At 44.3% G+C, this 121,896-nt stretch overlaps 1 protein-coding gene across 2 annotated transcripts; it reads left to right on the plus strand.

Moving 5' to 3' along the window:
- Nucleotides 1-38,467: 38,467 nt before the first annotated feature.
- On the plus strand, nucleotides 38,468-121,408 carry tat (tyrosine aminotransferase). Of its 2 annotated transcripts, none has more exons than XM_087995639.1 (12): nucleotides 38,468-38,608; nucleotides 39,055-39,263; nucleotides 40,722-40,826; nucleotides 45,598-45,665; nucleotides 46,409-46,567; nucleotides 63,530-63,668; nucleotides 70,293-70,345; nucleotides 74,866-75,018; nucleotides 95,640-95,768; nucleotides 99,407-99,490; nucleotides 99,568-99,666; nucleotides 100,465-101,324. In XM_087995639.1, the coding sequence occupies exons 2-12, from the start codon at nucleotides 39,059-39,061 to the stop codon at nucleotides 100,513-100,515; spliced, it is 1,245 nt and encodes a 414-aa protein (XP_087851765.1). In that variant the 5' UTR covers nucleotides 38,468-38,608; nucleotides 39,055-39,058; the 3' UTR covers nucleotides 100,516-101,324. The 2 variants fall into 2 exon arrangements, with proteins under 2 accessions (XP_087851765.1, XP_043562391.1); XM_043706456.2 differs by lacking the exon at nucleotides 100,465-101,324 and adding an exon at nucleotides 121,048-121,408 and having other exon boundaries at nucleotides 38,469-38,608.
- Nucleotides 121,409-121,896: the final 488 nt, after the last annotated feature.

Raw genomic sequence — 121,896 nt, forward strand, 5'->3', positions numbered from 1 at the left:
CACTCCCCACCTCTTCCTCCGCTACATTGATGACTGCATTGGCACCACCTCGTGCTCCCGCAAGAAGGTTGAGCAGTTCATCAACTTCACCAACACATTCCACCCCGACTTTAAATTCACCTGGACCATCTCTGACACCTCCCTCCCCTTCCTGGACCTCTCCATCTCCATTAATGACAACTGACTTGTTACTGACATTTTTTACAAACCCACCGACTCCCACAGCTACCTGGATTACACCTCTTCCCACCCTACCTCCTGCAAAAATGCTATCCCGTATTCCCAATTCCTCCATCTCTGCCATATCTGCTCCCAGGAGGACCAGTTCCACCACAGAACACACCAGATGGCCTCCTTCTTCAGAGACCACAATTTCTCTTCCCATGTGGTTAAAGTTGCCCTTCAACGCATCTCGTCCACATCCTGCACCTCCCCCCTCAAACCCCACCATTCCGACAGTAACAAGGAAAGGATCCCCCCAGTCCTCACCTTCCACCCTACCAACCTTCGCATAAACCACATCATTTAGATTAGATTAGATTACATTACAGTGTGGAAACAGGCCCTTCGGCCCAACAAGTCCACACCGACCCGCCGAAGCGTAACCCACCCATACCCCTACATTTACCCCTTACCTAACACTACGGGCAATTTAGCATGGCCAATTCACCTAACCTGTACATCTTTGGACTGTGGGAGGAAACCGGAGCACCCGGAGGAAACCCACGCAGACACGGGAGAATGTGCAAACTCCACACAGTCAGTCGCCTGAGGCGGGAATTGAACCCGGGTCTCTGGCGCTGTGAGGCAGCAGTGCTAACCACTGTGCCACCGTGCCGCCCATCATCCGACGACATTTCCGCCAACTCTAAACGGATCCCACCACCAGGGATATATTTCCCTCCCCACCCCTTTCTGCTTTCTGCAAAGACCATTCCTTCCATGACTACCTGGTCAGGTCCATGCCCCCCAACAACCCACCCTCCCTTCCTGGCACGCTCCCCTGCCACCGCAGGAATTGCAAAACCTGCGCCCACGTCTCCTCCCTCACCTCCACCCAAGGCCCCAAAGGAGCCTTCCACATCCATCAAAGTGTTACCTGCACATCCACCAATATCATTTATTGTATCCGTTGCTCCCGATGCAGTCTCCTCTACACTGGGGAGACTGGACGCCTCCAAGCAGAGCACTTTAGGGAACATCTCCGGGACACCTGCACCAATAAACCCCACTGCCCTGTGGCCCAACATTTCAACTCCCCCTCCCACTCTGCTGAGGACATGCAGGTCCTGGGCCTCCTCACCGCCGCTCCCTCACCACCTGACGCCTGGAGGAAGAACACCTCATCTTCCCCCTCGGAACACTTCAACCCCAGGGCATCAATGTGGACTTCAACAGTTTCCTCATTTCCCCTTCCCCCACCTCACCCCAGCTCCAACCTTCCAGCTCAGCACCGCCCTCATGATCTGTCCTACCTGCCTATCTTCCTTCCCACCTATCCATTCCACCTTCCTCTCTGACCTATCACCTCCTTCCCTACCCCCATTCACCTATTGTACTCTATGCTACTTTCTCCCCACCCCACCCCCCTCTCATTTATCTCTCCACTCTGCAGGCACCCTGCCTCTATCCCTGATGAAGGGTTTTTGTCCAAAATGTCAATTTTCCTGCTCCTTGGATGCTGCCTGAACTGCTGTGCTTTTCCAGCACCACTCCGATCTAGACTCTGGTTTCCAGCATCTGCAGTCCTTGTTTTTGCCTCGGAAATATGAATTGCCCAGGAGGGATCTCTTTCATTTCTTTCAAATTAGAAACTTCAAAAGGGACCGCAGTTCTAACTGATCCTTATAGGTGTGACATGGAGAAGAGGGTGTTAAGTGTTGAGGATACATTATCTGTAAGCAATGCTTATCATCTATTGGGAGAGGATCTCTCAGACGAGACTGAACATCTCTATAAGGTATGGGAGTGGGAGTTGGACATTGAGATCTCATCTGAAATATGGGAGGATACCTGGGAAAATGCAAGAAGGATTTCGATTTGCAACAGGACTCATACCTTGCAACTGTAGATTCTCCACAGGGTCCATCTGGCCCCAGACCGCCTCACTAAATTTAAAGTGGGAGCATCTCCAAAGTGCCTAAATGTAAAGTGAGTATGAGCACATTTAATCATTGCCTTTGATCCTGCCACAGACTGCGGGCACACTGGAGCGCTATGGTAGACGAAATAGAGAAGGCCTTGGGGATGGAGGTGGAGATGGACTTGAAGTCTCTTATTCTTGGCTTTGTTACTTCACTTTCATTAGATGCACACAAAAAAAGGCTTTTCAGTATCCTCACTTTTTGTACCAGAAAGTTTTCGGAAAATCCCCTGGAACTGGCAGGTTGGTGTAAGCTAGTCATGTAGGACATCCCCTTGGACTTTCTTATGAGTATGGTGCACCATAAAAAGCTGAGAATTTCTATAAAACAAGGCAGCCCTTTTTGGACTACCTGGGTACAGATTTGTCTGCCATACTAATAAAAGCCTTTATATAGCCATGGCAATTCTATGTAATGAATCTGGTATTCAGAGGGGAGGAACAACAAACATACAAATATGTATCAACTTATGCGCTCAATGATTTGTTCGTGTGGTTCGGGAAGGTTTAAACTAGTTTGACTAGGGGGTGGGAACCAGAGCTACATATCTGAGAGGGGGTAGTTGTAGATGGGGCAGTGACAGGATGTACTGAATCTATCGAGAAGGTTTTTCACGTGATGAAACAAAGGGATCGGTTAAAGTGTGTCTGCTTTAACGCAAAGTGTGTCAGAAATAAGAGTGATGAACTTAGAGTCTGGGTCAGTACTTGGGACTATGATGTTGGTGGCCATAACGGAGATGTGGCTTTATAGGGGCAGGAATGGTTGCTAGATGTTCCAGGGTTTAGAAAGTTTAAAAAAAGCAGGGAGGGTGGAAAAAGAGGAGGGGGATTAGCATTGCTAATCAGACATTGCATCACAGCTACAGAAACGAAGGTTGTTGAGGCTGGTTTGTCTACTGAGTCAGTCAGTCAGGTGGAAGTTAGGAACAGCAAGGGAGCAATCACCTCATTGGGGGTTTTCTACAGACCCCCTAATAACAGTAGGGAGATTGAAGAGTGAGCAGATTTTGGAAAAATACAGATGTAGCAAGGTTGTTGTTATGGGTGACTTCAACTTTCCCAATATTGACTGGAACCTCCTTAGTGCAGATGGTTTGGATAAGCCGTTTTTGTCAGGATAGTTTCCTTACTCCGTATGTAGACAGGCCAATGAGGGGAGAAGCCATTTTGGATTTTGTGCTCGGCAATGATCCAGGACAGGTGTCAGATCTCGTGGTGGGAAAACACTTTGGTGACAGTGATCACAACTGCCTCACATTTAGCATAGCCTTGGAGAGGGAAAGGAACAGTTACCAAGGGAAGATATTTAATTGGGGAAAAGGAAATTATGACGCTATCAGACAGGAGTTGGGAAGTACAGACTGGGAGCAATTGTTCCACAGAAAGGGCACAGCAGACATGTGGAGACTGTTTAAGGAATAGTTGTTGCGAGTGATGCACAAATTTGTTCCTCTGAGACAGGTAAGAAGGGGTAAGATTAAGGAGCCTTGGATGATGAGAGCAGAGGAGCTTCTCGTCAAAAGGAAGAAGGCAGCTTACGTAAGATGGAGGAAGCAAGGATCTAGCACAGCTTTAGAGGATTAAAGGCTTAATAGAAATGAGCTCAGAAATAGACTGAGGAGAGCCAGGAGGGGGCATGAAAAAGCCTTAGCAGGACGGATTAGGGAGAACCCAAAGGCATTTTACTCATTCGTGAAGAATAAGAGAATGATCAGGGAAAAGGTAGGGCCGGACAGGGATAGCTTAGGGAACTTGTGCATGGAGTCTGAGCAGATAGGGAAAGCCCTAAATGTGTTTTTTGCTTCGGTTTTCACTAAAAAAGGGATCTTGTTGTGAATGAGAACTTTGAGGAGCTGGGAAACAGGCTTGAACAGTTCAAGATTGATGAAGTTGATGTGCTGGAAATATTTGCAATCATCAAGATTGATAAGTCCCCAGGGCTAGACCAGGTTTATCCTAGGTTGCCCTGGAAAGTGAGAAAGGAGGTTGCTAAGCTGCTGGTGAAGATCTTTAGTTCCTTACTGTGAGGGGCAGGTCATGCCTCACAAACCTTATTGAGTTCTTTGAGGAGGTGACGCGACAGGTCGATGAAGGACGAGTGGTGGATGTGGTGTATATGAACATCAGCAAGGCATTGAATAAGGTTCCCCATGGTATACTCATTCATCAAGTCAGATACAGGGAGATTTGGCAGTCTGGATTCCGAATTGGTTGGCTGACAAAAGGCAAAGAGTGGTTGTAGATGGAAAGTATTCTGCCTGGAGGTCAGTGGTGAGTGGTGTCCTGCAGGGCTCTGTTCTTGGGCCTCTGCTCTTTGTAGTTTTTATAAATGACTTGGATGAGGAGGTTGAGGGGTGGGTTAGTAAATGTGCAGATGAGACAAAGATTGGAGGTGCCGTTGATTGTATCGAGGGCTATTGCAGGCTGCAGCGTGACATAGACAGAATGCAGAGCTGGGCTGAGAAATGGCAGATGGAGTTCAACCTGGATAAATGCGAAGTGATGCAGTTTGGAAGGTCGAACTTGAATGCTGAATATAGGATTAAAGACAGGATTCATGGCAGTGTGGAGGAACAGCAGGATCTTGGTGTTCAAGTGCATAGATCCCTCAAAATTGCCACCCAAGTGGATAGGGTTGTTAAGAAAGTATTTGGTGTTTTGGCTTTCATTAATGAGGGGGATCAAGTTTAAGAGCTGTGGGGTTTTGCTGCAGCTCTAGAAGACCCCGGTGAGACCACACTTGGAGCATTGTGTCCAGTTCTGGTTGCCTTATTATAGGAGAGATAAGGAGGCTTTGGGATGGTGCAAAGAAGGTTTACCAGGATGCTGCCTGGACTGGAGGGCTTGTCTTACAAAGAGAGATTGACTAAGCTCAGACTTTTCTCTCTGGAGAGAAGGAGGAAGAGAGGTGACCTGACCGAGGTGTACAAAATAATGAGAGGAATAGACAGAGTCAATAGCCAGAGACTTTTCCCCAGGGCAGGATTGACTGGTACGAGGGGTCATAGTTTTAAGATATTAGGAGAAAGGTATAGAGGGGACGTCAGAGGAAGGTTCTTTACGCAGAGAGTTGTGAATGCGTAGAATGCATTGCCAGCTGTGGTGGTGGAAGCAGAGTCATTAGGGACATTTAAGCGACTGCTGAACATGCACATGGACAGCAGTGAGTTGAGGGGCACGTAGGTTAGGTTATTTTATTTTAGATTAGAAATAATACTCGCCACAACATCATGGGCCAAAGGGCCTATTCTGTGCTGTGCTTTTCTATGTTTTATGTTCTATGATCGAGGGCTATTGCTTTGTTTTGCTGAGCTGTGAGGAGAAAGTGAGGTCTCCTGGCCCCACTGGCCCCACCCCCCACCTTTTCCTCCGCTACATCGATGACTGTATCGGCGCCGCCTCGTGCTCCCACAAGGAGGTTGAACAGTTCATCCACTTCACCAACACCTTCCACCCCGACCTCAAATTCACCTGGACAGTCTCAGATTCCTCCCTCCCCTTCCTCGACCTTTCTATTTCTATCTCAGGCGACCGAATCAACACGGACATCTACTACAAACCGACCGACTCCCACAGCTACCTGGACTACACCTCCTCCCATCCTGCCCCCTGTAAAAACGCCATCCCATTCTCCCAATTCCTTCGACTCCGCCGCATCTGCTCCCAGGAGGACCAGTTCCAAAAACGCACATCCCAGATGGCCTCCTTCTTCAAGGACCGCAATTTCCCCCCCACGTGGTCGACGATGCCCTCCACCGCATCTCTTCCACTTCCCGATCCTCCGCCCTTGAACCCCGCCCCTCCAACCGCCACCAGGACAGAACCCCACTGGTCCTCACCTACCAACCCACTAACCTCCATGTACAGCGCATCATCCGCCGTCATTTCCGCTACCTCCAAACGGACCCCACCACCAAGGATATATTTCCCTCCCCTCCCCTATCAGCATTCCGTAAAGACCACTCCCTCCGTGACTCCCTCTTCAGATCCACACCCCCCACCAACCCAACCTCCACTCCCGGCACCTTCCCCTGCAACCGCAGGAGGTGCAAGACTTGCGCCCACACCTCCCCCCTCACCTCCCTCCAAGGCCCCAAAGGAAACTTCCATATCCGCCACAGATTCACCTGTACCTCCACACATATCATCTATTGCATCCTTTGCACCCGATGTGGCCTCTTCTATATTGGGGAGACAGGCCGCCTACTTGCGGAGCGTTTCAGAGAACACCTCTGGGACACCCGGACCAACCAACCCAACCACCCTGTAGCTCAACATTTCAATTCCCCCTCCCACTCCACCAAGGATATGCAGGTCTTTGGACTCCTCCATCGTCAGACCACAGCGAAACGACGGTTGGAGGAAGAACGCCTCATCTTCCGGCTAGGAACCCTCCAACCACAAGGGATGAACTCGGATTTCACCAGTTTCCTCATTTCCCCTCCCCCCAGCCTGTCTCAGTCAAATCCATCAAATTCAGCACCGCCTTCCTAACCTGCAATCTTCTTCCCGACCTCTCCGCCCCCACCCCAGTCTGACCTATCACCCTCACCTTGACCTCTTTCCACCTATCACATTTCCGACGCCCCTCCCCCAAGTCCCTCCTCCCTATCTTTTATCTTAGCCTGCTGGACCAACTTTCCTCATTCCTGAAGAAGGGCTAATGCCCGAAACGTCGATTCCCCTGTTCCCTAGATGCTGCCTGACCTGCTGCGCTTTTCCAGCAACACATTTCCATCCCATTTGCTGAGCTGTGTTATGGTTATTATCATTATAATTATTAAGACTTTTCTTTTTTGACTTAGTTCTTAGTTGATATTTATTTAAGTAATTAGGAAGTTTGACGTTTAATATTAGTTTGAATTGTTTGGTTTTGTATTTGTTGTAATATTCAAAAGAAAAAATGTTCCTTTTTTTCAAAATAAAAACATATTTTAAAAAAAGACAAAACCTCCTTAACAACTTCCTTTTCTGCATCTGTGATGCACTCTCTAATTAATAATGCTACTCTCCCTCTTGTTTTACCCACCTCCCTGTTCTTTATAAAAGATCTAAACCCTGGAACATTCAACAACCATTCCTGCCCATGTGAAATCCATTTCTCTGTAATGGCCACAACATCGTAGTTCCAAGTGCTAATCCATGCTCTACGTTCAGTACTCTTATTCCTGACACTCCCTGCATTGAAGACATACCTTAATCCATCCCATTCTCTTATTAACTGTGTATCCTTCCTGACAGACTCTCTGCCGTCTATTTCTACCCATTCAACAACTACCCTCTCCTCTGATCTGTAGCTCTAGTTCCCATTCCCTTTCCAAACTAGTTTAAACCCTCCCGAAGTGCTCTGGCAAGTCTCCTGCCTAGGACATTGGTACCTCTCCAGTTTGAGTGCAACTTGTCTTTCATGTACAGGTCCCACCTTCCCCAATGATCCATGTATCTGAGTCCCTCCCTCCTACACCAGCACTGTAGCCACCTATTTAGCTGCACTTGCTCCCTGTTCCTCACCTCACTAGCACATAGCACTGGCATAATCTTGAGATTACTATGCTGCATGTCTTGCTTGTTAGCTTCCAATCTAACTCCCTGAGATTACCTTTTAGATCTTCATCCCTTTTCCTAGCTTTGTCATCAGTGCCAATGTGCACTACGACTTCTGGCTGCTTAGCCTTCCCCTTTAGAATCCTGTAGACTCGATCAGAGACATTCCAGAACCTGGCACCTGGGAGGCAACATACCTTCCTGGAGTGCCATTCGCCACCACAGAATCTCCTGTCCATTTCTCTATCTACTGAATTTCCTACCACTAGTGCTTTTCTATTCTCCCCCCTTACTTTCTGAGCCACAGAACCAGACTTAGTGCCGGAGACCTGGCCACTCTGGCTTTCCCCTGGTAGATTGGTCCCCCCCCACAACAGCATCCTTTTACTTGGCGTTGCCTGATAATGCATTTTAATATTCATTGTACATGTATTTCAGTTTTTCCACAGGGATGGAGTGATTTGCTTTCCAAAATCTCAAATCTCAAATCTTTTCTCTATTCTGTTGAGATCAATTTTTCCACCTCCCAGACACCTGTATTCCATCTCCAGCCTTTCCATTTCTGGGACCATTTTTCAAAATTATTATTGTGAAATAATATTTGTTGGTGTGGACTCAATAGACTGAATGGCTTGCCTCTACACTACTAATTCTGAGCTATAGTGTCATAGAGACCTACAGCAAGGAGACAGGCCCTTTGGTCCAAACTGGTCCGTGCTGACCAAAATGCCCATCCACACTAACCCCATTTCCCTGTACTTGGCCCATATCCTTCTAAACAATTCCTATCCTTGTGTTTGTCCAAATGCCTTTTAAATGTTGTTAATGTCCCCTCTGCAACCAATTCCGCCGGCAGCTCATTCCATATGCATACCATCCTCAGTGCAAAAACGTTGCCCCTCAGGTTCCATTTTATTCCTTCTCCTCTCACCTGAAACTGATGCCCTCTTGTCCTCAATTCCCTAACCCTGGTAAAAAGAGTGAGTGTATTCACCCTATCCATGCCTCTCGTGATCTTAAACACTTCTAAAAGATCCCCTCAGGTCTCCTATGTTCGAAAGAAAAATGTCCTATCTTGTCCAACCTCTCTCTATGGTTCAGACCATTGAGTCCTGGCAACATCCTTGTAAATTTCTTCGACACTCTTTACAGTTTAATAACATCCTTCCTATAGTAATGTGACCAAAACTGAACATAATACTCCAAATGCGGCTTCACCAACATCCTGTACAACTGCAACTTAACTTCCCAACTTCTACACTCATTGCCCTGACTAATGAAGGCCAGTGTGCCGAAAGCCTTCTTCACTGCCCTGTCTACCCATGACTCCTCTTTCAGAGAACCGTGCACCTGAACTCCAAGGTTCCTCTGTTCCACAACACTCCTTAAGGCCCTACCATTCACCATGAAACTCCGACCTCAATTTGACTTTCCAAATACAAGACCTCATGCTTATGTATATAGAACATAGAACAATACAGCGCAGAACAGGCCCTTCGGCCTTTGATGTTGCGCTGACCTGCGAACCATTCTCAGCTCGTCCCCCTACACTATCCCATCATCATCCATGTGCTTATCCAAGGATTGTTTAAATCTCCCTAATGTGGCTGAGTTAACTACATTGGCAGGTAGGGAATTCCATGCCCTTACCACTTTTTGAGTAAAGAACCTGCCTCTGACATCTGTCTTAAATCTATCATCCCTCAATTTGTAGATATGCTGCCTCATACAAGCTGACGTCATCATCCTAGGAAAAAGACTTTCACTGTCTACCTTATCTAATCCTCTGATCATCTTGTACGTCTCTATCAAATCCCCTCTTAGCCTTCTTCTTTCCAATGAGAACACATCTAAGTCTCTCAGCCTTTCCTCATAAGACCTTCGCAACATCCTGGTAAATCTCCTCTGCACTTTTTCCAATCCTTCCACATCCTTCCTGAAATATGGTGACCAGAACTGTACACAATATTCCAAGTGTGGCCGCACTAGCATTTTGTATATTTGCAGCATGGTATTGCAGCTCTGGAATTCAATCCCTCTACGAATAAAATCTGCCCTTGGCAAAACCATGTTGACTATCTGAAATCAAATTGTTGCTTGCTAGATGATTATAAATCTTATCTTTTATAATCCTTTCCAAAACCTTTCCTACAACAGAAGTAAGGCACACTGGTCTATAATTACCTGGGTCGTCTCTGCTGCCCTTCTTGAACAAGGGCACAACATTTGCAATCCTCCAGTCCTCTGGTACTAAACCTGTAGACAATGAGGACTCAAATATCAAAGCCAAAGACTTTGCTATCTCCTCCCTAGCTTCCCAGAGAATCCTCGGATAAATCCCATCCAGCCTGGGGACTTGTCTACTTTCACTCCTTCTAGAATTGATAACACCTGTTCGTAACTAACCTTGATCATTTCTAGTCTAATATCTCATACCTCATTGTTCTCGTCTTCAATATTCTCCTTTTCCTGAGTGGAAACTGATGAGAAATGTTCATTTCCATGCTAACCATGCCTTGTACATTCTCATCCAAATCATTGATATAGATAACAAACAGTAATGGGCTTAGCACTAACCCCTGAGGCAGCCCACTAGTCATAGGGCTCCAGTCCAACAAGAATCCTTCCACTATTACCCTTTCCTTCCTTCCGTCAACCCAATTGTGTATCCAATTTGCCAGCTCCTCCTGGATTCCATGCAATCTAACCTTCCTGAACAGCCTGCCATGTGGAACCTTATCAAAGGTCTTACTGAAATCCATATAACTATATCTACCACTCTGCTCTTGTCAAACTTCCTGGTCACTTCATCAAAGAACTCTATCAAATTTGTGAAGCATGATCTCCTACTCACTAATCCTAACCAAGCCCTGTCTTTCCAACTGTATGTATATCTTATCTCTCAGAATCTTCTTAATTTACTTACCTACCATGGATGTTAGGCTGTCTGAGAAATGCCCATCTATACATACCTTCCTTTTCCTGTCTTTTAACTAACTTATAATCTATACTGTCAAGGACCAAACAATTTAAATATAAGAGGTAAAAACAATGACTGCAGATGCTGGAAACCAGATTCTGGATTAGCGATGCTGGAAGAGCACAGCAGTTCAGGCAGCATCCAAGGAGCTTCGGGCAAATCGACGTTTCGGGCAAAAGCCCTTCATCAGGAATAAAGGCAGAGAGCCTGAAGCGTGGGGAGATAAGCTAGAGGAGGGTGAGGTTGGAGAGAAAGTAGCATAGAGTAGAATGGGTGAGTGGGGGAGGGGATGAAGGTGATAGGTCAGGGAGGAGAGGGTGGAGTGGATAGGTGGAAAAGGAGATAGGCAGGTAGGACAAGTCATGGGGACAGTGCTGAGCTGGAAGTTTAGAACTAGGGTGAGGTGGGGGAAGGGGAAATGAGGAAACTGTTGAAGTCCACATTGATGCCCTGGGGTTGAAGTGTTCCGAGGCGGAAGATGAGGCGTTCTTCCTCCAAGCATCTGGTGGTGAGGGAGCGGCTGTGAAGGAGGCCCAGGACCTCCATGTCCTCGGCAGAGTGGGAGGGGGAGTTGAAATGTTGGGCCAGGGGGCAGTGTGGTTGATTGGTGCGGGTGTCCCGGAGATGTTCCCTAAAGCGCTCTGCTCGGAGGCGCCCAGTCTCCCCAACGTAGAGGAGACCGCATCGGGAGCAACAATAAATGATATTAGTGGATGTGCAAGTAAAACTTTGATGGAGATGGAAGACTCCTTTAGGGCCTTGGATACAGGTGAGGGAGGAGGTGTGGGCGCAGGCTTTACAGTTCCTGCGGTGGCAGGGGAAAGTGCCAGGATGGGAGGGTGGGTTGTAGGGGGGCGTGGACCTGACCAGGTAGTCACGGACGGAACGGTCTTTGCGGAAGGCGGAAAGGGGTGGGGAGGGAAATATATCCCTGGTGGTGGGGTCTGTTTGGAGGTGGCGGAAATGTCGGCGGATGATTTGGTTTATGTGAAGGTTGGTAGGGTGGAAGGTGAGCACCAGGGACGTTCTGTCCTTGTTAAGGTTGGAGGGGTGGGGTCTGAGGGCGGATGTGCGGGATGTAGACGAGATGCGTTGGAGGGCATCTTTAACCACGTGGGAAGGGAAATTGTGGTCTCTAAAGAGGGAGACCATCTGGTGTGTTCTGTGGTGGAACTGGTCCTCCTGGGAGCAGATCCGGTGGAGGCGGAGCAATTGTGAATACGGGATGGCATTTTTGCAAGAGGTAGGGTGGGAAGAGGTGTAATCCAGGTCACTGTGGGAGTCGGTGGGTTTGTAAAAAATGTCAGTGTCAAGTCGGTTATCATTAATGGAGATGGAGAGGTCCAGGAAGGGGAGGGAAGTGTCAGAGATGGTCCAGGTAAATTTAAGGTCAGGGTGGAATGTGTTGGTGAAGTTGATGAATTGCTCAACCTCCTCGCGGGAGCACGAGGTGGCACCAATGCAGTCATCAATGTAACGGAGGAAGAGGTGGGGAGTGATGCCAGTGCAATTACGGAAGATCAACTGCTCTACGTAGCCAACAAAGAGACAGGCATAGCTGGGGCCCATACGAGTGCCCATCCCCCCAGACCTCCCCCTCACTGAGGACGAACGATCAGTCCTCAGCAAAGGACTCACCTTCATCCCCCTCCATCCACGCATCAATGAATTTAATACTCCGCCTCCGAGGTTACGTTCACAATCAGGATTCCCGCCCACCTTCCGAGGATCCCTTTGCCCACCTCCAACACACTGCATCCACCTGGACACCCCGCGCTGGCCTATAACTTGCCCTCGACCTCTTCATTTCCAATGCCGCCGGAACATTAACCGCCTCAACATGTCTACCTCCCTCCCCCACTCCAACCTCTCACCCTCACAACGCGCAGCCCTCCAATCCCTCTGCTCCAATCCCAACCTCACCATCAAGCCAGCGGATAAAGGGGGCGCAGCGGTAGTCTGGCGCACTGACCTCTACACCGCTGAAGCCAAATGCCAACCCGAGGATACCTCTTCCTACTGACCCCTCGACCATGACCCCACCCCTATCACCAAACCATCATCTCCCAGACCATACAGAACCTCATCACCTCAGGAGATCTCCCACTCACAGCTTCCAACCTCATAGTCCGGGAACCCCGCACTGCCCGGTTTTACCTCCTTCCCAAGATCCACAAGCCTGACCACGCTGGCCGACCCATTGTCTCAGCATGCTCCTGCCCCACTGAACTCATCTCTACCTACCTCGACACTGTCCTATCCCCCCTAGTCCAGGAACTCCCCACATATGTTCGAGACACCACCCACGCCCTCCACCTCCTCCAAGACTTCCGTTTCCCCGGCCCCCAACGCCTCGTCTTCACCATGGATATCCAATCCCTCTACACCTCCATCTGCCATGACCAGGGCCTCCAAGCCCTCCGTTTTTTCCTCTCCAGACGTCCCCAACAGTACCCTTCCACCGACACTCTCATTCGTTTGGCCGAACTGGTCCTCACCCTTAACAATTTCTCCTTTGAATCCTCCCACTTCCTCCAGACCAAAGGGGTAGCCATGGGCACACATGTGGGCCCCAGCTATGCCTGTCTCTTTGTTGGCTACGTAGAGCAGTTGATCTTCCGTAATTACACTGGCACCACTCCCCACCTCTTCCTCCGCTACATTGATGACTGCATTGGTGCCACCTCGTGCTCCCACGAGGAGGTTGAGCAATTCATCAACTTCACCAACACATTCCACCCTGACGTTAAATTTACCTGGACCATCTCTGACACCTCCCTCCCCTTCCTGGACCTCTCCATCTCCATTAATGATGACCGACTTGACACTGACATATTTTACAAACCCACCGACTCCCACAGCTACCTGGATTACACCTCTTCTCACCCTACCTCTTGCAAAAATGCCATCCCGTATTCCCAATTCCTCCGCCTCCACCGTATCTGCTCCCAGGAAGACCAGTTCCGCCACAGAACACACCAGATGGCCTCCTTCTTTAGAGACCGCAATTTCCCTTCCCACGTGGTTAAAGATGCCCTCCAACGCATCTCGTCCACATCCCGCACCTCCGCCCTCGAACCCCACCCCTCCAACCGTAACAAGAACAGAACGCCCCTGGTGCTCACCTTCCACCTTACCAACCTTCACATAAACCAAATCATCCGCCGACATTTCCACTACCTCCAAACAGACCCCACCACCAGGGATATATTTCCCTCCCCACCCCTTTCCGTCTTCCGCAAAGACCGTTCCCTCCGTGACTACCTGGTCAGGCCCACGCCCCCCTACAACCCACCCTCCCATCCTGGCACTTTCCCCTGCCACCGCAGGAACTGTAAATCCTCTGCCCACACCTCCTCCCTCACCTCTATCCAAGGCCCTAAAGGAGCCTTCCACATCCATCAAAGTTTTACTTGCACATCCACCAATATCATTTATTGTATCCGTTGCTCCCGATGTGGTCTCCTCTACACTGGGGAGACTGGGCGCCTTCTAGCAGAGCCCTTTAGGGAACATCTCCGGGACACCAGCACCAATCAATCACACCGCCCCGTGGCCCAACATTTCAACTCCCCCTCCCACTCTGCCGAGGACATGGAGGTCCTGGGCCTCCTTCACAGCCGCTCCCTCACCACCAGACGCTTGGAGGAAGAACGCCTCATCTTCCGCCTCGGAACACTTCAACCCCAGGGCATCAATGTGGACTTCAACAGTTTCCTCATTTCCCCTCCCCCCACCTCACCCTAGTTCTAAACCTCCAGCTCAGCACTTGTCCCCATGACTTGTCTGGACTTGTCTTACCTGCCTATCTCCTTTTCCACCTATCCACTCCACCCTCTCCTCCCTGACCTATCATCTTCATCCCCTCCCCCACTCACCCATTGTACGCTATGCTACTTTCTCCCCACCCCCACCCTCCTCTAGCTTATCTCTCCACGCTTCAGGCTCACTGCCTTTATTCCTGATGAAGGGCTTTTGCCCGAAACGTCGATTTCTAAGCTCCTTGGATGCTGCCTGAACTGCTGTGCTCTTCCAGCACCACTAATCCAGAATCTAAATATAAAAGTCCAAATCTACAACATCTACAGAACTACCCTCATCTACTGCCTGTATCATTTCATCAAAGAACTTAATTAAATTTGTCAGACATGATTTGCCCTTGACAAAGCTGTGTTGATTGCCTAGTATTAGCTTGTGTTTCTCTAAGTCTGGGGAAGCTGGGACCTCTACATGAAGGACGTGTTGCACCTGAACTAGAGGGGCACAAATGTCCTGGGTGGGAGATTTGCTCATGTGATTCAGGAGGGTTTAAACTAGTTTGGTGGGAGGGTGGGGTGGTGGTGTGGTGGCATTGCAGATGGGGCAGTCACAGGATGTTGTGAATGTATCAGGACGATTTCTCACACGATTTCTCACACGATGTGGGCGGCACGGTGGCCCAGTGGTTAGCACTGCTGCCTCACAGCGCCTGTAGACCCGGGTTCAATTCCCGACTCAGGCGACTGACTGTGTGGAGTTTGCACATTCTCCCCGTGTCTGCGTGGGTTTCCTCCGGGTGCTCCGGTTTCCTCCCACAGTCCAAAGATGTGCGGGTCAGGTGAATTGGCCATGCTAAATTGCCCGTAGTGTTAGGTTAAAGGGGTGGATGTAGGGGTATGGGTGGGTTGCGCTTCGGCGGGTCGGTGTGGACTTGTTGGGCCGAAGGGCCTGTTTCCACACTGTAAGTAATCTAAGTAAGTAATCTAAGTAATCTAAATCTAAGAAACAAAGGGATCAGTTAAAGTGTGTCTGTTTTAATGCAAGGTGTGTCAGAAATAAGAGTGACGAACTTAGAGCATGGATCAGTACTTGGGGCTTCGATGTTGTGGCCATAATGGAGACATGGGTTTCACAGGGACAGGAATGGTTGCTTGATGTTCCAGGGTTTAGAACATTTAAAAAGAACATGGAGGGTGGAAAAAGAGGAGGGGGTGTAACTTTGCTAATCAGAGAGTGCATCACAGCTACAGAAACGAAGGTTGTGGAGGAAGGTTTGTCTACTGAGTCAGTATGGGTGGAAGTTAGGAACAGCAAGAAACAGTCACCTCATTGGGGGTTTTCTACAGACTTCCTAATAGCAGTAGAGAGATTGAAGAACTCATAGATGGGCAGATTCTGGAAAAATGTTGATATTGCAGGGTTGTTGTTATGGGTGATTTCAACTTTCCCAATATTGACTGGAACCTCCAAAGTGCAGATGGTTTGGATGGAGCCGTTTTTGTCAGGTGTATTCAGGAGGGTTTCCGAGGTAGAAAGACCGACGAGGGCATAGGACATTTTGGATTTGGTGCTTGGCAATGAGCCATGACAGGTGTCAGATCTCACGGTGTGAGAACACTTTGGTGACAGTGACCACAACTGCCTCACATTTACCATAGCCTTGGAGAGGGAAAGGAACAGTTACCGAGTGAAGATATTTAATTGAGGAAAAGGAAATTATGACGCTATCAGACAGGAGTTGGGAAGTACGACTGGGAGCAATTGTTCCACAGAAAGGGCACAGCAGACATGTGGAGACTATTTAAGGAGCAGTTGTTGCGAGTGATGCGCAAATTTGTTCCTCTGAGACAGGTAAGAAGGGGTAAGATTAAGGAATCTTGGATGATGAGAACAGAGGAGCTTCTCATCAAAAGGAAGAAGGCAGCTTAGCTAAGGTGGAGGAAGCAAGGATCTAGCATAGCTTTAGAGGATTACAGGCTTGCTAGAAAGGAGCTCAGAAATGGACTGAGGAGAGCCAAGAGGGGGCATGAAAAAGGCTTAGCAAGACGGATTAGGGAGAACCCAAAGGCATTTTACTCATACGTGAGGAATAAGAGAATGATCAGGGAAAAGGTAGGGCTGATCAGAGATAGCAGAGGGAGCTTGTGCGTGGAGTCTGAGCAGATAGGGGAAGCACTAAATGAGTTTTTTGCTTCGGTTTTCACCAAGCAAAAGGGACCATGTTGTGAATGAGAACTTTGCGGAACTGGGATACAGACTTGACCATATCAAGATTGATGAATGAAGAACAAAGAACAAAGAACAAAGAAAATTTACAGCTCAGATACAGGCCCTTCAGCCCTCCAAGCGTGAGCTGATCCAAATCCACTGTCTAAACCTGTCGTCCAATTCTTAAGCATCTGTATCCCTCTGCTCCCCACCTACACATGCATCTGTCCAGACACATCTTAAATGAATCTACCGTGCCTGCCTCTACCACCTCTGCTGGCAACACGTTCCAAATACCCACCACCCTCTGTGTGAAGTACTTGCTGCGTGTATCCTCTTTAAACCTTTCACCTCTCACCTTGAAAGCGTGACCTCTTGTTATTGGATCCTTCAACCTGGGAAAAAGCTTGTCTCTATCCACCCTGTCTATAGCCTTCATGATTTTGTAAACCTCAAACAGGTCCCTCCTCAATCTCCTTTTTCCTAATGAAAATAAACCTAACCTACTCAATCTCTTTTCATAGCTAGCACCTTCCATACCAGGCAACATCCTCGTAAACCTTCTCTGCACCCTTTCCAAAGCGTCCGCATCCTTTTGGTAATGTGGCGACCAGAACTGTACACAGTATTCTAAATGCGGCCGAACCAATGTCTTGTACAATTTTAACATGACTTGCCAGCTCTTATACTCAATACCCCATCCAATGAAAGCAAGCATACTATATGCCTTCTTGACCACTCTATACACCTGTCCAGCAACCTTCAGGGTACAATGGACCTGCACTCCCAGATCTCTCTGCCCATCAACTTTTCCCAAGGTTCTTCTGTTTACTGTATAATTTGCTCTAGAATTAGACTTGCTCAAATGCATCACCTCATATTTATCTGGATTAAACTCCATCTGCCACTTCTCCGCCCAACCCTCCAGTCTATCTATATCCTCCTGTATTCTCTGACAGTCCCTTATGCTTTCTGCTACTCCATCAATCTTCGTGTCATCTACAAACTTGCTGATCAGACCAACAGTGCCCTCTTCCAGATCATTTATGTATATCACAAACAACAGTGACCTCAGTACTGATCCCTGTGGAACACCACTGGTCACCTTTCTCCATTTCGAGACACTCCCTTCAACTACTACTCTCTGTCTCCTGTTTCTCAACCAGTTCTTTATCCACCGAGCTAGAACACCCTGCACACTATGTGACTTCACTTTCTCCCCATTAGTTTACCATGGGGAACCTTATCAAACGCCTTACGAAAGTCTATGTATATGACATCAACAGCTCTTCCTTCATCTATCAACTTGGTCACTTCCTCGAAGAATTCTATTAAGTTGGTAAGGTACGATCTCCCCCACACAAAACCATGTTACCTATCACTAATAAGCCCATTCTTTTCTAAATATAAATAGACCCTATCCCTCAATACTTTCTCCAGCAACTTTCCCACCACCAACGTAACGGCTCACTGGTCTATAGTTACCTGGAATTTCCCTACTGCCCTTTTTGTTCAGGGGGACCTTCCAGTCCTCTGGCACCTCACCTGTATTTAAGGATGCCACAAAGATATCTGTCAGGGCCCCAGCTATTTCCTCTCTTGCCTCTCTCAGCAACCTGGGATAGATCCCATCCGGTCCTGGGGATTTGTCCACCTTAATAACCTCTAGCCTACCCAACACATCTTCCCTACTTATGTCAATGTAATCCAGATTAATCAAACTTCTATCTCTAATCTCAAGATTCATCATGTTCCTCTCCTCAGTGAACACTGAGGCAAAGTAATCATTCAGAATCTCACCCATTCTCTCAGGTTCGACACACAGCCTTCCTTCATTATCCTTTAGTGAACCAATCCTTTCTCTAGTTACCCGCTTGCTTCTTATATAAGAATAAAATGCTTTGTGATTCTCCTTAATTCTACTCGCCAAAGCTATTTCATGACCCCTTTTAGCCCGCTTGATTCCTCATTTAAGATTGGTCCTACTCTTCCGATAGCTTAAAATTGAGGGGTTATAGATACAGGTCAGGTGTCAGAGGAGTTTCTTTGGAGAGTAGAAGGGGCGTGGAACGCACTGCCTTCAACAGTAGTAGACTCACCAACTTTAAGGGCATTTAAATGGTCATTGGATAGGCAAATGGATGAGAATGGAATAGTGTGGGTTAGATGGGCTTCAGATTGGTTTCACAGGTTGTGCAACATTGAGCGCCAAAAGGCCTGTACTGTGTTGTAATGTTCTATGTTGTATGAGGGCATAGAAGGATGGGTTAGTAATTTTGCGCATAACACTAAGGTCGGTGGAGGTGTGGATAGTGCAGAAGGATATTGCAGGTTACAGAGGGACATAGATAAGCTGCAGAGCTGGGCTGAGAGGTGGCAAATGGAGTTTAATGTGGAAAAGTGTGAGGTAATTCACTTTGGAAGGAGCAACAGGAATGCAGAGTACTGGGCTAATGGTAAGATTCTTGGTAGTGTAGATGAGCAGAGAGGTCTCAGTGTCCAGGTACATAGATCCCTCAAAGTTGCCACCCAGATTGATCAGGTTGTTAAAAAGGCATATGGTGTGTTTGCTTTTTTTGAGAGAGGGATTTAGTTTTGGAGTCACGAGGTCATGCTGCGGCTGTACAGAACTCTGGTGCAGCCACACTTGGAGTACTGCGTACAGTTCTGGTCGCCGTATTATAGGAAGGATGCGAAAGTTTTGGAAAGGGTTCAGACGAGATTTACGAGAATGTTGCCTGGTATGGTCTTATGAGGAAAGGCTGAGGGACTTGAGGCTGTTTTTGTTAGAGAGGAGAAGGTTGAGAGATGACTTATTTGAAACATATAAGATAATCAGAGGGTTAGATAGGGTGGACAGTGAGAGCCTTTTTCCTTGGATGGTGATGGCTAGCACGAGGAGACATAGCTTTAAATTGAGGAGTGATAGATATAGGAGATATATCAGAGGTAGTTTCTTTATTCAAAGAGTAGTAGGGGTGTGAAATGAACTGCAACAGTAGTAGACTCGCCAGTTTTAAGGAGAAAGTGAGGACTGCAGATGCTGGAGATCAGAGCTGAAAATGTGTTGCTGGAAAGGTGCAGCAGGTCAGGTAGCATCCAAGGAATTGGAGAATCGACGTTTCGGGCATGAGCCCTTCTTCAGGAATGAGGAAAGTGTGCCAAGTGGGCTAAGATAAAAGGTAGGGAGGAGGGACTTGGGGGAGGGGCGTTGGGAATGCGATAGGTGGAAGGAGGTTAATGTGAGGGTGATAGGCCGGAGTGGGGGTGGGGGCGGAGAGGTCAGGAAGAAGATTGCAGGTTAGGAAGGTGGTGCTTAGTTTGAGGGTTGGAATTGAGACAAGGTGGGGGAGGGGAAATGAGGAAACTGGAGAAATCTGAGTTCATCCCTTGTGGTTGGATGGTTCCTAGGCGGAAGATGAGGCGCTCTTCCTCCAGCCGTCCTGTTGCTATGGTCTGGCGATGGAGGAGTCCAAGGACCTGCATGTCCTTGGTGGAGTGGGAGGGGGAGTTGAAGTGTTGAGCCACGGGGTGGTTGGGTTGGTTGGTCCGGGTGTCCCAGAGGTGTTCTCTGAAACATTCCGCAAGTAGGTGGCCTGTCTCCCCAATATAGAGGAGGCCACATCGGGTGCAGCGGATGCAGTAAATGATGTGTGTGGAGGTGCAGGTGCCGGGAGTGGAGGTTGGAATGGTGGGGAGTGTGGACCTGACAAGGGAGTCAAGGAGGGAGTGGTCTTTTCGGAACGCTGATAGAGAAGGGGAGGGAAATATATCCCTGGTGGTGGGGTCTGTTTGGAGGTGGCGGAAATGACGACGGATGATACGATGTACATGGAGGTTGGTGGGGTGGTAGGTGAGGACCAGTGGGGTTCTGTCCTGGTGGCGATTGGAGGGGCGGGGCTCAAGGGCGGAGGAGCGGGAAGTGGAGGAGATGCAGTGGAGAGCATCGTCGATCACGTCTGGGAGGAAATTGCGGTCCTTGAAGAAGGGTTAGGGTTTCCCCCTAGACGTGCTCCTTCTTCAAAGACCGCAATTTCCCCCCAGATGTGATCGACGATGCTCTCCACCGCATCTCCTCCACTTCCCGCTCCTCCACCCTTGAGCCCCGCCCCCCCAATCGACACCAGGACAGAACCCCACTGGTCCTCACCTACCACCCCACCAACCTCCATATACATCGTATCATCCATTGTCATTTCCGCCACCTCCAAACGGACCCCACCACCAGGGATATATTTCCCTCCCCTCCCCTATCAGCGTTCCGAAAAGACCACTCCCTCCGTGACTCCCTCGTCAGGTCCACACCCTCCACCAACCCAACCTCCACTCCCGGCACCTTCCCCTGCAACCACAAGAAATGCAAAACTTGCGCCCACACCTCCCCCCTTACTTCCCTGCAAGGCCCCAAGGGATCCTTCCATATCCGCCATAAATTCACATGCACCTCCACACACATCATTTACTGCATCCGCTGCACCCGATGTGGCCTCCTCTATATTGGGGAGACAGGCCGCCTACTTGTGGAACGTTTCAGAGAACATCTCTGGAACACCTGGACCAATCAACCCAACCACCCCGTGGCTCAACACTTCAACTCCCCCTCCCACTCCACCAAGGATATGCAGGTCCTTGGACTCCTCCATCGCCAGACCATGGCAACATGACGGCTGGAGGAAGAGCACCTCACCTTCCGCCTAGGAACCCTCTAACCACATGGGATGAACTCAGATTTCTCCAGTTTCCTCATTTCCCCTCCCCCCACCTTGTCTCAGTTCCAACCCTCGAACTCAGCACCACCTTCCTAACCTGCAATCTTCTTCCTGACCTCTCCGCTCTACGCCCACTCCGGCCTATCACCCTCACATTAACCTCCTTCCACCTATCGCATTTCCAACACCCCTCCGCCAAGCCCCTCCTCCCTACCTTTTATCTTAGCCTGCTTGGCACACTTTCCTCATTCCTGAAGAAGGGCTCATGCCCGAAACGTCGATTCTCCTGCTCCTTGGATGCTGCCTTGCCAATTATAAGGACAGTTAAATGGTCATTGGATAAAACACGTGGAAGAAAATGGAATAGTGTAGGTTAGGTGGGCTTCAGATTGGTTCCACAGGTCGGCGCAACATCAAGAGCTGAAGGGCTGTGCTGTAATGTTCTATGTTCAGCATGCAAGTAATCCTGTTTGGTAACTTCACCAGGTTGACACATCATTTTAGTATGCCTGATACTGCTCCTGGCATGCCCCTCTGCACTGTCCATTGAACCAGATTTGATCCCCTTAATAGCAATGGTAGGGTGGGGGATATTCTGAGCCACGAGATTGTAGATTATGCTGGCGTATAATTCTGATGCTGTTGATGGCCGTCAGCACCTCATGGGTGCCCTATCATATTCTGGTAGATTTTTCTAAAGTCTGTCCCATTTAGCACAGTATTAGTGTCACGCAACAGTGCATTTATTTATATTCAAAGATGCTTAGCTGTTTTCTGTTACTTTTGACATGATGTTTAGCCGATTCAAAATTTGTTTAGGATGTGAAATGCTTGCTCTTACGTAGCATCGTTATATTGGCCTCACATAATCCAGCAGTTTTTGATACCCATCATCCCACTAATCTCATGGACCGGACTGGGGCTTGGAGTGGAAGGAGAAGGGCTGTTGGACTGGGGTCTGGCGGGGACAGTCAGATACATGCAGAGCTGCTACAATGTAATTTCTATTTGAAATTTCCTACCTTACTTTAATGTTAAATTATGTCCAATTTTAACTTGTTTCTCAACTGTAAAATATTGGAATTATTTTTATTCCACTGCTGTATCCAAGAATTGTACCTAGATACTTGTACCTAAGATATTGCTATAAGAAGTCAGACATTTAAATTAGATTCCCTACAGTGTGGAAATAGGCCCTTTGGCCCAACAAGTCCACACCGTCCCTCCGAAGAGCAACCCACCCAGACCCATTCCCCTACATTTATCCCTTCACCTAACACTACGGGCAATTTAACATGGCCAATTCACCTAAGCTACACATCTTTGGACTGTGGGAGGAAACCAGAGCACCCGGAGGAAACCCATGCAGACACGGGGAGGATGTAAAAGCTTGTCACTGTACTCCTACAATGGAATACGTGTGACAATAAAACGATATTCAATTCTATACTCTTCTATGTTCTATCTCATCAAATTTATCAGAGCTCAGTGAAAATCACTGCCAAGGAATCAGAATATACAATGAGGACATTAAAGGAGCTAATAAGAATCTTGTCCAATCACTAGAAATAGAGAAAAGTATTCCACCATTGTATTTTTTGTTGCCTTATGGGGGCTATGTAAAATTATCACAAAACCTGAATTGTCAGTGATAATGAATACCTTATTCCTGCTGATATTCAGACCTTTACTTATTTCTCTAACGAGCTGTGCTAATCTTTCTCTGCCCAATTATTTTATACTGAAGTGCAGCTGAGAGAATTTAAAGCTGAGTTTCAAACACATAGGTTCATTTAATATGTGTCTGGACAGATGTATGAGTAGGTGGGGAGCAGAGGGATACAGATGCTTAGGAATTGGGTGACAGGTTTAGACAGTACATTTGGATCAGCTCAGGCTTAGAGGGCTGAAGTTCCTGTTCCTGGGTTGTAAATTTTCTTTGTTCTTTGTACATGCAAGTGGATCTGTGTTAAGACACTAAGAATCATATATTTGCAGAGGACACAGAAATCAGGAGAATCGAACCCATGCTTCATACCAACCTGGAACTGATCAGCACTTCTGTCAAAACCTCATTTGAGAGGGGCTGGATTTTGCCCGACTAGATTAGATTACTTACAGTGCGGAAACAGGCCCTTCGGCCCAACAAGTCCACACCGACACACAACCCACCGATTCCCCTACATTTACCCCTTTACCTAACACTACGGGCAATTTAGCATGGCTAATTCACCTGACCTGCACATCTTTGGACTGTGGGAGGAAAACGGAGCACCCGGAGGAAACCCACACAGACATGGGGCGAATGTGCAAACTCCACACAGTCAGTCGCCTGAGTCGGGAATTGAACCCAGGTCTCTGGCGCTGTGAGGCAGCAGTGCTAACCACTGTGCCACCATGTGGCTGAGGCAGTGGGAAGACAACTAGGTCACTTCCAGAGTGAGTCCCATGTAAATGACTATCGACTGATGAGGTAGCACCATTTGCAGGGGCTATAAAAATAAGAGAAACATAATATACACTACCTCTTGCTCTGCAATTGACTTCCAAAACTTTTGGAGAATTTCATTTATTCATGGAAAATGATTGTTATGAAAATAACTTTTAAATTTTCTTGTGGTGAGCTGTTGTAATTGCTTGTCACACTAATTGACTTGTTTGCTGTTCTCAATCTTGGATTTATGGACAAAATGTAATTGGCAAACATCACCCTTGAAAGTAATTCTAAAGTACAGCAAGCTCAAATGAAGATTTCATAACTGAATATCTTCTCAATTTTATCGAACAAAAGGCTCAGTTTAGACATCAATTTACTAACATGCCAACCTGGACACCTCGGTCGAAGCCATGGGAGAGAGAAAGAGAGAGAGAGAGTGCAATCCCGTCTTCCCAGAGAGCGGAGGTACACCACTTGTCCAGAGCAAGAGGGCATGGCTTGAACTCATCAATAAGGTTAACACCAAAGGAGGGATCTGACAAACATCAACCAGTGCAAGAAACAGTTCAATGACCTATTACAATCTGGCAGGGTTAGTATAACTTTTCACTTTTAGGACTGGCCTTTGGAATGGTCCCCACGACACTCAGCTACATAGGACTCATGCTGCTCTTCAACTTTGGAGGAATGTGTGCTCAATCTGTGCCTCATTCACTCCATGGAGAAGCTCTGAGCTGTCATGCTTCTAAGATATGGAATGAACTGCCTGAGGAATTGATGAATGCAGATACAGTTACTACATTACAAAGATACTTGGATAGATATATGGATAGGAAAGGTTTGGAGGGAGATGGACCAATTGCAGGCAGGGAGAACTAGTTTAGTTTGGGAACATTGTTGGCGTAGACTAGGGTCTGTTTCCATACTATGACAGATATTTTCAATGTGAAGTTGGGACTTTGTCTCCACAAGGACTGTGTGATGGCCAGTCTTACCAATACTGCAGCTGGCAGATTGGTAAGGATGAGTTTAAGTATGTTTTTCCCTGTTGCTGCTTCACTTGCCACCTGCGACTGACCCAGTCCAGCAGCTATGTCCTTGAAGACCCAAACAACTTGATCAGTAGTACTACTGAAGCCACTCTTGATGGTGGACAGTGAAATCCACCATCCAGAGTACATTTTGCACCCTTTCCTTGTTTTTTTTTCCAGATTTAGTCTACAGTCCAAATAAAAAGTGGTCTTTACACTCTTGAACCATGAATGCAATGATAGATCTTCTGCCCTTGATGTGGCCTCAATAGTCTTCTTACTGTCTTCTTCTGTTAGACTCTGTTTGTTTAGGATTTTAAATTACCCCTTTGTCACCTTAATTCTTGCTTTATGGTGATGCTGATGCTATAACTTTGTTTAAATTAGGTTGGATGCCCTTTATTTCCCTTCTGTAGCTGTGCCTCATGTTACTGTGACAACACTCATTGTAAGCTGTTAGTTCTCATATTTAACTTGTGGGTTTTTTAGCCAGTTCTGTGCCATTAAAGTTTTTCCCTTGCTCAATAGGGATTGATCCCTTTACTCATGGAACTCTGATTCCTGTTTGCTTTCCAATTTAATCTCCACTCAGCAATGCTCCTACAGATCCTGATTTCCTGTTGGAAATTGTAATTGACAATTACAGCTCACAGTTGCTTTTGCACTTTTCTTATCAGGTCCGAAGTCAAAAGAAAGTCCATGCCTAAAATAATCCCAAATTAAACTAGTCCCATCTGCCTGCTCCTGGCCCTTATACCATCAAACCTTTCCCATTTGTGCAGTTATCCAAAAATCTTTTAAACCTCGTAATTGTACCTACGTCCACCACTTCCTCAGGAAGTTAGTTCCACAAGCGAACCACCCTCGGAATAAAAAAAAATTGTCCCTCGTGTCTTTTTTAAAATCTTTCTCCTCTCACCTTAAAAATGTGCCCCCTAGGCTCGAAACCCCCCATTTGAGGGAAAAGACACCTGTCATTAACCCTATCTACTGTATATCCCTCCTGATTTTGTAAACTTCCATAAGGTTACCTCTCAACCTCCTACACTCCAGCGAAAAAAGTCCCAGCCTATTCAGCCTTTTCTTATACCTCAAACCTTTTACATCCAGCAACATCCTGGTAAATCTCATCTGAACCCTCTCCACATTAATAATATCTATAGTAGTGTGGTAGAGTCTGGTTCATTTGAGGCTTTCAAAGGGAGTTAGACCTATCTGAAAGGGAATTATGTCAAGGTTATGACAGAAAAAGTCATAGAATGGGAATTGTTCATTCCGAGAACCAATGCAGACTGCTGGGTCAAATCGCCTCCTATTGCTCTGTAATAATTTTGTGAAATGAATTTTTAAAACTATGGTAGAAAGGGGCCTGTGTGTGTCTAAGTCCAAGAGTCAATACACAGGCACAGCATGTCATTTGGTAGGCAAATGGGCTGTTACTGTATATTAGGTAAAAACAATGAATGCAGATGCTGGAAACCAGATTCTGGATTAGCGATGCTGGAAAAGCACAGCAGTTCAGGCAGCATCTGAGGAGCAGTAAAATCGACGTTTCGGGCAAAAGCCCTTCATTCCTGATGAAGGGCTTTTGCCCGAAACTTCGATTTTACTGCTCCTCGGATGCTGCCTGAACTGCTGTGCTTTTCTAGCACCACTAATCCAGAATTTGTTACTGTACATTGCAAGGAGAATAGAATATAGAAATAAAGATGTCTTCCTGCAGCTGTACAGTGTTGGTGAGAATACATCTGGAACACTGTGTACAGATTCATGATGTGGAGGAGCCGGTGTTAGACTGGGGTGAACAAAGTTAAAAATCACACAACATCAGGTTATAATCCAACAGGTTTATTTGGAAGCGCAAAGTTAAAAATCACAACACTGGGCTATAGTCCAACAGGGTAAAAACGAGGACTGCAGATGCTGGAAACCCAAGTCTGGATTAGAGTGGTGCTGGAAAAGCACAGCACGTCAGGCAGCATCCAAGGAGCAGGAAATTCAACGTTTCGGGCAAAAGCCCTTCATCAGACATGGAGCTTACAGGGTGGAGAGATAAATGAGAGGGGGGTGGGGGGTGGGGAGAAAGTAGCATAAAGTACAATAGGTGAATGGGGGTGGGGATGGAGGTGATAGGTCAGAGAGGAAGGTGGAGTGGATAGGTGGAGAGGAAGATAGGCAGGTAGGACTAGTTATCGGAAGCTAGTGCTTTCAAATAAACCAGTTGGACTATAGCCTAATGTTGTGATTTTTAACTTTGTTTATAGTATTCATGTCCTCATTTAACAAGATATGATATGTGGATCATTGGGACACCTTCTGGGGAAGATTGGGACCTGTACAAGGACAGATTGCACCTGAACTGGAGGAAAACCAATATCCTGCGCGGGAGATTTGCTAATGCTCTTTGGGAGGGGTTAAGCTAGATTTGCATGGGGTGGCGGCAGGGAAGGAGGTGGGAACCTGAGCTACAGAGCAGATGATGGAGTAGAACATAGAACATTACAGCACAGTACAGGCCCTTCAGTCCTCGATCTTGCACCGACCTGTGGAACCAAACTGAAGCCCATCTAACCTACACTATTCCATTCTCATCCATATGCCTATCCAATGACCATTTAAATGCCCTTAAAGTTGGTGAGTCTACAACTGTTGCAGGTAGTGCATTCCACGTCCCTACTACTCTCTGAGTAAAGAAACTACCTCTGACATCTGTCCTATATCTACCACCCCTCAATTTAAAGCTTTGTCCTCTCGTGCTAGCCATTGCCATCTGAGGAAAAAGGCTCTCACTTCCAACCTATCTAACCATCTGACAATCTTACGTGTCTCAATTAAGTTGCCTCTCAATCTTCACTCTAACGAAGACAGCCTCAAGTCCCTCAGCCTTTCCTCATAAGACCTTCCCTCCACACCAGACGACATCCTCGTAAATCTCCTCTGAACCCTTTCTAAAGCTTCCACATCCTTCCTATAATGTGGTGACCAGAATTGTATGCTGTACTCCAAATGTGGTCGCACCACGTTTTGTACAGCTGCAGCATAACCTCATGGTTCCGAAACTCAATCCCTCTACCAATAAAAGCAAACACACCATATGCCTCCTTAACAACCCTATCAACCTGGGTGGCAACATTCAAGGATCTTCAAAGTTTGTGAGAAGATTTGTAGCTCAGGTGATCGTTGCAGTGGTTCTGTTCGCCGAGCTGGAAGTTTTTGTTGCAAACTTTTCGTCCCCTGTCGAGGTGACATCCTCAGTGCTTGGTGCCTCCTGTGAAGCGCTTCTGTGGTGTTTCCTCCGGCATTTATAGTGGCCTGTCCCTGCCGCTTCCGGTTGTCAGTTTCAGCTGTCCGCTGTAGTGGCCGGTATATTGGGTCCAGGTCGATGTGTTTTGTTGATGGAGTTTGTGGATGAGTAACATGCTTCTAGGAATTCCCTGGCTGTTCTTTGTTTGGCTTGCCCTATAATGGTAGTGTTGTCCCAGTCGAATTCATGTTGCTTGTCGTCTGCGTGTGTGGCTACTAGGGATAGCTGGTCGTGTCGTTTCGTGGCTAGTTGATGTTCGTGGATGCGGATCGTTAGCTGTCTTCTTGTTTGTCCTATATAGTGTTTTGTGCAGTCCTTGCATGGGATTTTGTACACTACATTAGTTTTGCTCATGCTGGGTATCGGGTCCTTCGTTCTGGTGAGTTGTTGTCTGAGCGTGGCTGTTGGTTTGTGTGCTGTTATAAGTCCTCGTGGTCGCAGTAGTCTGGCTGTCAGTTCAGAGATGTTTTGATGTATGGTAGTGTGGCTAGTCCTTTGGGTTGCGGCATGTCCTCATTCCGTTGTCTTTCCCTTAGGCATCTGTTGATGAAATTGCGAGGATATCCGTTTTTGGCGAATACCTTGTATAGGTGTTCCTCTTCCTCTTTTTGCAGTTCTGGTGTGCTGCAGTGTGTTGTGGCCCTTTTGAATAGTGTCTTGATGCAACTTCGGTTGTGTGTATTGGGGTGGTTGCTTTTATAGATCATGACTTGGTCTGTGTGTGTGGCTTTCCTGTGTACCTTTGTGGCGAATTCTCCGTTTGGTGTTCTCTGTACCATCACGTCTAGGAATGGGAGTTGGTTGTCCTTTTCTTCCTCTCTCGTGAATCGGATTCCTGTGAGTGTGGAGTTGATGAGTTCAGCAGGTTGGCTATTGTTTCTCTGGCTAGGGCTTTGTCAATAGAGGTGAACAGTGCCGTTACGTCGAATGAGACCATGGTTTCTTCCTTGTCTATGTGTATATTTCTGATGATGTCCAAGAATTCCTGTGTTGATTGTATAGAGTGTCTGGATCCGCTGATCAGGTGTTTCAGTTTCTGCTGTAGCTCTTTAGCCAGTTTGTGTGATGGTGTCCCTGGTAGTGATACTATGGGTCTGAGTGGGATGTCTGGTTTGTGCATTTTAGGTAGTCCATAGAATCTGGGGGTGTTGTTGCTTTCAGGTTTCATTCTTTGTAGGTCAGACCTGGTTATCTGTCTGTTTTTTTGTAGGTTCCTCAGTATGTTGTTTATCCTGTTGGTGAGCTGTGGGGTGGGGTCAAACTCCCTCTTTTGGTAGGTGTTGGTATCTGCAAGCAGTTGTTGTGCTTTTTGGATGTACTCTGCTTTGTCCAGGATGACCGTCATTCTGCCTTTGTCTGCTGGTAGTATGATTATGTTCTTATCGTTTCTTAGTGAACAGACATATGTCTGCTGAACAGACATAACAGACAACAGGATGTTGAACCCATCAACAAAGACGGCATACTTAAACTACTGGACTTGTACCTCACAACACACTTCACATTCAACAACCAGATATACGAACAAATCAACGGAATACCCATGGGCTCACCGATCTCGGGACTCATAGCAGAAGCAGTTATGCAAAGGTTAGAACAAACAGTCTTACCACAAATTCAACCAAAACTCTGGGGTCAGATACGTTGATGACACCTTTGTAATCATTAAAAACACGGAAATAGAGAAAACACACCGGATCATCAACTCCACACTCACAGGAATCCGATTCACGAGAGAGGAAGAAAAGGACAACCAACTCCCATTCCTAGACGTGATGGTACAGAGAACACCAAAGATAGAATTCACCACAAAGGTACACAGGAAAGCCACACACACAGACCAAGTCATGAACTATGAAAGCAACCACCCCAATACACACAAACGAAGTTGCATCAAGACACTATTCAAAAGGGCCACAACACACTGCAGCACACCAGAACTGCAAAAAGAGGAAGAGGAACACCTATACAAGGTATTCGCCAAAAACGGATATCCTCGCAATTTCATCAACAGATGCCTAAGGGAAAGACAACGGAACGAGGACATGCCGCAACCCAAAGGAATAGCCACACTACCATACATCAAGAACATCTCTGAACTGACAGCCAGACTACTGCGACCACTAGGACTTATAATAGCACACAAACCAACAGCCACTCTCAGACAACAACTCACCAGAACGAAGGACCCGATACCCATCATGAGCAAACTAATGTAGTGTACAAAATCCCATGCAAGGACTGCACAAAACACTATATAGGACAAACAGGAAGACAGCTAACGATCCGCATCCACGAACATCAACTAGCCACGAAACGACACGACTAGCTATCCCTAGTAGCCACACACGCAGACGACAAGCAACATGAATTCGACTGGGACAACACTACCATTACATGGCAAGCCAAACAAAGAACAGCCAGGGAATTCCTAGAAGCATGGTACTCATCCACAAACTCCATCAACAAACACATCGACCTGGACCCAATATACCAACCACTACAGCGGACAGCTGAAACTGACAACCGGAAGCGGCAGGGACAGGCCACTATAAATGCCGGAGGAAACACCACAGAAGCACTTCACAGGAGTCTCCCAAGCACTGAGGATGTCACCTAGACAGGGGATGAAATGTTTGCAACAAAAACTTCCAGCTCGGCGAACAGAACCACAGCATTCAAGGATCTATGTACCTGGACACCAAGATCTCTCTGCTCATCTATACTACCAAGAATCTTACCATTAGCCCAGTATTCTGCATTCCTGTTGCTCCTTCCAAAGTGAATCACCTCACACTTTTCTGCATTAAACTCCATTTGCCACCTGTCAGTCCAGTTCTGCAGCTTATCTATGTCCCTCTGTAACCTGCAACATTCTTCATCACTATCCGCAACTCTAACAACCTTAGTGTCACCTGCTAATTTACTAACCCATCCTTCTATGCCCTCATCCAGGTCATTTATATAAATGACAAACAACAGTGGACCCAAAACAGATAATTGCGGCACCCCACTAGTAACTGAACTCGAGGATGAATATTTACCATTAACCACCACCCTCTGTCTCCTTTCAGCTAGCCAATTTCTGATCCAAACCGCTAAATCACCCTCAATTTCATGCCTTCTGCAATAGCCTACTGTGGGGAACCTTATCAAATGCCTTACTGAAATCCATATACACCACATCAATCACCTTATCCTCATCCACCTGTTGGTCACCTTCTCAAGAACTCAGTAAGGTTTGTGAGGCATGACCTACCCTTTACAAAACAGTATTCACTATCCCTAATCAACTTATTCCTCTCTAGATGATTATAAATCCTATCTCTTATAACCCTTTCCAACACTTTGCCCACAACCAAAGTAAGGCTCACAGGTCTATAATTTCCAGGGTTGTCTCTACTCCCCTTCTTGAACAAGAGAACAACATTTGCTATCCTCCAGTTTTCTGGTACTATTCCTGTAGACAATGACGACATAAAGATCAAAGCCAAAGACTCAGCAACCTCCTCCCTGGCTTCCCAGAGAGTCCAAGGATAAATCCCATCTGTCCAAGGGCACTTACCTATTTTCACACTTTCTAGAATTGCTAACATATCCTCATTGTGAACTTCAATCCCATCTAGTCTAGTAGCCTGTATCTTAGTATTCTCCTCCACAACATTGTCTTTTTCTAGTGTGAGTACTGACAAAAATTGTTCATTTAGCGCTTTCCCTATCTCCTCCGACTCCATGCAACTTCACACTACTAACCTTGATTGGCCCGAATCTTACTCTATGATTCTTTTATACCTATGATATATCTATAGAAATCCTTAGTGTTTTCCTTGATCCTAGTCACCAGTAACTTATCATGTCCCCTCCTGGCTCTTCTGAGCTCTCTCTTTAGGTCTTTCCTGGCTAACTTGTAACTCTCAAGTGCCCTGTAGCAAGTTGTTTGATAAGCTTCCCCATGGTAGGCTCATTCAGAAAGTAAAGAGGCATGGGATACATGGAAACCTGTCTATCTGGATACAGAATTGGCTGGCCCATAGAAGACAGAGGATGGTGATAGCCTGGAGCTTGGTGACCAGTGGTGTTCCGCAGGTGTTCTGCTCTTTGTGATTTTTATAAATGACTTGGATGAGGAACTGGCAGGGTGAGTTAGTAAATCTGCCAATGACAAGAAGTTTGGTGGAGTTGTAGATAGTGTGAAGGGCTGTTGTAGGTTGCAACGAGACATTGGCAGGATGCAGAGTTGGGCTGATAAGTGGCGGATGGAGTTCAACCTGGAAAAGTGCGAAGTCATTCACTTTCGAAGGTTGAATTTGAATGCAGATTACAGGGTTAAAGGCTGGATTCATGGCAGTGTGGAGGAACAGAAGGATATTGGGGTTCACATCCATAGATCCCTCAATGTTGCAACGCAATTGATAGGATTGTTAAGAAGGCTTATGGTGTGTTGGCTTTCATGAGCGAGAGGATTGAGTTTAAGAGCCACAAGGTTATGCTGCAGCTCTATAGATCCCTGGTTAGACCACACTTGGAATATTGTGTTCAGTTCTAGTTGCCTCATTATAGGAAAGATGTGAAAGCTTTAGACAGGGTGCAGAGGAGATTTACCAGGATGCTGCCTGGACTGGAGGGCATGTTTATGAAGAAAGGTTGAGGGAGCTAGGGCTTTTCTTATTGGAGCTAAGAAGGATGAGATGACTTGACAGAGGTGTACAACATGTTGAGAGGCATAGATAGAGTGGATAGCCAGAGACTTTTTCCCATGATGGAAATGTGTATCACGGCGGGGGGCATAATTTTAAGGTAATTGGAGGAAGATATTGGGGGGATGTCAGAGGTAAGTTCTTTACTCAGAATGTAATGGGTGCATGGAATACACTGCCAGTAATGGTAGTTGAGTCAGAAACATTAAGAGACATTTGAGTGACTCTTGGATCAGCACATGGAAGTCAGTACAATGATAGATATGTCGGTAAAGATTAGAATATTGCTGGAAAAGCACAGCAGGTCAGGCAGCATCCGAGGAGTAGGAAAATTGAAGTTTCGGGCAAAAGCCCTTCATCAGGAATGAGCCTATATGAAGGTACAGGTATGTAGGTGAGTCTGATCTTAGAGTAGGATAAAAGGCTAGCAAAATATCGACAGCCAAAGGGCCTGTATTGTACTGTGCTGTTCTGTGTCCTATGTCCTAAAAGCTAGAATTGCTTTAGGCTTATGAAGACAATTTGGAAGAATGAAAGGTGATCTTACTTAAACATATAAGATCCTGAGGAGACTTTAGAGGCTGAATGCTTTTATTCTTTCAAGTGATGTACAGACTGATCTTGGAGTTCAAGTCTATAGCTCCCTGAAAGTGGCCACCCAAGAATATAGTGTGGTAAAGACGGCATATGGCATGCTTCCATTTAATGGTCGGGGAATTGAGTACAAGAGTCAGGATGTCATGTTGCAGCTTTCTTAGATTTTGGTTAGGCTACACTTAGAGTATTGCATTCAATTCTGGTCGCCACATTACAAAAAGGATCTGGAGGCTTTGCAGATGCTGGAGAAGAGGTTTACCAAGATGTTGGAACAAATTACTGCAGATGCTGGAAGCTGTACTGAAAACAACAAATGCTGGAGATCACATGAGTCAGACAGCATCCATGAAAAGTGAGAATAAGCTAATGTTTTGAGTCTAAATGACACTTCATCAGGGTAAAGTGTAGAGGGGATAGCATTTATACTATAGTTTGGTGGGGGATGCTGGTCAAGAAAAGATGTTGATAGTTCAGATTAAGTGATCAGAATGTGAGAATGGCAGAACAATGGTGTGTCTCCTCTCAGACTTCTAAGGATAATAAATGGGATGGAGGGAGAGAAGGATATGATATCAAGCTAAAAGAAAGGGAAGAAATGTTCATAACTTAAATGTGTTGAACTTAATTTGAAGTCCAGAAGACTGTAAAGTGCTTAGTCTGAAAATGAAATGTTTCTCCTTCAGTTTGTGCTGTGATTTGCTGGAACACTGCAACATGCTGAGGACAGATATGTGGGGATGTGAGCAGGATGCTGTGTTAAAATGACTGGCAATGGGAAGGTTGAGGTCCTGCTTGTGCACAGACTTGAGGTGTTCCACAAAGCAATCACCCAGTCTCCAATGTAGAGTAGAAAGTGAGGTCTGCAGATGCTGGAGATCAGAGCTGCAAATGTGTTGCTGGAAAAGCGCAGCAGGTCAGGCAGCATCCAGGGAACAGGAGAATCGACGTTTCGGGCAAGGGCTTATGCCCGAATTGTCGATTCTCCTGTTCCCTGGATGCTGCCTGACCTGCTGCGCTTTTCCAGCAACACATTTTCAGCTCCAATGTAGAGTAGGCCACATTGAGTGCAGCGAATACAATATACAAGATCGGAGGAGGTACGGGTGAAATGCTGCTTCATCTTGAAAGACTGTCTGGGACCTTGGGATTGTGAGCAGGGAGGAAGTGAAGGGGCAGGTGTTGCACCTTCTACAGTTACATGGGAAGGTGTGTGGAGAGAAGGGTAGTGTTAGTGGTTGTGGAATGGGCTGGGGTATCCTGGAGGGAATGATCCCTGCGACATGAAAATAGGGGAAGATGTGTTAGGTGGTAACGTTTTGCTTGAGTTGTCTAAAATGGTGGAGAATGATCCTTTGAATATAGAGGTTGGTGGGAGGGATAGTGAGGACAAGGGGAATCTGATTACGTGTTATGAGTGATGGGAAGGGTCAAGGGCAGTAGTACGGATGATAGGTCGGATACATTTATGAGCCCTGTCAATCACAGTGGGTGGGAAACCACAATCATGGAAGAAGCAAGTCATGTCAGCAGCATTGTTTTGGAAGGCAGCATCATCTGAACAGATAAGTCATAGGCGAAGGAACTGAGATATGGAGTAGAAGCCCATTATGACACAGGGCAAACCTCTCCCCACTAATTTAAACTAGCAACACAGAAAAGATTTACCTCATGAGGTAATCTGTTAAAATCCAAGAGGCAAAGAACAATCCCAAAAGTCCCTATTTAAAGTAAAAATTAACAACTTTTTTTAAAGTCTAACACAGAATAATTAACTAACAACTATTTACAACTCATTTCTAGAATCTATCTTTTACTTTCCCATCTACAATTCTGGTCCGATAAATATCGCAATTAAGATTTACCGAAAAATTCAAATTTCAAAATCAGCCCGCTGTTGAATTCTCTCTTTGTATCTTCCTCTGTAGATTTGCTCTCCAGGTCGATATTAATGTTTTTTTTCCTGCAAACTCCTTCTCCAGACAGGTACCTCTCAGAGAGTTCTTACTAGCAGCCTACATCTGTTGGTCTTTTGGCAGTTCTCCGCCAACTGTTCAATTTTTCCGATTTTATTCCCCAAACCATCAGATGATTTCATTGGTTTTAATATTGTCAAGATACTAAATTCAAACTTGATTGCAGTTTGGTATCTTGTGGTATAATTTAAATTGATTGGCCAAATTTGAATTTTATTTTTGTATCCAGCAACCCAGCTAATCTACTTGTTCGACCAAATGTTGCATTTTAAATTTTCCAGTACTCTGTGTGCTTGCTGAGTCTTTCAACTCTCTTAAAGATTCAGTACACCTCTACACCTTCATAACACCGTGGGCGGCACGGTGGCATAGTGGGCGGCACGGTGGCACAGTGTTTAGCACTGCTGTCTCACAGCGCCGGAGACCCGGGTTCAATTCCCGCCTCAGGCGACTGACTGTGTGGAGTTTGCACGTTCTCCCCGTGTCTGCGTGGGTTTCCTCCGGGTGCTCCGGTTTCCTCCCACAGTCCAAAGATGTGCAGGTCAGGTGAATTGGCCATGCTAAATTGCCCATAGTGTTAGGTAAGGGGTAAATGTAGGGGAATCGGTGGGTTGCGCTTCAGCGGGTCAGTGTGGACTTGTTGGGCCGAAGGGCCTGTTTCCACACTGTAATATAATCTAATCTAATCTAAAAAACAATCCTTACAGGATGTGGAGTGTAATGAACTGTAGTGAAGGTAGCTATGGGAGTCAGTGGCTTTGTTGTGATGGCAGTGACAGTTTATTCCCCGAAATGAAGGCAGAGAGGTTAAGGAAAGAAAGGGAAGAGTTGGAAATGGGCAATGTGAAAGTTATAGAGGGATCGAATTTAGAAGCGAAATGAATTAAACTTTTGAGGTCCTGATGGGAGCATGAAGCAGCACCAAAGCAGTTGTTGATGTACTGAAAAAAGAATTGTGGGAGGGGGTCAGTGTAAAACTGGAACAAGATTGTTCCACATACCCCATAAAGAGGCTGGCATAATTGGGACCTATGCAGGTGCCCATAGCCATTTCTTTGACTTGGCAGAAGTGAAATGAATTTAAGGAGAAATTGTTCAGTGAGAGAACAAGTTCAGCCAGGTCCTCAACCCCATCCAATTTATCAGCATGCTTCCTCCCTTGCCCCTTCCCATCACTCACAATAGGATGATTGAGTTCCCCTTGTCCTCACTTTTCATCCCACCACCCTCCACATTCAAGAGATTATTCTCTGCTATTTCAGACAACTCCAGCAGAATGCCACCATCAAACACATTTTCCCCTCACTCCCCCTCTGCATTTCGCAGGGATCATTTCCTCGGAACACCCTGATCCATTCCACAACACCAGCACCACAGCCCTCTCCACGGCACCTTCCCATGTAACTGTAGAAGGTGCAAGAGCTGTCTCTTCACTTCCTCCCTGCTCACCATCCAAGGTCCCAGACAGTATTTCCAGATGAAGTAGCATTTCACCCGTACTTCCTCCGATCTTGTGTATTGTATTCACTGCACTCAATGTGTCCTACTCTACATTAGAGAAACCAAACGCAGACTGGGTGACTGATTTATGAACACCTATGGTTCTGTGTGCAAATGGGTCCTTGACCTTTCCATTGCCAGTCATTTCCACATGTCTGTCCTCAACATGTTGCAATGTTCTAGTGAATCACCGAGCAAACTGGAGGAACAACATCTCAACTTTAGACAAGGCAATTTACAGCTTTCTGGATTTAATATTGAGTTCAACTATTTTAAATTGTGAACATTTTTCTCTTTCTTTTAGTTTATTATCATGTCCTACCTTCCTCCCATTCCAGTTGCTGTCCTTTCAAGTCTGGCAGGAGGCACATCATTGTTCTGCCATTCTCACATTCAAATCAGTTAATTTGAACAATCAACATCTTTTCTTCACCCGCACCTACACCCACTATCTCCAGTCCCCACGCACTCCCCCACCCCCCAAACTATAGCATAAGTGCTATCCCATCCATACTTCACTTCAGCTCTGAAGTGACATCTAGACTCAAAACATTAGCTTGCTCTCTCTCCATGGATGCTGTCTGACCTGCTGTGATCGCCAGCATTTGTTTTTGAATCCAGGATGTTGCCTGAATTAGAGGGTATGAACTATAATGAGAAGCTAGAAAAACTCAGTTGTTTTCTCTGGAGGGGTGAAGGCTGAGGGGAGACTTGATAGAAATTTCTAAAATTATGAGATGTATAGATAGGATTGACAGTCAGAATCTTTTTCCCAGAGTTGAAGTGTCTAATACTAAGGGACATGCATTTAAGGTGAGATGGGGAAAGTTTGAAGGAGATATTAGGGGCAAGGTTTTTTACACAGAGAGTGATAGGAATTTGGAATGCGCTGCCAATTTTGGTGGTGAAGGCAGATCAGATAGGGGTGTTTAAGAGACTTTTAGATGCAAGTAATATATTAATATGCAAGAAATGGAGGAGTATGGACCAAGGGCAGGCAGAAGTGATTAATTTATTTTGGCATCATGTTCAGCACAACATCATGGGCCAAAGGGCCTGTTCCTGTGCTGTACAGTTCTATGTTCTACAATGTGGTCATCACTGGCCAGACCAGTATTTGTCACCCAACTCCAGTTGTACTTATAGTGAGTGGCTTGTTAGGGCATTGTAGAAGGCAGTCAAGAGTGAATCACATCACTGTGTTTATTTATAAACTCCAGCGTGCCTTACGGTTACCTCTCTGCTGTAACAATCTGTCCTGCCCCAGTCAATGATTTACAAACGGATTCCAGCTCCTGTACCCTTTAGGTTACAAACATTGAAGTGCTTGGATCTTTTGCATCCAGTCAACCTGATAATGAGTTAAAAAAAACAATTGACATCAATCTTCTAAAACAAACAACATTACAGTTCTGGCGTCACTTTCCTGTATCTGAGGCATTTAGCACAAGGACTTGGGAGTTTCTGGCCATCACTTGGCCAATGTTTACATGGATTGAGTAACTCAGGTTCGTTTTCTGTCCTTGTTGTATAGTTTGTCGCACGTCAGTAGAGTTGGATGAGGGGTCGGTGGCCGGACACAGCCCATCGCAGGATCCAATGGGCTCTCAGGGAGGAGCTCGCCACCCCCCCCGAGCTCAGCTTTTAGAGGCACAGCGACCTTTCCCTTTCAAATCCCTTTGAGAACAACTCCCAGGACCATCTCATTGTTTCCCAGCTGCAGGTACTGTGTCCTTTTGTGTGTTTGGAACAGAAGCTTCATCGCAGCTCATTCCTAACATTTGCTTTCATTATTACAAGGGTTTTTATATCTGGAATGCTCTGTGCCATTCCAGTTTGGCAAGTATAGACTTTAGAAATGGCTTTAGTGACCTTAATTTGGGAATGTCAAAGATTACACAACACCAGGTTATAGTCCAACAGGTTTATTTGAAAGTACAAGTTTTCAGAATGCTGTTCCTTCATTAGCTACCTGATCATCTTGTGTCATGTGATTTTTAACTTTGTCCACCTCATTCCAACACCAGAACTTCACATCTGGAGATATCACCAGACCAGATCTATCTTCATCTCCAGATCCATCCTTTTATTCTTTATTTCACTCCTTCTTTCTCTTTCAGTTCTTCAGTCAGGTTCTGCTCTTTGATGCACCTCTTTGTTATTTTCCAGCAAAATGGCCAGCGAAAACTTTTTGATCCTTGACTCTGTCTTCAAAGGCAGCGGCTTCACTTATTCGGGAAGATTAAAATCCAGGCGGACTAAGTGGAATGTCCGTGCCTCCGAAATGTCCAAGCGAACCTTCAATCCAATCCGGGCAATTGTGGACAATATGAGGATTGAGCCAAACCCCAACAAAGCCATGATCTCCTTGTCTATCGGTAAGATCTGCTCGTTTCCCATTAAATAATTTACAGGACAGACTTCGAGTTAGCATTTCCTGCTGTCTGTTAGTGTTTTTGTTTGTTGATTATTTTGTCAAATTAAATGGGCAAGATTTGAGGTAAATTAGGAATAAAGTCGATTCCACCTCCCTTTACGCAGAGAGTGGTGCGTGGAATGCACTGCCGCTGGTGATAAAGAGTCAGAGACATTAGGGACATTTAAGCGACTGCTAGACAAGCACATGGGCAGCAATAAATTGAGGGGTGTGGAGGTTAGGTTGATCTTAGATTAAGATAAATGTTCAGCACAACATCGTGGGCTGAAGGGCCTGTACTGTGCTGTGCTGTTCTGTGTTTTATGTTCTAATATAAAGTGACGTTGAAGGCATTGTGGAATTATAGATATTTCTAATCACAAAAATGTTCCAGCAATTTCTGTTTTTTATCAGATTTTTAAATATTCCAACAAGTTGATCAAGCCTCTGCTTAAATGGGTCCACTTCCAACTAAGCACCCCCTCAGCCAGGTAGGTCTTCAACTCAGAACTCTTGGCTAAGATAGGGACATGAGCTGAAAATGTGTTGCTGGAAAAGCGCAGCAGGTCAGGCAGCATCCAGGGAACAGGAGAATCGACGTTCTGAAGAAGGGCTTAGGCCCGAAACGTCGATTCTCCTGTTCCCTGGATGCTGCCTGACCTGCTGCGCTTTTCCAGCAACACATTTTCAGCTCTGATCTCCAGCATCTGCAGACCTCACTTTCTACTCTAAGATAGGGACATGTTGACTATTCTGCAAAAGACCTTCAGACAGGGGTAGATTCAGGTTCCAAATACTCATTTACCAGTTCTGAGGAAGGGACATTCGATCCGAAACATTAACTCCGATTCTCTCCACGGATGCTGCCAGCCATGCGGAGCTTTTCCAGCAATTTCTGTTTTCGATACTCGTTCACCAGGTCAGCTTCAAATCATAGAGTTATATAGCAACTAGTCCAACTCATCTATGCTAACCAGATATCCTAAACTGACCTCGTCCTATTTGTCTGCATTTAGCCCATATCCGTCTAAACCCTTTCTATTCATGTACCCATCCAATTCTTTTGAAGCTGGTTATAGTTGGGGAGGCCAGAGGCAGTTTAATCTCTCAAACCTGTTGTCAGTGGCTACACAGAGTGTTTTCCCAGATTTCACAGTGAGTTCTTCTGAGAAAGGGAATCAATTGGCTGAGGGGGTGCTTAGTTGGAAGTGGACCCATTTAAGCAGAGGCTTGATCAACTTGTTGGAATATTTAAAAATCTGATAAAAAACAGAAATTGCTGGAAAAAGCCAGCAGCTCTGCCCTTGTCTGTAGAGAGAAGGCAGGGTTAACTATTCAGGTCCAGTGACTCTTCTTTTGAATCAGTTTTGGCTTTTTCATCTTTGGTTGTTTTTTAAATCTGTCTGTCATTTTGCTAAAGGTGATCCCTCCGTTTTTGGAAACCTTCCAACTGATGAAAAGGTTTTACAAGCCATGAAAGATGCAGTGGATTCGGGCAGATTCAATGGCTATGCATTGTCTATAGGTACTGATGTATTATCTTTACATAATGCTGGGATTAGTGTGGAAACTAAATTCGAAAATGTTAATCTAGAATATTTTTAAAGTGTATGGGAACCAACTTAAATGATTTATTCGACCTCAAACACATCTCTGAAGTCATTGCTCTGTGTCACCCTGACCTATCTCCCTGCTATGACACTCATCTTTACTCTCAAAAATACGAGATGCGGATTTGAATGGATGTAGCAGATAGCTGGTTTTGCCTTCTGTCACCACATATGGCTTGACTAAGCAAAATATCATCAGGTGATATTCTTGTCTGTTAAAACTGTTCACTGTTCTAGGGTCATCTTGGAATGCACAGATAACTTTCAGCTTATTTTCTCTAATTTATCTCTTAAACTCTACTTCCTTATACTCTCTATCCTCATCTTCAACAATAATTTCAAGGAGCTAATAAATTTTCAGCGTCATTGAGGTTGTAACAGTTGGATCAGCTGATTCTATCACATTCATCCTCAGTTCTGAGGAAGAGGCACCGGACCCAAAACATTAACTTTGTGTTGGGGAAAAGTTAACATTACTTGCCTGGAAGCCATTTTCCTGATTCGGCTGAAAGTTCCATTTTGTGTCCCTAGCCAGAACTTGCTAGCTATGCATTCCTTATTATGAGGTAATGTGAAAGGTTGTCCTTATCTTCCTTCTCAAGATAGTGTCTCCTCCCTTTGCTGAATGATCAGCGCAGGCTGTAGAACCAGTCAAGCTGACATAGACTTTCCAATTAGTCCTCCTTCCTTCTCTAGTTATTGCCTCTTCATGGTCATTCAGCCAATTAGGGATATCTCTGCTTAGTATTAGCAATCTGTGAAACTAGAGCAGGTGTTGATACCACTTGATCTGTCCACTTGTGGAATGCATAATAGTGCTTTAGTTTTGAACTTAATGACTAACCTCTAATTTAGTACCAACTTGTAAGCATGCCAAACTGTGTAATTAATGGTCAGCTCTTAGCTGTTTTCTCTTTATAATCCTGTAGTATCCTGATGTACTTTGAAATAACACTGAGCCACAGTAAGGATGGTGAATTCCCCATGATATATCGTGTAATAAACTAATCAGTTTGCAAGGTCCGAGTCTGAGAGTTTTCTTCAAAACTTTGATTTTTCTTCACAGATGTTGCCAGACTGGACTCTGATAGTGTTAAGTTTTACTAAACATCCTTCTTTGTTTCCTTAGTAATGGGCTCGAGCATTTTTAGAATATTAGAAATTATGTTAATTAGCCTATATTTCCTACTTTTCATCTCCCTCCATTCTTGAACAGGGATTGTTCATTATCAGTTTTCCAATCAGCTGGAACCCTCCTGGAATCCAATCAGTCCGGAATATTTTGACCAATGCCTCCATTGTTTCTGCACCCCTTCCTTTAAAACATTTGGCTCAATAGGTTCTGGTGACTTGTCTGCCTTCAGCCCCATTAGTTTGTCAAACATTTTGTCTCATGATAGTGACTGTTCCAAGAACTTACCTCCCTTAGTACCTTATTTATTTGTTATCGTTGGGATATTTACAGTGTCTTCCACTGTAAACACAATGCAAAATAGTGTTTGAGGTCATCTGCCATTTCCTATTCCCTATTATCAATTCTTATGTTGCATCCTACAGGGGTTCCACGCTCACTTTAGCTGCTCTTTTTCTTTTAAGATACTCTTACTATTTTTTTTTATTTCTTGCCGATTTACTTTCATTATCAATTTTCACTCTCCTTTTAGGTATTTAGACACCTACTGATGCTTCTTAATCCTGTGGTCTGCTATGAGTTTTCTCCATTTTGTATGCCCTTGTTTTTGATTGAATTTTTAATTTATTCACTCATGGGATATGGGCATCAATGGTTGGGCCAGGCTTTGTTGCCCATGAGAAAGTGACAGTGAGCTATCTTCTTGAATTACTGTAATCCGTGTGATGTAGGTAGATGTTGTTAGGGAGGGAATACTTCCCTTGACTACTTATGTTAATCACAAGTAGCTCATCCTTCTCATCAAGTCCTTCTTTTTGACTGGAATAAATTTTTGCTGAGCATTATGAAATAGTTGATTAAATGTCTGCTATTGCTCATCTACTCATCTTCCCCTTTGTCTATTTTCTCAGCACATTTTTAACAACTCTTTCTTCATACCTCTGTAATTGTCCTTATTAAAATTGAGGTTGCTAGTTTAAGAGCTGTATTGCACTCCCGCAGTCTTCTGAGTATATTTTCTATCCCTTTTTGCCACACTTTGTTGTTTTCCTCTTTACTCCCCTATCCTTCTGCTTTATTATTAATGTTTAATTTTCTAAAGTCCCCTTCAATTGAATCTAGCCCCTTCCCAATTAATTAATTTAAAGCACCCCGTCTACCAGCTGCCACATACTACACCTATGATACATCATCTTCCTAAACATTGCTCCTCAGCATGGACTCAAGTTTCATGGCATCAGGTCAAACATGAGCAAGGAAACCTCCTGGTGGCTACCACCCTCCCCAAACTCCTCAGCTGGTGAATCAGTGCGCCTTCATGTTGAGCAGCACTTAGAGGAAGCATTTGAGGTATTTTTGCATTGAATTTGAAAATGCATGATCCGATTTGCTTTCATTTCCTTTTCTCCACTTTACTATTTTTAGCAATTAAAATCAATAAAACATCTTAGTTACTGAATAAAAATATATTTTTCACTCAAAATATCAGAATATGAAATACTTAATGAATTTTACTGATAGTGCACTGAAAACTTCAAATTCAAGATTTTGATTGTATCCCTGATATTTTCAGTCAATTTACTTTAAGCTTGTTTTAGGAAAAAACACTTACCTTGTTTGTTAAATTTATCATTGAGTAAGTGGTTCAGAAATTGATAGTCTTAATTGTATTTTCCAGCCTAGTTTGTTGTGGGGGAAATAAAATTCTGCCCACCATGTCTAATGTCCTCCAAATGCTCACATCAGTGATTGGTACTGAATGGATAATATGTTCTGATTTTTGATCCATTTCTGTTTACTTTAGCCCAGGTTGGTATCTGCATTACAATATGTTCATCTATATTGAAATCATTTTTCAGACTAATTGCATAATTCATTCAGATCTCTTTAAAAGCAGTTTAATTAATTAAATTTGTCATTGGATTTTATGGCTCAATGTGTCCAGTGAATATTATACAAACATCATAAAACATAGAACGTTACAGTTCCCTAACACGGTCTTGGAGGAGCAAGAGTTGGGGGCACTTTCTGCAGATGTACTTGGATGGGACACTAATGGTATCCCTCACCTCAAACATCATGCAGGAGGAACATTCCTCTCCCTGCACTGCCATCCATGCTAGTCCCTTTATCACAAAGTAAGAAAGAAGAGACGCTTACCTGATGTGTCCCTGGTCTTTAAGATTAGAGGAGGTGTAATTGAGTACAGGAGTTGGGAGGTCAAGTTGAGGCTGTATAGGACATTGGTTAGGCCACCGTTGGAATATTGCATGCAATTCTGATCTCCTTCCTATCGGAAAGATGTTGTGAAACTTGAAAATGTTCAGAAAAGATTTACAAGGATGTTGCCATGGTTGGAGGATTTGAGCTATAGGGAGAGGCTGAGTAGGGTGGGTCTGTTTACCCTGGAGCGTCGGAGGCTGAGGGGTGACCTTATGGAAATTTATAAAATCATGAGGAGCATGCTTAGGATAAATAGACAAAGTCTTTTCCCTGGGGTAGGGGAGTCCAGAACTAAAGGGCATTGGTTTATGGTGAGAGGGGAAAGATATAAAAGAGACCTAAGGGGCAACCTTTTCACGCAGAGGGTGGTACGTGTATGGAATGAGCTGCCAGAGGAAGTGGTGGAGGCTAGTACAATTACAACATTTAAAAGTCATTTGGATGGGTATATGAATAGTAAGGGTTTGGAGGGATATGGGCCGGGTGCTGGCAGGTGGGACTAGATTGGGTTGGGATATCTGGTCGGCATGGACGGGTTGGACCAAAGGGTCTGGTTCCATGCTGTACATCTCTATGACTGTATGACTGTAAATCCCATCCAGCCCAGGGGACTTAGCAATTTTCACACTTTCCAGAATTGCCAACACTTCCTCCTTATGAACCTCAATCCCATCTAGTCAAATAGCCTGTACCTCAGTATTCTCCTTGATAACATTGTCTTTTTCCTGTGTGAATACTGATGAAAAATATTATGTATGAAATAGTTTGTGCAGGAAAATCTACAAGTTGTTCTGTTGTAGCACGCATTTTGTCAGTATGAGTTCCCTCTAACGCAATTGACAAACCTTCACAAACCTTGCAATTGATGAATTGGGGTCACTGTTTCTAAAGTGTGAACTTCTAAAATGTGTGTTGGCTGTATTGCGAATACATCGCCAGCACTTTAAGTGTTATTTCTAAAGTGGGAGTTTTCTCTAATATGGGGTTGCACAAGAACACAACCATCGTGTTCTAGAAGAATGACCTGTATTGTTAAACTGCTGCTCCATCTTAGTTTATCTGTGGTATTAAAATTAAATACAGCACTTGATTCATCAGTAACAATCCTTCACTTTGTTTTGTTAGGTGCTTCCTAATCTCTTATAAATGTTCTAGTGCATATCAACTGGGTTTCTGAATGTTTGCCTTCTCTAGGTTAAGATCACAGGATTTCCCAAAATATTTCTTAGAAGCCTTCAATTGTTTGTAAAGTAGAGGAAAGAAGTACTGCACTTTTTTAAAATGAAGAGTTCATGTTGTATCTTTGTTCATTTCTGCTCCTTTCTCACCAGGCTATCAGAGCAGCAGGGATGCAGTGGCTAATTTTTACAGCTGTCCTGAATCACCTCTTGAGGCAAAGGTAAGGATACAGCAATAATAGGTTCTTTGGTGAAAGGGTTTAGGGATGTGTTAGAAGTTAGAGAAGCAAGAAGAGAGGGCAAGGAGTGAAAGAAAGAAGGAGCTATGGATGAAGTTGGAGGGATGTGGATGTCTGGTGCTAAAGAGATTTCAAAGAACTGAGGAAGGGGACAAAAGGGGACACAGTCCTGCAGGCAAATAACATAATCCTGCCTATTACCTTCCATCCATCCTCATTTGACTTGACTACCTCCAACACCTGAATACCCCCTACCACCTGATTACCCACCTGAATTACGCTACCCAGCTTACTGAACTATCACCCTACATCCTCACCCATCATCAAGCCACCCTACTGCTACACTGCTATCATATTCACTTACCACCTTACCCTTTTATTCATTTACCTTACACATTTAACTTCTCTCCATGCCTTTGCAAAGTGGTTTGGACATTTAAGATGTTTACTTACCAGAAGATGGCAGTTACTGCCATTAAAAGGGGGTGTGTCTTCTACAAATGAATTGCTCCCTCTAAAGATTCCTGAATTTGGTGAGGTCTACAGGATTCTCCGCGAGCAAAAATGTCTGAGAAATCAATGGTAAGTAATTGTGTAACATTTTATCTGATTAGGATCAGAAATAGGAATTCTGACCCATGTCATATATCTTTGATTCGCTAGTTATAAGTCGATATGATACATTTAATCAGTTTGATTTGCATCAACTGCCTTTTCCTTCTTAGGATGTGATTTTGACAAGTGGCTGCAGTCAAGCTATTGAATTGGCCATCTCTGTACTGGCAAATCCCGGCCAAAATATCCTGATTCCCAGGCCTGGCTTCTCTCTCTATAAAACACTGGCAGTGTCCCTGGGCATTGAAATCAAACACTACAACTTACTGGTATGTAACAATAATGTGAGCAAGTTATGAGTTGTTGGATGGATAGTTCTGGATGTAACAGCACAAGCTGAACTCAGACCAAATAAATCACCAAAGATGTGGTTAGTCTGTCTCAGCCTCAGACAGTTATAGGAAGGCAGAAAGATACACACAAGGGCAAAAGTAAAAACATGAAAATGCTGATAATCCGAGAAACAAAAATTACTGAGAATTGGCTAACAGCCAGAAAACACAGGGAGAATGTGAGGACTACTGATGCTGGAGATCAGAGTGGAGAGTGTGGTGCTGGAAAAGCACAGCCAGTCAGGCAGTATCTGAGGAGCAGGAGAGTCGATGTTTCAAACAGAAGATCTTCATCATTCCTGAAGAAGAGCTTCTGCTCGAAACGTCGACTCTCCTGCTCCTCGGATGCTGCCCGACCAGCTGTGCTTTTCCAGCACCACTTTTATTTAGCCAGAAAACACAGTTGTAATAAATGCATCATTCTCAGATTGCCAGACTATGACAGGTAGGGATCCACAAGGACTTGGGGCCCCAGCTGTTCATTAGATTTATTGATAATTTAGAAGTGAAGGCCAAATATGGATGATGGTGGATTAGTGTAGGGGGATGGGCTTAGATTAGTTCACATGTCGGTGCAACATTGAGGACTGAAGGGCCTGTTCTGCACTGTATTGTTCTATGTTCTATAAACTGTTTTCAAACTTGAGGATGATACAAAGCTAAGGAGAATGTATGCTGTGAGGAAGGTGTAAAGCAACTTCAACAGGATGTGAACAGAGTTAGTGAATGGCAGATGGAAGATAATATGGAAAAATTTGAGTGTATCCATTTTGGTAGGAGAAATAGATGTGAAGAGTTGGAGAGTGTAAATATAAAAAGGAATCTAGGTGTCTTTGTCAATAAGTCAATGAAGGCTAACATACAGGCACAGCAATTTATCAGGAAAGGTAATAGAATATTAGCCCTTATTGCATGAGGATTTGAGTACAGGAGTGGTGATGACTTGCTTCAATTTTATAGAAACATAGAAACATGGCTGATCATGCAATCTCAGTATCCCATTCCCACTTTCTTTCCATACCCCTTGATCCCTTTATCCGCAAGAGCCACATCCAGCTCCTTCTTGAATATATCAAATGGACTGGGCCCAACAGCTTCCTGTGGGAGAGAATTCCACAGGTTCATAACTCTAAGATTGGTGGAGTAGCAGATGGTGAAGGGGACTGTCAGAGAATACAGCAGAATATAGATAGATTGGAGAGTCGGGCGGGGAAATGGCAGATGGAGTTCAATCCGGGCAAATGCAAGGTAATGCATTTTGGAAGATCCAATTCAAGAGTGAACTAGACGGTTAATGGAAAAGTCCTGAAGAAAATTGATTTACTGAGAGATCTGAGTGTTCAGGTTTATTGTACCCTGAAGTTGGCAATGCAGGTCGATAGAGTGGTCAAGAAGGCATACGGCATGTTTTCCCTCATTAGATAGGGTATTGAGTACAGGAGTAGGCAGGTCATGTTACAGCTGTATTAGACTTTGGAATACTGCGTACAGTTCTGGTCGCCAAATTGCCAAAAGGTGTGGATGCTTTGGAGAAGATGCAGAGAAGGTTCACCACGATGTTGCCTGGTATGGAGGGCACTAGCTATGAAGAGAGGTTGAGTAGATTAGGATTATTTTCATTAGAAAGACGGAGGTTGAGGGGGGACCGGATTGAGGTCTACAAAATCATGATAACAAGAAGCTTTTTCTCAGAGTAGGGGACTAATTTATTAGGGGTCACAAGTTGACGGTAAGAGAGGAAAGTTTAGGGGAGATATACATGGAGAGTTCTTTACGAAGAGGATGATGGGTGCCTGGAACTTGTTGCCAGCGGAGGTGGTAAAGGCAGGCACAATAGCGCCATTTAAGATGTATCTAGACAGATAGAAGAATGGGCTGGGAGCAGAGGGATACAGATCCTTGGAAAATAGGTAACAGGTTTAGGTAGAGGATCTGGATTGGTGCAGGCTTGGAGGGCTGAATGTGGTGTGATTTTCTTTGTTCTTTGTTCTCTGAGTGAAGAAATTCTTCCTCATCTCAGTCCTAAATGGCTTACTGCTTATTCTTAGACTGTGACCCCTGATTCCGGACTTCCCCAATATCGGGAACAATCTGACCATATCTAGCCTGTCCAGTCCCATCAGAATTTTATATATTTCTATGACATCTCACCTCATTCTTCTAAATTCCGACAAGTACAAGCCCAGTGAATCCAGTCTTTCCTCATATGTCATTCCTGCCATCCCAGGAATGAGTCTGTTGAACCTTCATTGGATTCCCTCAATAGCAAGAATGGATTAGGATTAGGAGACCAAAACTGCATACAATACTCAAGGTGTGACCTTATCAAGGCCCTGTATAAGTGCAGCAAGACACCTGTACCCCAATACTCAAATCCTCTCGCTATGAAAGCCAGCATGCCATTAGCTTTCCTCACTGCCTGCTGCACCTGCATACCAACCTTCAGTGACTGTTCCACATAACGTCCACGTCTCGTTGCACCTCACCTTTTTTTAAACTGCCCCCATTCAGATATGATACAGAGGTGCCAGTGATGGACTGCAGTGGCCAAAGTTAAAAATCATATTGCCTGGAAGTGTGGTAGAGACAGGTTCAATTGAAGCGTTCAAGAGGACTTTGGTTGATTATGTCGATAGAAATTGGATGCAAGGGTATGGGAAAAGGCAAGACCCTGACTCTAAGTAATGATGCTCTTTTGAAGAATTGGTGCAGGCACAATGAGTCAAATGGCCTCCTCCGCAACAATAACAACTCTGTGATATAAATGCACATTTTTCCTGTTATTAAATTTCAACTCTGATATATCTGCTCATTTAAATAGCTTCTATTTGTTGTCTTGAAGACTTATGGTTTTTGTTATTTATTGAATTTCCAAGTTTCATACCTTGTGAAAACTTTTAAATTATGCTCCGTATTCTCAGGTTCAAGTCCTTTTTGTTTAAAGCAAAATGAGTAATGACCCTAATATTGACTCCAGAGTAAAGACTAAATATTTCTCATCAATTTCAAAAGCAACTAACCGCTCTCCGTTTTTTATGTCCTGTTGCTAATTTCATGTCCACATTACCATTTCCCTTCTAATTCCATGGTTTTCAAGTTTGCAATCTCTATCAAACCCTTTTTCAAAATTCTTACATATAATCAGTATCAATGTTAACTTTATCTGATACATCATAAAATAACTTAATCAAGTTAGTCACACTCAATCTGCCTTTATCACAAAGCTGTTTTGCTTTCATTTGTTGAACTTTTTCAAAGTGACAATTATTGTTTCTAAAGCTCTGCCCAAAACTGCCATTAGATTGATTGATGTGTAATTGCTGAGGCTATCATAGAGTAATAGAAACTAACAGCACCAATGGAGGCCATTTGTCCCATCATGCCTGGGCTGACCCTCAGAAAAAAAACAGTCATACCTAGTTCCACATCCTTACTTTTTAGTACACTGTAAGTTCCTCATCACTATCACCAACACAGTAGTGTAGTGGTATTTCACTGGACTAGTATACCAGAACTCCAGGCTAATCCTCCAGGAACATGGGTTTGAATCCCAATCTCTGTAAGAGCCATAGAAGTTAAATAGACTGTAATGCAGGGAATTTTGTGTTCATAGTAAAACAAGGGAGCAAAATTCTCCACATGAATATTATACACTATAAAGGCAGAGATCATCAGAATCCTCCAGAAATGTCTTCAGAGGTATAATAGATTAACAAGTTAGGAGACAAGAGAGGAAATAATGATAAATAGAGATTAAGCAAATTAGGAGTAAAGTAATCACCAGCATCAGAGCCAGATTAGGGCAAGATTAAGTGGCCCCAGCTTGGGTGAATGAAGATATGTACCTAGAACTTTGGACATCTGTTTCTTGTATGATCGTGTACTGATAGGGTTGGATTTCTATTAGTGGAATATATTTACATATATTCAGTAGGGTTCTATTCTAGCTAGTCTAGGATAGACTCTCGTTGCATACATTTGAATAAATGATGATAAACCTGTACTCTCGACTCCTGTGGTCAATCATTAGAAATAACCACAACACAATTGTGCCAGATTTTAGTTTGGGAAACCTTCTGTGAATTGCTTCCAATGCATTTACATTCCTCCTTAAATAAAGTGACTATTACTGTACATGGTACTCCAGATGTGGTCTCGCCAGTACCCTATACAACTGAAGAATAACCTCCCTATGTCCCAACAATAAATGACAATGTTCTATTGGCTTTCTTAATTACTTACTGTACCTGCATTTCACCCTTATGTGATTCTGGATCAGAGTTATGCAACCTCTCATCATTTAGATAATATGCCAATTTGGACAATTTGGCATTTCCCTGGGTTAAACTCCATTTATTAGATCTGTGCCTGCTCACAAGTTAGCGGTATCACTCTTTAGCCTCCTTATGTATTCTTCAACTTATTTACCTAAATATCTTTGTATCAGCAGCAAATTTAGTAACCGTATCTTCAGTCCCTTCATCATCATTTATATCAAAGAATCACATTATTATTAAGGTGCAGAAGGAGGCTTTTTGATCCATCGTGCCTGTACTGGCTCTATTATCTAGACTGGCTTTATTATCTGATGCCTATCTCCTGCCATTTCCCCAAATGTCTACACACCATTACTTTAAAAGCAAAAAGTATCCAATACCTCCTTGAAAGCTTCAATTGAACCTGCCTTCATCATATTTACAAGCAGTACATTCCATACCCTAACAACTCGTTGAGTGAGAGTTTTTTTTTCATATTACCCTTGTTTCATTGCTCTTCACTTTAAATCTATTCTTTCTCATTCTTGTTTCTTTAACAAGTTGGAACAGCTTCTCCCTATCTACTCTCTCCAGCCTGCTCATGATTTTGTAATCCTCTATCAGATCACCTTTTAACCCTCTTCTGTCCAGGGGGAACAGTCCCACTTTTACAATCTAATCTCATAACTCAAGTTTCTCATTCCTGGAATCATTCCAGTAACTTCTGCATTCTCTGCAATGCATTCACATCTTTCCACCTGCAACCTGCATCTGTACACAATACGCCAGCTGGGATTGAACAAATGCCTTGTACAAGTTTAACATCACTTCCTTGGCCTTGTATTCAATTCCCCTATTAGTGAAGCAGAGGACACTATTTATTAACTGATTTATTAACTGCTCTCTCCAACTGGCCTGCCAACTTCAATAATCTGTGTACGTATATACCCAGATCCTACTCCTGCTCCCTGTTTAGAATTGCAGCCCCTATTTTATACTATCTTTCAATGTTTTCCTAACAAAGCATATCACCTCCCACTTGAACCTCATCTGCTGCCTATCCATCCGCTCCATCAATTTGTGAATGTCTTTTTGGAGTTCCACACAGCCTTCACAGTTTATAATTCTTTCAATGTTAGTATCGCATGCAAACTTGGAAATTGTCCCTTGCACACCAACCCTTTGACCAATAATATATATATGCTTTAACATATAAAATTTGTCAATGTGCTGAGCAGAGGTATTATCAAATGGGATATGGCACTAAGCTGCAAGTGTACAATTTTCTCTCTTTATTAATCTTTTAGTCAATCTCTGCTGTTTTTATATTTTGTCCAATCTTCTGACCTGCCACCTCTCTTAGTTTAACATTGGGGTGGCATGGTGGCTCAGTGGTTAGCACTGCTACCTCACAGCGTCAGGGACCTGGGTTCAATTCCAGCCTTGGGCACCTGTCTGGAGTTTGCAGGTTCCCCCCATGTCTGTGTGAGTTTCCTCTGGGTGCTCCAGTTTCCTCCCACAATCCAAAGATGTGCAGTTCAGGTGAATTGGCCATGCTAAATTGCCCATAGTGATAGGTGCATTAGTCAGGGGTAAATATAGGCATGGGGAATGGGTCTGGGTGGGTACTCTTCAGAGGATTGGTATGGACTGTTGGGCTTAAGGGCCTGTTTCCAAACTGTAGGTAATTAAATCTAATCTAAATTGCCTATAGCGTTCAGGGACGTGTAGGTGAGGTACACCAGTCAGGGAAAATGTAGGATAACAGGGGAATGGGTCTGGGTGTGTTACTCTTTGGAGGGTCAGTGTAGGCTTGTTGTGATGAAGGGCCTGTTTCCACACTGTAGGAAGCCAATGATTCTCTAATTCGTTGTTGCCTTACAGTGCCAGGGACCCAGACGACTGTCTGTGTGGAGTTTGCACATTCTCCCAGTGTCTGCATGGGTTTCCTCCCACAATTCAAAGATGTGCAGATTGGGTGAATTAGCCATGATAAACTGCCCGTAGTGTTCAGGGATGTGTAGGTTAGGTGCATTAGTCTGGGGTAAACGTAGAGTAGTGGGGGAATGAGTCTGGGTGAGTTATTCTTTGGAACGTCGGTTGGACTTGTTGGGCCAAAGGGATTCCATGATAACATTATGCTCTTTCTTTAAATTTGAACCCAATTTTAACTTTCATTAGCCACATCTTCTACTTACTTGTTGGAATTTATCTACTCTGTGTATTCTGAAATAGCCACATAAATATCTCCACTGCTTCTCCATGGACCTATTCTTTAAACTAATTTCCCAGTTCACTTTAGCCAGCCCAGCTTCCACTGTCTCATCATTGCCCTTACTTAACTTTAAAATGTTAGTCTTGACATACTGCTCTATTCCTCAAACTGAATGTAAAATCAATCATATTATGATCTCTGCCACCTTCGGGCACCTTCACTATGAGATTATTACTACCTCATTGCACAAAATGACACTAGTATAGTCTGCTATCTGACCAGCTCCAGAACATGCTGTGCCAAGAACCTGCCCCAAGAACATTTTATGAACTACTCAGCTTGGCTCCCTTTCCTCATTTACTTTCTTCCAGTTGATTTGATTTATTATTGTCACATGTACCTAAGTACAGTGAAAAGTTTTGTATTGCATGCAGTGCAAGCAGATCATAACATACGAGGACATACATATCATGGGTGATTGAACAGAGCAAGGCATACAAAGTTACGGTTGCACGGGAGATGTACAAAAAGCAAGATCCACATTTGATTTGAAATTTGAGAGGTCCATTCATAAACTTAATAACAGCAGGGAAGAAGCTGTGCTTGAACCTGTTGGTATGTGTTTATGCGTTTATATCTTCTGCCTGTTGGAAGAGGTTGGAAGAGATTATACCTAGGGTGATGATGTTGGCCGTCTTTTCACTGCAATGAGAAGTGTAGATAGAGTAGATGGATGGAAGATTTGTTTGCATGATGGTCTGGGCTGAGTTTACAACTTTCTGTAGTATCTTACAGTCCTGGGCAACGTAGTTGCCCTACCAAAACATGATGTATCCAGATAGAATGCTTACTATGGTGCATCTATAAAAGCTGGTGAGGGTCCTTGTGGACATCTAGAGTGTGGTGCTGGAAATGCACAGCATGTCAGGCAGCATCCGAGGAGCACACTCAACTCTGATCTCCAGCATCTGCAGTCCTCACTTTCCCCACTTTCTGACTTTCTCCTAGTCATTGTGGACATACCAAATTTCCTTAGCCTCCTGAGGAAGAAGAGGTGTTGTTATACCTTTCTGACCAGTTTATGTGTAGATTAAAATTGTCTACAAATATCGCCTTGTCTTTCCGTCAAGATCCCACTATCTCTTCATTTGCATCCTCATTTTCTGCCTGTTAATGGGGCTGTATACTACTTTCACTGGAGGTGTGAAATAGGAAGAGATCAGTGAGCTTGTTGGCTATTTATTATTGACCTCCAGTTAGTGGGGAGGAAGTAGAAGGGAACATTTGTACCCAGATTGTGGAAATAGTTGGTGATTTCAATTACCCTTAGGTAAAGTGGAAAAAAGGTAGAGTGGGAAGCATAGAAGGGGAGAAATTCTCGTAATGTGTGCAAGAGAACTTTCTGGAACAGGAAATTTCCAGATCTACCAGGGAAGGGGCTGTGCTGAATTTGGTCTTAGGAAATGAGGAAGACTAAGTCCAAGGACTCCTCCATCGCCAGACCATGGCAACACGACGGTTGGAGGAAGAGCGCCTCATCTTCTGCCTGGGAACCCTCCAACCACAAGGGATGAACTCAGATTTCTCCAGTTTCCTCATTTCCCCTCCCCCCACCTTGTCTCAGTCAAATCCCTCGAACTCAGCACCACCTTCCTAACCTGCAATCATCTTCCTGAACTCTCCGCCCCTACCCCACTCCGGCCTATCACCCTCACCTTGACCTCCCTCCACCTATCGCATTTCCAAAGCCCCTCCCCCAAGTCCCTCCTCCCTACCTTTTATCTTAGCCTGCTGGACACACTTTCCTCATTCCTGAAGAAGGGCTTATGCCCGAAATGTCGATTCTCCTGTTCCTTGGATGCTGCCTGACCTGCTGCGCTTTTCCAGCAACACATTTTCAGCTCTGATCTCCAGCATCTGCAGCCCTCACTTTCTCCCATAGTTTAAGAAGGACAGCAGGAATAATCCCGAACATTATTGTGAGTCTCACCTCAGTGGTAGGGAAATTATTGGAAAAGATACTCAGGGACAAGATCTATGTGCATTTAGAAGCAAATGGATTGATTAGCGATAAACAGCATGGTTTTGTGCAGGCGACATTGTGCTTCACTAACTTGATCGGGTTTATTGAGGAGGTGACGAAGATGATTGATGAGGGAAAAGTGGTTGATGTTGTCTACCTCGACTTCAGTAAAGCCTTTGACAAGATCCCTCATGGCAGACTGGCACAAAAGGTGAAGTCCTATAGTATCAGGGGTGAGCTGGCAAGATGGAGACAGAACTGGCTCAGTCATAGGAGATAGAGGGTGGTGCTGGAATGATGCTTTTTGGAATTGACTAGGGTTGTGACGAGTGGTGTTCCATGGATCAGTGCTGGGGCCTCTGTTGTTCGTGATCTGCATAAATGCTTTAGAGGAAAACATAGTTGGTCTAATTAGTACGTTTGTGGACGATACAAAAATGGTGGAGTTGCAGATAGTAAGGAGGATTGTCAGAGGATACTGCAGGATATAGAACAATTGAAGTCATGGGCAGAAAAGTGGCTTAATGGAGCTTGAGGTTATGCATTTTGGAAGGTCAAGTACAGGTGGAAACTATACAGTGAATGGCAGAACCCTTTGGAGTATTGATATGCTGAGGGATCTGGGTGTGCAGGTCCACGGATCACTGAAGGTGGCAGTGCAAATAAGGTAGTAAAAAATGCATATGGCATCCTTGCCTTCATTGGAAGGGGAATTGGAGTATAAGGATAGATATGTTATGCTGCAGCTTTATATAATTTTAGTTAGGCCACACTTGGGATATTACATAAGGTTCTGGTCACCACACTACCAGAAGGATGTGGATGCTTTGGAGAAGCTACAGAAAAGGTTTACCAGGATGTTGCCTGTTTATTTTCACTGGAATGGAATATGTTGAGGTCTATATTAGGTTGAGAAGTTTATAAGATTGTGATTGACATGGATAGAGTTGAAAGTGTGAGGCTTTTTTCCCAGGGCAGAAGGGTCAATTACTAGGTAACACAGGTTCAAGGTGCAAGGGGGGGATGTTTAAAAGATGTGAGATACAAGTTTTTCACACAAAGAGTGGTGAGTGCCTGGAATGTTTTGCCAGAGATGGTGATGAAAACACACACAATAGCAGCATTCAAGAAGCACCTAGACGAATATATGGATAGGAATGGAATAGAGGGAAACGGATCCTGTAAGTGAAGACAGTTTTAATATGGAAGAGAAAAATGTGGCAGCACAGACTTGGAGGGGTGAAGGGCCTATTCCTGTGCTGTATTGTTCTTTGTTCTTTGAGTCAATAAAGTAGTTAAGAAGGCATTTGGGATACTTGTCTTTCTTAGTCAAGGCTTTGAATATGAGAGCAAGGATGTTATACTGTACATAATGTTAGCTGAGCCACAGAAAGAGTACTGGTGCAGCTCTAGTTGCAATACAAAGGATGACACTTCAGTAGAAAGGGTGCAGAAAAGATTCACCAGCATGTTGCCTAGCTTGGAGTGATCCAGCTGCATGAGACAAGATAGTTTGGGTTATTCTCCTTAGATTGAGATGTCCAAAGTTCTGAAGGGCTTACACAGTGTAGATAGGGAGAAACTATTTCCCTTAGTCGAGAGGTCAATTACCACAGGCACAATTTTGCAAAAGGAGAAGGAGCATTAGAGAGGATCTGAGGAAAACAAATTTTACCCAGAGGGTTTTGGGTATCAGGATCTCACTGCCCAAAATGGTGGTAAAGGGCGGAACTCTCAACACATTTATGAAGTATTTAGATGTTCACTTGAAATACATAGAATGCAAGGATATGGACCAAGTGCTGGAATTTGGGATTAGAATAGCTGGAAGTTTTCATGACTGGCAGACAGAATATGCCAAGAAGTCTCTTTCTGTGCTATAATATTTCTATGACTCTTATAGTCTTATGATTCTGTAAATTACAAAGCTAAATTAAAAAGCTGAACTTCAAAGATACTAATATCCTGACTGTTACCTGAGCAAGGAGTACATTGAACTATAACAAATAGGACAAAAGGAATGAACACTTGGGTCAAGCATTGATGTGGGAGAAATGGGTTTCAATTCATTGAGCACCAGTACCAATATCGGGGAAAGTGGGACAGATTTCATCTGAACCTTGCTAGGATCCATGTTCTTGCAAGTCATTAAACTAGAGTGGCAGAATGGGCATTAAATAAGCCACTGAAGAAAAGGGTCATGTGATTGAAAACAATTAGGTCATTGAACATGGCAGTGACTGGGGTAATGATAACCAGGGTGTGACAGAACAGATGAACAGAGAAGACAAACTTAATAATGCACCAGCAGGTAAGGTTAAAGATTGCAAAGATAGAAAAAGGCACAAGTAAAGGTTCTCTATCTGAATGCATACAGTATTCTCAGGAAAATGTTCATTGAATTGTTAGCACAGAACAGTACAGCACAGGAACTGGCCCTCTAGCCCACCATGTCTGTGCTGGCCATGATGTAATATTAATCCTATCTGTCTGTACATGGCTCTAACCTTTTATTCTCTGCCTGCACATGTGTCTGTCTAAATGCCTCTTAAAATTTGCTAACATATCTGTTTCTTCCATGCCCTCTGGCAGCACGTTCCAGGCATCTACCACTGACTGTATAAAAAACCTGCCTTACACATCTCCATTAAAGTATCCTCCCACCACCACATCCTCTGGATCCATGCATAAATTACCCCCCCAGCTTTGTCCTTAAGACTATAAGACCATAAGACATAGGAACAGAAATTAGGCTATTCAGCCCATTGGTTCTACTCTACCATTTAATCATGGCTGATAGGTTTTTCAACCCCATTTTCCCACTTTCTCCCTGTTACCTTTGATCCCCTTGGCAATTAAGAATTTATCTATCTCTGTTTAAATATACTAGATAACCTGGCCTCCACAGCCATCTGTGGCAATGAATTCTACAAATTCAAAACTTTCTGGCTGAAGAAATTTCTCCTGATCTCCGTTCTAAATGGTCTTCCCTTTACTCTAAGACAGAATGGAGCAGAACCAATGGGCTGAATGGACCAATTTCTGTTCCAATGTCTTATGGTCTTATGGTCTTAAGGACAAAGGAGGTAATTTATGCATGGATACAGAGGATGTGGATGAGGTCTTCTTCCTCGTCTCTCCTGCCATGCCAATGGTCCTCATCTCTCCTGCCAATGGCAACATCTTCCCAATGTATATGCTGTCCAGACCTTTTAGTATTCTGAAAGTTTCAATCAGACTCCTCCTCGCTCTTCTAAACTCGATTGACTATAGTCCCAGAGTCAAACCTTTAATTCCTAAGATCACTCTCGTGAACCTCCTCTGGACATGCTCCAGGGCCAATACATCTTCCTGAGGTATGGGGCCCAAACTTCCTCACAATACTCTAAATATGGTCTGATCAGAGCCTGATAAATCCTTAGAAGTACATCCCTGCTTTTATATTCTAGGCCTATCAAGACGAATGACGACATTGTGTCTGCCTTCCTAACTACCAACTCAGGAGAAAGTGAGGTCTGCAGATGCTGGAGATCAAAGTTGAAACTTTATTGCTGGAACAGCACAGCAGGTCAGGCAGCATCCAGGGAACAGGAGATTCGACGTTTCGGGCACAGGCCCTTCTTCAGGAATGGCCTGAAGAAGGGCCTGTGCCCGAAACGTCGAATCTCCTGTTCCCTGGATGCTGCCTGACCTGCTGTGCTGTTCCAGCAATAAAGTTTCAACTAACTACCAACTCAACCTGCAAGTTTACCTTAAGAGAAACCTACACTTCATATTTATGAATTTTCTTCCCATTTAGAAAATAGTCGATGCATCTATTCTTCCTACCAAAGTGCATGACCTCACATTTTCCCATGTTCTATTTCAACTGCCACTTCTTTGCCTGATCCTTTGGACCTATCCTTTCCCTAGCCAGTGGAATGGCATTGTGGTATTATCACTAGAATATTAGTCCAGAGACTCAGTAATGTTCTGGGGACCTGGATTTGAATCCCATCATAGCAGATGGTTGAGTTTGAATTCAATAAAATCTAGAAATGAGTTTAATGATGACCATGACATCATTGTATATTGTCAGGAAAACCCATCTGGTTCAGTAATGATCTTATAGGACGTGTATGGAATGAGCTGCCAGAGGAAGTGGTGGAGGCTAGTACAATTGCAACATTTTAAAGGCATCTGGATGGGTATATGAATAGGAAGGGTTTGGAGGGATATGGGTTGGCTGCTGGCAGGTGGCACTAGATTGTGTGGGATATCTGGTCGGCATGGACAAGTTGGACCAAAGGGTCTGTTTACGTGCTGTACATCTCTATGACTCCATGAAGGAAATCTCCATCCTGACTCAATCTGGCCTATATGTTTTTACAGAAGAGTAATATGGTTGAGTCTTAACTGTTCTCTGGGAAATTAGGCATGTGCAAAAAATATTGACCCAGCCAGTGACACCCCATCATGTGAATGAATAATAAAAGAGATACCCTCGTATTATAAATATATGTATAAAATGTTTCAGGATTCTTTTTAATCCTACTTGCCAAGGACTTTGCATGGCCTCTTTTAGACATCCTAATTCCATGTTGCTCAATATACTGCTTTCTCTACATTTTCTCAAGGGCCTTGTCTGGTTTCAGTTTCCCAAACCTTACATATTCTCACTTTTTGTTTTTGACTAAACTTGGGACTCCTAAATTTTGCAATCCTTATCTTTCATCCTCGCAGAAACTTCTTGAAATCTTTAAAAGTCTCCTATATGTCAAATATGGATGCACCCTCAAACAGCATTCATTCCTCCTCCACCCCCTCCCCCCAACACACACACAATCACCCCATCTAATTTCTCCAGTTTCTGCCTAATACTGTTGTAATTAGCCTTCTCACAATTTAGCACTTACACCCAAGGACCAGTCTAATCCTTATCCTTATTCACAACTATCTTAGTGATTATGATCACTGTTCGTAAATGCTCCCCCACTGAAACTTTGATCACCTGGCCAGGTTTGTTCCCAAATACAAAGTTTAGTGACCCCTTCCCTAGTTGGACTGTCTACATATTAATTCAAGAAGCTTTCTTGGGATACACTTCACAAATTCTGCCCCATTGAAGTCTCTAGCATTAAGGGAGTCCCAGTGGATATTGGGGAAGTTAAAATCATCCAGGACATATCTGTTCTTCTATCACCTGTTAACTATTAGGAGGCCTGAGTACAACCCCATTATAGTGATTGCTCCTTTTTCTGTACCTAAGTTTTATTCATATGGCTTCATTGGATGAATTCTCCAAGATGTCCTCTTTTAGTATAACCATGACATTCCTTCCCTAAAGGACATTCGTGAACCAGATGGGTTTTCTGACAATTGGCAATGGTTTCATGGACATCATCAGACTTTTAATTTCAGACTTTTATTGAATTCAAACTCTACCATCTGCCATGGCAGGATTCAAACTCAGGTCCTCAGAACATTATCTGGGATTAACAGTCCAGCAATAATACCAGTAGGCCATCATCTCCCCATATTTATGTGCATTTAGAAAAAGCATGGCCTAATTAGGGAGAGTCAGCATGGCTTTGTGAGGAGCAGATCATGTTTTACGAACTTAATTGAATTTTTTGAGAAGGTAGCTAACGTGATCGATGAAGGTTGAGCATCCAGAAGATTAACATGCATGAGATCCATGGTGATTTGGCTGCATGGAATCAGAATTGGCTTGCCCAAAGTAGGCAGATGCTAGTGATTGAAAGGTATTTTTTCTGGCCTAAGGTCCATGACTAGTGGTGTTCTGCTGGGATCCATGCTGGGACCTCTGCTGTTTGTGATACATATAAATGAGTTGGATGAAAATGTAGATGGATGGGTTAGTAAGGATTGTGTAGAAGGTTGTCAAAGGATACAGCGAGTTATGGATCAGTTACATATATGCATGGAGAGATGGCAGTTGTAGTTTAATCCAGGTAAGTGTGAGGTACTGCACTTTGGGAGGTCAAATGTTAAGGAAAAGCATATGGTTAATGGCAGGATCCTAAACAGCACTGATGTACAGAAGGATCTTGGGGCTCAAGTCCATAGCTCCTTGAAAGTTGTCGCTCAAGTCGATAGGGTGGTAAAGAAGACATATGGCATGCTTGCCTTTGTTGTTTGGGGAATTGAATACAAGAGTAGGGATGTCACGTTGTAGGTTTATAAGACTCTGGTGCGGCCGCATCTGGAGTATTGTGTGCAGTTTTGGTCGCCATACTATAGGAAGGATGTGGAGGCACTGGAACGGGTGCAGAGGAGGTTTACCAGGATGTTGCCTGGTATGGTAGAAAGATCGTATGAGGAAAGGCTGAGGCACTTGGGGTTGTTTTCATTGGAGAAAAGAAGGTTTAGGGGTGACTTGATAGAGGTATACAAGATGATTAGGGGTTTAGATAGGGTCGACAGTGAGAATCTTTTTCCACGTATGGCGTCAGCTATTACAAGGGGGCATAGCTTTAAATTAAGGGGGGGTAGGTATAGGACAGATGTTAGGGGTAGGTTCTTTACTCAGCGAGTCGTGAGTTCATGGAATGCCCTGCCAGTAGCAGTGGTGGACTCTCCCTCATTATGGGCATTTAAGCGGGCATTGGATAGGCATATGGAGGATAGTGGGCTAATGTAGGTTAGGTGGGCTTGGATCGGCGCAACATCGAGGGCCAAAGGGCCTGTACTGCGCTGTATTCTTCTATGTTCTATGTTCTATGTTCTATGACACTTGAAAATCAAGAGGCGAATGGGAGGGAGGAACTTAAAACAATCATTCACCAGGGAAAAGTGCTGCAAACATTATTGGAACTAAAGCCTGACAAATCACTGGACCTATTTGTATGTTTCCTATGGGAAAAGATTGCAGATGTAGCAGAGGCATTAGTTATAAGCTTCCAAAATTTCTTAGATTCTGGAGGTCTCAGTGAGAGACAAAGCAGGAAACTATACAACAGTTAACCTAACATCTGTCAAAGGAAAATTACTAGATTTTATTATTGTGGCGGTTATAACAGAACACTTAGAAAATCTGGCAGAGTCAACATGGTTTTGTGAAAGGAAAATCATGTTCAACTAATCTATTAGAGGTTTTTGAAGAAACAATAAATCAAGGTGGCATATCAAGGGTTACTACACAAAATAAGAGTTCATTGGATAACATTTTAGCATAGAAAAAGGATTGATTAGATAACAGAAAGCAAAGGGTAATGATAAATGGGTCTATTTTGAGTTGACAAACTTCTATAATTAGTGGAATACCTCAAATCAGTGCCATGCCCTCAACTGTTTCTAAATTATATCAACAATTTGGATATTCCGATTTAAAGTATCATAGCTACATTTGCTGATGACATCAAGACAAGTGAGAAAATAATAGTTAGGAAGAGGCAAACGGATATAGATAGATTGAGTGAGTTTGTCAAATGGAGTATAATTGGGGAAAATGTGACCTTGTTAACTTTGGCAGGAAGAATAGAAAAGCAGTTTAGTATTTAAATGAATGAAGATTGCAGAAAATTGAAGTACAGAGGAATCTGCAAGTTTTTGTACATGAACCACAAAAAATTAGTGCACAACAGTAATTGTTGAGGAAGCCAAATAGAATATTGCAAAGGGAATGGAACATAAAAGCAGAGAAACTTTACTGTAGTTATACAATGCCTTGGTTAGACCACATCTGGAGTACTGTGCACTATTTTGATCTCTTTACTTGGCAAAGGATATAACTGTGTTAAATGTTCAGAGATTAACTATTTAACTCATTCTTAGGATGAAAGGCATACATTTTGAAGAAAGATTCATAGGTTGAGGTAAGAAGAATCAGAGGTGTTACATATATGATCCTGAGAAGATTTGATTTGGAGATGCTAGTGTTGGACTGGGGTGTACAAAGTTACAAATCACACAACACCAGGTTATACTCCAGTAGGTTTAATTGGAAGCATTAACTTTCGGAGTGCTGCTCCTTCATCAGGTGGTTGTGGAGTGCACAATTTTAAGACACAGAATTTGTAGCAATTTGTCAAAGGGATCTTAGTCTGTGGAATTTCCTTCCCTTGAAAAAAGTGGAGGCGAAGTCATTGAATTTACTTAAGATCAAGTTAGATAGATCTTGATAGATGAGAATTTGAAAGGGCAATGAGGTGCAGACAGGATTGTGGAGTTGAGATGACAACTAGATCTGTTATGGTCTTATTGAATTATGGAGCGGGCACAAAGAGCTGAATGGCCTGTTCCTATTCCTAAATCTTATGTTCTTCACCAGTGATGTCCATATTTCCTAAAAAGGTGCTTGCTTATCTGTGAGTTATGCGTGTTCAGTTCTGGTATTTCCTATATTCTGCATATTCATATTATATTACGAGAAACTGACTGTAATTTTCTTTTGACTATTTCAGCCAGAGAGATCATGGGAAATTGATCTGAAACAAATGGAAGCATTGATTGACGATAAAACTGCCTGCATCATTGTGAATAATCCTTCCAATCCATGTGGCTCTGTGTTCAGTAAATCCCATCTCCAAAAGATTCTCGCTGGTTAGTGTTACTCCAATGACATCAATTTACTAAAGGACCAATGATTATGTATAAAATTTGAATATGTAACTAGAGTATTAGAATATGTAACTTTAGAGAGCTGATGGTCAAGGGAATCTGATTGATGGAAATCCAATCTGAATGATGGGCAGTATCTATCTATCACAACTAATCTTGGAGGAACTGTTGGGCGAAATTCACAGCACAGAATCAAAGAAGTTAATTGTTATTTTAAGTCTGTCTAAGAGAAAGGCTGCAGTAGTGAGTATAGTGGATTCTTTCTTAATTATATGTTTTTGGAGATAAGTCTCTTGATTAAACTTAAAATATAAGCCATAGCTATTAATTTAACTTGGTGCAGTGTTTTGTAGAGGAATAAATCGGTGTTATTTTCGGGGTCTGTAGATTGTGAAGGAGCAAAAATGGCCTTTGCAGTGATATGTACTTCTTGTCAGATGTGGGAGTTTAAAAAGAGTTTAAGGGTTACAGTGGATTATATCTGCCATAAATGATGTTGGATGTGAATCTTATCAGATCGAGTGGATCGTTTGGAGAGACAGATAGAAGCGATGAGGAATTTGCAACAGTATGTGATGGATGGCAGTTATAGGAAGGGGGGAAAGTCTCAGATACAGTCCTATATATGGGTTAACTCTAGGAAGGGGAAGAGAGGTAGGCAGCTAGTGCAGGAGTCTTTTGTGGATATACTCATTTCAAACAAGTATGCTGTTTTGGAAAAAGTAGTGGGAACGTAGCACGAATAGCCAAGTTTCTGGTATTGAGACTGGCTCTAATGCAACGAGGGGTACATCGGCTTCCAAGAGATCAGTTGTGTTAGGGGATTATGTAGTCCAAGGTACAGACAGACATTTCTGTGGCCAGCAGAATGGTGTGTTGTTTCCCTGGTGCCAGGATCAAGGATGTCTCAGAGAGGGTGCAGAATGTTCTCACGAGGGGGAGGGGCTAGCAGGAGGTCATTGTCCATATGAGAACCAACGATATAGGAAGGGGAAAGGTTGAGATTCTGAAGGGAGATTACAGAGAGTTAGACAGAAATTTAAAAAGGAGGTCCTCGAGAGTAGTAATATCTGGATTACTCCGAGTGCTACGAGTGAGTGAGGGCAGGAATAGGAGGATAGAGCAGATGAATGCATGGCTGAAGAGCTGGTGTATGGGAGAAGGATTCACATTTTTGGATTATTGGAATCTCTTTTGGGGTAGAAGTGACCTGTACAAGAAGGATGGATTGCACCTAAATTGGAAGGGGACTGGCAGGGAAATTTGCTAGAACTGCTTGGGAGGATTTAAACTAGTAAGGTGGGGGGGGGGGGTGAGGCCCAGGGAGATAGTGAGGAAAGAGATCGGTCTGAGACGGGTACAACTGAGAACAGAAGTGAGTCAAACAGTCAGGGCAGGCAGGGACAAGGTAGGACTAATAAATTAAACTGCATTTATTTCAATGCAAGGGGCCTAACAGAGAAAGCAGATGAACTCAGGGCATGGTTAGGAACATGGGACTGGGATATCATAGCAATTACAGAAACATGGCTCAGGGATGGGCATGACTGGCAGCTTAATGTTCCAGGATACAAATGCTACAGGAAGGGTAGAAAGAGAGGCAATAGAGGAGAGTGGCATTTTTGATGAGGGATAGCATTACAGCTGTGCTGAGGGAGGATATTCCTGGAAATACATCCAGGGAAGTTATTTGGGTGGAACTGAGAAATAAGAAAGGGATGATCACATTATTGGGATTGTATTATAGACCCCCCAATAGTCAGAGGGAAATTGAGAAACAAACTTGTAGGGAGATGTCAGCTATCTGTAAGAATAATAGGGTGGTTATGGTAGGGGATTTTAACTTTCCAAACATTGACTGGGACTGCCATAGTGTTAAAGGTTTAGATGGAGAGGAATTTCTTAAGTGTGTAAAAGACAATTTTCTGATTCAGTATGTGGATGTACCTACTAGAGAAGGTGCAAAACCTGACCTACTCTTGGGAAATAAGGCAGGGCAGGTGACTGAGGTGTCAGTGGGGAAGCACTTAGGGGCCAGCGACAATAATTCTATTTGTTTTAAAATAGTGATGGAAAAGGATAGACCAGATCTAAAAGTTGAAGTTCTAAATTGGTGAAAGGTCAATTTTGACGGTATTAGGCAAGAACTTTCGAAAGCTGATTGGAGGCAGATGTTCGCAGGTAAAGGGACGGCTGGAAAATGGGAAGCCTTCAGAAATGAGATAATGAGAATCCAGAGAAAGTATATTCCTGTCAGGGTGAAAGGGAAGACTGGTAGGTGTAGGGAATGCTGGATGACTAAAGAAATTGAGGGTTTGGTTAAGAAAAAGGAAGCATATGTCAGATATAGACAGGATAGATCGAGTGAATCCTTAGAGTATAAAGGAAGTAGGAATATACTTAGGAGGGAAATCAGGAGGGCAAAACGGGGACACGAGATAGCTTTGACAAATAGAATTAAGGAGAATTCAAATATATTAAGGACGAAACAGGAACGAGGGAGAGAATAAGGCCCCTCAAAGATCAGTAAGGCGATCTTTGTGTGGAGCCACAAAAAATGGGAGAGATACTAAATGAATATTTTGCATTAGTATTTACTGTGGAAAAGGATATGGAAGATATAGACTGTAGGGAAATAGATGGTGACATCTTGCAAAATGTCCAGATTACAGAGGAGGAAGTGCTGGATGTCTTGAAATGGTTAAAGGTGGATAAATCCCCAGGACCTGATCAGGTGTACCTGAGAACTCTGTGGGAAGCTACAGAAGTGATTGCTGGGTCTCTTGCTGAGATATTTGTATCATCGATAGTCACAGGTGAGTTACCGGAAGACTGGAGGTTGGCAAACGTGGTGCTCCTGTTTAAGAAGGGCGGTAAAGACAAGCCAGGGAGCTATGGACCAGTGAGCCTGACCTCGGTGGTGGGCAAGTTGTTGGAGGGAATCCTGATGGACAGGATGTACATGTATTTGGAAAGGCAAGGACTGATTCAGGATAGTCAACATGGCTTTGTGCGTGGGAAATCATGTCTCACAAACTTGATTGAGTTTTTTGAAGAAGTAACAAAGAAGATTGATGAGGGCAGAGCGGTAGATGGTGGTGGTGGAGGGTTGTTTTTCAGACTGGAGGCCTGTGACCAGTGGAGTGCCACAAGGATTGGTGCTGGGCCCTCTACCTTTTGTCATTTACATAAATAATTTGGATGCGAGCATAAGAGGTACAGTTCGTAAGTTTGCAGATAACACCAAAATTGGAGGTATAGTGGACAGCGAAGAGGGTTACCTCCGTTGACAACAGGATCTGGACCAGATGGGCCAATGGGCTGAGAAGTGGCAGATGGAGTTTAATTCAGATAAATGCGCGGTGCTGCATTTTGGGAAAGCAAATCTTAGCAGGACTTATACACTTAATGGTAAGGTCCTAGGGAGTGTTGCTGAACAAAGAGACCTTGGAGTGCAGGTTCATAGCTCCTTGAAAGTCGAGTCACAGGTAGATAGGATAGTGAACAAGGTGTTTAGTATGCTTTCCTTTATTGGTCAGAGTATTGAGTACAGGATTTGGGAGGTCATGTTGCGGCTGTACAGGACATTGGTTAGGCCACTGTTGGAATATTGTGCACAATTCTGGTCTCCTTCCTATCAGAAAGATGTTGTGAAAGTTAAAAGGGTTCAGAAAAGATTTACAAGGATGTTGCCAAGGTTGGAGGGTCTGAGCTACAGGGAGAGGCTGAACAGGCTGGGGCTGTTTTCCCTGGAGCGTCAGAGGCTAAGGGGTGACCTTATAGAGGTTTACAAAATTATGATGGGCATGGATAGGATAAATAGACAAAACCTTTTCCCTGGGGTCGGGGAGTCCAGAACTAGAGGGCATAGGTTTAGGGTGAGAGGGGAAAGATATAAAAGAGATCTTAAGGGGCAACTTTTTCACGCAGAGGGTGGTAGTGTATGGAATGAGCTGTCAGAGGATGTGGTGGAGGCTGGTACAATTGCAACATTTAAGAGGCATCTGGATGGGTATATGAATAGGAAGGGTTTGGAGGGATATGGGCCAGGTGCTGGCAGGTGGGACTAGATTGGGTTGGGATATCTGGTCGGCATGGACGAGTTGGACAGAAGGGTCTGTTTCCATGCTGTACATCTTTATGACTCTGAGTACAGACAAGGTTTCAATTTTTTCATCCCACAAGTTGCCGAATGGCACAAGGTGCACAATGACAAATTTGCATATTACAGTAATCTCAAGGTTATCCTAAAGTAGCCTTTGGACAATGCAAACCAGTTTTTGGTCAACTTATTTATATTCATTCATCAGATGAGGGTATCACTGGCTAGGCCAGCATTTATTGCCCATTCCTGATTGCCTAGAGGGGAATTTAAAATCCACAAGATTGGTGTAGGTCCAATTGGTGTAGACCAGCAAGGTCCAATAATCTGCATCCCAGAGTACTTAAGGACGTGGCCCTAGAAATAATGGATGCATTGATGGTCATCTTCCAAGATTCTTTAGAATCTGAAACACTTCCTATGATTTGGAGGATAGCTAATCTAACCCATCAATTAAAAAAGGAGGGTGAGAGAAAACAGGAAATAATAGACCAGTCTGTCTGACATTGATAGTAGGGAAAATGCTAGAGTCCATTATAAAAGATTTAATAGCAGATAACCAAGACTACAGCAACAGAGTGGATTTGTGAAAAAGAAATTTTACTTAACAAATCTATTGGGATTTTTTGCAGATGTTATGAGTAGAATTGAAAATGAGGAGTGTGGTTTGCTTGCACTTGCAGAAGGCATTTGATAAGGACCCACATAAGAAATTAGCATGCAAAATTAAAGTGCTTGGGATTAGAAGTAATTGTGGTTGTGGATATGTTCGCTGAGCTGGGAAGTTGATTTGGATTAGGACCCTGTTCAAAAGGGCTACAACACACTGCAGCACTCCCTACCTGCAAAGAGAAGTATGTCTCTACAGAGTCTTCACCAAGAACAAATATCCCCGCAACTTCATCCACAGATGCCTAACAGACAAACAACACGACAAGGACATGCCACAACCTAACTCACTAGCCACACTACCTTATATTAAGAAAAACTCTTGGAATTGATCGCCAGACTTCTCCTACCACTTGGATTCATGACAGCCCATAAACTGACAGCCACCCTCAGACAACTCACCAGGACAAAAGATCTTATACCCATTATGTGCAAGACAAATGTAATGTACAAGATTCAATGCAAAGACTGCACAAAACACTATAGAGGTAAAACAGGCAGACAATTAGCAATCCGCATCCATGAACATCAACTAGCCACTAAATGCTATGACCAACTGTCCCTAGTAGCCATACACACAGATGACAAGGACTACAACTTTGACTGGGACAATACAACAATCATAGGACAAGCTCAACAGAGGACAGCCAGAGAATTTCTAGAAGCATGGCACTCATTCACAGACTCCATCAAGAAACACTCAAAACTAGACCCAATGTATTGGCCATTACAACAAACGACTGGAAGGAGCAGGAATGGAACCAAATAAATGCCAGAAGATGCTGTACAGCAGCACTTCACAGGAGGCTCCAAAGCACTGAAGATGTCACCTAGACTGGGGAAGAAACGTCTGCAAATCAATTGGCACCCAAGCTACAAATCTTTAAGGAGACATTGGTTTGGAGATAATGCACTGACATAGATGGAGGACTGGCTGGCAGATGAGAAACAAAGTGGCAGCCATTGGGGTACCTCAGGGATCAATACCTAGAACCCAGCTATTTATAATGGTATATTAACAATTTAGATGAGGGAACTAAATGTAATATCTCAAACTTTGCAGTTGACACAAAGCTGGTGGGAAGGTAACTGTTAGGAGGAAGCAGAGACACTTCAGTTTGAACTGGACAAGTTGAGTGAGTGGGTAAGATGGCAGATGCAGTATAATATGGATAAATGTAAGGTTAACCACTTTGGTAGCAAAAACAGGAATACAGATTATTAAGATGTTCTGGCCACAGAGGGAGTGCAAGAAAGATTTACCAGACTGATTCCTGGGCTTGCAGGATTGGTGTATTAAGAGAGACTGGATCGCTTACGATTAAATTCATTGGAGTTTAAAATAATGAGGAAGTATCTCATGGAAATCTACAACATTCTAATAGGGCTAGACAGGATAAATGCATGAAGGGTGTTTCTAATGACCAGGGAGTCCAGAATCAGGAGTCACAGTGTAAGGCTAGGGGATAGGCTACTGAGATGATGAGAAATTTAATCACCCAAAGAATGGGGAGTCCGTGCAATTCTGTACCACAGAAAACTGCTGAGGCTAAGACATTGAAAGTTTTCAAGAAAGAGAAGGATATATTTTTTACAGCTGAAGAGATAAAAGGGTAAGGAAAGAAAGTGGGATCTCAGTAGGTTGATTCGCCAAGGTGGTACTGAATGGTGGAGCAGGCTCAGAGGGCCAAATGGCCGGTTCGCGTTCCTATTTTCCATGTTTCTATGTAATGAAAAATTTCACAAATAATTCACTTCAAAAAACATTTACTGTTGAAGTGTAAATTTTCTCCATTAATTGTAACATTTGACGCTCATGTTTATTCCTTTTTCAGTTGCAGCAAGGAACTACCTTCCAATCCTGGCTGATGAAATCTATGAAGATATGGTGAGAAAAGATTGCACTGTGTACATATCCCCTTATTAAAATTCCGTGTGCACTGCTGTTGTCATGAACTCATATTAGATCCAAATTTCCATACACTGTCATCGATACAGTGAAACACTCCCCTTGAGTTGTTCACAATGACATGCATCAGATAATTGGATTTACTCAGTTGCGTTGTTAAATACACAGCATTATGAGTGGTAATAGGCCTTTTGAGTTCAACATGTGGCAATAGGCCTGGCATATACACAATTAAAAATATGGTTTCTTTATTCCCCTTCCCTCATGGTCCACCCTTGTATATTTCCAGCAAATTATTTGCAGTCTAGTTTTGAGGTTGGTCTAGATCCGAATCTAGGTTCCAGCATGATACAGTCTTAATTCACATTTAATCAAAAGTCTTTATGAACTGAATTTGAGTATTTATTTGACAATAGATGCAGGAGTAGGCCATTCTGCCCTTCGAGCCTGCACCACCATTCATTATGATCATGGCTGATCATCCTCAAACAGTATCCTGTTCCTGCCTTATCTCCATAACCCTTGACTCCACTATCCTTGAGAGCTCTATCCAATTCTTTCTTAAATGAATCCAGAGACTGGGCCTCCACTGCCCTCTGGGGCAGAGCATTCCACACACCCACCACTCTCTGGGTGAAGAAGTTTCTCCTCATCTCTGTCCTAAATGGCCTACCCCTTATTTTTAAGCTGTGTCCTCTGGTTCGGGATTCACCCATCAGCGGAAACATGTTTCCTGCCTCCAGAGTGTCCAATCCTTTAATAATCTTACACATCTCAGTCAGATCCCCTCTCAGTCTTCTAAACTCAAGGGTATACAAGCCCAGTCGCTCCAATCTTTCAACATAAGATAGTCCCGCCATTCCAGAAATTAACCTCGTGAACCTACGCTGCACTCCCTCAATAGCCAGAATGTCTTTCCTCAAATTTGGAGACCAGAACTCTACACAATATTCCAGGTGCGGTCTCACCAGGGCCCTGTATAGCTGCAGAAGAACCTCTTTGCTTCTATACTCAATCCCTCTTGTTATGAAGGCCAGCATGCTATTAGCCTTCTTCACTACCTGCTGTACCTGCATGCTTGCCTTCATTGACTGGTGTACAAGAACACCCGGATCTCTTTGTACTGCCCCTTTATCTAACTTGACTCCATTTAGGTAGTAATCTGCCTTCCTGTTCTTGCCACCAAAGTGGATAACCATACATTTATCCACATTAAACTGCATCTGCCATGCATCTGTCCACTCACCTAACCAGTCCAGGTCACCCTGTAATCTCCTAACATCCTCCTCACATTTCACCCTGCCACCCAGCTTTGTATCATCGGCAAATTTGCTAATGTTACTATTAATACCATCTTCTATATCATTAATATATATTGTAAAAAGCTGCGGTCCCAGCACTGATCCCTGCAGTACCCCACTGGTCACTGCCTGCCATTCCAAAAGGGAGCCATTTATCACCACTCTTTGTTTCCTGTCAGCCAACCAATTTTCAATCCAAGTCAGTACTTTGCCCCCAATACCTTGCGCTCTAATTTTGCTCACTAACCTCCTATGTGGGACTTTATCAAAGGCTTTCTGAAAGTCCAGGTACACTACATCCACTGGATCTCCCTTTTCCATCTTCAGAGTTACATCCACAAAAAATTCCAGAAGATTAGTCAAGCATGATTTCTCCTTCATAAATCCATGCTGACTCTGACCTATCCTGTTACTGCTATCCAGATGTGTCGTAATTCCATCCTTTATAATTGACTCCAGCATCTTTCCCACCACTGAGCTCAGACTAACTGGTCTATAATTTCCTGCTTTCTCTCTCGCTCCTTTCTTAAAAAGTGGTACAACATTAGCGACTCTCCAATCCGTAGGAACTGATCCTGAATCTATCGAACTCTGGAAAATAATCACCAATGCATCCACGATTTCTCGAGCCATCTCCTTCAGTACCCTGGGATGTAGATCATCAGGCCCCGGAGACTTATCAACCTTCAGACCTAACAGTCTCTCCAACACCAATTCCTGGCAAATATAAATTCCCTTAAGTTCAGGTCCTTCAGCCACTGTTACCTCAGGGAGATTGCTTGTGTCTTCCCCAGTGAACACAGATCTGAAGTACCAATTCAACTCTTCTGCCATTTCTTTGTTCCCGGTAATATATTCCCCTATTTCTGTCTTCAAGGGCCCAATTTTAGTCTTAACCATTTTTTTGCCTTTCACATACCTAAAAAAGCTTTTACTCTCCTCCTTTATATTTTTGGCCAGTTTACCTTCGTACCTCATTTTTTCTCTGCGAATTTCCTTCTTAGTAATCCTCTGTTGTTCTTTAAAAGCTTCCCAGTCCTCCTTTTTCCCACTCATCTTTGCTATGTTATATTTTTTCTCTTTTGACTTTATATGTTTCTTAACTTCCCTCGTCAGCCATGGCCACCCCTGGCTCCTCCTAGGATCTTTCTTCCTTTTTGGAATGAACTGATCCTGCATCTTCTGCATTATACCCAGAAATATATGCCATTGTTCCTCCACGGTCATCCCTGCTAAGGTATTGCACCATTGAACTTTGGCCAGCTCCTCCCTCATAGCTCCATAGTTCCTTTTATTCAACTGAAATATTGTCACTTCCGATTGTACCCTCTCCCTTTCAAATTGTAGATTGAAGCTTATTGTATTATGGTCACTACCTCCTATTGGCTCCTTCACTTCAAGGTCCCTGATCAATTCTGGTTCATTGCACAATACCAGATCCAGAATTGCCTTCTCCCTGGTAGGCTCCAGCGCCAGCTGTTCTAAGAATCCATCTCTGAGGCACTCCACAAAGTCTCTTTCTTGAGGTCCAATACCATCCTGATTCTCCCAATCTACTTGCATGTTGAAATCCCCCATAACAACTGTAGTAACATCTTTGCGACAGGCCAATTTCAGTTCCTTATTCAACTTACACCCTACATCCATACTACTGTGGGCGGCACGGTGGCACTGTGGTTAGCACTGCTGCCTCACAGCGCCAGAGACCCGGGTTCAATTCCCGCCTCAGGCGACTGACTGTGGAGTTTGCACGTTCTCCCCGTGTCTGCGTGGGTTTCCTCTGGGTGCTCCGGTTTCCTCCCACAGTCCAAAGATGTGCAGGTTAGGTGAATTGGCCATGCTAAATTGCCCGTAGTGTTAGGTAAGGGGTAACTGTATGGGTGGGTTGCGCTTCGGCGGTGTGGACTTGTTGGGCCGAAGGGCCTGTTTCCACACTGTAATGTAATGTAATGTAATCTAATCTACTGTTTGGGGGCCTGTAGATAACTCCCAAGAGGGTCTTTCTACCCTTAGAATTTCTCAGCTCTATCCACACTGACTCTACATCCCCTGACTCTAGGTCCCCCTGCGCAAGGGACTGAATATCATCCCTTACCAACATGGCCACCCCACCCCCTCTGCCCATCAGTCTGTCCTTACGATAGCACTTGTAGCCTTGAATATTCTTTTCCCAGGCCCTGTCCACTTGAAGCCACGTCTCAGTTATCCCCACAATATCGTATCTGCCAATTTCCAAAAGAGCCTCAAGCTCATCCACCTTATTTCTAATGCTTTGTGCATTCGTGTATAGTATTTTTAATTTGTTACTGCCCTCACCCTTCCTATCAACTCCTATTTCACTCAACCTTACGGCATGATCCTTTTTTGAGTTTTCTGCTTCATTGATACCGTTGTCTTTCTTGACTTCTCTTGTTCTAACTTTCCTTTCAATTTCCTTCTTAAACTTCCAGTTTGTCCCCTCCCCCCCACTATTTAGTTTAAATGCAGCTGTGTTGCAGTAGCAAACCTACCTGCAGAATGTTGGTCCCCAACCTATTAAGGTGCAAACTGTCTCTTTTGTATAATTTATGCTTACCACAAAACATACCCCAGTGATCCAAGAATTTAAATCCTTGCTTCCTGCACTAGTTTCCCAGCCACACATTCAAGTCCATTATCTCCCTGTTCCTGTCCTCTCCAGCCCGAGGAACTGGAAACAAACTGGAGATAACCACCCTGGATGTCCTGCTTTTCAGCCTTCTTCCGAGTTCTCCGAAGTCCCGCTGTAGAATGTCCCTTCTCTTCTTCCCGACATAATTTGTGCTGACATGCATCACCACCTCTGGCTCTTCACCTTCGCCGTTGAGGATTTCCTGTACTCTGTCTGCGATGTCCTTAATCCTGACACCAGGAAGGCAACACATCATCCTCAAATCCCCCCTGTTGCCACAGAAACCCCTTTCAGTCCCTCTCATTATGGAGTCCCCTATCACCACGGCTCTGTGTGATGTCTGACTCCTCGGCTCTGCCTCCACACAAACTTTTGATTGACAGACTTGACCGCCTCGTGGACTGGCAGTGTCATCTGTCTCTACTGTTTCCAAAAGATTCAACTTGTTCCTGACAGGTACTTCCCCCGCGGTCTCTTGTACCTGTCTCCTCTCTGCCTTCCTCATCATCTAACCTGTGTCTCTAACCTGTGATTTTTGTATTCTCTAGGTCTTTCCTGAGTGCAAGTTCATTGCCCTTAGCTCACTGAACAGCAATGTCCCAATCCTGTCCTGTGGTGGTCTGGCCAAACGGTGGCTTGTACCTGGCTGGCGAATGGGCTGGATTCTCATACACGACAGAAGCAATATCTTTAACAGAGAGGTGAGTTTAATTAGGAGACTGACCAATCTGTAGGTCTTTGCATGGCAGGGTCTTCCAAATCCAAAAGTCAATGTTGGCATGTGCAGAATCTTGGAAGAACTTCAGTGCAGGGCCACACAATTTAGAGAGTGCACTGGTCAGAAAGTAAGTTATCACTGCAGGCTCTCTGGCCTCTGACTTGCCATTGTCACCACTGTATTTATAAAGCTAGTGAAGTTGAGTTCCTGATCAATGTTAACTTCCAGGATGTTAATAGCGGGTGGGTTCAACAATGGTAACACCATTAGATGTTAAGGGTCAATGGTTGGATTATCTCTTCTTGGAGATGATCATTGCCTGGCAGTTTTGTGGTGCAAATATTACTTGCCAGCCATCAGCCCAAGATTCCATACATGCAACTAGACATGGACTGCTTTTAAATTTGAGAGGGTGAACGTTGAAAGGAGACATGAGGAGTAAATATTTTACACAGAGTGGTAGGAGTCTGGAGTGTGCTGCCAGTGGTGGTGGTGGAGGCAGTTTTTGATAGGGGCATTTAAGGGACTTTTAGATATGCACATGAATATGCAAGGAATGGAGGGAGATGGACCAAGGGCAGGCAGAAGGGATTAGTTTAATTTGGCATCATGTTCGGCACAGCATCATGTGCCAAAGGGTGCATTCCTGTGCTGTACAGTTCTATGTCGAAGGTGAGAACTGCAGATGCTGAAGATCAGAGTCTAGATTCGAGTGGGGCTGGAAAAGCACAGCAGGTCAGGCAGCATCTGAGTTGCAGGAAAATTGACGTTTCGGGCAAAACTCCTTCATCAGGAATGAGGCCTCATTCCTGATAAAGGCCTTTTGCCCAAAACGTCGATTTTCTTGCTCCTCGGATGCTACCTGACCTGCTGTGCTTTTCCAGCACCACTCTAATCTACACTCTGTACAGTTCTATGTTCAGTGTCTGAGAAGTGCAACATGTGCAATCATCAGTGAACATGTCAACCTCTGACCTTATGACAAAGGGAAGTGAAATAATCATACAGAGACCAGTATCTCATCACCACTCTGTTATTTATATATGAATAGTCCTTGACTATAGTACCACTTTGTGCTGAATCAGGCACCAAGATGTCTAACACTTGCCCTTTTTACATGTCAGCTGTTAATCTAATGCAATTAGGAGACTGATGTTGTATGAGGTCCAGCTGCTGACCTCATTACAATCACTACAGGAAGCTCATTGATGAATTGATCATTAAGCCTGTGACACTACTCCTGCAGAGATGTCTTGGAGCTGAGATAGAGTCATAGAGCACGGAAACAGACTCTTCCCTTCAACCAATCATGCTGAACATAATCCCAAACTAAACTAGTCCCACCTGCCTGCACATGGCCCATATCCCTCCAAACCTTTCTTATTCAAGTATCCATCCAAATGCCTTTTAAATGTTGCAATTGCACCTGCATCCACCACTTCCTTAGGAAATTCATTTCACACTTGAATCACCCTCTGTGTAAAAGATTTGCCTCTTATATCTTTTTAAAATCTCTCTCATCTCACCTTAAAAATGTGCCTCCTAGTCTTCCCCACCTTAGGGAAAAGACAACTACCATTAACTCTATCTATACCTCTCATTATTTTATAAACTGATTGATCTCCAACAAGCACAAACCTCTTCCTTTGAGCCTGATATAAATCTAACCGGTATAGAGTTTGCCCTGCTTCCCATTCACTGTAGTTTTGCTAGGGCTCCTTAATACACATTTGATCAAATGTTAACTTGATATCAAGGGCAGTCACTCTTACCTACCTCTCGAATCCAATTCATTTGTCCAGGTTTGAACCAAAACTTTAATGAGGTCAGGACCCCAGTGGCTCTGCAGAACCCAAAACTGGCCATCTCTGAGCAGGCTTTTGCTGAGCAGTAAAGAGGAGGTGATGTACCAGTGGTATTATTTCTAGACAATTAATCCAGTAACTCAGCTAATATTCGGAGAATGCAGATTTGAATTCTTCTATTAGGGCAGATAGGCAGATTTGGAATTCAATAAGTCTCTGGAATTAAGAGTCCAATGATGATCATGAAACCACTGACAATTATCAGAAAAACCCCATCTGGTTTACTAATGTCTTTCAATGAAGGAAATCTGCCACCTTACCTGGTCTGGCCTACATGTGACTCCAGGCCCACCTCAATGTGGTTGACTCTCTGCCCTCTGATATGGTCTAGCAAGTCACTCAGTTTTTGTTTTAAATTCACTGGGACGTGGACACCAGTGGCTGGTCTGTATTTACTGCCCATTCCTAGTTGCCCTTGAAAAGGTGATGGTGAGCTGCCTTCTTGAACCACTGCAGTTCATTATTTTTATATTCATTCAAGGGATGTGGATGCTGTCCACACCAGCATTCATTACCTACTCCCAATTGCCTAGAGGTTAGTCTGGAATCACATGTAGGCCAGACTAGGTGAGAACAGCAGTTTCTTTCCTGAATGGACCTTAGTGAACCTGATGAGCTTTTCATGGAATCATAAAATTATACAGCATAGAAGAGGCCCTCCAGCCATTGAGTCTACACTGACAATGTGAGAAACACCTGACCTTCCACCTCATCCCACTTATTAGCGCTTGGCCCAGCATCTTGAATGTTATGAGGTGCTCATCCAGGTACTTTTTAAAGGATGTGAGGCAATTCACCACTACCACCTCCAAGGCAATGGATTCCAGACAGTCACCATGCTCTGGGTAAAAAGGTTTTGCCTCCCATGGTCTCTAAACCTCCAGCTCCTCAGCTTCAATCCATGTTCCCTCGACTGATTTGAATTCTTGGATAATTGGGGTTCTTTCTGGGGTAGGTGGGACCTCTACAAGCAGGATGATCTTCATCTGAACCAGAGGGTACCAATATCCTGGGGGGGTGGGGGAATTTGCTAAGGCTATTGGGGTGGGTTTAAACTAATCCAGCAGGGGGATGGGAACCAAAATTGTAGTTCGAGTATAGAAAAGGTTGAGAGTAGGGAGGTCCAAAATCAAGTTTCAGGGACGCAAGATGGCCCCGGCAAGCAAGAAATTGGTTTGAAGTGTGTCTACTTCAACGCCAGGAGCATCCGGAATAAGGTGGGTGAGCTTGCAGCATGGGTTGGTACCTGGGACTTCGATGTTGTGGCCATTTCAGGGACATGGATAGAGCAGGGACAGGAATGGTTGTTGCAGGTTCCAGGATTTAGATGTTTCAGTAAGAACAGAGAAGATGGTAAAAGAGGGGGAGGTGTGGCATTGTTGGTCAAGGACAGTATTGCAGTTGCAGAAAGGATGTTTGGGGACTTGTCAACTGAGGTAGTATGGGCTGAGGTTAGAAACAGGAAAGGAGAGGTCACCCTGTTGGGAGTTTTCTATAGGCCTCCGAATAGTCCCAGAGATGTAGAGGAAAGGATAGCAAAGATGATTCTCGATAGGAGAGAGACAGGGTAGTTGGCATGGGGGACTTCAACTATCCAAATATTGACTGGGATCACTACAGTACGAGTACTATAGATGGGTCAGTTTTTGTCCAGTGTGTGCAGGAGGGCTTCCTGACACAGTATGTAGACAGGCCAACAAGGGACAAAGCCACATTAGATTTGGTAATGGGTAATGAGACCGGCCAGGTGTTAGACTTGGAAGTAGGTGAGCACTTTGGTGATAGCGATCACAATTCCATTATGTTTACTTTAGTGATGGAAAGGGATAGGTGTATACCACTGGGAAAGAGTTACAGCTGGGGGAAAGGCAATTTTGATGCGATTAGGCAAGATTTAGGAAGCATAGGATGGGGAAGGAAACTGCAGGGGCTGGGCATATTAGAAATGTGGAGCTTATTCAAGGAAAAGCTCCTGTGTGTCCTTGATAAATATGTACCTGTCAGGCAGGGAGGAAGCTGTAGAACGCGGGAGCCATGGTTTACGAAGCAAGTGGAATCTCTGGTCAAGAGGAAGAAGATGGCTTATGTTAAGATGAGATGTAAAGGCTCAGTTAGGGCGCTTGAGGGTTACAAGGTAGCCAGGAAAGACCTAAAGAGAGAGCTCAGAAGAGCCAGGAGGAAACATGAGAAGTTGTTGGCGGATAGGATCAGGGTAAACCCTAAGGCTTTCTATAGGTATTTAAGGAATAAAAGAATGACGAGAGTAAGATTAGGGCTGAAAATGTGTTGCTGGAAAAGTGCAGCAGATCAGACAGCATCCAAGGAGCAGGAGAATCGACGTTTCGGGCGTGAGCCCTTCTTCAGGAATCAGATGCTCTGATCTCCAGCATCTGCAGTCCTCATTTTCTCCGAGAGTAAGGTTACGGCTAATCAAGGACAGTAGTGGGAAGTTGTGTGTGGAGTCAGAGGAGATAGGGGAAGCACTTAATGAATATTTTTCAACAGTATTCACTCTAGAAAACGACAATGTTGTCGAGGAGAATACTGAGATACAGGCTACTAGACAAGGTGGGATTGAGGTTCACAAGGAAGCGGTATTAGAAATCCTGCAGAGTGTGAAAATAGATAAGTCCCCTGGGCCGGATGGGATTTATCCTAGGATCCTCTGGGAAGCCAGGGAGGAGATTGCCGAGCCTTTGGCATTGATCTTTAAATCGTCATTGTCTACAGGAATAGTGCCAGAAGACTGGAGGATAGTAAATGTGGGTCCCCTGTTCAAGAAGGGGAGTAGAGACAACCCTGGTAATTATAGACCAGTGAGCCTTACTTCAGTTGTTGGTAAAGTGTTGGAAAAGGTTATAAGAAATAGGATTTATAATCATCTAGAAAATAATAATTTGATTAGGGATAGTCAGCATGGTTTTGTGAAGGGTAAGTTGTGCCTCACAAACCTTACTGAGTTCTTTGAGAAGGTGACCAAACAGGTAGATGAGAGTAAACCGGTTGATGTGGTGTATATTGATTTCAGCAAGGTGTTCAATAAGGTTCCCCACAGTAGGCTATTGTACAAAATGCAGAAGAATGGGATTGTGGGAGATATAGCAGTTTGGATCAGTAATTGGCTTGCTGAAAGAAGACAGAGGGTGGTAGTTGATGGGAAATGTTCATCCTGGAGTCCAGTTACCAGTGGTGTACCACAAGGGTCGGTTTTGGGTCCACTGCTGTTCGTCATTTTTATAAATGACCTGGATGTGGAAGCTTTGGAAAGGGTGCAGAGGAGATTTACTAGGATGTTGCCTGGTATGGAGGGAAGGTCTTACAAGAAAAGGCTGAGGGACTTGAGGCTGTTTTCATTGGAGAGAAGAAGGTTGAGAGGTGACTTAATAGAGACATATAAGATAATCAGAGGGTTAGATAGGGTGGACAGGGAGAGCCTTTTTCCAAGTATGGTGACGGCGAGCACGAGGGGGCATAGCTTGAAATTGAGGGGTGAAAGATATAGGACAGATGTCGGAGGTAGTTTCTTTACTCTGAGAGTAGTAAGGATATGGAATGCTTTGCCTGCAATGGTAGTAAATTCACCAACTCTAAGTACATTTAAGTCATCATTGGACAAGCATATGGATGTACATGGAATAGTGTAGGTTAGATGGGCTTCAGATTGGTATGACAGGTCGGCGCAACATCGAGGGCCAAAGGGCCTGTACTGTGCTGTAATGTTCTATGTTCCAACTAAGGGGAACAGCTGCATCCTTATCCATTCTGTCTATGCCCCTCAATCTTGTACATCTCAATCAGATAGCCCCTCAGTCTTCTCAACAAAAACAACACCAGCCTAACTAACCTTTCCTCATAACTTAAATTTTCCATCCCAGGCAGCATTGAGGTGAATCTCCTTTGCACCCCCTCCAATATAATCACATCCTTCTTGGAATGTGACGACTAGAACTTCACACAGTAGTCTAGCTGTGGTTTCACCAAAGTTCTAAAGAACTCCAACATGACTTCCCTGCTTTTGTAATCTATGCCTTGCTTGATAAAGGCAAGTATCCCATATACCTCTTACACCACCCTACTGGCATGCCCTTCTTTCTGCCTTTATAGATCTATGGACAAGCACGTCAAGGTCCCTTTGTTCCACAGAACTTCTAGTGTCATACCATTCATTATATACTTTCTTGTCAAAGTATTCCTTCCAAAGTGTACCATCTCACATTTTTCACAGTTAAATTCCATCGATTATTTTCCAACATTTCCATCTTAAAATCAGTTTTTTTCTGACAGTCAACATGGTTTCATGGCCATAACTCAACTTCTAATTTATTGAAATCAAATTTCACCATCTGCCATGGTGAGATTCAAACCCGGGTCCCCAGAACATCACCAGGGTCTCCGTAGCACCAGGACCTCCCCTATATGCTGGAGGATGACCCACAATGCCCTTAGGTAGCAAATTCCAGGATTTTGACCCAGCAGCAGAGAAGGAACAGTGACATATTTCCAAGTCAGGATGATGAATGGCTTGAAGGGGAACTTGCAGTTTGTGGTGTTTCCATGTATCTCTGGTCCTTGTTTTTCTAGATGGAAGTGGGCTTGAGTTTGAATGATACTGTCTAAGGACCTTTCGTGAATTTTTGCAGTGCATTTTGTAGATTGTACACTGTGCTGATACGGAGTGGAGAAGCCAATCAATCAAGCTGCTTTTTCCTGGATGGTCAAGTTTCTTGAGTGTTGTTGGAGCTGACCCCATTCAGGCAGCTGAGGAGTATTCCATCATTCTTCCATCATTACATCCCCACTTCTGACCTTATGATGGACAGAAAATCATTGATGAAACAGCTGAAGATGGTTGCGCCTAGGACATTATCCTGAGAAACTTCTGCAGTGATATGCAGGAGCTCAAATGCCTGACCCCTAAAACCACAGTCATCTTCCTGTGTGCCAGGAATGACTCCAACCAGTGGAGAGTTCACCACCACGACCTATCGATTCCAGTTTTGTGAGGGCTCCTTATGCCACACTTGGTCAAATGCAGCAGTGATGTCAATGGATGTGACTTTTACCTCACCACTGGGATTCAGCTCTTTTGACCATGTTTGAAGAAAATCTGTAATGAGGTCAGGAGCAAAGTATCCCTGGCGGAACCCAAACTGGGCATTACTCAGCAGGTTATTGTTGAGCAGGTGCTGCTATATAGCACTATTGATGACCACCTTCCATCACTTTAATGATGATCAGAAGTAGATTGATGGGGCGTAATTCCAGGGTTTGATTTGTTCTGCTCTCCGTGTAAGGCATACATGGGCAATATTCCACATTGTTGGGTGGAAATCAGTATTGTAGCTGTACTATTGTCGGAATGTTGTCAGAGCCCATAACCTTTGCAGTATCCGGTGTCTCCAAGGTTTCTTGATGTCACATGGAGTGAATTGAATTGGCTGAGGGCTGGTTATCTGTAGTGCTGGGAACTTCTAGATGAGGTGAAGACAAATCATCCACTTGGAACTTCTGCTTGAAAATTGTTGAAAATGCTTTAGCCTGATCTTTTGCACTGATTGTTGTTCTCGTCCATCATTGAGGATGGTGATGTTTGTGGAGCCTCATTCTCCAGTGGGGTGTTTCAATGTCCACCACATTTCACAACAGGACGTGGTAGGACTGCAGAGCTTAGATCCGATCCATTGGTTACAGGATCGCTTAGCTGTATTTATCACTTGCTGCATATCCAGTTTGACATGCAGCAGTCCTGTTTGGTGGCATCAATTTGACATCTAATTTTCAGGTATGCTTGGTGCTGTTCCTGGCGTGATCTCCATTGAACCAGAGTTGATCCCCTAGCTTGATGGTAATGGCTGAGTGGGGGATATGCCGGGCCATGAGGTTACAGATTGTGCTGGAGTACAATTCTGTTGCTGTTGATGGATGCTCAGTTTTGAGCTGGTAGATCTGTTTGAAGTCTGTCCCATCTAGCACAGTGATAGTGCCACACAACACAATGGAGGGAATTCTCAATGTGAAGGTGGGACTTCATCGCCATAAGGGCAGTACGGTGGTCAGCCCTTATTGTCATTGTCAGATGTATCTGCAGTTGACAGATTGGTAAGAATGAGGTCAGGTATGTTTTTCTCGCTTGTTGGTTCCCTTACCACCTGCTGCTGACCCAGCCTAGCAGCTATCTCCTTCAGGACCCAAACAACTTGATCAATAGTGTTACTGCCGAGTCACCCTTGGTGGGAGACATTGAAATCCCCCACCAGAGTACTTTTTGTGCCCTTGCCAGTGCTTCCTCCAAGTGTTTTTCAACATGGATGGGAGGTACCCGTGGATTCATCAGCCGAGGGAGGATAGTACGTGGTAGTCAGCAGAAGGTTTCCTTGTCCGTGTTTAACCTGGAACCATGAGACGACATGGGGACTGGAATCAATGTTGAGGACTCCCAGGGAAATTCCCTCCTGATGGTATGCCACTGTGCCGTCATCTCTGCTAGGTCTGTCCTGCTGATGGACTGCACGTATCCAGAAATGGTGATGGTGGTGTCTGGGACATTATCTGTAAGATATGATTCCGTGAGTATGATTATGTCAGGCTGTTGCTTGACTAGTCTAAGACAGCTCTCCCAATGTTGGCACTAGTTCTCAGATTTAGTGTGGAGGACTTTGCAGGATCGGCAGGGCTGTTTGTGCCATCGGGAATGTAGGACCAATTTGAAACTAGGAATTGAGAGGGCTAAAAGGGGTCATGAGATATCTTTAGCAAAAAAGATTAAGGAAAATCCCAAAGCTTATTATTTATATATAAGGAGCAAGAGGTAACTAGAAAAAGGGTTGGCCTACTCAAGGACAAAGGAGGAAAGTTATGCGTGGGGCCAGAGAAAATAGATGAGATTCTTAATGAGTACGTTGCATTGGTATTCACTGGTAAATAGGCATAAGGAGGGAGGAAGTGATGGGTATTCTAAAAGGCATTAAGGTGGACATGTTCACAGGTCCAGATGGGATCTATCCCAGGTTACTGAGGGAAGTGAGAGAGGAAATAGTAGAGCTTTAAAGGATATCTTGAAAGCATCCTTGAACACGGATGAGATCCCAGAGGACTTGAGAATTGCCAATGTTGTCCCCTTGTTTAAGAAGAGTAGCAGGGACAATCCAGGTAATTACATACCTGTGAGCCTGATGTTAGTGGTAGAGAAGCTGCTGAGGGGTAGGATCTATTCCCATTTGGAAGAAAATGGGCTTATCAGTGATAAGCAGCATGGTTTTATGCAGGAAAGATCACGTCTTACCATCTTAATAGAATTCTTTGAGGAAGTGACAAAGTTGATCGATGAGGGAAGGGCTGTAGATGTCATTTACATGGACTTCAGTCAGGTGTTTGATAAGGTTCCCCATGGTAGGCTGGTGGAAGAGGTGAAGTTACATGAGATTCAGGGTGTACTAGCGAGATAGATAGAGAACTGGCTGGGCAACAAGAGACAGAGAGTAGTAAAGGAAGGGAGTTTCTCAAAATGGAGAACTGTGATCAGTGGTGTTCCACAGGGATCTGTGATAAGACCAATGTTTTTTGTGATTACATAAGTGATTTGGAGATAGGTACAGATGGTCTGATTAGCAAGTTTGCAGATGACACTAAGATTGGTGGAGTAGCAGATAGTGAAGGGGACTGTCAGAGAATACAGAGGAATACAGGTAGACTGGAGAGTTGGGCAGAGAAATGACAGATGGGAGTTGAATCTGGGCAAATGCGAGATGATGTACTTTGGAAGATCCAATTCAAGAGCGAATATATTAAATATATAAGTCCTTGGGAAAAATGATGTACAGAGAATCTATGTGTTCAGGCCCCTTGTTCCCTGAAGGTGGCAATGCAGGTCAGTGGTGTGGTCAAGAAGGCATATGGCATGCTTTCCTTCATTGGATGGAGTATTGAGTACAAGAGATGGCATGTCATGTTACAGTTGTGTAAGACTTTGGTTCGGCCACATTTGGAATACTGCATACAGTTCTGGTTGCCACATTACCAAAAGGTGTGGATGCTTTGGAGAAGGTGCAGAGAAGGTTCACCAGGATGTTGCCTGGTATGGAGGGCACTAGCTGTGAAGACAGGTTGAGTAGATTAGGATTATTTTCATTAGAAAGATGGAGGTTGAGGGGGGACCTGATAGAGGTCTACAAAATCATGACAGGTGTAGACAGGGTGGATAGCAAGACACTTTTTCCCAGAATGGGGGACTCAGTTACTAGGGATAACAAGTTGAAGGTGAGAGGGGACAAGTTTAGGGGAGATATGCATGGAAAGTTCTTTACACAAAGGGTGGCAGGTGCCTGGAACGCATTGCTAGCAGAGGTGGTAGAGGCGGGAACGATAGTTCCATTTGAGATGTATCTAGATAGATGGAGAAGAAAGTGAGGACTGTAGATGCTAGAGGTCAGATTCGAGAGTGTGGTGCTGGAAAAGCACAGCAGGTCAGGCAGCATCTGAGGAGCAGGAGAATCGATGCTTCAGACAAAAGCCCTTCATCAGGAATGAGGCTTTCCTCATTACTGATGAAGGGCTTTTGCCAGATACCTGAATAAGTAGAGAGCAAGGAGATACAAACCCTTAGAAAATAGGCGACAGGTTTTGACAGAGGATCTGGATCAGCACAGTCTTGGAGGGCCAAAAGACCTGAACTTGTGCTGTAATTCTCTTTGTTCTTTGTTCTTTACCGGTGACTAGCTCAATGTCAGGTGATCTGTCCTGTTTAGAACATAGAACATAGAACAATACAGCACAGAACAGGCCCTTCGGCCCACGATGTTGTGCCGAACATTTGTCCTAGCTTAAGCACCCATCCATGTACCTATCCAATTGCCACTTAAAGGTCACCAAAGATTCTGACTCTACCGCTCCCACAGGCAGCACATTCCATGCCCCCACCACTCTCTGGGTAAAGAACCTCCCCCTGACATCTCCCCTATACCTTCCACCCTTCACCTTAAATTTATGTCCCCTTGTAACATTCTGTTGTATCCGGGGAAAAAGTTTCTGACTGTCTACTCTATCTATTCCTCTGATCATCTTATAAACCTCTATCAAGTCACCCCTCATCCTTCGCTGTTCCAATGAGAAAAGGCCTTGCACTCTCAACCTATCCTCGTACGACCTATTCTCCATTCCAGGCAACATCCTGGTAAATCTTCTTTGCACCCTCTCCAAAGCTTCCACATCTTTCCTGAAGTGAGGCAACCAGAACTGCACACAGTACTCCAAATGTGGCCTAACCAAAGTCCTGTACAGTTGCAACATCACTTCACGACTCTTGAATTCAATCTCTCTTCTAATGAACGCTAATACACCATAGGCCTTCTTACAAGCTCTATCCACCTGAGTGGCAACTTTCAAAGATCTATGAACATAGACCCCAAGATCCGTCTGTTCCTCCACCTCACTCAGAACCCTACCGTTAACCCTGTATTCTGCATTCTTATTTGTCTTTCCAAAATGGACAACCTCACACTTGGCAGGGTTGAACTCCATCTGCCACTCCTCATTTCTTTTAATTTCTTCATTGTATCAATCACTACAAAGTCTCAACAAATGAATGAAACTGAATCATAAGGCCATAAGACCATTAGATTTAGGAGCAGAATTGGGCCATTCAACCCATTGAGTTTGCTCTGATATTCGATTATGACTGATATATTTCTCAAGTACATTCTCCTGCCTTCTACCTGTAAATCTTGATCATCTCACTAACCATCCCTCTGTGGCAATGAGTTCCACAGATTAACCATTCTGGCTGAAGAAATTCCTCCTCATCTCAGTTCTAAAAGGCCATCTCTTCACCCTAAGACGTTACCCTGAAGTCTTCGTCTTTCTGACTAGTGGAAACACCTTCTCCATGTCGTGTCTATGCAGGCCTCTCAGTATTCTCCAAGTTGCAGTCAGATTTTGTCCTCATCCTTCTAAGCATTGAATACAGATCAGAGTCCTCAGCCACTCCTCATATGACAAGAATCACCCCAGGATCATTCAAGTAAATTCAGCACATAGAACATAGACTATAGAATACTACAGCATAGTACAGGCCCTTCAGCCCTCGATGTTGTGCCAACCTTTTATCTATGCTAAGATCAAACATACATAGAGCACAGAACATAGAACAATACAGCACAGAATAAGCCCTTCAGCCCTCGATGTTGCACCGACCTGTGAGCTAATACTAAGCCCAACACTACCCAATCTGCATCCATGTGCTTATCCAAAGATTGGTTAAATGTCCCTATTGTGGCTGAGCTAACTACATTGGCAGGCAGGGCATTCCACGCCCTTACCACTCTCTGCGTAAAGAACCTGCCTCTGACATCTGTCTCAAACCTATCACCCCTCAATTTGTAGCTGTGCCCCCTCATACAAGCTGACGTCATCATCTCAGGAAAAAGACTTTTACTGTCTACCCTATCTAAGCCTCTGATCGTCCTGTATATCTCTGTCAAATCCCTTCTTAGTCTTCTTCTTTCCAATGAGAACAGACCCAAGTCTCTCAGCCTTTCCTCATAAGACCTTCCCTCCAGACCAGGCAACATCCTGGTAAATCTCCTCTGCACCTTTTCCAATGTTTCCACATCCTTCCTGTAATGGGCCGACCAGAACTATACACAATATTCCAAGTGCGGCCGCACTAGCGTTTTGTATAGTTGCAGCATGACATCACAGCTCAGGAACTCAATCCCTCTACCAATAAAGCCTAACACACTGTATACCTTCTTAACAGCACTATCAACCTGGGCGGCAGCTTTCAGGGATCTATTCACATGGACTCCAAGATCCCTTTGCACATCCACACTACCAAGAATCTTTCCATTAACTCAGTACTCTGCCTTCCTGTTATTCTTCCCAAAGTGAATTACCTCTCAGTTATCTGCATTGAACTCCATTTGCCACCTCAATTCTGCAGTTTATCCAAGTACCCCTGCAACCTGCAACCTGCAACATTCTTCCACACTGTCCACTACTCCACCAACATTAGTGTCATCTGCAAATTTACTAACCTGTCCACCTATGTCTGCGTCCAAGTCAATTATAAAAATGACAAACAGCAAAGGTCCCAAAACAGATCCTGGTAGCACACCACTAGCAACCAGGCTGAATATTTTCCATCAACCACCACTCACTGACTTCTTACAGAAAGCCAGTTTATAATCCAAACTGCTCGAACAAAGAACAAAGAAAACTTACAGCCCAGGAACAGGCCCTTCAGCCCTCCAAGCCAGAGCTGATCCAAATCCATTGTCTAAACCTGTCGCCCATTTCCTAAGTATCTGTATCCCTCTGCTCCCCACCTACTCACGCATCTGTCCAGACGCATCTTAAATGAATCTACCGTGCCTGCCTCTACTACCTCTGCTGGCACCACGTTCCAGACACCCACCACCCTCTGTGTGAAGTACTTACCGTGTGCATCCCCCACAAACTTTCCACCTCTTGTGGGCGGCACGGTGGCACAGTGGTTAGCACTGCTGCCTCACAGCGCCTGAGACCCGGGTTCAATTCCCGCCTCAGGCGACTGACTGTGTGGAGTTTGCACTTTCTCCCTGTGTCTGCGTGGGTTTCCTCCGGGTGCTTCCTCCCACAGTCCAAAGATGTGCAGCTCAGGTGAATTGGCCATGAAAACTTGCCCGTAGTGTTAGGTAAGGGGCAGGGGTGAGTTGCGCTTCGGCGGGTCGGTGTGGACTTGTTGGGCCGAAGGGCCTGTTTCCACGCTGTAATGTAATCTAAAAATGTAATGTAATCTAAAATCTCTTACCTTGAAAGCGTGACCTCTCGTTACTGAATCCTTCACACTGGGAAAAAGCTTATCTCCATCTACCCTGTCTATACCCTTCATGATTTTGTAAACCTCAAACAGGTCCCCCCTCAATCTCCTTTTTCCTAACGAAAACAAACCGAACCTACTCAAACTCTCTTCATAGCTAGCACCTTCCATACCAGGCAACATCCTCATAAATCTTCTCTGCACCTTCTCCAAAGTGTCCACATCCTTTTGGTAATGTGGTGACCAGAACTGTACACAGTATTCTAAATGTGGCCGAATCAATGTCATGTACAATTTTAACATGACCTGCCAGCTCTTATACTCAATACCCTATCTGATGAAGGCAAGCATACCATATGCCTTCTTGACCACTCCATCCACCAGTGCGGCAACCTTCAGGGTACAATGGACCTGCACTCCCAGATCTCTCTGCCCATCAACTTTTCCCAAGGCTCTTCCATTCATTGTAAAATTCGTTCTAGAATTAGACTTCACAAAATGCATCACCTCACATTTGTCTGGATTGAACTCCATCTGCCACTTCTCCGTCCATCTGTCCAGTCTATCTATATCCTCCTGTATTCTTTGACAGTCCCCTCTGCTTTCTGCTACTCCACCAATCTGCGTGTCATCTGTAAACTTGCTGATCATACCAACAGTGCCCTCTTCCAGATCATTTGTGTATATCACAAACAACAGTGGCCCCAACACTGATCCCTGTGGAACACCACCGGTCACCTTTCTCCAATTCGAGAAACTTCCTTCAACTACTACTCTCTGTCTCCTGTTGCTCAACCAGTTCTTTATCCACTCTGCACACCATGTGACTTCACTTTCTCTATTAGTTTACGATGGGGAACCTTATCAAACGCCTTACTAAAGTCCATGTATATGACGTGTACAGCCCTTCCTTCATCTATCAACTTGGTCACTTCCTCAAAGAACTCTATTAAGTCGGTAAGGCACAATCTCCCCCACACAAAACCATGTTGCCTATCACTGATAAGCCCATTCTTTTCTAAATATAAATAGATCCTATCCCACAGTACGATCTCCAGCAACTTTCCCATCACTGACGTCAGGCTCACTGGTCTGTAGTTACCCAGAATATTCCTAATACCGTTATTGTACAGGGGGACAACATGAGCAACCCTCCAGATTACAGTGGTGCTGGAAAAGCACAGCAGGTCAGGCAGCATCCGAGGAGCAGGAAAATCGACATTTCGGGCAAAAGCCCTTCATCAGGAATGAGGCTGGGAGCCTCTGGGGTGGAGAGATAAATGAGAGGGATGTGGGGCTGGGGAGAAGGTAGCTAACAGTGCAGTAAGTGGGGATGAAGGTGATAGATCGGAGAGGAGGGTGGAGCGGATAAGTGGAAAGGAAAATTGGCAGGTAGGACAGGTCATGAGAATGGTGCCCAGGGGAACAAAAAGCAAAGAATATTTCAGCACAGGAACAGGCCCTTCCGCGCTCCAGGCCTGCACCAATCCAGATCCTCGACCTAAACCTGTCGCCTATTTTTTAAGGATCTGTATCCCTCTGCTCCCTGCTCATACATGTATTTGTCTAGATACATTTTAAATGACGCTATTATGCCCACCTCTACCACCTCCGCTGGCAATGCGTTCCAGACACCTACCACCCTCTACATAAAGAACTTTCCACTCATAACTCCATAAACTTTTCCCCTCTCACCTTCAACTCGTGACCCAAAGTAATTGAGTTTCCCAAATCTGGGAAAAAACTTCTTGCTATCCACTTTGTCTATACTTCTCATGACTTTGTAGACCTCAATCAGGTCCCCCCTCAACCTCTGTCTTTCTAATGAAAATAATCCTAATCTACTCAACCTCCCTCCATAGCTGTGCCCTAGTGAACATCCTGGTGAACCTCCTCTGCACCCTCTCCAAAGCATTGGATTACCCTCACTCTGGCCATCCTCTTGTTCCTCATATAAGTATAAAGTTCCTTGGGATTTTCCTTAATGCTGCTAACCTAGGCGTTTTCATGCCCCGTTCTAGCTCTCCTCAGTCCATTCTTCAGTTCCTTCCTGGCTAACCTGTTACTTTCTTGAGCCCTATCTGATGCTTGCATCCTCAAACTTAAGTAAACTTCCTTCTTCCTCTTGGCTAGATGTTCCACATCTATTGTCATCCAAGGTTCCTTCACCCTGCCGTCCCGCCTTGCCTCAGTGGGACAAACCTATTCAGCACTATCGGCAAGTGAGCCCTAAAGAACCTCCACATTTCTATCATGCAATTCCCTGCGAATATCTGCTCCCAATTTATGCTGCACAGTTCCTGCCTAATAGCCATGTAATTCCCCTCCCCCAATTAAATACTTTCCCATGGTGTCTGCTTTGATGTCTCACCATGACTAAGTAAAGGTCAGGGAATTGTGATCACTATCATTGAACTGCTGTCCCACCAAGAGATGTGACACCTGACCTGGTTCATTGTCAAGTACCAAATCCAATATGGCCTCCCCTTTAGTCGGCCTATCTACATATTGAATCAGGAATCCTTCCTGGACACATGACAAAATCTGCTCCATCCAAGCTATTTGTACTGAGGAGATACCAATAAATTTTAGGGAAGTTGAAGTCACCCATGACAACAACCCTGTTACTTTGGCACCTTTCCAAAATCTGTCTCCCAAATTGCTCCTCTGTGCAATTGGGGGGTCTATAGAAAACTCCCAATAAAGTGACTGTTCCTTTCCTGTTTCTGACTTCCACCCATACTGACTCAGTAGACAAACCCTCCTTGATGACTTCTCTTTCTACAGCTATGATACTATCCCTGATTAGCAATGCTACTCCCTGACCTCTTTTACCTCCTTCTTTATTCCTTTTGAAGCATCTAAACCCCGAACTTCCAACAACCATTCCTGCTCCTGTGATATCCATGTCTTCGTAATGGCCACAACATCGTACCTCCGAGTACTGATCCATGCTCTAAGTTCATCGCCCTTATCCCTGACACTTCTTGCATTAAAATAGACATACTTCAACCCATCACATTGACTGCAACTTTGCTCTATCAACTGTCTATCCTTCCACACAGACTCTCTGCACGCTGTATCTGTCGGTTCACCAGCTACCCCATTGTCTGATCTGTAGCTCCGGTTTCCATCCCCCTGCGAAACTAGTTTAAGCCCTCCCAAAGAGCTCTAGGAAACCACCTGCCCAGGATATTGTACCCTTCCAGTTCAGATGCAACCCGTCTTCCTTGTACAGATCCCACCTTCCCCAGAAGATATCCCAATGATTCACATATTTGAAGCCCTCCCTCCTGCACCAGCTCTGCATCCACATGTTCAGCTACACTCGCTCTATGTTCCTAGCCTAACTAGTCCATGGCATTGGTAGGAATCCTGAGATTACTACTCTGCTCATCCTACCTTTAAGCTTCCAACCTAACTCCCTACATGCATGTTTCAGGTCCTGAATCCCTTTCCTAGCTGTGTCATCGGTACCAATGTGTATCATGACTTCTGGCTGTTCTCCCTCCCCCTTAAGAATTTGTAGGCACGATCTGAGACATCCCTGCCCAGGCACCCGGGAGGCAACACACCATATAGGAGTCTCGCTCACGACCACAGAATCTCCTGTCTGTTCCTCTCACAACTGAATCTCCTATCACTGTTGCTCTCCTATTCTCACCCATTCCCTTCTGAGTTCAGAGCCAGGCTCAGTGTCAGAAACCTGACCACTGTGGCTTTCTCTGGTGGGTCGCTGACCCCCACAGTGTCCAAAGGGATACACTTATTATTGATGGGAATGGGCAGAGAGGATCCTTGCACTGTCTGCCTATTCCCTTTCCCTCTCCTGACAGTTACCCAGCTACCCTTATCCTGTAACTTAGGTGTGACTACATCCCCATAACTCCTCTCTATCACCCCTTCAGCCTCCCAAATGATACGAAGTTCATCCAGCTCCAGTTCCTATTCCCTTATGCGGTCTATGAGGAGCTGAGGTTGAGTGCACTTCTTGCAGGTGACGTCAGCAAAGACACTAGTGGTGACCCTTACCTCCTGCATCCTGCAAGAGGAATATGCAACTGCCCTAGCCTCCATCCCCTCTGTTTTAAATTGCCAAAAGAGATTTTAAAAATCCCTCCCTTACCAACCCTCCTCACAGAGTCTTTTATTTTGGTTAGAGGAGGAAGGCAGGTATCTAATGACATCCTTCATTAGATACAGGGCCCAAAAATGCTCGCAATATTCCAAAGGTGGTCTGACCAGAGCCTTACAAATCCTCAGCAGTACACCTCTGCTCTTGTTTTCTTTGCCCACTCACTTATTCTGTCCAAATCTGTCTTCAGCCTCTGCGCTTCCTCAACACTCCCTGTCCCTCCACCTATCTTTGTGTCATCTGCAAACCTAGCAACAATGCCATAAGTTCCTTCATCCAGATCATCCAGGATAGACAAACTACACACCTATCAATCCCTCATTACTTACATCTGGGGATAAGTGCAAAAATTGGGAGAGCTGCCTCAGCCAAGCCACACACCATCCTGACTTGGAAATATATCACCATTCCTTCACTATTGCTGGGGTGTCAAAATTCTGGAATTCCTTCCTTAAGAATATTGTGGGTTCATGTACAGTACATAGACAGTAGTATTTCAAAAAGACAGCTCTCTACCATCTTCTCAATGACAACCAGAAGTGGGCAATAAATGCTAGCCGATCCAGCGACATAAGTGAATTGATGAAAAGGTATTGCTTGATAGCACTGTTGACAATACCTGCCATCACTTCACTGATTATCAAGAGTACACTGAGGGAGCATTAATTGGCTGGGTAAGATTTGACCTATTTTTGATGTACAGGACATAACTAGGCACAATGTTGAGACTGTATTGAAACTGTTTGGCTGTGTGTTTAGCAAGGTTTGGAGCAATGTACTATCACTGGAATATTGTCAAGGCCCTACTCTTTGCAGTATCCAGTGCCTTCAACTGCTTCTTGGAATCTCTACTCTGATCAGGCCCCTTATAATTTTGAAAACCTCTATCCAATCTTCTCACATCCTTCGCCCTTCCAAGGAATATAGTTTTAACCTCTCCACCTATCCTCATAACTGAAGTTTCTCATCTCTGGAACCATTCCTGTAAGTCTCTTCTGCATATCAATAGCAAGTATTGGGGCAGCACAGTGTCTCAGTGGTTAGCACTGCTACCTTGCAGCACCAAGGTCCTAGGCTCGATCCCAGCCTCAGGTGACTGTCTGTGTGGAGTTTGCACATTCTCCCCGTGTCTGTGTGGGTTTCCTCCGAGTGCTCTGGTTTCCTCCCACAGTCACAAAGATGTGCAGGTCAGGTGAATTGGCTATGTTAAATTGCCCGTAGTGTTAGGTTCATTAATCAGAAGGAGATGGGTCTGGGTGGGTTACTCTTCGGAGGGTCGGTGTGGACCTGTTGGGCCGAAGGGCCTGTTTCCACACTTTAGGGAATCTAATCTAGCTAAGTAACATTTGTGCAACACAAGTGCTTGGAAATGACCATCTCTACTGAGAGAATCTAATCATTTCCTTTTGATATTCAGTGATATTAACATTGCTGACTCCCCTACAATCAACAACCTTAGGAATTATCATTGACCAGAAAATGAACTGAATCAGCCATTAATTACTTGGCTGCAAGGGCAAGTCAGATAATAGAAATCATGCAGTGAGAAATTTGCCTTCTGACTCCCCTGAGATAATCCACTACGGGAAACGCAAGTCAGGAGTGTAATGGGAGACTCCCTACTTGCTTGGATGAGTGAAGATCCAACAACATTCAAGAAGCTTGACACCATCTTTAATAAAGCAGCCCTCTTGATTAGCACCACTTTCAGAAACATCCATTCCTTCTACCACTGCAGCAGAATGTATTATCTACAAGATGCACTGTAGAAATTTGCCAATGCACCTTGATTTTTCCAGAGAAATTCTGTCTTCTGGCTGTTCTTAATTCACCCAGATTTTTTCCATGTGACTGTCAATATTATCCCAAATAATTGTTTCAAGAAATTTCCACACTCATGAAGTTAAACTGACTTGTCTTTAATTGGTAGGCTTATTCTTAAATCTTTTTAAAATAAGGTTATGACATTTCTCGTCATCTTGGCACTGTCCCTGAATCTAGAGAAAATTGAAAGATTATTGCCAGTACTTCTGCAGTTTTCACTGTCATCTCCTTCATTATCCTTATTGCATCTCACCTGGCCTCAGCGCACCCCAACCTCTGGTTGATCCTTCTCCCTTAGAAGGATGTCATAAGCTGCTCGATGACATCCTTCATGTCTCAAAATTTCTCAACTTGAGAACAGAAACCTTACCATCCAAAGAGACACAGCAATTTGCCCACATAATGCAATGTGTATTTAACTATTTGCAAATAGTCATTTTGTTGGACATGGCTTAATTATCGTTAAGAAAGGCCACATTTTGTCAAAGTTTTTCACTTTGCACTCATCAGAGCAATTCACATGAATACCAATTCAAGGGGAAAACCTGCATTTATATTGTATGAGAGGACAGTGCCGATTGGTTAGTAAGTGATCTCTGATTGGGAGACAAATTGCAATATAGAATGTACCCGTTAATGATGTTTGACTGTTAATAGTCAGGCAGTTTTAAATTTTTAAACATGGATGATTGATTCTGATTGGTCAAAGCATTGCCCTGAGCTTTGATAAAATGTGTCTTTTTCTCATTAAACGTAAATTAATTATTTAGCCAGTGTTGTGGCTAAATGTAGGATGAATTGTATAAGATGCAAACTGAACCAATAATTTGTTCCAGAGTGATGCTGGAAAAGCATAGCAGGCCAGGCAGCTTCCGGGCTCCTCGGATGCTACCTGGCCTGCCGTGCTTTCCCAGCATCACTCTGATCTAAACTCTGGTTTCCAGCATCTGCAGTCCTCACTTTTGCCTAATAATTTGTTCCAACAGATTCGAGCTGGCTTAGTCTCTTTGAGTCAAAGAACTCTTGGCCCTTGCACAATTGTACAAGGAGCACTGGAAAATATTCTGAACAAAACACCTGAAGAGTTTTATGATGGAACCATCAGCTTCCTGAAGGTAATGATGTGCTAATTGTCAATCCCAAAGTTTGAGTGGCCTCTGACCTGCACAGAAGTTGGGCAGCGAGACCATTGAGTCAGTGCTGGCTCCCTGTCAAGCAATCGAGTCAGTGTATGTCTTTCACTGTACCCCAACCAGGAAGGTTTCTTCCCTCAGGTGATGAGCCAATCTTCATTCATAACTCTTTTTTATCTATTTATTTGTGGGATTTGGGCATCACAGGCTGGTCAGTATTTATTGCCCATCCCTACTTGCCCATGTGAAGGTGAGTTACCTTCTTGAACTGCTGCAGTCCACTTGATGTGGGTTGATTCACAATGCCCTTAGGAAAAGAATTCCAGAATTTTGACCCAGTAACAGTGAAGAAATGGTAATACATTTCCAAGTCAGGATGGTGAGTAGTTTCAAGGGGAACTTGGAGGTGGTGGTGTTTCCATGTATCTGCTGACCTTGTCCTTCTAGATGGAAGTGGTCATGGGTTTGGAAGGTGCTGTCTGAGGATCTTTGGTGAGTATCTGCATTGCATCTTGTAGATACACACACTGCTGCTACTGAGCGTTGGTGGTGAAGGAAGTGGATGCTTGTGAATGTGGTGCCAATCAAGCAGGCTGCCTTGTCCTGGATGGTATCAAGCTTATTGAATGTTGTTAGGCTGCATTCATCCAGTCAAATGGGGAGTATTCTATCACACTCCTGACTTGTGCCTTGTAGATTGTGGACAGGGTTTCAGGAGTCAGGAGGTGAGTTACTCACTGCAGTATTCCAACCCTCTGACCTGTTGTTTTTATGTGGGGAGTCCAGTTGAGTTTCTGATCAATGATAACCCCCCCCCAAGATATTGATAGTGGGGGATTCAGGATTGGTAACACCATTGAATGTCAAGAGGCAGTGGTTAGAGTGTCTCTTATTGGTGATGGTTATAGCCTGACATTTGTGTGGCACAAATGTCACTTGTCACTTGTCAGACCAAGCCTGGATATTGTCTCAATCTTGTTGTATTTAAATATGCACTGCTTCAGTGTCTGAGGAGTTGCGAATGGTGCTGAACATTGTGCAATCATTGGCAAATATCCCCACTTCTGACCTTATAATGGTGGCAAAGGCATTGATGAAGCAGCTGAAGTTGGTTGGGCCGAAGACACTACCCTGAGGGACTCCTGCAGAGATGTCCTGGAGCTGAGATGACTAACCTCCAGCAACCATAATCATTTTCCTATGTGTCAAGTATGACTCCAACGACTAGAGAGTTTGCCCCTGATAACCATTGATTCCAGTTTTGCTTGGGCTCCTTGATGCCATACCCAATTCAATGCAGCCTTGATGTCAAAGGCTGTCACTCTCACCTCCCCATGTTTGAACCAAAGCTGTAATGAGATCAGGAACTGAGTGACCCTGGGGGAACCCAAACTGGGCATAACTGAGCAGGTTATTGCTGAGCAGCTGCTGCTTGATAGCACTGTTGACGACACCTTCCATCACCTTACTGATGGTCGAGAGTGGACTGATGGGGCAGTAATTGGCTGGGTTGGATTTGCCCTGCTTTTTGTGTCCAGAACATACCTGCAAAATTTTCCACATTGTCAGGTAGATGCTAGTTTTGGAACTGCACTGGAACAGCTCGGCTAGGGGAGCGGCAAGTTCTGCAGCACGATTCTTCAGGTACTATTGCCAGAATGTTGTCAGGGCCCATAACCTTTGCAGTATCCAGTGTCTCCAACAATCTAGTGAATTGGCTGAAGACTAGTATCTATAACGCTGGGGACCACTGGAGGAGGCAGACATGGATTATCCACTCAGCATTTCTGGCTAAAAGTTTCTGGCATAAAATGTTTTTTTTCAGATACCGAGATCACTAACAACCAATTTATATCAGTGTTTTTTAAAGATCTAACAACAGGTTTCTTAATAAAAGCAATTATTACTCCTTCAACATAAGCCTTATTCATAAAGATGCAATCATTAGTTCACACACATAGTCAGTAAAGTAACAGTATAAATGTTTATCTTTCTAAATAACCCAAAACACACACAATATTGTTCAATGTTTTAAGGCCAGAATAGATAGAGTTTCAGTCTCTCAAGGAATTGAGGGATGTGGGGAATGGGCAAGAGGGTGGATCTGAAGCTAAAGATTAGCCACAATCATGTTGAATGGTGGAGCAGACTGCTCCTATTCCTTATTTTCTTCATCCTGTTCCTGTGTAACAGATTCAAGGAGTATAATGGCCTCCTCCTGTTCCTGTTTAATAGGCTCAAAGTGCTGCAAGGCTTCTTCCTATTCCAAAGCTTGAAGTTGTTCAAGCAGTCCTCTGAGGTGGCATTGTCAAGATTAAAAATCACATAACACCAGGTTACAGTCCAACAGGTTTATTTGGATGAACTAGCTTTCAAAAAGTTGTTTCTTCATCAGATGTTGTTGGACTATAACCTGGTGCTGTGTGACTTTTAACTTTGTCCATCCCAGTCCAACACCGGTTCCTCAAAAACATTGTTAAAGGAAGCTACACAATTAAGAACACATCTGCCAATGTTCCGTCAATCTTGAAAAGTAGTTGTAGCACTGATTTTAGACAAAACTGCACAACACAGAATTGGGAAAGACTGCTCCTTGTAACAAAGCCTGATATTTCTTTAGCCCCAGGTGTTAAAGGAATTGTCAATATCCCCTTAATAAATCTATTTTGTTAATAAATATGGACTGCCAACCTCTAAATGTAGCCTTCCAAGCGAGGAATTGAGTAGGGATCTGCCTTTCTTACTAAAGTGGATCTCTCTGTGGTTATTGCAGAATCTGATCGAACTATCAGATTTCGGTTCTAAGACTACAAGAAAGCTCCAGTTTCTATGACTGGATTCAATTAGGCAGTTTTCCAACATTTATTGGATGTTTGATTTCACCTGCTCTTTTTGACAAACAGAATCTTTGAATTGCAGGATAACTAGGAGTACACACACCCATCATTTTAGCATTGTGCCAGGGATTTGTAAGATTTACCCGCATGCAATTTACCATCTTTCAACTGTTTTCAATTCTCTTTATTATCAGACAATGGTGCAGTCAAAACACATCAGAGCATGGGAACCAATTAACAACTGAAATGTAGATCTTGAAAACGTATATTTCAAAACATTTCCCACACTACAATTCCTAAAAGTCTGAACTGTCACTGGCATTGCATTGTCTGGGGCTTCTGTCAGTAAAAGGAGAGGGAGCTTGAAGGGATTTCATGAGTAAGGCAGAAGGAGGGCAATCTAAGAGTGAAGGGCTTCAAGGGAGGCAATCCAGGAGTGAGGAAGGAGAAGGTTAGTCCAGGATTGAGCAGTGGATGGGGGTCAGTCCAGGAGTGAGGGAGCTCCAGGGAGATAATCCAGGAGTGAGAGCGTTTCTGGGGATTTTAACAGGTGAGGGTATAGAGTGAATCATTGCAGGACTGTAGAGTAATAATGAAACAAACCATAAAATGAGTCAAGTGCCTTTTAGGTCAAAGGTCTGGGCTGAGTGTTTCTCAGTATTGGTGAAAAATGGATGCAAGTGCATTTATTTCAAGAAAGCGCAGATTATTCATAGGAGTAATTAGGAATGATTATTGAAGCTGAAATGAAGGCCAAGCTAATTTTGACTTTTCTTTCCTCAGTCCAACGCTGACCTGTGTTTTGATGCTCTCTCAATGGTTCCTGGCTTACAGCCAATCAGACCATGCGGAGCCATGTACTTGATGGTGAGTTGTGTCAAGCTACAAAAAGACAAAAGCTTCAAAATCTCAAAGACCTGACTGATGTAATCCCTTTGTTCCAGGTTGGAATTGATATGGATGATTTTCCAGAATTTGAGAGTGACATTGACTTTACTGAAAAGTTGATCGCGGAACAGTCAGTTTTCTGCCTTCCTGCAACGGTAACTTCATTTCATAAACGTAACCTAGAGCTTTGTTTTAAAACTAATTCTGCAGTGAGGCTGGAGGAAATATTTAAGCCTAGAATCCCACTGTTCTTCAATGATGACCTTTCTTTGTGGGGTTGTGACTACCTATGACAACAGAAAAGATGCCGATGCTTTTCCTGCTGGCTTCTCACTCCCCGCAGGGCCATCAGCAGAAGGCAGTCCCCAACTAAAGTAAAAACAAGGTCGCTGTAGATGGTGCAAATCAGTAATAAAAAACATAATGTGCTGGAAAAACTGAGCAAGTCTAGCAGTGTCTGTGTAGGGAGAAATAAAATCAACATTTCAAGCTAATGTCCCATCCTGAAGAGGTCGCACCTGATTGGAAACTTGGTTTCTGTTCCCATAGATGTTATAGAGACTGAGGGGCATGGATAAGGTAAATAGTCAAGGTGTTTTCCCCCAGGATAGGAGAGTCCAAAACTACAGGTCTTAGGTTTAGGGCCAGAGGGAGAAAGATTTAAAAAGGACCTAAGGGGCAACTTTTTCACACAAAGGGTGGTGTATGTATGGAGTGAGCTGCCAGAGAAAGTGGTGGTGGCTGGTACAACTACAGCATTTAAAAGGCATCTGAATGAGTATATGAATAGGAAGGGTTTAGTTGGATATGGGCCAAATGCTGGCAAATGGGACTAGATTAATTTAGGATATCTGGTCAGGATGGACCAGTTGGACCAATGGGTCTATTTTCAAGCTGTATGACTCTATGTTGCCAGACATGCTGAGATCCAGCACATTTTGCTTTTATTTTAGTTCTCAGCTGTTGTGAGCTACAGTGAGACCTGCCAAGGACAGATTTATTAAAAATGCTAAGGTCATACATGTACCCAGCATCTCAACACGGAGTGGAGGCAGAACATTACCCTTCCCCATACTATGGAAAAATTACTCAGCTGTTAAAGTGAAACTACTACAAAAGAGAAGAATGGGGAATCTCACAGAGGAGACAAGGTAGTCTTAATGTCAAAGAGAATATATATATGTAAAACTTATAGATTTAAAACAGAGATACATAAGGTTCTTGATTGTCAAGGAAATCAAATGTTATGGGAAGAAAGCAGGAGAATGGGGTTGAAAAACCCTATTAGCAATGTTTGAATGGCAGAACAGATTCAATGCGCTGAACGGCCTAGTTTCTGCTCCTATGTCTTATGATCATTTAAGGAAATCGACAGGATAGAATTAACAAATAGAGGATAATTTACAACTGTAGGAGGATTGTAGACCTGCAGGTAGAATAAATCCAGCATTCCCTCTCTGACAAAAGAGATACAGAAGCAAGATGAAGCTCCCACACCTTTCACCCTGATTATACCCTTCCACTGTCTTCAATCAGCAAAAGATGAAACATTTGAAAAAACAGTGCAACAGATTCAAGAGCAACTTCTTCCCCACTGATATCACACTTATGAACCGTCCTCTCATGTATTAGAGTTGATCTTTCTTTGCGCCTACTTTGTAGCTGTAACACTCTATTCTACATTCAGGTCTGTTACCTTGATATATGTATGTAATGTACAATTTGTCTGATTAGCACACAAAACAATACTTCTCACTGTATATTGGTACAAGTGACAATAATAAATCAAATCAAAATCAAAAAGAAACATGAAAATTTAGGGTGTAGGTTTGCTCACTGAGCTGTCGGTTTGATGTCCAGATGTTTCATTACCTGGCTAGGTAACATCATCAGTGGCTACCTCCAAGTGAAGTGAAGCTGTTGTCTCCTGCTTTCTATTTATATCTTTCTTCTGGATAGGGTTCCTGGGTTTTGTGGTGATGTCATTTCCTGTTCGTTTTCTGAGAGGTTGATAGATGGTATCTAGATCTATGTGTTTTTTTATGGCGTTGTGGTTGGAGTGCCAGGCATCTAGGAATTCTCTGGTACGTCTTTGTTTACCCTGTCCCAGGATAGATGTGTTGTCCCAGTCAAAATGGTGTTTTTTTTTTCTTCTGTGTGTCAGGCTATGAGGGAGAGAGGGTCGTGTCTTTTTGTGGCTAGCTGGTGTTCGTGTATCCTGGTGGCTAACTTTCTTCCTGTTTGTAATAGTGTTCTGATACTATCAGGATTCAGAGCAGAAGTGGTAATGCAAAGACTAGAACAAACAGCCCTACCAACCATCAAACCAAAAATCTGGGTCCGCTACGTAGATGACACCTTTGTCATCACAAAACGAAACAAGATAGAAGAGACATTCAACATCATCAACAACACCCTCACAGGCATAAAGTTCACCAAGGAGGAAGAAACCGACAATAAACTCGCATTCCTAGATGTCACAGTCGAAAGAAAGGACAACGGAGAACTACAAACCTGCGTATACAGAAAACCGACAAACATTGACCAAATACTTAACTACACCAGTAACCATCCCAACACACACAAACGAAGCTATGTCAGAACACTATTCCAACGAGCCACCACACACTGCAGCACAGACAAACTTCGGAAAACACAGGAGAACCATCTATACAATGTATTCAAGAAGAACAGATACTCAAAAAAATACAGTCCGCAGATTCCTCAAGAACAAACCACGACAAGCAGACCAAACACAGCCAAAGACCCTAACCACCTTACTATACATCAAAGAAGTTTCAGAAATGACAGCCAGACTACTAAGACCCCTCAGAATCCTAGTAGCACACAAACCCACCAACACTCTCAAACAAAAACTAACAAACTTAAAAGACCCAGTACAACCCATGGACAAAACCAACGTCATCTACAAAATTCCATGCAAGGACTGCCACAAACACTACATAGGACAAACAGGAAGAAAGTTAGCCACCAGGATACACGAACACCAGCTAGCCACAAAAAGACACGGCCCTCTCTCCCTTGGAACCCCACACATGGAAGAAAAAAAACACCATTTTGACTGGGACAATACATCTATCCTGGGACAGGCTAAGCAAAGTCATGCCAGAGAATTCCTAGGGGCCTGGCACTCCAACCACAACACCATAAACAAAGTAAAAAATCACACAACACCAGGTTATAGTCCAACAGGTTTAATTGGAAGCACACTAGCTTTCGGAGCGACGCTCCTTCATCAGGACAATCACCTGATGAAGGAGCGTCTCTCCAAAAGCTAGTGCTTCCAATTAAACCTGTTGGACTATAACCTGGTGTTGAGTGATTTTTAACTTTGTACCCCCCAGTCCAACACCGGCATCTCCGAATCATGACCATAAAAAAACACATAGATCTAGATACCATCTCACAAACCCTCAGAAAACGAACAGGAAATGACATCACCACAAACCTCAGGAACCCCATCCAGGAGAAAGATATAAATAGAAAGCAGGAGACAACAGCTTCGCTTCACTTGAAGGTCGCCACTGATGATGTTACCTGGCCATGTAATGAAACGTTTGGATATCAAATCTACAGCTCAGTGAGCAAACTTACACCCTAAACCTCAACCTGAGCTACAGACCTTCACAAACCTTGCAAAAACATGAAAATTGTTGAGTGAATAATATGATTGAAAACCAGGCTTAATGTTGAAGGTTCAGGTGGGAAATTGAAAAAGAAAAAAAGAGAATTAAAGGGAGATTAGGAAAGGCGACTGGGAATCCAAAAGAAGGTTTGAAATTGACTAAGGGCTTAAGAAGGATATTATGTATGACAACAGAGGGCATAGGTTAGGCACTGAGATAGTAAATAACTACCAACCATCTGTTTTTACTAAGGAAAAAAAATGCTGCTCAAATCATAGTGGAAGAGAATAGTGTTGAAACAGTTGATTGGTAAAAATTAATGAAGATAGGCTGGCAGGACTTAAAGTTGTTAAGTTTTCAGGATTGGATGAGATGCAGGTTAAGGGGTAGGGTGGAGGTGGCATTGCAGAACTACTATCCATAATTTTCCGATTTTTTTTAGACTCAGGATGGTGCCAAATGACTGGAGAATTTAGATCTTACACTTATGTTTAAAAGAGGATTAAAAGTAAATCCAACAACCAATTTAACATTGGTGGGGAATATTTTAGAAACAATAATTTGAGACACATTGAGTTAAACCCCATTTACCATCTCCTGAGAAAAAGAACAGGAAATGACATCACCACATGAAATGACATCACCAACCCAAAGAAACCCAAACATTTAAATAGAAAACAGGAATCATGTACAGTGCTTCGCCTGAGGCCCAGTGAAGATGTTACCTAGTAGAGTGACGAAACGTCTGGAAATGAACCTTCCAGCTCAGCGAGCAAACCTACATCCAGAACCTCAACCTGAGCTACAAATCTTCTCAAAACTTGCTAATCTGAGACAAAATTAACAATCAGTAAGTTACCTGCAGATTAACTAAAGAAAACCATTATTGATTTGTTTAAGGAAGATTATGTTTAACCAGCTTCTTGAGTTTTTTTGATGAGGTATCAAAGAGGGTTGATTAAACTAATGTAGTTGATGTGGTGTACATGGACTTCCAAAAGACAATTGATAGAGTGCCACAAAACAGATCTGTGAAGAAAGTTATACATCTTGGAATAAAAGGGATAGTAGCAACATGGATACAGAATTGGCTGAATGTCAGGAAATGGTATTTTTCAGAGGAGAGGGTGGTTTGTGTTAGAGTTTTCCAGGGGGCCTGCATTAGGACCCCTGCTCCTTCTGATATATATATATCAATAGTGTCATATGGCATGGAAACAGACCAATCAGACAAACGCGCGCCTATGCCAACCAGGTTTCCCTAAACTGGACTAGTCCCATTTGCCTACATTTGGTCCATATCCATTTAAACCTTTCCTATTCTTGTATCTGTTCAAATATTTTTTAAATGTTGTATTTGTGCCCACCTCTACCACTTCTTCTAGCAGCTTGTACCATATACATACCACCCTCTGTGTGAAAATGTTGCCCCTCAGGTCCCTTTTAAATCTTTACCTTATCACCTCTAATCTAAGATAGTTTTGATTAGCTTAGATTAGATTAGATTTCCTACAGTGTGGAAACAGGCCCTTCGGCCCAACAAGTCCACACCAACCCTCCAAAGAGTAACCCACCCAGACTCATTTCCCTACATTTCCCCTTGACTAATGCACCTAACACTATGGGCAATTTAGCATGGCCAATCCACCTAATCTGCACATCTTTTGGAATATGGGAGGAAACCGGAGCACCCAGAGGAAACCCACACAGACTCAGGGAGAATGTGCAAACTCCACACAGACAGTCGCCTGAGACTGGAATTGAACCTGAGTCCCTGGCACTGTGAGGCAGCGGAGCTAATCACAGAGCCACCGTGCTGCCCCAACCCTGGGAAATGACAATGGATATTCACCTTCATGATTTGATCTCTGTAAATCTATGTAAGGTCCCTCTCAGCCTTCTACCCTCCAAGGGAAAACGGCCTCAGTCTATGCAAGCTCTCCTTAGATAACCTCCTTCATTTTCCAGTATACCACCAATATTGGTATAATCTGCAAACTAACTAATCATACCACCTGTATTCTCATCTAGATTGTTCATATAAATGACAAACAACACTAGATGCAGCACCAATTCTTGAGTTACACCACAGATTGCAGGCCTGCAGTCTGAACAACAACCCTCTATCACCACCCTCTGTCTCTTACAGTCAAGCCAATTTTGTATCCAATTGGCTAGCTCTCCAGGATCCCATGTGATTTAATGTTACTACTCAGACTACCATGTGCCACCTTGTCTAAGGCCTTGTTAAAGTGTATGTAGACAATGTCTACCACTGTCCAGGGAGTGTTGCTGAACAAAGAGACCTTGGAGTACAGATTCATAACTCCTTGAAAGTGGAGTTGCTGGTAAATAGGATAGTGAAGAAGATGTTTGGTATGCTTTCCTAATTGGTCAGAGTATTGAGTACAGGAGTTGGGGAGGTCATGTTGCAGCTGTACAGGACATTGGTTAGGCCATTGTTGGAATATTGTGTGCAGTTCTGGTTTCTTTCCTATTGGAAAGATGTTGTGAAAATTGGAAGGGTTCAGAAAAGATTTACAAGCATGTTGCCAAGGATTTGAGCTATAGGGAGAGATTGAATAAGCTAGGGCTGTTTTCCCTGGAGCGTTGGAAGCTGAGGGGTGACCTTATAGAGGTTTATAAAATCATGAGGGTCATGAATAGGATAAATGGACAAAGTATTTTCCCTGGGGTGGGGGAGTCTAGAACTAGAGGGTATAGGTTTAGAGTGAGAGGGGAAAGATATAAAAGAGACCCAAGGGGCAATGTTTTCACACAGAAGGTGGTACATGTATGGAATGAGCTGCCAGAGAATGTTGTGGAGGCTGGTACAATTGTAACATTTAAAAGTCATCTGATGAGTATATGAATAGGAAGGGTTTGGAGGGAAATGGGCCAGGTGGTGGCAGGTGGGACTAGATTGGATTGGGATACCTGGTTGGCATGGGTGAGTTGGACCAAAGGATCTGTTTCCATGCTGTACATCTCCATGACTCCATGATTCTATTCTCATCTTCTTGGTCACCTCTTCAAAAAAATCATTCAAGTTTGTGAGACACAATTTCCCACACACAAAGCCATGTTGACTATCCCTGTTCAGTCCTTTCCTTTCCTTGCATGTAGATCATATCTATCACAATCGCCTCCAACAACTAACTCACCATTGATGTTTGGTTAACCAGTCTTGACATTCCCTAGCTTTTTCATGCAGCCTTTCTTAAATATTGGCACATTAGTCACACTTTCGGTCTTCCAGGACCTCACCAGTGGCTGTTAATGATACAAATATCTCTGATATTTCTGTCCTAGCTTCCCACAATGTTCTGGGATACACTTGATCAGATCCCAGGGATTTATCTACCCTTCTACATTTTAAGACCTCAAGCACCTCATCATCTATAATGTGGACTGATTTTAGGGCATCACTATTTATTTCCCTGAGTTTTCTAGTTTCCACATCTTTCTGCACAGTAAATACTGATGTGAAATATTCACTTAGAATCTCACATCTCCTACAGTTCCATACATTGATATAGTGATCTAGATTTTGCTTTATAGAACAGTTTCAAAATTTGTAGATGAGAAGTGATCTTGTTGAAACATATGAAGCTCTGGGTGGGCTTGACAGGGTAATAGTGAGAGATGTTTCATTTCTTGGGGGACTTTGATCTTCCATATAAGATGGACATGAGAACATAGAACATAGAACATAGAACAATACAGCACAGACATTTGTCCTAGCTTAAGCACCTATCCATGTACCTTTCCAATTACCGCTTAAAGGTCACCAATGATTCTGACTCTGCCACTCCCACAGGCAGCGCATTCCATGCCCCCACCACTCTCTGGGTAAAGAACCTACCCCTGGCATCCCCCCTATACCTTCCACCCTTCACCTTAAATTTATGTCCCCTTGTAACACTCTGTTGTACCTGGGGAAAAAGTCTCTGACTGTCTACTCTATCTTTTCGGAGGAGAAAGTGAGGTCTGCAGATGCTGGAGATCAGAGCTGAAAATGTGTCGCTGGAACAGCGCAGCAGGTCAGGCAGCATCCAGGGAACAGGATTCCTGAAGAAGGGCTTATGCCCGAAACGTCGATTCTCCTGTTCCCTGGATGCTGCCTGACCTGCTGCGCTGTTCCAGCAACACATTTTCTACTCGATCTATTCCCCTGATCATCTTATAAACCTCTATCAAGTCACCTCTCATCCTTCGCCATTCCAATGAGAAAAGGCCTAGCACTCTCAACCTATCCTCGTACGACCTATTTTCCATTCCAGGCAACATCCTGGTAAATCTTCTCTGCACCCTCTCCAAAGCTTCCACATCTTTCCAAAAGTGAGGCGACCAGAACTGCACACAGTACTCCAAATGTGGCCTTACCAAGGTCCTATACAGCTGCAACATCACCTCACGACTCTTGAATTCAATCCCTTTGCTAATGAACGCTAATAGGCCTTCTTACAAACTCTATCCACCTGAGTGGCAACTTTCAAAGATCTATGAACATAGACCCCAAGATCCCTCTGTTCCTCCACCTTACTAAGAACCCTACCGTTAACCCTGTATTCTGCATTCTTATTTGTCCTTCCAAAATGGACAACCTCACACTTGACAGGGTTGAACTCCATCTAACACTCCTCAGCCCAACTCTGCATCATATCTAAGTCCCTTTGCAGCCGACAACAGCCCTCCTCACTATCCACAACTCCACCAATCTTCGTAACGTCTGCAAATTTACTGACCCACCCTTCGACTCCCTCTTCCAAGTCATTAATAAAAATTACAAACAGCAGAGGACCCAGAACTGATCCCTTTGGAACTCCACTTGTAACTGGGCTCCAGGCTGAATATTTACCATCTACCACCACTCTCTGATTTCGACCGGTTAGCCAGTTCTCTATCCAACTGGCCAAACTTCCCACTATCCCATGCCTCCTGACTTTCCGCATAAGCCTACCATGGGGAACCTTATCAAATGCCTTACTAAAATCCATGTACACTACATCCACTGCTCTACCCTCATCCACATGCTTGGTTACCTCCTCAAGGAATTCAATAAGACTTGTAAGGCAAGACCTACCCCTCACAAATCCGTGCTGGCTGTCCCTAATCAAGCAGTATTTTTCCAGATACTCATAAATCCTATCCCTCGGTACCCTTTCCATTACTTTGCCTACCACCGAAGTAAGACTAACAGGCCTGTAATTCCCGGGGTTATCCCTATTCCCTTTTTTGAACAGGGGCACAACATTCGCCACTCTCCAGTCCCCTGTCACCACCCCCATTGACAGTTAAAATGAAAAGATCATTGCCAATGCTTCTGCAATTTCCTCTCTTGCTTCCCATATAATCCTAGGATATATCCCGTCAGGCCCAGGGGACTTGTCTGTCCTCAAGTTTTTCAAAATGCCCAACACATCTTCCTTCCTAACAAGTATCTCCTCCAGCTTACCATAAGACCATAAGACCATAAGACATAGGAGTGGAAGTAAGGCCATTCGGCCCATCAAGTCCACTCCGCCATTCAATCATGGCTGATGCGCATTTCAGCTCCACTTACCAGCGTTCTCCCCCTAGCCCTTAATTCCTCGAGACAACAAGAATCTATCAATCTCGGCCTTGAAGACATTTAGCGTCCCGGCTTCCACTGCACTCCGTGGCAATGAATTCCACAGGCCCACCACTCTCTGGCTGAAGAAATGCCTCCGCATTTCTGTTCTGAAATGACCCCCTCTAATTCTAAGGCTGTGTCCACGGGTCCTAGTCTCCTCGTTTAACTGAAACAATTTCCTAGCATCCACCTTTTCCAAGCCATGTATTATTTTGTACGTCTCTATTAAGTCTCCCCTTAATCTTCTAAACTCCAACGAATACAATCCCAGTATCCTCAGCCGTTCCTCATATGTTAGACCTGTCATTCCAGGGATCATCCGTGTGAATCTCCGCTGGACACGTTCCAGTGCCAGTATGTCCTTCCTGAGGTGTGGGGACCAAAACTGGACACAGTACTCCAAATGGGGCCTAACCAGAGCTTTATAAAGTCTTAGTAGTACATCTCTGCTTTTATATTCCAACCCTCTTGAGATAAGAGACAACATTGCATTCGCTTTCTTAATCACCGACTCAACCTGCATGTTTACCTTTAGAGAATCCTGGACTAGCACTCCCAGATCCCTTTGTGCTTTGGCTTTATTAATTTTCTCACCATTTAGAAAGTAGTCTATGCTTTTATTCTTTTTGCCAAAGTGCAAGACCTCGCACTTGCTCACGTTAAATTCCATCAGCCATTTCCTGGACCACTCTCCCAACCTGTCAAGATCCTTCTGCAGCCTCCCCACTTCCTCAGTACTACCTGCCTGTCCACCTAACTTCGTATCATCGGCAAACTTCGCTAGAATGCCCCCGGTTCCCTCATCCAAATCGTTAATATATAATGCGAACAGCTGTGGCCCCAGCACCGAACCTGCGGGACACCGCTCGTCACCGGCTGCCATTCTGAAAAAGAACCTTTTATCCCAACTCTCTGCCTTCTGTTAGACAGCCAATCCTCAATCCATCCCAGCAGCTCACCTCGAACACCATGGGCCCTCACCTTGCTCAGCAGCCTCCCGTGTGGCACCTTATCAAAGGCCTTTTGAAAGTCTAGATAGACCACATCCAGTCTGTTTCATACTCTCCTCTTCAACAATACAGTCCCTCTCATTTGTAAATACTGAAGAAAAGTACTCATTCAAGACCTCTCCTATCTCTTCCGACTCAATACACAGTCTCCCACTACTGTCCTTGATCAGACCTACCCTCGTTCTCATCATTCTCATGTTTCTCACTTATGCATAAAAGGCCTTGGGGTTATCCTTGATCCTACCCGCCAAAGACTTTTCATGCCCTCTCTTAGCTCTCCTAATCCCTTTCTTCAGCTCCCTCCTGGCTATCCTGTACCCCTCCAACGCTCTGTCTGAACCTTGTTTCCTCAACCTTATGTAAGCCTCCTTCTTCCTCCTTACAAGACATTCAACCTCCCTCGTCAACCAAGGTTCCCTCACACGACCATCTCTTTCCTGCCTGACAGGTACATACATATCAAGGACACGTCGTATCTGTTCCTTGAAAAAGTTCCACATTTCAACGACATCCTTCCCTGACAGCCTCTGCTCCCAATTTATGCTCCTCAGATCCTGTCTTGCAGCATCGTATTTACGCTTCCCCAATTGTAAAACCTGCCCTGTTGCACGCACCTATCTCTCTCCATAACCAAGGTGAAAGTCACAGAATTGTGGTCACCATCACCAAAATGCTCACCCACTAACAAGCCCATCACTTGTCCCGGTTCGTTACCAAGTACCAAATCCAATATGGCCTCCCCTCTTGTCAGGCAATCTACATACTGAGTAAGAAAAGCTTCCTGGACACACTGCACAAACACCGCCCCATCCAATCTACTTGATCTAAAGAGCTTCCAATAAATATTTGGGAAGTTAAAATCGCCCATGACTACTACCTTGTGGCTTCTGCACCTTTCCAAAATCTGTTTCCCAATCTGTTTCTCCACATCTCTGCTGCTATTGGGGGGCCTACAGTAAACACCCAACAAGGTGACTGCTCCTTTCCTATTTCTGACTTCAGCCCATACTACCTCCAAAGGCAGATCCCCCTCGAACTGCCTTTCTGCAGCCGTTATACCATTTCTAATTAGCAACGCCACCCCCCCCTCCTTTTTTACCACCCCCCCTAATCTTACTGAAACATCTGTAACCAGGAACCTCCAACAGCCATTCCTGTCCCTCTTCTATCCACATTTCCGTGATGGCCACAACATCGTAGTCCCAGGTACCGATCCACGTCTTAAGTTCACCCACCTTATTTCTGATACTCCTTGCGTTAAAGTATACGCACTTGAGCCCATCTCTGTGTCCGCAAATATTCCCTGTCAGTGCTACCTTCTCCACAGCTTCCCTACATTCTTGGACATCCTGAAAAACAGCTAACCTACTTGCTGGACTACAAGTCCAGATCCCATCCCCCTGCCAAATTAGTTTAAACCCCCCCGAAGAGTGCTAGCAACCCTACCTCCCAGGATATTGGTGTCCTTCTGGTTCAGGTGCAACCCATCCTGCTTGTACAGGTCCCACCTTCCCCAGAATGCAGTCCAATTGTCCAAATACCTGAAGCCCTCCCTCCTACACCATCCTTGCAGCCACGCGTTCAACTGCACTCTCTCCCTATTCCTTGCCTCACTGTCACATGGCACCGGCAACAATCCAGAGATGACGACTCTGTCCGTCCTAGCTTTCAGCTTCCAGCCTAACTCCCTGAGCTCCTGAATGACCTCCCCACCCCTCTTCCTACTTTTGTCGTTGGTGCCAGTGTGCACCACGACTTCTGGCTGCACACCCTCCCTCTTGAGGATTCTGAAGACACGGTCTGAGACGTCTCGGACCCTAGCACCCGGGAGGCAACAAGCCATCCGAGAGTCTCACCCATGTCCACAGAACCGCCTGTCCGTCCCTCTAACTAGAGAGTCCCCTATAACTAGCGCTCTCCTCCTCTCCCCCTTTCCCTTCTGAGCCTCAGAGCCGGACCTCGTGCCAGAGACCCGGTCACTGCAGCTTACCCCTGCTAGGCCGTCCCCCCCAACAGTATCCAAAGCGGTATACTTATTGTTGAGGGGAACGACCACAGGGGATCGCTGCACTGCCTGCTTCCTCCCCTTCCCACCTCTAACTGTTACCCATCTACCTCTGTTCTCTGGCGTAACTATGTCCCTGTAGCTTCTATCTATCACCCTCTCAGCCTCTCGAACAATCCTCAGTTCATCCAACTCCAGCTCCAGTTCCCTAACGCGGTCTGTGAGGAGCTGGAGCTGGCTGCACTTCCTGCAGGTGAAGTCGGCAGGAGCATCCTGCAGGAGGAACATTCCACTGCCTGCACTGCCATTACTCTACACTAAGTCTCCAAAACAAGAACACTAAGTAGTTTACCTGCTCAGCCGACTGAGTCCTTTTTTTTAGGTTAGAGGAGGAGGGAGGGTGGGAGACACGACACGTGTAGTGTCTCGGGTTCCTTTGGTAAAAACAATGACTGCAGATGCTGGAAACCAGATTTTGGATTAGTGGTGCTGGAAGAGCACAGCAGTTCAGGCAGCATCTGAGGAGCAGGAAAATCGACGTTTCGGGCAAAAGCCCTTCATCAGGAATCCTGATGAAGGGCTTTTGCCCGAAACATCAATTTTGCTGCTCCTCAGATGCTGCCTGAACTGCTGTGCTCTTCCAGCACCACTAATCCAAAGTCTCGGGTTCCTTCTCCACTCAAACGTCTTACCTTCCCAGAAGCCTCTGTTGACGACTTCCGGGTTCCCGTTCCTAGTTGAAAAAAAACAGACTGTGAAAAGAAAAACGTTAATTTAAACTAGTCTCCGCTTACCTTCCGGCTCCCCTCTCTGTGCGCCCGCTGAGGAGGAACATATTCTTTCAGTGTTATTAGCCTTTGGAATTCTCTTCCCCAGAGAGCAGTGGAGGCTGAATTATTGAATATGTTTCTAGAGTCATACAACATGGAACAGACCCTTCAGTCTAACCTGTCCACGCTGACCATGTTCTCAAACTAAACTAATCCCACCTCCCTGCCCTTGGCCCATATCCATCCATACCTTTCCTATTCATTTAAATGCCTTTTAAATGTTGTAACTGTACCTGCACCCACTACTTTTTCTGACAGTTCATTCCACAGACGTACCACTCTCTGTGTAAAAGAAATTGCCCTCGTGTCCTTTTCAAATCTTTCTCCTGAAGTTGACAGATTTCAATTGATAAGGGACTCAGTGGTTATGGGTCAGGCAGGAAGTGATGTTAAGATCATAATCAGATCAACTGCGATCTTAATGAAAGGCAGAGCTAGCCTCAGGGACTGAATGGCCTACTCCGTGTTTACTTCTGCTCCTAATGCTCATATTTTTATGATACTAAATGTTCAGGGTAGTTTGGATCTGGCATGTTTAATAAATGATCCCAGAGTAAGACTTCCCCTTGGAATATATCACATAACAGGTTAGAATTTAGCATTCAGTTTCAGAGTAAAAAACCTGGATCAGGTACAACTATGCTGAACTTAAGTAAATATAATTCAATGTACATAGAACATAGAACATAGAACATAGAACAGTACAGCACAGAACAGGCCCTTCAGCCCACGATGTTGCGCCGGCCACTGATCCTCATGTATGCACCCTCAAATTTCTGTGACCATATGCATGCCCAGCAGTCTCTTAAATGTCCCCAATGACCCTGCCTCCACAACTGCTGCTGGTAACGCATTCCATGCTCTCACAACTCTCTGTGTAAAGAACCCGCCTATGACATCCCCTCTATACTTTCCTCCAACCAGTTTAAAACTATGACCCCTCGTGTTAGTCATTTCTGCCCTGGGAAATAGTCTCTGGCTATCGAATCTATCTATGCCTCTCATTATCTTGTATACCTCAATTAGGTCACCTCTTCTCCTCCTTTTCTCCAATGAAAAAAGTCCGAGCTCAGTCAACCTCTCTTCATAAGATAAGCCCTCCAGTCCAGGCAGCATCCTGGTAAACCTCCTCTGAACCCGCTCCAAAGCATCCACATCTTTCTTATAATAGGGCGACCAGAACTGGACACAGTATTCCAAGTGCGGTCTAACCAAAGTTTTATAGAGCTGCAACAAGATCTCACGACTCTTAAACTCAATACCCCTGTTAATGAAAGCCAAAACACCATATGCTTTCTTAACAACCCTGTCCATTTGGGTGGCCATTTTAAGGGATCTATGTACCTGCACCCCAAGCTCCCTCTGTTCCTCCACACTGCCAAGAATCCTATCCTTAATCCTGTACTCAGCTTTCAAATTCGACCTTCCAAAATGCAATACCTCGCATTTATCCAGGTTGAACTCCATCTGCCACCTCTCAGCCCATCTCTGCATCCTGTCAATGTCCCGCTGCAGCCTACAACAGCTCTCTATACTGCCAACGACACCTCCAACCTTTGTGTCATCTGCAAACTTGCTGACCCATCCTTCAATCCCCTCATCCAAGTCATTAATAAAAATTACAAACAGTAGAGGCCCAAGGACAGAGCCCTGTGGAACACCACTCACCACAGACTTCCCGGCAGAATATTTTCCTTCTACTACCACTCGCTATCTTTTGTTGGCCAGCCAATTCTGTATCCAGACAGCTATGTTCCACTGAATCCTATTCCTCCTGACCTTCTGAATGAGCCCACCTTGGGGAACCTTATCAAATGCCTTGCTGGAGTCCATTTACACCACATTTACACCACATCCACAGCTCGACCCTCATCAACGTTTTTAGTCACATTCTCAAAGTTTTGTGAGGCATGACCTGCCCCTCCCAAAGCCGTGCTGACTGCATTTAATCAAGCTATACTCTTCCAGATGGTCATAAATCCTATCCCTCAGAATCCTTTCTAACACCTTGCAGATGACAGACGTGAGACTTACTGGTCTGTAATTGCCAGGGATTTCCCTATTTCCTTTCTTGAAGAGAGGAATTACATTTGCCTCTCTCCAGTCCTCAGGCACGACTCCAGTGGAGAGCGAGGATGAAAAGATCTTCGCAAGTGGCGAAGCAATTGCATTTCTTGTTTCCCAAAGCAGCCGAGGACAAATCTGGTCTGGGCCTGGCAACTTGTCAATCTTAATGTTTGACAAAATTTTCAGCACATCAGCTTCCTCTATCTCTATCCGTTCCAGCATGCACACCTGCTCTTCAAAAGGTTTCATTCACTACAAAGTTCGTTTCTTTCATAAAGACAGAAGCAAAAAACCCATTTAGGGCTTCCCCTACCTCCTCAGACTCCACACACAAGTTCTCTATGCTATCCCTGGTCGGCCCTACTCTTTCTTTGACCATTCTCTTATTCCTCACATAAGTGTAAAATGCCTTTGTGTTCTCCCTAATCCGTTCTGCCAAGCCTTTCTCGTGCCCCCTCCTGGATCTCCTCAGACCATTTTTGAGCTCCTTCCTCACCTGCCTGTAATCCTGTAGAGCTGAGCTTGACCCTAGCTTCCTCCACCTTATGTAAGCTACCTTTTTCCTTTTGACGAGAAGCTCCACCGCTCTCGTCATCCAAGGTTCCTTTATCTTACCATTTCTTGCCTGTCTCAGAGGGACATATTTATTCATCACTTGCAACAACTGTTCCTTAAACAGTCTCCACATGTCTATAGTGCCTTTACCATGAAACAATTGCTCCCAATCCATGCTTCCTAACTCATGTCTAATCGCATCATAGTTTCCTCTTCCCTAATTAAATATACCTCCCATTTTGCCTAATCCTCTCCTTCTCCATAGCTGTGAAGAATGTGAGGCAGTTGTGGTCACTATCACCAAAATGCTCTCCCACCACAAGATCTGATACCTGCCCCGGCTCGTTTCCGAGCACTAAGCCTCTCCCCTCGTCGGCCTGTCAACATACTGAGTTAGGAAACCCTCCTGAACACACCTTACAAAAACAGCTCCATTCAAATCTTCTGCTCGATGGAGGTTCCAATCAATATTGGGAAAGTTAAAGTCACCCATTACAACAACTCAACTATGTCCACACTTTTCCAAAATCTGCTGAGCTATGCTTTCTTCCATCTCCCTGCTGCTATTGGGGGGCCTGTAGTAAACCCCTAAAGAGGTGACTGCTCCCTTGCTGTTCCTAATTTCCACCCATACTGACTCAGTCGGCAGATCTTCCTCGACAATGGAAGCTTCTGTTGCTGTGATACCCTCTCTGATTAGTAGTGCTACACCCCCTCCTCTTCTTCGCCCCTCCCTATTCTCTTTAAATGCTCTAAACCCTGAAATATCCAGCAACCATTCCTGCCCCTGAGAAACCCATGTCTCTGTTATGGCCACAACACTATAGCACCAGGTACTGATCCATGCTCTAAGTTCATCACTTTTATTCCTGATACTCCTTGCGTTAAAGCAAACACACTTTAACTGATCCCTTGGTTCCTTGCCAGGAAATTCCTTCCCACTAGCTGGTCTACCTCTTGCTATTGAGGAGGAAGTGAGGTCTGCAGATGCTGGAGATCAGAGATGGAAATGTGTTGCTGGAAAAGCGCAGCAGGTCAGGCAGCATCTAGGGAACAGGAGAATCGACGTTTCGGGCATTAGCCCTTCTTCAGGAAGGGCTAATGCCCGAAAGGGCTAATGCCTGAAGAAGGGCTAATGCCCGAAACGTCGATTCTCCTGTTCCCTAGATGCTGCCTGACCTGCTGCGCTTTTCCAGCAACACATTTCCATCTCTACCTCTTGCTATTGCCTCATCTGCATCAACTCTCACCTCCGGTATACAGCTCAGGTTCCCACCCCCCTGCCATACTAGTTTAAACCCTCTCGAACTACTCAAGCAAACCATCCACCCAGGACATTGGTCCCCTTCCAGTTCAGATGCAACCCGTCCTTCTTGTACAGGTCCCACCTTCCCCAGAAGGCATCCCAATTATCTACATATCTGAAGCCCTCCCTCCTACACCAGCTGCGCAGCCGTGTGTTAAGCTGCACCCGCTCCCTGTTCCTCGCCTCGCTGGCACCGGTAGTAAACTAGAGAACACTAGTCTGTTCGTCCTGCTCTGCAGCTTCCATCCTAACTCCCTGAAATCACTTTTTATATCCTCGATCCTTTTTCCGGCTATATCATTAGTGCCAATATGTAACACGATTCCTGGCTGTTCGCCCTCCCCTTTTAGAACCTTATACACCCGATCGGAGACGTCCCGGACCCTGGCACCAGGGAGGCAACATACCTTCCGGGAATCCCGATCCTGACCACAAAATCTCCTGTCGATTCCCCTAACTATCGAGTCTCCTACCACGAGTACTTTTCTATTCTGCCCCCTTCCCTTCTTTGCCACAGTGTCAGGCTCAGTGATTGCTATGGCTATGGCTTTCCTCTGGTAGGTCATTCCCCCCCAACAATATCCAAAACGGTATACTTATTGCTGAGGGGAATGTCCACAGGGGATCTCTGCACTGTCTGACTGTCCCCTTTCCTCCCCCTAACTGTAACCCATCTATCCTTGTCCTGAGCCCCCCTTAGGAGTGACCAACTCCCGGTAACTCCCCTCAATTACCCCCTCAGCCTCCCGAATGATCCGTAGTTCATCCAGCTCCAGCTCCAATTCCCTAACACGGATTTCAAGGAGCTGGAGTTGGGTGCACTTCCCGCAGATGTAGCCAGCGGAGACGTGTGCCCTGTCTCCCACCTGCCACATTCTGCAGGAGGAGCAAGCAACTGCCCTATCATCCATACCCGGCTTATCTGAATACCCAATCAGTACTAAAGTAGAAAGCTGAGTTCAAGTTGCTATAAAATTAATAACAAACTTATATTCAATAGAGGAAGTTTAGAATAAACCTTACCTTATTAACTAGGTTAGAGGAGGAGGGCGGGTGGGAGACACTACAGTAGTAGAGTCTCGGGTTTAGACGTCTTGCTGATATATATGGTCACTGCTTTCCTTCCCGGCTGCCCCTCTGGTCCTCGTCACTTCCCCCACTGCTCCCGCTCCTTCTGTGAAAGGGAAAACACTGCTGTCCGCTACCGCTGTACCTGCAAAATAATTTTGAATTTTTCTTTATTTTATCTGCCATTATCCTTTTATGTCCCCTTTTTATTCTCCTCATTTCCTTTCCAAATTTCCCCTTACTCTTTAGAACAAAGAACAAAAAACAAAGAAAATTTACAACCCAGGAACAGGCCCTTCGGCCCTCCAAGCCTAGGCCGATCCAAATCTACTGTCTAAACCTGTCGCCCAATTCCTAAGCATCTGTCTCCCTCTGCTCCCCACCTACTCATGCATCTGTCCAGACGCATCTTAAATGAATCTACTGTGCCTGCCTCTATCACCTCTGCTGGCAACGCATTCCAGATACCCACCACCCTCTGTGTGAAGTACTTGCCGCATGTATCCCCCTTAAACCTTCCACCTCTCACCTGAAAGTGTGACCTCTCGTTATTGAATCCTTCACCCTGGGAAAAAGCTTGTCTCTATCCACCCTGTCTATACCCTTCATGATTTTGTAAACCTCAATCAGGTCCCCCCTCAATCTCCTTTTTTCTAATAAAAACAAACCTAACCTACTCAGCCTCTCTTCATAGCTAGCACCTTCCATACCAGGCAACATCCTCGTAACCCTTCTCTGCACCCTCTCCAAAGCGTCCACCATCCTTTTGGTGATGTGTACACAGTATTCTAAATGTGACCGAACCAATGTCTTGTACAATGTTAACATGACTTGCCAGTTCTTATACTCAATACCTCGTCCGATGAAGGCAAGCAAACCATATGCCTTCTTGACCACTCTATCCACCTGTGCAGCAACCTTCAGGGTACAATGGACCTGCACTCCCAGATCTCTCTGCTCATCAACCTTTCCCAAGGCTCTTCTGTTCATTGTATAATTCACTCTCTAATTAGACTTGCCTAAATGCATCACCTCACATTTGTCTGGATTGAAGTGGGCGGCACGGTGGCACAGTGGTTAGCACTGCTGCCTCACAGCGCCAGAGACCCGGGTTCAATTCCCGCCTCAGGCGACTGACTGTGTGGAGTTTGCACGTTCTCCCCGTGTCTGCGTGGGTTTCCTCCGGGTGCTCCGGTTTCCTCCCACAGTCCAAAGATGTGCAGGTCAGGTGAATTGGCCATGCTAAATTGCCCGTAGTGTTAGGTAAGGGGTAAATGTAGAGGTATGGGTGGGTTGCGCTTCGGCGGGGCGGTGTGGACTTGTTGGGCCGAAGGGCCTGTTTCCACACTGTATGTAATCTAATCTAATGAACTCCATTTGCCACTTTTCCACCCAACTCTTCAGTCTATCTATATCCTCCTGTATTCTTTGACAGTCCCTTATGCTTTCTGCTACTCCACCAATCTTTGTGTCATCTGCAAACTGCTGATCATACCAACAGTGCCCTCTTCCAGATCATTTATTTATATCACAAACAACAGTGGCCCCAACACTGATCCCTGTGGAATACCACTGGTCACCTTTCTCCATTTTGAGAAACTCCCTTCAACTACTACTCTCTGTCTCCTGTTGCTCAACCAGTTCTTTATCCACCTAGCTAGAACACCCTGCACACCATGTGACTTCACTTACTCCATTAGTCTACCATGGGGAAACTTATCAAAATGCCTCACTAAAGTCCATGTATATGACATCCTTCATCTATTAACTTGGTCACTTCCTCAACGAACTCTACTAAGTTGGTAAGGCATGATCTCCCTCGCACAAAACCATCTTGCCTATCTCTGATAATTTCTGTATTCCTCTCAAGCTGCTGCTGTTTTGAGCCCTCAGAATCTACCAAATGCCTCCCTTTGTTTCTTTATTTGATGCCATATAATACTTTGCTAGCCTGGGATCACAGGATTTGTTCGTTCTCACCTTTATCTTTATTGGAACATGTTGGCTCTATTACCTTCTTGAGTGCATCCCACTGTTCTGACACAGATTTATCTGGAAGTTTCTGCTCCCAGTCCATGTTTGGCAAATCATATCTGACCTTATGTAAAATCAGTCTTTCCACACTTTAGAATTTTGATTTCAGGTCCATTCTTGTATTTTTCCATAACAATTAGGGGTGTTAGATATATCAGATTGTTACAGTGAGTGATGAGGGATATATCAGTGTTACAATGAGGGGTAGAGGGGCATATCTGAGTATGGCAATAAGGGTTTGGAGCGTATCAAGATGTTACAGTGAGGGGTGTGGGGTATATCAATTTTACAGCAAGGAGTGTGGGTTATATCAGAATGTTATAATGGATAATGTTTGGGAGAAGATTTGTAGCTCGGGTGCTCGTTGTTGTGGTTCTGTTCGCCGAGCTGGGAATTTGTGTTGCAGACGTTTCGTCCCCTGTCTAGGTGACATCCTCAGTGCTTGGGAGCCTCCTGTGAAGCGCTTCTGTGATGTTTCCTCCGGCATTTATAGTGCTTTGTCTCTGCCACTTCCGGTTGTCAGTTCCAGCTGTCCACTGCAATGGCCGGTATATTGGGTCCAGGTCGATGTGCTTGTTGATTGAATCAGTGGATGAGTGGACAAACAGGAAAACAGCTAACGATCCGTATCCATGAACACCAACTAGCCACGAAACGACACGACCAGCTATCCTTAGTAGCCACACACTCAGATGATAAGCAACATGAGTTCGACTGGGACAACACTACTATTATCGGACAAGCCAAACAGAGAACAGCCAGGGAATTCCTAGAGGCATGGCACTCATCCACAGATTCAATCAATAAGCACATCGACCTGGACCCAATATACCGGCCACTGCAGCGGACAGCTGAAACTGACAACCGGAAGCGGCAGATTCAAACCACTACAAATGCCGGAGGAAAGATCACAGAAGCGCTTCACAGGAGGCTCCCAAGCACTGACGATGTCACCTACACAGGGGACGAAACGTCTGCAACACAAATTCCCAGCTCGGCGAACAGAACCACAACAGTTATAATGGATAGTGTGAGGTGTATTAAAGTGTTGAAATGAGGAGTGTGGGGTATGTCAGTGTTGAGGTGAGTAGTGTGGCATATATCGAGGAGAAAGTGAGGTCTGCAGATGCTGGAGATCAAAGTTGAAACTTTATTGCTGGAACAGCACAGCAGGTCAGGCAGCATCCAGGGAACAGGAGATTCGACGTTTCGGGCACAGGCCCTTCCTCAGGAATCTGTGGCATATATCAGAGAGTTACAGTGAGGGTTGTGAGATATCAGCATGTTACTATATGAGAAATAGCATTTTAAACCAATGCTTCTCCAGAAATTTGTTTTGTGACTCAGAAAATGCAAAATGTTTGTATGTAGTGTATAACTTATCATTTTGTCTGCAGTGCTTCGAATATACAAACTTCTTCAGAGTGGTGTTAACTGTTCCAGAAGGCTTAATGCTTGAGGCTTGTCACCGCATTCGTGAATTCTGTGAGGAACATTTTCAACCTCAAGAGAATTGCACCACAGCTGATATTGAATGCGACAAATGAGCAGGCGCTGAACAACTTGCTGGGCATCTGTTGTAACAAGAGCTGTGCTTCAGTCTGAATTATTTAACACAAGTTTAATATAATTTAAAAGTATGTACAAAGTTCATTATTTACGTGAAGTGATTCACGTGAAACTTAATTTGGATCATTCTAGTTGAGTGTTGGGTGTGAACTGGTGACTCTTGGTCTACTAAAGATTGGTTGCATCCTCTTTTACTCTTTCCAGAGAAATTCCTATCAAATGGATCTAAGTCTAATTTCATTGTTGACAGTCAATAACACATCATGTAATCACTTTGATGGTGAATAACTTTTCATCCAAGGATATTTTGCTAATCTCTGTCCATATTACAGTTCAGCCTACAGAGCAGTGCAGAATCAGTGTGACACTTGCAAGTGAGCAGCATAAACAGGATGGCTGAATCAATCACCTCATTTTAGGTTTCACCAGCTCCACAGATGAAAGTTGTGCTACTTAGTACTCAGTGGGATTGATGTTACACCACTATCCAGTTAGAAATACAGAAAACAGGATCTGTTATTTTTAATCTGTTCATGGGAAAGGGCATCACTGGTTTGACCAACATTTATTTTGCAATCCTAATATCCCAGAGGGCAGTTAGGAGTCAACCACATTGCTGTGGGATAGGAGTCACATATAGGCCAGACAAGGTAAGGGACATAATGAGCCAAATTGGC

The sequence above is a fragment of the Chiloscyllium plagiosum genome, unplaced genomic scaffold (genome assembly GCF_037043375.1).
Source record: "Chiloscyllium plagiosum isolate Xiang-an unplaced genomic scaffold, Cpla_swu_hap1 HiC_scaffold_17, whole genome shotgun sequence".
NCBI lineage: Eukaryota > Metazoa > Chordata > Chondrichthyes > Orectolobiformes > Hemiscylliidae > Chiloscyllium > Chiloscyllium plagiosum.

Coding starts and splice junctions, on each gene's coding strand:
- tat (XM_043706456.2), top strand. CDS start 39,059: ATGGCCAGCGAAAACTTTTTGATCCTTGACTCTGTCTTCAAAGGCAGC. Junction 95,769..99,406: donor GAACCATCAGCTTCCTGAAG/GTAATGATGTGC, acceptor TTCTTTCCTCAG/TCCAACGCTGACCTGTGTTT. Junction 99,491..99,567: donor GCGGAGCCATGTACTTGATG/GTGAGTTGTGTC, acceptor CCTTTGTTCCAG/GTTGGAATTGATATGGATGA.